General features: G+C 50.2%; 1 protein-coding gene and 1 non-coding gene across 2 annotated transcripts; one reads left to right on the top strand and one right to left on the bottom strand.

The window, feature by feature from the left end:
- The first annotated feature begins 65,411 nt into the window (after positions 1-65,411).
- trnas-uga lies at positions 65,412-65,493 on the top strand. Its single transcript has one exon. It is a non-coding gene; the product is annotated as a tRNA-Ser (tRNA).
- Positions 65,494-94,229: 28,736 nt separating this feature from the next.
- On the bottom strand, positions 94,230-142,248 carry srd5a1 (steroid-5-alpha-reductase, alpha polypeptide 1 (3-oxo-5 alpha-steroid delta 4-dehydrogenase alpha 1)). Its single transcript, XM_038797195.1, has 5 exons — positions 141,766-142,248; positions 122,478-122,644; positions 105,590-105,691; positions 105,346-105,496; positions 94,230-94,564 (listed from the first exon to the last, which is right to left on the bottom strand). The coding sequence occupies exons 1-5, from the start codon at positions 142,077-142,079 to the stop codon at positions 94,498-94,500; spliced, it is 801 nt and encodes a 266-aa protein (XP_038653123.1). The 5' UTR covers positions 142,080-142,248; the 3' UTR covers positions 94,230-94,497.
- Between the last annotated feature and the right edge of the window lie 1,931 nt (positions 142,249-144,179).

The raw sequence follows: 144,179 nt of genomic DNA, 5'->3' as shown, positions 1-144,179 counted from the left end.
CGAAGGATAGGGCGGGGATCGTCAATAGAAATCCTCATGGAGTATGAATTTCTCTATTAAGTGGACAGTAGCTGGCTAATAGGAAATGTACAACAGGAGCTTAAAACCCACTTCTCCAACCAGGGCTAGTATGGCGTAGGCCCCACGCTCGGATGTGTGTGCTGTAATCCATGGTAGCGGCCTTTTGTGTTACTTTACTAAAAGGGTTTGGTGCTAGAAGGTTGTCTTACGCAAAGTTATTACATTGTCCTTTAATGAAATTATAGTAAATTATTAATTCCTTCATTGGGTCAAAATCCTGGTACTCCCTTCCCAACAGAACCATGGGTTTACCAGCACCAGATGGCCTGCAGCGGTTCAAGAAAAAAGCCTTACCACCAGATTCTCAAGGGCATTTAGGGATGGTGTAATGAACTCCAATTGGCTTTATTGGTTGGCCAATTGGAGTATGAGCTCCCTCAATGATAGCTCATTGAGGGGGCCCATATAATCACCTGTGTAGGCTTTGTGAGCCAGTCTTAAATTGACTGGACTGCTAGCAGCACTGTTTGTAGCTGCTCCTGTAATATCGTTATTGTAAATAAATATTGGTGTGGTGACGGAACTCCTGCCTCCCGTGGATTACTACAGATGGATAACAAATTCTGGCCTTGCCAATGAGCTCACAGACCATGAAAGAAAAAAAATAGTTGTTTAAATGAAACGATATGACAGGGTTTTTTTTTTGTTTTCTTGCAGTTGTAATGAATAAAGAAATGCTGCCTAATTAGGGGAATCATACGTTTAATCCTTGTGCTTACCCTCAGATAGTTAATGAAAATATTGTGCGAAGAATTTAATCATCTAAAATTATTGAAAATAAATAAAGTTGTAATAGCCGGGTGGCAGCCTGCAAAGTACACCGATCATGGTTGTGTTATTGTTCAAAGAATAGGCCCAGAACATCAACTGAGTTCATCGGGGAATTTAAAGTATGTGTTTAGAAGCAAGCAGCTGTGTGCTGCTGCTCGTGGAGATTACAGGATTCATTACCACACTTTGTACAAGAAGACAGGTTTTCTAGAGAGGAGGCAAAGTTGTTTTCTGAAATGGTTGTGTTTTGACAAGGTGAGGAGGACGATAAACAAGAGCCTGGTCAGCAAATACAAAAATGAGCAGAGATCACGGGCTGGATTCTTCATTCCTCCCCACACACACTCACCCCAGCCAACAAGATGGCACTGGTTGTGCTGGACCCCACCCATCCTGGTAATAGGTCAGCAAGGGCCAGAGGGCACCTAGGGGGTGCCCTGGGGGTACATCCATACGATCTGTGGCCCTAAGTTCAGAGTGGGCAGTCAGCGGCATGGCTGCCTTGCTGGCTGCGACAATGGTGTTCAATGCCCGTCGAGCCCGCTAATGATATGCAAAGGGTGTTTACTGTACGTGCGTTCCAGACCGCATTGGAGCCGCTGTCAAGGCAAAGGAGAATTGTGATTTGGCATCAAATTGGTGCACACTGCGATTTCAATGTCGGAACCAATTCTCCACCCAATTGCATTTCCCGACTTTGGCATTGGCCGACAGAGAATCCCGCCCTCAAATTGGCGTAAAGATTAGGGGCTGAATTCTTCATTTTGGAGACTAAGTCCCCATGCCGGCGTGAAAACGGCGGTCTTTTACCGGCCTGGAAAACTGGTGCAAAATGGCCACCGATTCACCGTTTTGCTGGGGGCTAGCAGGGAGGCATGGCAGCTGTAGCTGTCGATATGGCCAAGAGCACTTCTGGTTCTGTGGCTGTCCACGCGCACAGCGGTAGCCTGCAGCGGCTGTGCCGTGCTCCATGGCGAACTCAGCCCGCGGACCCGGACCGCAAAAGTAGTGCCCCCTTTGGCCACTCGCGCGCCCCGGACTGCCCGCCCACAGTGCCCCCAGCCCCGAATTAAGCCCCCTCTGCCCACAGATCGTCCTTCCCCCGACTGTGGCGGCACTGGTCTGAGTCCGCAGCCGTCACGCGAGCTTCCCGGATGGCGTAAGCACACGCCGTCGGGAAGTCGGCCGGTCGGAGACGGAGCATCGCAGGGCGGGCCTCAGGCAATGGCTTCAGAACGTTGATAATCGGCTTGGCATACTCCTTGAGTACGCCGCTTTTCAGGGGGTGGAGAACACTAAAATTGTGCTGCTCCCAATATGGGCGTCGAAATGGTTTCTCCAACCCGTCGCCGAACACGATTTTGGCGTCGGGGAGCGGAGAATCCAACCCTAGGAATCTGTATTGCAAAGTCTGTGAGAGCAAACACAATGCGCGGGTTTCTCTGTTTCTCCGAGGCAGAATTTGTGGACTTCCACGACAGCAAAACTGGTGCCTCCTCTGGACCAATTCAGCTACTAATAAGGGGCTAACACCGGCGCCATGTGAAACACAATCGATCCCAATGAGAAGCAATGTGGGATTCGTCAGTTTGGTGATTGGCACTCAGGAGGCTGACAAGCTGCAGCCGCATTTACACATTGCACTCCCCACACACCATCCCAGCCAACAAGGCGGCAGCAAGATGTGTGGACACACATTTCACGGATGCAGAGCTTGAGAATCTCCTGTTTGCTGTGGAGGAGAGACAGATGACCCTGCCAGCCGCTGCAATTCACCATGCCTGGGCGCAGGTGGCAGAGGCTGTGAGCGCCATGGGCAATGCCAACTGGACCAGCCAGCAGTGCCAGAAAAAACTGCACGGCCTCCTCAGGGCGGCCATGTTGAGTAGGCAGCACTGTGCCCTGGTACTAACCCGCATCCCACACACCCATAACTCTCCCCACCCCCCCCTCCCTCCCTCCCACGGTCCCAACCACCCAGAAGGCGTCTGAACCCATGACCGGGTGCTCTGGCCACTGAGTGCACCACCGAGTCACCCACTGAACCGCATGCGTTGTACTACATTGTTGTTTTCTTTATCCGCCCCCCCAGGACAAGGTAACCCACAATCGCTGGGAGCGGGGGAAGACAGGAGTGTACTGGCCAACCTGCGGCCCCTCACCATGGCAGAGCAGAGGGCCCTGGACGTTGCCAGCAGCCCAGAGGAAAGGAAGGTCACCGGGGTGGAGTTTGCCCGCGGGTGAGGAAGTGAGACAACGCTTAGTCGTGGTTCAAATCCAGCCCATACCACCCTCGCCCCCACACCACCCTCACCCTTGCCCCCACTCAACCCTCACCCCCTCACCATACCCCACCCACACGCTCACACCCCGGCCTGCGGTCTAATCCTGTGCCTTGTCTTGCATCTTGCAGGAGCATCTGGAGATGGACCAGGTCCATCGGGCATCCCCCTCCTAGCCAGTGCAACAGCCTGAGTGACCCGAGCCCCCTCCGTGAGCCGAGCACTGACGGGTAAAGCAGCTTGGATACCAGCCCTCCGCCCGAGACTCAGGAAACCCTGAGCTCATGTTGGATGATGACACTGACTTTCCGTCACAGCTGTCTCCAACACCCTCCACCATCCCAGATACACTCACCTCGGTTTGGCACTTTAGTGAAGATTCTCATAGGATATTCTTTGGTCCGCACCACACAGCTGCTCCAGTACTTCAGGTGGAGGTAGGAGCAGCTGAGGAGATGGACAGTCTGAGGGCGGACCAACCCCAGGAACTAGCTGCCGTCCAGATGGATTTCGGGTTCTGGAACGAACAGTCCCATTGATTGGTGAGATGCAGTCGCAGAGCTACGGACTACATGAGGGGTTGTTGGCGAGCACCCAGCTCCTGCAGGTGCAGTTGGAGGAGTCCAACCGCGTGCAGCAGCAGGAGGTGGTGCCAACCATGCGTGCCACCCAGGCCAACACTGCATGGGTAGTGTCCTCAGTGGAGGCATTGGGGGCGATGGTTTTGGCGATGGATCAGCACGTCCAAGGCCTGGGGCATTCTGTACAAGCACTCGCTGAGGCACAGGACAGAGTTTCCGCCTCACAGGCAACCATGTGTCAGACCCATCTGGACATCGCAGCGGCACTCCCGAGCGTGGCCCAGTCACAGCAGACCATGGCTGGGAACATTGGCGGCATTGCCAAGGCATTGGCTGACATGGCACAGATGCAGAGGTGGCCCAGTCCCAGAGGGAGATGGCACAATCACTGACTGATGTGACACAGACCCAGAAGGTGGTGGCACAGTCAATGAGTGATGTGGCGCAGTCCCAGACGGGGATGGTCCACTCCTGTGCTCCACGGCCGCGAGCATGCAGACCCTAGTCGAGATCAGAGCAGGCCTCCAGGACTGCTAGCGTCAGGTAGTGAGGTAGCCTCAGGGACTAGCTCCGATCGTACCCCTGTCCCATGGATTAGCCCGGGGGTGGGGGGGCCATTAGGCACCCCGAGGGAGGAAGAGGTGATAGGGCCCGTGCCTCTGACTCCCGCAGGGGAGGTGCTGGAATACCGCAACATCTTGGACTCTCCGCCATCCTGACCCTGGTCTATCTGGTGGGCAACGGGCGGAACAGGGCGGCATCATGCAAGGGGCTGGTTTAGCACAGTGGGCTTGTAATGTAGAACAAGGCCAGCAGCGCGGGTTCAATTCCTGAAGAGGCGCCGGAATGTGGCGACTAGGGGCTTTTCACAGTAACTTCACTGAAGCCTACTTGTGACAGTAAGCAATTATTATTATTATATTACTTGGGACGCCCGAGCAGCAGCTGGGCCCATCCAGGCCCAGTCCCCCAGAAGACGTCCACTAACGGGGACCCAGGTCACAGGGCGGGAATCACAGCAGGCCGCCTCCACTCCTGATGTACCATCTGGATACCCACCTAGACATAGCGTTAGAGCCCATAAGGCCAGAACGTTAGACACTAGGTAGGTTGGCATGGGTGCAAGACACAGTTTAATTCTAGGGGCTCGGGCACAAATCTGTATATATTTTGTCATATAAAACATCTGTTACCACTGTCACAACCTTCCTCGGTGCTCTGTCAAATGGGTGCAAGGGGTGGGCTGGTCTGGGCTGGCCAGAGAGAGGGTGCGGGGGGAGGGGAGGAATGGGCAGACACTGTGGGTGGTCCGGGCTCACCACCATCCCCGACAGTCCTCACCACCGTCCAGCCCAGGGATCCGATGGGACCGTGTGATGGAATGGGCAGCTCGCGTGCAGAGATCACCCAGCTGGAGGGTGGAAAGTGCTACCACGGGCAGGTGTCAGACCTTGTCATACAATGTGGAGCACCAGAGCTCATCGCAGAGCGGGTTGTCATCATCCTACATCCCGTGGACCAGACCCGCTGTTACTGTTAACGCAGGGCCCACACCCTGTAGTGCGGCAGGCACGTATCACAGAGGGAGTTGGCCATAGTGGAAGGGGTGGGTTGCTGGGATACGGTGTTTGCGCTCCTGGCCAGTGACCCCCGCCCTAGTTGGTGAATCTGGAGGCGATCAGAGCGTCCCGCGCGCGTTGGCCCTGGCGATTACGTCCTGCGCTCTCCCATGCCTGCCTGGGCGCCATGTCCTACCCACCCTCCCGCTCCTCACATCCTCTCCTCGGACAAAGCTTGGGCTTCATCCTACTCCTCCAAGCAGGTCGCTCCTCTGCTGCGCGATATTGTCGATGATGCAGCAGGCCACCACGATGCGGACAACCTTCTCAGCGCCATACTGGGGGGGCTCTTCAGAGTGAACCACACCTTCAGGAGGCCGAAGCACTGCTTGATCATGCCCCTAGTCGCTGCATGCGCGTCGCAGTAGCGGATCTCAGTGTCAGTGTGTAGCCTCCAGATACGGGTCATCAGCCATGACCGGACCGCAGTGGATACCCCTGTCACCCAGGAGCCAATCTCCCAGCCAGTGGGTGGGGGGGGGGGCGTCTCAAACATTCAGGAATCGTCACGTATGCCAGGATGAATGCGTCATGCACACTGCCCGGATATGGGGCACAGATATATATCATGCGCAGCTGATGGTCACATGCATGAACGTGCATGTCAGCTGCACGTTCATCGAGTGGAACCCATTTCGCTTTGTGTGGAGCGGCTTGTCATCTGCAGGTGCTCATAACGGAACATGCATCCGTTGATCACCCCCAGGAACCGAGGCATCCCGTCAATGGTGGCAAACCCCGCTTCCCAGGCATCCTGGTGGGCTTGGTTCACATTGAAATGGATGTGCTGTGCTGCCTGGGCATATAGAGCCTCCGCCAAGGCGCGGATATACCTGTGCACCGAGCTCTGTGAGATCCCGGACTGGTCCCCACTCAGCACCTGGAAGGACCCCGTTGAGTAAAGATTCAGGGCGACCGTCACCTTGACTGCCAGAGGAGGGACCAAGTGTGCTAGGATTTGGCAGATATGTCGCACTGTCCCCCTGCTCAGCCTGAGTCTTCGACGGCATGCCTGGTCCTGCAGGTTCTCGAATGACAGATGCTACCGGTACACATGAGGCCCCATGCGGTGCCTCTTAGGCACCTCCTCCTTCTCGGCCTTTTGGACGGCTGGCACTCCATCCTGGGAGGCTGCCACCTGTCCCTCTGTGGCACGCAAACGGAGAATCCCACCCAACATGTCTCAACCCATTTTAAATTCCTTGGGCTTCTGCACAATATCATTGCTGGGCTAGTTAACCAATTGCAGCAGCAGCTGTCCACTCAGCAACCTTTTTTTCCCCACAATCTCCATTAGGTAGTCTTGAGGCAGCATATTTAAAGGAAAGATGGACCTCTTAAATAGAGGTTGCATTCATTGAAAATAAACATTGCCTTTTGCTCTGATTTTGTTGTTGCTGAATATTCCACAGAGGTGGAATGAGAGGAAAGGTTGCACCTACATTATCAGATGTTGTTGACAGACGATGCTGTTGACAGAGGTCAGAGTTTGGAGGGAAGGGCTTTTCCCAAAAAATGGAAAGAAAATGCCCAACATTCTCATTAAGTATGTCTTGATAGAGTTTGCAGTTGATGCGAGTTTAGGCCATCACGCCAAAAACCTGGGTCCTGTCATAATATCCACTCATGTATATAATGAAGTGCAGACAGGCAGCGATTGACACACAGGATGACCATTATGCACACAGCACAGTGCAGCCAATCATCAGACAGGACACTACCACTATAAAGCCAGAGGGCACTAGGTTTCCCACTCTCACTGGACCCAGCCACTGAGACAGTCCACGAGCTAGCCAGTGCAAACACCATGCGGTAGCTAGTAAATCTGGTCAGGCTAGTACAAAGTCTCCAGTCAGTTCAGTATAGCGTCGACCCACAGCTGAATATGTATATTAGTTCTATCGTTGAATAAAACCGTGTTGGATCTTCTCCAGTGTTAGAGGTCTGTTTCTAGCTTCACTGCATCAAGTGCAGTCCACATCGAATCAACCTGCCTAACACATCATGGTACCAGAGTGATACTGAAATTGACGGACCTACCTCGAGTGAATCAGCATTGACAGCAAGCAGCCATCCAGTGACATGGAAAACATCCAGCCTCGTCCACAGCTCCTCATCTCCGGCAACCTCGGTGCCAATTGGAAGATCTTCAAGCAAAAGTTCCTCTTGTACATTGTGGTGAATTATAAACCTAGTAATTCACACTGTGTTCTATTATATGTATTGTGTCCTTGTGGGCTCTGTATACGAGCCGTTGCGCGGCTCTGCCCATAGGGGGAGATGAGGAGTTTGTACTGGGTTCCACCCTTGGCTCTGCCCATGGCTCCTCCCACTAACCGGAAGTATAAAGCTCTGCAGTCGTGAGTCTGCTGCCAGTTCATCTCGTCGCAGGCAGGCTCTGTTGTAAGATTATTAAAACCACTGTTCACTTCCAATCACGTGTCTTGTGAATTGATGGTCACTTCAATTTAATAATCTTAGGAAACTTGAAGAAAACTACTATGGAATCAGCCCTCAAACCTGACCGACTAGAACTCGACCTGCAGGCTGCAGAGGTGAAATAAATCTTTCTACACTGGCTCAGATGTTTCAAGGCCTACCTGGCCGTATCAAGCACTTCAGAAATTACGGAGGAGCAGAAACTCAGCCTACTGCACGCAAGGGTGAGCCACCGTATCTCTACTCAACTTAACAGTACTACCTCGTATACGGAGGCCCTGGCCATGCTCGATCGAATGTACGTGCGGCCCATCAACGAGGTGTACGCGCGCCACATTTTTACGACCCGCCGCCAGCGCCCCGTGGAGTCGCTGGAAGACTTTCTGCGCGATTTAAAAGCCCTAGCTCGGGACTGCAATTATCAAGCTGTATCAGCCGCCCAACATATGGAGCTCGCTGTCCGAGATGTATACGTGGCAGGGCTCAGGTCCAACTATGTGCGCCAGCGGTTGCTTGAAAAAGGGGCCCAGAACTTGGAGGACACTGTAGAGTTAGCTACAACTATGGAGGTCTCGTTCCGCAGCCTCACCTGCGCCGCGCGGCCACCCACCCACTACGCAGCTCCAGTGTGCCATTTTTGTGGGCAGCCCCAACACCCACGGCAGCACTGCCCGGCCCGCAACGCGACCTGCAGCAGCTGCGGTCGCAAAGGACACTATGCCCGGGTATGCCTAGCGAAGAAAACTCCTACTCCAAACTCTCCCGCAGCCCAGAGCACTCGCTTCCAAAACTCGCAGGCCCGCAGGCCCCGAAATGCTGCAGCCTGTATGCCAACTCCGACCCCACCTGACATGTGCAACTCATGGGGGCCGCCATCTTGGCAATCCTCCTCCACGCGGCCCGCCACGTGCGACTCATGGGGGCCGCCATCTTGGACGCCATCTTCCTCGCCGCCTGCCACGTGCGATCCACGGGGGCGGCCATCTTGGGATCCATCCTCTTCAACCTCTGAAACTCACCTCGAAGACTACGACCTCAGCGGACAGTCATTACGGGGCCACTCCAGCACAGCTGATCGAGCCGCCGACTACCTGCAACTCAGCGCGGTCACGTTGGACCAGTCGCGTCCGAAACACCTTCGCAACTCGATGTTGACCGTTAAAATCAACGGGTACAGGACACCGTGCCTCTTCGACTCCGGGAGCACCGAGAGCTTCGTACACCCAGATCTGGTAAGACGCTGTTCGCTCCCTATCTTTCCTGCACGGCAGACTATCTCCCTCGCTTCGGGCTCACACTCGCTTCACCTCCAAGGGCGCACCGTCGCGACCCTAATGATTCAGGGCGCTAGCTACTCAAACTTCCAGCTATACGTACTCCCCGAACTCTGCGCCCCACTCTTACTGGGACTCGACTTCCAGTGTAACCTCAAAAGCCTCACACTTAGTTTCGGCGGGCCCCTACCTCCACTCACTATCTGCAGTCTAGCGACGCTAAAAATCGACCCCTCTCCATTCTTTGCTAACCTCACTCCGGACTGCAAACCCGTAGCCAATCGCAGCAGGCGGTACAGCCTGCAGGATAGGGTATTTATCAGAACGGAGGTCCGAAGGCTGCTCAGTGAGGGGGTCATAGAGGCCAGTAATAGCCCCTGGAGAGCTCAGATGGTGGTCGTCAAGACCGGGGAAAAATTCCGAATGGTAGTGGACTATAGCCAAACCATTAATCGGTTCACGCTCCTCGATGCGTACCCCCTTCCCAGGATTGCAGACATGGTGAATCAGATCGGCCAGTACCGCATTTTCTCCACGGTGGATCTGAAGTCTGCTTACCACCAGCTCCCAATCCGCCCGGAGGACCGCCACTACACAGCGTTCGAGGCAGATGGCCGCCTCTTCCATTTCCTCTGGGTTCCCTTTGGCGTCACGAATTCGGGTCTCGGTGTTCCAACGAGCAATCGACCAAATGGTGGACCAGTACGGGCTGCGGGCCACGTTTTCGTACTTGGATAACGTCACCATCTGCGGCCATGATCAGCAGGACCACGACGCTAACCTCCATCGATTTCTCCAAACTGCCCAGAAACTTAACCTCACGTATAACACGGAGAAATGCGTTTTCCGCACGACCAGGCTAGTCATCCTTGGCTATGTCGTGGAAAACGGAGTCCTGACCCTGACCCGGGCCATTTTCGGCCCCTGTTACAACTCCCTCTCCCTTATTGTCCCAGGGCCCACAAAAGGTGCCTGGGATTCTTCTCGTATTATGCCCAGTGGGTCCCTCAGTATGCAGACAAAGCCCGCCCACTATTTAAGGCGACACTCTTTCCTCTGTCAGATGAGGCTCGCCAGGCCTTCACCTGCATCAAGGAGGACATTGCCAAAGCGGCCATGCGGGCGGTGGATGAATCCGTCCCCTTCCAGGTGGAGAGCAATGCCTCAGAGGTCGCTCCCGCAGCCACTCTAAATCAGGCAGGGAGACCAGTCACCTTTTTCTCCCGAACCCTCTCTGCTTCGGAACTTCAACACTCCTCAGTCGAAAAGGAATCACAAGCCATCGTGGAAGCTATACGACACTGGAGGCACTACCTCACAGGTAGGAGGTTCACCCTCATCACCGACCAAAGATTGGTTGCCTTCATGTTTGATAACTCACAAAGGGGCAAAATTAAAAATGATAAAATCCTGCGGTGGAGGATCGAACTTTCCACCAACAAGTACGATATTATGTATCGACCGGGGAAGCTCAACGAGCCCCCAGATGCCCTGTCCCGCGGCACGTGCTCCAGCGCGCAGAACGACCGTTTGAAAGCTATCCACAATGACCTCTGCCACCCGGGGGTCACCCGGCTCGCCCACTACATCTAAGCCCGAAATCTGCCTTTCTCCACCGAGGTGGTAAAAGCTATCACCAGGGATTGCCCGATCTGCGCGGAGTGCAAACCGCACTTCTATAGACCAGACAAGGCCCACATGGTAAAGGCCTCCCGGTCCTTTGAACGTCTGAGCATCGATTTCAAAGGGCCACTCCCCTCGACCAATCAGAATGTGTACTTCCTGAACGTCATCGATGAGTTCTCCCGCTTCCCCTTTGCCATCCCGTGCCCCGATATGACCTCCCACACAGTCATCAGAGCTCTGCACAGTATCTTCACCTTGTTCGGGTTCCCCAGCTACGTACACAGCGACAGGGGTTCGTCCTCTATGAGCGACGAGCTGCATCAGTACCTGCTCGACAAGGGCATCGCCTCGAGCAGGACTACCAGCTACAACCCCAGGGCGAACGGGCAGGTGGAGAGGGAGAACGCGACGGTCTGGAAGACCGTCCTACTGACCCTCCGGTCCAGGAATCTCCCGACCTCCCATTGGCAGGAGGTCCTCCCCGGCACGCTCCATGCTATTAGGTCCCTCCTGTGCACCGCCACCAACCAGACCCCTCACGAACGGCTATTTGTTTTTTTCTAGGGGCACTACCACGGGGGTTTCGCTCCCAGCATGGTTGAAGACACCAGGCACGGTTCTCCTCTGGAAGCACATCCGGGCACACAAAACTGACCCACTCATAGAAAGAGTGCTCCTACTCCACTCCAACCCTCAATACGCTTTCATCGAATACCCTGACGGCTGTCAGGACACTGTTTCCCTCCGGGACCTGGCGCCTGCAGGATCCAACTCCACCACCACTACCGCCGAGGTACCTCTCACACTACACACCACCCAACCTTCCGCGCCCTGCGCCCCCGCACCTACAGGCTCATTGCCCGTGCTCCGTGCCCCCGCACCTACAGGTTCACGGCCCATGCTCCGCACCCCCGCGCCTATAGGTTTCCTGCGCTCCCTGTCGCCCATCGAACCAGTCGGGTACGAAGCTCGGACCGAATCACCCCCGGAGTCCACTATCATACCCTCACCGACCGTCACCACCCAGCCACCCGAAGAGGCTGCAACCCCGGTGCTCCGCCGATCCCAAAGGACGACTCGGCCGCCGGACCGGCTCAATTTGTAGACCCATCACCCCCGCCGGACTTGATTTTTTTACAGGGGGTGAATGTGTGAATTATAAACCTAGTAATTCACACTGTGTTCTATTATATGTATTGTGTCCTTGTGGGCTCTGTATACGAGCCGTTGTGCGGCTCTGCCCATAGGGGGAGATAAGGAGTTTGTCCTGGGCTCTACCCATGGCTCCGCCCATGGCTCTGCCCATGGCTCCTCCCACTAACCGGAAGTATAAAGCTCTACAGTCGTGAGTCTGCTGCCAGTTCATCTCATCGCAGGCAGGCTCTGTTGTAAGATCATTAAAACCACTGTTAATTTCCAATCACGTGTCTTGTGAATTGATGGTCACATCATACATCGAGGCCTCCGACCTCGAAGCAGCATCGGATGCCAGGAAGATCGCGCTATTTCTCTCCACAGCGGGAGACCACGCCATCCACATCAACAACTTCCTTCCGTTCGCTGAAGGTGAAGACAAAACGAAATTCAAAACAGTCCTGCTGAAGTTCAACAGCCACTGCAACATTGAGGTGAATGAGAGCTTTGAACGGTACGTTTTCCAGCAGAGGCTTCAGGGTAAGGATGAAGCTTTTCAGTCCTTCTTGACCCATCTCCGCATCCTAGCGCAGTCATGTAAATATGACTCGACGGCTGATTCCATGATCCGGGATCAGATAGTTTTTGGGGTCCACTCCGACTCCCTTCAGCGGCAGCTCCTGAAAGTCAAACAGTTGACCCTCCCTGTTGCTATCGAGACGTGCGTTGTCCATGAGCATGCTAAAAATCGTTACTCCCACATCAGGGCGGCAGAGGCTGCAAAGCTGGCCTCCCACGAGGTGGAACAGGTGCAGGCCATCGCTCAGATGCAGGGCCTGAACATTGGGGAGAGTGCCCGTTTTGCTTGCTTTTCCCAGGTCCCTGCGCATGTGCGCCACGACCGAGTGGATGACAAGACCGACAACCCGACTGCACAGGTGCGTACGTCGATCGACCGCACTGCGCATGTGCGATGGCACACGGAACGCGCTGACGTCGGTGTCATGATGTGTTCGAATTGTGGCTTCGCCGACTTAAAGCGGCAATGTCCGGCAAAAGGACGCCGGTGTCTACAGTGTGGCAAGCTTGGCCACTACGCAGCCCTTTGCAGATCTGCTCCGCCGCTCAGCAGCCAGCGATCCCAGCTGCGGCGCAGAAGTGTCCGCTCAACACAACAAGACATGCCAGATTTTGATCCCGACAGCCCAACAGACACTGGTGCTGAGTGCCTCAAGTCCCCATACCGGGTGGGCATCATAACGACGCATGTGCTGCCTTCCACCACGACGGCGAATCGGCTCTCGATCCTCAGTGTGGATCCCAACGACGAGTGGTGTGCTGTCCTCACACTAAACAAGGCTCGCATCCGGTTTAAACTGGACACCGGCGCATTGGCGAACCTCATCTCGAAATCCGACCTCGACACCATCCGCACCAGACAAAGCATTCTTCCACCGGCCTGCCAGCTCCTTGACTACAATGGCAATTCCATAGCTGCCAGTGGCTCGTGTCAACTAGGGGTATCCAATAAGGTGATCAAATAACGCTGCGGTTTGAAATCGTCGGGCCTGACAGGGCATCCCTGCTCGATGCTCGAGCCTGCAAGCTCCTGAACCTGGTTCAGCGCGTCCACACCATGTCACCATCACCGGCGACGGCCTTGCCTGATGGAAACTTGCAAGCTGACATGGATGACATCACCACAGCATATTCGATGGAATAGGCACGCTCCCATACCGATATAAAATCCTGCTCAAGCCGAACGCCACCCCTGTAATTCATGCACCACGCCAGGTGCTGGCACCCCTCAGGATTGTCTGAAGAAGCAATTACAGGACCTCCAAGACCAGGGCATCATATTGAAGGTCACAGAGCCAACAGACTGGGCCAGCTCCATGGTCTGCATCAAGAAGCCATCAGGGGAGCTTCGCATTTGCATTGACCCAAAGGATCTAAACCGCAATATCATGCGGGAGCTTTACCCGACACCAAAATGTGAAGAGTTGACCAGTGAGATGGCTCATGCCAAATTCTTTACTAAGCTAGACGCCTCCAAGGGTTTTTGGCAAATACAGCTGGACGCGTCCAGTCGCAAGCTGTGCACGTTCAACACCCCGTTCGGTCGCTACTGCGACAACCGGATGCCTTTTGGTATATCTGCCTCCGAAGTATTTCACCGCATCATGGAACAGGTGATGGAGGGCATCGAGGGGGTGCGAGTGTACGTTGACGATGTCATTATCTGGTCCACAACGCCCCAGGAACACATCGCTCGCCTCAAGAAGGTATTCCAGAGAATCCATGAACATGGTCTCCAGCTCAACAGGGCCAAGTGCTCATTTGGTCAATCGGATATCAAATTCATAGGTGACCACATCTCGCAGCAGGGCGTGCGGCCAGATGCCGACAAGGTCTCGGCGATCACAAGAAGGCGGTCCTCCGCTTTCTCAGGATGGTCAACTTCCTCGAGAAATTAATTCCCAATATGGCATCCCACACCACGGCCCTCCGCCATCTCATCAAGAAGTCAACGGAATTCCAGTGGCTGCCCACGCATGAAGAGGAATGGCGTGAGCTGAAAGCAAAGCTCACCACAGCCCCGGTTCCAGCGTTCTTCGACCCAACCAAGGAAACCAAGATATCAACTGATGCAAGACAGGACGGCATTGGGGCGGTGCTCCTTCAGCGGGATGACTCCTCGTCCTGGGCTCCAGTTGCGTATGCCTCCAGGACCATGATGCCCACTGAGCAACGGTACACTCAGATTGAGAAGGAATGTCTGGGCCTCCTGACAGGGATGGTCAAGTTTCACGATTATGTTTACGGCCTGCCAAAATTCACGGTAGAAACGGACCACAGGCCTCTAGTCCACATAATCCAGAAGGATTTAAATGACATGACACCTCGGTTACAGTGAATTCTTCTTAAGCTACGCCGCTGTGACAGATGCCCTATCCATATCCATTACCACACCGTGTGAACAAAGTGACTTTATCCGCCACATAGAAGCGCAAGTGCAATTGTGTGCCACCAACCTTCCGGCCTCTGACGAACGGGTGGTCCAAATTCGTGAGGAAACGGCCAAGGATCCTCTGCTGCAGCGTGTGCTGCAGCACCTTACCAATGGCTGGCAGAAGGGACAATGTCCCCAGTTCTATAACGTAAAAGACGACCTGACGGTGGTGGAAGGCATCCTTCTGAAACTCGACAGGATCGTAATTCCTCAGAGCATGTGGGCTATGGTGCTGGGCCAACTCCATGAGGGTCACCTTGGGGTCGAGAAATGCCGACGCAGAGCTCGGGAGGTGGTCTATTGGCCGGGCATCAGCCAGGACATTGCCAACACGGTCCTCAACTGCCCTACCTGTCAGAAGTTTCAGCCAGCTCAACCCAAAGAAACGTTGCAGCAGCACGAGATCGTGACCTCTCCATGGTCCAAAGTCGGTATCGACCTTTTCACGCCAAGGGGCGTGACTACGTACTCCTGGTCGACTACTTCTCCACTTACCCAGAAGAGGTGAAACTGTCCGACCTCATGTCGAAGGCGGTAATCAAAGCCTGCAAAGAAACATTCACCAGGCATGGGATACCACTCACGGTAATGAGTGACAATGGTCCTTGCTTTTACAGCCAGGAATGGTCTGATTTTGCGCAGTCCTACAACTTCTGTCATGTAACCTCCAGTCCCCACTACCCGCAGTCAAACGGGAAGGCCCAGAAAGGGGTCCATATTGTAAAGCGGTTGCTGTGCAAAGCTGCAGACTCAGACTGGCAATGCTGGCATACAGGGCAACCCCACTGTCCACTGGGTTGTCTCCAGCGCAGATGCTCATGAATCGCAGTCTGAGGACCACAGTTCCAGCCATCAGTTCCAGTCACGGCCCCAACAGAAAGCCACATACGATGCTCATGCCACGGATCTACCCGAGCTGGCCCCAACTGATCATGTTCATGTCCAGTTGCCTGAGGGCGGCTGGTCAGCCACAGCTGTTGTGATCAAACAAGTGGCCCCAAGATCGTTCCTTGTCCGCATGGCTGATGGCTCCCTGCTACGGTGCAACAGACGGGCACTGCGAAGAATTCCGCGCCCGCTACCTGACCGAAGTGCCCCGCAGCCCACGATGCTTCCGCCGGACGTACCCCACCATGAGGCCACCGATCTACCAGCAATCCTGCCGGCCCACCCGATCACCGCGATGGCAGCGATCCCGTCTATCCACGTGCAGGCGGCTCCTGATCCACCTCTGCGGTGATCAACATGAATTCGTCGCCCACCACAAAGAATAAATCTATAGACTGAACGTTTGTACATTTTGTGATTTCATCGATTTGACCTCTGTTAATATTTTGTTTGCCATGTATCTGCACTATCGACACCTTCCTATGTATATACGTTAATTTCGTCACCTTTTGTATATAGTCAGACGTTTATATATATATATATATATATATATACGCACGCACACCTTAGTATTTATTTATCTAAAAAAAAGGGGGGAGATGTCATAATATCCACTCATGTATATAATGAAGTGCAGACAGGCAGTGATTGACACACAGGATGACCAGTAAGCACACAGCACAGTGCAGCCAATCACCAGACAGGACACTACCACTATAAAGCCAGAGGGCTCTAGGTTTCCCGCTCTCTCTGGACCCAGCCACTGAGACAGTCCACGAGCTAGCCAGTGCAAACACCAGGTAGCTAGTAAATCTGGTCAGGCTAGTACAAAGTCTCCAGTCAGTTCAGTATAGTGTCGACCCACAGCTGAATATGTATATATTTCTTCTATCGTTGAATAAAACCGTGTTAGATCTTCTCCAGTGTTAGAGGTCTGTTTCTAGCTTCACTGCATCAAGTGCAGTCCACATCGAATCAACTTGCCTAACACATCAGGTCCAGAACAGGAAAAGATTGAATTTCATAGAATTTACCGTGCAGAAAGAGGCCATTCGGCCCATCGAGTCTGCACCAGCCCTTACAAAGAGCACCCCACTCAAGCCCATGTATCTATCCTAACCCCGTAACCCAGTAACCCCCATTTAACCTTTTTGGACACTCAGGGCAATTTGGCATGGCCAATCCGCACATCTTTGGACTGTGAGAGGAAACCGGAGTACTTGGAGGAAACCCAGGCTGACACGAGGAGAACGTGCAGACTCCGCACAGACAGTGACCCAAGCCTGGAATTGAACCTGGGACCCTGGAGCTATGAAGCAACCGTGCTAACCACTATGCTACAGTGAATGACTTGACAAGTTCAACCAGGATGTGTAGAGTTCCTCTTTTCCACAAATCTTGCATGAAATTTGGTCACAGCCCCTCTCCTCCATCTTCCAGTGCACAGAACAATTATCGCCCATGATCATCTCACTAATCACGGTAAAATACGCCACCTTTCATTTTCACTCCTAACACATTGATCTTCCATTTGTTGCCAGTTCCATTAGGATCACTCTCCTCAGACTTCATTGTAGCCTGAATCTAAACATGGGCAAGAGAATTGACAGCCTCTGACATCAGAACACAGCATCACGGAGCCAGCAATACCCTTACACACCCAACACTCCAATGAAGAGATGCCACTATTTCTACACCAAGGGTAGAGCTGGTTCAGTTGCAAAGAGATTTATTTTCCAGTTAACATCTGAACATTCACTGGACATTTTTCCACAATTGGCATTTCCCTTGCGATCCAGGAAACTCATTTTAAATCCACTATTAATTGAACTTTAGCCAATATATGACTTCCTTAAACTCATTTCATCAGCTGTCTGGCATCATTTTCAGCTGGAGAGAGTCTCAACCTTTCTGTTTTTGCTCTATATACAGCCATACCAACACAAACTAAAACTGATTTCCTTGTTTCTCCATGTTGGCATTGGCACAAGCGAGGAAATGCAAGCAAGACTTCACTCTGGATTTTGCACATATGTCGGTCCAGGTAACGTTACGTGTAGGTGTCTGGGGTACAGGGTGTGGTGAGCAGGGGCATCCGCTACAGCTTGGGGGGTGGGGGGGGGGGAGGGTGGGGGGGGGGGGGGGGGGGGGTGAGGGCTGGGCATGCAAAATGGAAGGGGGAGGTGCAGTGGGAGGACTGGAGGGCCCCCGGGTGGAAAACACCACTGGTTATCAGTCTCACACTCTCTCCTAATTCGTTACAGATATTACACGGGATGGACAATATCTTGGACCCCATGGAACTAGCCCTTGTGGTGCTACTGGCAGACCAGGTGGCCAGACGCTGAAGGAGACGGCGGTAGCAGCATCAACAGAGGCTTGAATCGGTGGCCCATGTGCAAGACCCCATCCCACACCCTGAGGTCCAGGCCACCCATCAGGCCAGAGAGGGACCCAGAGGGAAACCCAGAGGTGGCCCAAGGTGTACATGCATCGCTGGTCTTTCGAACAGATGGCAGACAGCGCGTACTGCAGAAGGCTCCGCAGCCTACAACATTTGTGCGGTCGATACTGTCATAATATACACCAGTACATCATGGTGCACACACACACACTGATAGACACACAGGAGGACCAATCAACATGCACAACACCGCAGCCAATCACCAGTTAGAGCTCACTCACTATAAAGACAGAGGGCATCAGTTTTCCCGCTCATTAGGGATGCAGCGTCTCAGAAGGACAGAGCTCACAGCTTGCAGCACTGATCTTCACCATGTGCTGAGTGCATAGACTGGTTAGGATAGGCATAGGTCTTTAGTTTAATCTGACATAGTGTCGACCCACAGTGAAAGTATGTTCAACAGTTTCTAGCTTAATAAAATAGTGTTGTACTATTTTAAGTGTTGGTAGCCTGTATGTGTTCCATGGATCCAGAGCACCGGACACATCATGGTACCAGTAGTTGAGGGATGTTAGAACTTCTTAGACCTACGTGCAAGTTATCTGCCTTCCACCAGCACACAGCCATCCTGCAAAATGGACAGCATCCGTCCGCCGCCTCCGCTCCGCATCACCGGTAACCTTTTTTAAAATAAATTTAGATTACCCAATTATTTTTTCCAATTAAGGGGCAATTTAGCGTGGCCAATCCACCTAACTTGCACATCTTTGGGTTGTGGGGTGAAACCCATGCAGACACGGGGAGAATGTGCAAACTCCACACGGACAGTGACCCAGAGCCGGGATCGAACCTGGGACCTCAGCGCCGTGAAGCGGTTGTGCTAACCACTAGGCCACCGTGCTGCCCATCACCGGTAACCTAGGGGCCAACTGGAAGATCTTCAAACAACTCTTCCAGCTCTACCTTGAAGCTACAAACCTGGAAGCTGCCTCAGACGCCGGGAAGATTGCTCTCTTCCTCTCCATGGCTGGGGACCATGCCATCCACATCTTCAATTCTCTCACCTGTGCTGATGGTGAAGATAAATCAAAATTCAAGACGGTCCTCCTTAAGTTTGACAGTCACTGCGACATCGAGGTGAATGAAAGTTTCGAGCGCTATGTCTTCCAACAGCGTTTGCAGGGTAAGGATGAACCTTTTCAGTCCTTTCTCACCCACATCCGCATCCTTGCGCAGTCCTGTATTTACGGGTCCACCTCCGACTCCATGATACGCAACTAGATCATTTTTGGTGTTGAGTCGGACCCCCTAGGCCAGCAGCTCCTCAAGGTAAAGCAGCTCACCCTAGCGATTGCCATCGAGACGTGTGTGCTGCATGAACACGCCACTAATCGGTATTCCCACATCCAAGCGGCTGAAACGGCGCGGCAAGGTCCCCACGACGCAGAACGGGTCCAATCAATCAAGCAACTCCAGGGCTCAGCCTGGATGAGGGCGGCCATTTCGCGCGCTTTTCACGGACTCCCGCGCTTGTGCGCACCAAACGAGGGGACGGCGACGTCGACTCCTTAAGTCCAAACTTAAGGAGGACCGCATGCGTGGTGGCGCAGTGAGCGTACTGACGCTACAACGTGCGGCAATTGTGGCTCCGCCCATTTAAAGCAGCAATGTCCTGCCAAATCCCGACAATGCCTGCAACGTGGCAAACTTGGCCACTATGCTGCTCTATGCAGATCAGCTCAGCCTGCCAACTCTCGTCACTCCAGCCAGCCTCGTAGGGATGTCCGGGCCATTCAACCCACGGTCACCGAACCTGATTCGGACCTACTACCCAATATTGACACCGAGGACCCGAAGGCGCATTTTCGAGTCGGTATCATTACTAAAAGCAGGGTGTCCCCGAAGCAAAGAATCCAGCCTCTACCGGTATACAGCATCGATCTGGACGATGAGTGGTGTGCCACCCTCATGGTCAACCGGTCCCAAATCCGATTCCGCCTGGACACCGGTGCCTCCGCCAATCTCATTGGCCTGTGTCAAACCAGCCATCCTGCCATCAGCCTGCCAGCTATTAGATTATAATGGCAACGCCATTGCTGCCAGCGGCTCATGCCAACTTGAAGTGACACACAGGTCACGCAAAGCCATCCTTCCCTTTGAAATCGTGGGCTCCTCAAAAGCCTCCCTGCTTGGCGCGCAGGCATGCAAGCTGTTGAACCTAGTTCAGAGAGTTCACTCTCTCCTGTTGACGCATCTGCCTTTCAGGACACTGATTTCAGGGCGCAGCTCGATGCCATCATTAACCAATACCACGACATCTTCGAGGGCATGGGCACGCTCCCGTAAACCTACAAGATTTTATTAAAACACAATGCCTGTGGTGCACGCACCTCGCAGGGTCCCAGCGCCCCTTAACGACCGCCTCAAGCAGCAGCTGCAGGACCTCCAGGACCAAGGAGTGATTTCCAGAGTCAGGGAACCGACTGACTGGGTCAGTTCCATGGTATGTGTAAAAAAGCCATCCGGCGAATTGAGAATTTGCATTGATCCCAAGAATCTCAACCGCAATATTATGAGAGAGCACTATCCAATTCCCAAGCGCGAAGAGCTCACATGTGAGATGGCTCGCGCCAAGCTCTTTACCAAACTCAACGCCTCAAAAGGATTCTGGCAAATCCAGCTCGATGAATCCAGCAGGAAACGTTGCACGTTTAATACCCCCTTTGGAAGATATCGCTACAACAGGATGGGGTTTGGGATCATCTCTGCATCTGAAGTGTTCCATAGGATTATGGAACAAATGATGGAAGGTATTGAAGGTGTTCGCGTCTATGTCGATGACATAATCATCTGGTCCACTACCCCGCAGGAGCATGTTAATCGCCTCCAGCGCGTATTCAGACGTATACATGAGCATGGCCTCCACCTCAACAGGGCCAAATGCTCTTTTGGTCAACCAGAATTCATCGCCCACCTCAGAGACTAAATTTATGAACTTTTCGAATTCATGGATTTTTCTTAATTGTTTCGTTGCTTTGTGTGATCGTTTTCCTAGTTTGTATATAATGTTGATCTCGTTACTCTTGTTGTATACTGCTTCTCTGCACCAGGCACTTTCCCATTTATATAGCTTAGTTCTTATGTACATAGTCCTATAAATATGTCTTTGCACCCCACACGTAGTTAGGAACATTATCACCACACATTATTTATTGCCACAAACATACCTTTTTTTATAAAAGGGTACGTCATAATATACACGAGTATATTATGCAGACACACACACTGATGGACACACAATAGGACCAATCAACATGCACAACACCGCAGCCAATCACCAGTTAGAGCACACTCACTCTAAAGACAGAGGGCATCAGTCTTCCCACTCATTTAGGATGCAGCCTCTCAGAAGGACAGATCTTACAGTTTACAGCACAGATCTTCACCATGTGCTGAGTGCATAGATTGGTTAGGATAGGCATAGGTCTTTAGTTTAATCTAACATTGTGTTAACCCACAGTGAAAGTATGTTCAACAGTTTCTAGCTTAATAAAATAGTGTTGTACTATTTTAAGTGTTGGTAGCCTGTATGTGTTCCATGGATCCAGAGCACCCAACACATCAGATTCGGCGGACAGAGCCCCAGGTGAGTCGGTCACATCCTGACTTTAGAAAATCCGAGTTCTGCACAAATGGGACTGTATTGTCTGAGATACTATGCGATCGCCTGGTCTGTGGCATCAACAACTCAGCGACACAGAAAAAGTTCCTGGCTGAGCCTTCCCTGATCCTCCAGCAGGCACTACATATATCCTTATCCCATGAGAGTGAGGAGCGCGAGGTTGAGGAAATACAGAGCATGGAGGTCAACACTTTGGGACAAGATCTCTCCCTTGAAGCCCCTCCCACCCCGTCTGAGAGACGAAGAGACCCTGGCCTTTGGTCACAGGCCCAAGCGCTGTGGCGGGAGCCGTCCCTGGAGTCTGCTCAGGGCGAATCACCTATATGCAAGACATGCGGCCGCTGGCTCAGGCATGTCCACACTACTACAAAATATATAATATAATGCAGAACTAGTTCCAACATTCATCACACGCCATACAAGTTCAATTCTCCCATCAGCTTAGAAATCGAGGCTGGGTGTGAACCAATCCTTAAGTGGCCAATAATTGCTGTGCCTGCATGTTAACATCCTGTGATTCATGTACAAGGACACAGGAACCTCTTGTAGTTGACTATTTATAGCCTGATACAAAACGGCCAAGCAAAGATATGGCCTGATGGGAAATTCGGCTAACTAACTTCAGGTATATAGTCAGCAGAATTAATGACTTTAGATTGTGAGTCTGTGATTTGCACAACCTGCAAGTGACCTATATGACTTACAATAAATGCCTTTGATTTTACGACTGACCATAAAGAGTCAGCAGGATACTGGACAATAAATGTTTTCAAGGGAAAGGCTGACCATGGTGAATTAGCAGATTGAAAAGTAACATATGTCCCTGGTAATGAACTTAACCTAACTGATCAAATGGACAGGAAGGGGGAAAGAGGTATTAAGGTAATCAAGGACAACTGCCCCTAAGGTCAGACATCCTGCAATAAACTAATTTGAACACAGATGCCTGTGTGTCATGCTCCGGAGAAGAAATACGACCCCTGAGTGAATCATGACTCTTTGAACATTCTGTCCAGAAAAGATAGTGGGCGCGATTCTCCGCACTCACGATGGGGCGGAGAATAGCGGGCGGCGTAAATTTTTACGGACACGCTGGTCCGACACTCTCCCGCTATTCTCCACCCCCCCCCCCCCCCCCACGCCCGCCTCCCGACACGAATCGCTGCTCGCCGTTTTGTTACGGCGAGCAGCTATTCACCCCTGGCCGATGGGCCGAATTCCAAGGCCTTTATGGCCGTTTTTATGAACGTAAAACACACCTGGTCTGACCGTTCGTAAAAACGGCCGTAAAGTCCCGATCTGGGGAACCATGGTACCGATTGGCACGGCAGTACCACGGCCGTGCCAAGGGTGCCATGGGCCCGCGATCAGTGGGCACCGATCGCGGGCAGCGGGTACTTACCCCGCGCACTCTTTCTCCCTCCGCCGCCCCGCTGTATCCATTCGCGGGGCGGCTGAGGGGCATACCGGCCCGCGCATGCGCGGGTTTCACGCATATGCGTGATGACATCATCTGTGCATACGCGGGTTGGAGTCGTCCAATCTGCGCATGCGCGGCTGACGTCATCTGACGCGTCAGCCGTCGCTAACTCTGGCTAGCGGGCTTAACGAAATTCGTTAAGCCCGCGATGCCGGAGTTCACGGCCGCGCGGTACTAGCCCCGATCGGGGAGCTGAATCGGTTCCCGGTCGGGGGGGGCGGAGGCTGGCGTCACACCCGCCCGTTTCTGACGCCAGCTTCCCGAGTCTTCGTGACTCGGGAGAATCGCGCCCAGTGATTGATTAGTGTTGTTCTGTGAGCACATAACTGGAAGTACCAACAAAATCTGTATAAAAAGGAGGGACAAAGAGATTTCATCAGTGGAACCTTAAGGAACAACATCACAGAATAAGACCTCAAGCTGAGTTTGACGAAGTCCGATCCCTCTCTACCCGGGGGCAGAAAACGGCCACTGATTCCCTACTCCGAGGGCGGCTCCCAGCTCTAGCTGCCGATAGGGCCCGGAGCATTGCCGGGTCCTTGGCTGTGCATGCGCACGGCGGTGGGCTGCAACGGCAGCGCCATGCTTCATGGAGGATGCAGCCCGCAGACCAGGACCACAAAAATAGTCCCCCTCTTTGGCCGCTCCTGTGCCCACCCGCAGTGCCCCCCCGCCCCTAATGAAGACTCCCTGCTCACGGATCGGCCCTCCCCCAACTGTGGCGACGCCGGACTGAGTCCGCAGCCGCCACGCTGAGTTCACGACGGGTGAGACCACATGTCCCACGCTGTCGGGAACTCAGCCGGTCAGAGACAGAGCGTCGTGGGGCGGGCCTCATGGATACAGCGTGCAACGTGATGTGTTGGGTACTCTGGATCTGTGGAGACTGCGTTTACCTCAGCAGTAACACATACAGGCTACCAACACTTGAAATAGTACAACACTATTTTATTAAGCTAGAAACTGTTGAACATACTTTCACTGTGGGTCGATACTATGTTAGATTAAATTAAAGACCTATGCCTATCCTAACCAGTCTATACTCTCAGCACATGGTGAAGATCTGTGCTACAAGCTGTGAGCTCTGTCCTTCTTAGAGGCTGCATCCCGAATGAGCGGGAAAACTAGTCATAATATATGGACAGAGGGTCATAATAACCCTCTGTCTATATAGTGAGTGTGCTCTAACTGGTGATTGGCTGCGGTGTTGTGTGTGTTGATTGGTCTTGCTGTGTGTCAATCAGTGTGTGTGTCTGCACCATTATATACTGATGTGTATATTATGACACAACGTACACCTAGAATATGCCACTTTTCAGCGGGCAGAGTATGGCGAATGCGACATCGCCCCTGATTTTGGCGTCATCGGGGTTCTCTGCCCTCTCGCCGAACGCGATTTTGGCGTTGGGATTGGAGAATCCAGTTCCTTGTGTCTATCAATTGACTGCAGCAAGGATCCCGGTCAACACTCTGAATAGAAACATTTCATGTCGCTCACCATTCAAAAATATTCTTTATTTTTATTTTGCCGACTGAAGTGGATATATTTCACATTATGCCATGTTGTATTCCATCTGCCATGTTATTACCCACTCGCCCAACCTGCCTATACACCTCAGAGGTTTTGCAAATGTCCTCCTCAATGCTTATTTTCTCACCTTACTTTGGATCATCAGCAAACTTAAATATGTTACACTCAGCCCTATGTCATTAATACGGATTGTAAATTGTTGAAGTCCAAGTACTGATCTTTGTGGTACCCCCACTAGTTACAACCTGTCAACCTCAAAAGCCATATTTATTCCTACCCTCTGCTTTTTGTCCATTAACCAGTCCTCGATCCATGCTAATATATTACGCTCCGAGCCATGGGTACATTTTTAAAGCGCACCTTCACGCCAACACTGTTTTTCACCCTTTGGGGAATAATGGGGGTAAGTGGTGGAAGGATTTCCAAGCTTATCATCAACCCATTGAACCACGTGGAACTCCTCTTCCGTGACGAACAGCTCCTGGCATTGGACTTGAACCCAGAGCTTCTGTTCCAGAGATAGGGATGCTACCACTGTGCCACAAGGTTCCTGCAATGGGTACTAATTTTGTGTAATAACCTCTTGAGTGGGAACTTACCTAATGCACACCCTTCACTCACCCAGCAGCAATCTCTAGTAATCAGGCCGAATGTTCAGATGCTCCTACTCACACCTTACAGCGCTGCCCGTCTCACACCCACTTCCCACTGCTTCCAAAGACCTTCAGCTATTTATCCATGGAAGGCAGATCACTCAAGCACAATCACTGGGATTTTTCCTTCACTCTTTTAGGACAAGATGATCCACAATAGGAGGGGGCGAATCAAAACTGGAGGTGGGGGGGGGGGGGGGGGGGGGCGTGCGTGCTTGCATGACCTCTGGAGGAGATAATGCTCCGCATCTCGGAGGATACCTATGACAGTGTCTGTTACAGCTGGCATAACTGAGAACACTCAGGGTGACATATGTTCCTGCCTTATGCACCGTTGAAAATCCCACCTCCCCCTCATCCTGTTAACTGGCAGGAAGCACATGCTGCAAATCGGTGTGACAATGAAGCTCTTGTTTTCCACCTATGCGTCTCTCCCCCAACCTCCTTACCCCAACCCTCCCCTTCTGCATTGCCTTCAGATATCTAAGCACTGCCAGCTGGCCAACAACAACACACCCAGGAGGAAAAAAGAGAAATCTTACAACAGTGATGAGGAAGCACCATCACGATTTGACACTGGAGTATGAGAATGATCACCTCAAGCATTCCAGGCAGTGGAGCTATCGCTGATAGTCTGCTTCTCAATGTTTCTTCTGGTTGCATGGCTCTCACTTTCGGCCCAATGTCTTTGGTCAGGTGCTGGAGGGGAGCCATTAACAAGAGAAAGATGATATCCTCTGTCTCCAAGCAGCCATCGCGGTGGTCCAAAGCTGGCGAGAAGGGCTGATTTACCATAAGACCATAAGAAATAGGAAGAAGAGTAGGCTGTTCAGCCCCTGCTCCACCATTCAACAGATCATGGCTGATATGATATTCCTCACATACACTTTCCTGCCCTTTCCCCGTAACCCTTGATTCCCTTACGATCGAGAATCTATTTATTACAGCCTTAAATATACACAAGGACTCTGTCCTATAGCTCGCTGTGGCAAGGAGTTCCAAAGACTCACAACTCTCTGAGAGAATAAATTCCTTCTCATCTCAGTCTGAAATTGGCTTTTATTCTGAGACTATGCCCTCTGCGTAATGTTCTTGGCGGATGGCCTAATTCATATTACAAGTACACTTTTAGCTAAAGCTATAAACGATTTACTAACATTAACTGTGGGTCAACTATATACAAAACAACAGATGAATAACAATATTAACATACACAAGCAACCTCTCTCTTCCAGCTCTTCAGTCAGTCTGAGGTCATCTGACTCTAACATTCACTTACATACTAATGAGACTCCTAGTCAGTCGGCGAATTATAACACAACCAGGATATCACCACATCTCTTTTCCTTTGAAGGAATAAATTAATGCATTATCATCATTATATTTAAATGTGATATCATTAGCCTCTGAGTCTAACAGTATTAATTTTTTTCTTAATTTAAAAAAAACTGGTTTAACAAATATATTATATATATAGATATATATATACACACACAGGAACAGCAAGAGCGGCCAAATCTACAATTTGTGTTGATCAGGTTTTCTTTTGACTCTGGTTGATCTTCTCAAAGTTTGACCTTGCTGCTCAGAACTTGCAGATTCAATGTTCTCCATGACATTCTCATGCTCAGGAACTGCTGAACTATCTGACACTGCAGCTGACATCGATTTTGATGTAGATCCGTCATCCATCACACTGTTGCGAAAATCTTCTCTGGTTTCCAAGATGGCACAACGATTTCTTCCAAAAACCAACCCATCCTCTGTCTGTATATTGCAGGAACGAGGTGCTGCTTCTTCAAGTACAATGGCTTTTCTCGATCAATTTCACGAATCTTCTATTCTCACAATGTCATCACTACTCAGAGATGGTGACGTTCTAGACACTCTATAGAAACATAGAATTTACAGTGCAGAAGGAGGCATTCAGTCCATCGGGTCTGCACCGGCTCTTGGAAAGAGTGCCCTACTTAAGCCCACGCCTCCACCCTATCTCTGTAACCCAGTAACCCCACCTAACCTTTTGGACACTTAGGGGCAATTTAGCATGGCCAATCCCCCTAACCTGCATATCTTTTGACTGTGGGAGGAAACCGGAGCACCTGGAGGAAACTCACGCAGACACGAGGGGTAAATGCAAACTCCACACAGTCACCTGCGGCCAGAACTGAATGCAGGACCCTGGAGCTGTGAGGCAGCAATGCTAACCATTGTGCCACCGGCCCACCCTATCATAGAACTGCTTTTGTTTTGCTTTAATGTTTTGCATTTCCTGCAGTACCACTGTATTCTCCTCCTTCTTTGCTAAGTATGGAAGTATGGTATGCAGCCTTCTATTCATGAGTAAATCTGCTGACGATCTACCATTTGACAATGATGATGCTCTGTACCTCAATGGTGCGAGACAGGACTCAGATTGGCTGTCCATTGCTTTCTTCAACAGTAGCTTAACAACATGTACCCCTTTTTCGGCTTTTCCACTGGCTTGAGGGTACAACAGACTCAACGTGACGTGATTGAAATCATATGTGACTGCGAAGTGTTGCCACTCTTTACATCTAAAACAAGGACCGTTGTCACTCACGACAACTTGCGGGATTCCATGTCTTGCAAAAAGTGTCTTGTTATGCAGTATTATACTGCTTGGTGTTAGGCTTGACAGTAGAGCCATTTCTGGATAGTTTGAAAAATTGTCTATGATCATTGAATAATCTTTCCCTCGTAGGTGAACGAGATCCATTGCTACTTTCTGGCATAGTACCGTAGGTAAATCAGGGGCAGGGTTCTCTGGTCGCCGATGGCGAAATCGCAATCATCGATCGGCTGGAGAATACCTGATTCCAACCCAATGGGGGGCGGAGCCGCTTTTGCAATGCTCTGCCCCTCCAAAGTGTATCACATATCAGGACATTGCCTGAGGCCCGCCCCCCCCCCCGCTCCGCCCCCGATTGGCCGAGTTCCCGATAGCGTGGGACACGTGTGGTCTCACCCATCGGGAACGCAGCGTGGCGGCTGCCGACTCAGTCCAGCACCACCACAGTCAGGAGAAGGCCGATCCGCGGGCAGGGGGGACATTATTCGGGGCTGGTCGCACTGTGGGGGCGTGGTCCGGGGTGAGCGAGCTGGCTGAAGGGGGGGACTATTTCGCAGGCTGCTGCAGGCCGCCGCCGTGAACATGTGCGGCACATACCCGGCAATTCTCCAGGGCATATCAGCAGCTGGAACCGGGTCTCTACGCTGCCATCCTGCTAGCCCCCAGCAAAATGGGGAATCGGTGGTTATTTTACAAATAAACCCAGGCATTCTTTTTCAATTTGAGCATACCTCTGCTCTGTTGTCATCATGGATCGTGCTGTTTTCGCACTGGGTTCCAATCATCATGCATGTGTTGCAGAAGAACTGCCCGCAGACCATCTTTGGACGTGTCTGTTGACACTTTAATCTGCTTAGATGGGCCAAAAAAATGTGAGAACTGGCGTGGTGGTTGGTGAAGTCTTGCGCTTCTTCCACTCTTGCTCACGTTGCTCAGTCCAAGTGAATTCCGTTGTCTTGTGCCGGAGATCATGTAAATGTGTTGTTCTTGCTGACAGGTTAGAAAGAATTTATCTTTAAAATTGATCATACCCATCACCGTTAAGATGGCTTTCTTGTCGTGTGGTTTTGCCATGTTGAGAATTGCTTGGATTTTGTCCTTGTCAGGTTCAATGCCATGCAATGAGAGCTTGTCACCTGGGAATGTGACCTCAGTTACTCCAAATTGGCACTTTTGCTTATTGGCACTTCAGCCCACTTCTCCTGATGTTTGTTAGAACTTGAGCAACGTCGTATTGTGCTCTTCTATGGTTGAGCCCCAAACGATGATATCATCAACGTACACATGTACACCTTCGATGCCTTCGATTATGTATGATGTGGAGATGCCGGCGTTGGACTGGGGTGAGCACAGTAAGAAGTCTTACAACACCAGGTTAAAGTCCAACAGGTTTGTTTCAAACACGAGCTTTCGGAGCACGGCTCCTTCTTCAGGTGAATGGAAAGGCTTGTTCCAGAAATGTTTATATAGACACAGTCAGAGATGCCCCGGAATGCGAGCACCTGCAGGCAATCAAATCATCAAAGATGCAGAGAGAGAGGTAACTCCAGGTTAAAGAGGTGTGAATTGTCCCAAGCCAGTTCAGTCGGTAGGCCTCTGCAAGTCCAGGCTTGTTGGTGGGGGCCGAATGTAATGCGACATGAATCCCAGATCCCGGTTGAGTCCGCATTCATGCGTGCGGAACTTAGCTATAAGTTTTTGCTCAGCAATTTTGCGTTGTCGCGTCTCCTGAAGGCCTCCTTGTAGAATGCTGACCCGGAGATCAGAGGCTGAATGTCCTTGACTGCTGAAGTGTTCCCCAACTGGAAGGGAACAGTCCTGCCTGTTGATAGTCGCACGATGCCCGTTTATTCGTTGTCGCAGTGTCTGCATGGTCTCGCCAATGTACCACGCTTCGGGACATCCTTTCCTGCAGCGTATGAGGTAGACTACATTGGTCGAGTCGCACGAGTATGCGCCCCGTACCTGGTGGGTGGTGTTTCCACGTGTAATGGTGGTGTCCATGTCGATGATCTGGCATGTCTTGCAGAGATTACCCTGGCAGGGTTTTGTGGTGTTGTGGTTGCTGTTCTGAAGGCTGGGTAATTTGCTGCAAACAATGGTTTGTTTGAGGTTGCGCGGTTGTTTGAAGGCCAGTAGTGGGGGTGTGGGGATGACCTTGGCAAGATGTCCATCCTCGCTGATGATGTGTTGGAGGCTGCGAAGAAGATGTCGTAGTTTCTCCGCCCCCGGAAAGTACTGGACGACGAAGGGTACTCTGTCAGTGGTGTCCCGTGTTTGTCTTCTGAGGAGGTCGGTGCGGTTTTTTGCTGTGGCGCGGTGGAACTGTCGATCAATGAGTCGAGCGCCATATCCCGTTCGTACGAGGGCATCTTTCAGCATCTGTAGGTGTCTGTTGCGCTCCTCCTTGTCTGAGCAGATCCTGTGTATACGGAGGGCTTGTCCATAGGGGATGGCTTCTTTAATGTGTTTCGGGTGAAAGCTGGAGAAGTGGAGCATCGTGAGATTATCTGTGGGCTTGCGGTAAAGCGAGGTGCTGAGGTGACCGTCCTTGATGGAGACGAGTGTGTCCAAGAATGGAACTGAATTTGGAGGATAGTCCATGGTGAGTTTGATGGTGGGATGGAACTTATTGATGTCATCGTGTAGTCGTTTCAGTGATGTCTCGCCGTGGGTCCAAAGGAAAAAAATGTCATCGATGTATCTGGTGTATAGCATCGGTTGAAAGTCCTGTGTGGTGAGGAAGTCCTGTTCAAACTTGTGCATGAAGATGTTGGCATATTGAGGTGCAAATTTGGTCCCCATGGCTGTTCCGTGCGTCTGGATGAAGAATTTGTTGTCGAAGGTGAAGACGTTGTGGTCTAGAATGAAACGGATGAGTTGCAGAATTGCGTCTGGAGATTGGCAGTTGTCGGTGTTGAGGACTGAGGCTGTTGCAGCAATGCCGTCGTCATGGGGGATGCTGGTGTAGAGTGCCGAGACATCCATTGTGACGAGGAATGTTCCTGGTTCAACTGGTCCATGGGTGCTGAGTTTCTGTAGGAAGTCCGTCGTGTCGCGACAGAAGCTGGGTGTACCTTGTACGATGGGTTTCAAGATGCCCTCGATGTGGCCAGAGAGGTTCTCACACAGGGTCCCATTGCCTGAAACGATAGGACGGCCTGGTGTGTTGGCCTTGTGTATTTTCGGGAGGCAGTAGAGATCTCCAATGCGGGGATTACGTGGGATGAGAGCACGTAGGGTGTTCTGAAGGTCTGGATCTAAGGTCTTGATCAGTCTGCTGAGTTGGCGGATGTGTTCCTTGGTTGGATCTGCGGGTAACTGCCTGTAGTGTTCCTGGTTGTCGAGTTGTCGGTATACTTCTTTGCAGTAGTCTGTTCTGTTCAGTATGACGGTGGCCCCTCCTTTGTTTGCTGGTTTGATGACGATGTTGCGGTTGGTCTTGAGAGTGCGGATGGCGTTGCGTTGTGCTTGGGTGACGTTTGAGGCTGCCTTGTGATTGCGAGTGATGAATCTGGCATTGACACGACTTCTGACGGCTTGAGCATACATGTCGAGTCTAGGGCAGCGGCCTTCCGGAGGGGTCCAATTTGACTCTTTCCTTTTTGGTTGCTGCACTGCAGATCTCGCGGTCTGCTGTTCCGGTTCATTGGTCGTGTCCCTGGGTTCGCTGTCGGCCTCTTGGGGTCTGTGGAAGAATTCCCGGAGCCTCATTCGCCTGATGAATTCCTCCGTATCTGCCGCGAGACTGATGGGGTCCATTTTGGTGGTGGTGCAGAAATTGAGCCCTCTGCTGAGGACTTCGATTTCGTCTGGTTGAAGGGTGTAGTCTGACAAGTTGACAATGGATTTCCCTGTATTGTTTTCGACTGTTGTACCGGGAGAAGCTTGATTGCTGCTGGTGGTGATGCCAAGTTTCTCAAGCTTCCTGTTCTTGGTGTGCATGTAGGTGGCATAGTATTGCTGTCTCATCTGTTTGGCGGTGTTCCGCAGCTGGTCTGCTGTGTCCTGAGCGCAAGTTGAGAATATGGCCTCTCTCTTGGTTTCCAGGTTGCGTCGACTGCTGTAGAGTTGGTGTACGAGGTGTTTGAGGAGTGTGACAGAGGTGCGGTGGCAGAGTCTTTCAGCGTAGTCTGTGTTGTAAGTCGACTTGAGTGGGTTTTTGATCTGTAGTCCTTTCGGGATCTTGTCTGCTTTTTTGCATCTTTGTAGAAACTGAATGTCAGTGTCTATATGCGCGATCTTCCTGGAGATCCTCTCCACTTTGAGCCGGCAGTTTGGGACAATTCACACCTCTTTAACCTGGAGTTACCTCTCTCTCTGCATCTTTGATGATTTGATTGCCTGCAGGTGCTCGCATTCCGGGGCATCTCTGACTGTGTCTATATAAACATTTCTGGAACAAGCCTTTCCATTCACCTGAAGAAGGAGCCGTGCTCCGAAAGCTCGTGTTTGAAACAAACCTGTTGGACTTTAACCTGGTGTTGTAAGACTTCTTACTTCGATTATGTACTCAATGGCATGGTGAAACATTTATGTTGCCGAAATTATGCCAAACGGCATTCTCAAAAAGTATTACCGTCCAAATGGCGTATTAAAAATGCAGTATTTTGTGCTTTGTTCCTCTAGCTTTAGTTGCCAGAAATCTTGAGATGCATCAAGTTTCCTAAAGAATTGTGCACCAGCCATCTCAGATATGATTTCCTCACGTTTTGGTATTTGGGAATGTTCTCTTTTGAGATTCTCATTAAGATCTTTGGGATCCATGCATATGCGAATATCGCCATTCTTTTTCTTTACACAAACCATGGAGTTTACCCAATTGGCAGGTTCTTCTATCTTTCTGATTACTTTTAATGTTGTCATTCTGTCTAGCTCCTTTTTGAGGTGATCCTGAAGAGGTGCAGGTACTCATCATGGTGCCTGTATCACAGGGGTTGCATCCTCTTTGAGTTGTATCTTATATGTGAATGGCAGTGTACCAAAATCTGTGAGCACATTGCTGTGTGGAGTCTGCACGTTCTCCCTGTGTCTGCGTTAGGTGGATTGACCATGCTAAATTGCCCTTAGTGTCCAAAAAGGTTAGGTGGGGTTACTGGGTTATGGGGATGGGGTGGAGGTGTGGGCTTGGGTAGGGTACTCTTTCCAAGGGCCAGTGCAGACTCGATGGGCTGAATGGCCTCCTTCTGCACTGTAGATTCTTTGATTTGTTGATAATGTTCTCAGAATCTTTGGCGTGTTGGTCCAATCCTTTGTGGGTGCTATATACCAACTGCACTAGACCTTAATTCTTCATAGGACTGCTCACCTAATAGTGAATCCAAGCTCTCGGATGCAATACAGAATGGGACGGAATAAACTGTGTTCTTCACTACCACACTCAGGTCACAAGCACCATAACATTTAATGCTTGAACTATTATAATCTCTCAGTGACATTTTATAACTTCCTCCAAATTGGCTGAATTTTTAGATTTTAAAAACTCATTCATGCTGATTAAATTGGCTTTGGCACCAGTGTCGAACTTCAATTGGACCACTGTACTGTTCACTTCATGTGGTAGCAGCCATTTGTCCTCATCAACTGCATTTATTTTAAATGGAGTATCAGTTTGCATTTTTTTAAGTGCTGGAGAATTTTTGATGTCTCCAAAAAATTATACTTCTCTGTTATTTCTTCAACAAACAATGACGTTTCATCGCTGGAAACTGTGTCTTCCATTGTGCTGACTGATCGGGGGTGTGAGCTTGGAGTAACAATTCTGAGCAAAGTCTTTTTTTCTTTGCATCGGGAACAAAACTTGCCAAACGCTAGACACTGCCTTAATTTTTGTTTTTGAACACATCTTTTACAGAGAAATCCGTTGTCCTGATCTTTAACCTGTTTGTTGGTGTGCAAGAGCTGTAGGAACTTTCCCGCCTTTTTCGGAAGTTTCCTGCCTTTTTGCCAAAAGGGCAGCAACCAGTCTGATTTCCTCCAAGAAGACGCCGCCATTACTGAGAAACATTTTAGAATGCTGTGCTGCTAGCTCGTGAGCCTGACAAATCTTAACTGTTTGTTCCAAAGACAGCTCCGATTCTCTCAGCAACTGTTCCACTGCAATTCACATACCGCCGCAACCAGTCCACAGCAAATGCCATCTCCCTGGCTCTACACTCATCCCTGGAGCATCTCAACAACAAGGACTCCTACATCAGGCTCCTATTTATTGACAACAGCTCCACCTTCAACACCACAATCCCAGTCAAGCTCATATCAAAGCTCCAAAACCTTGGACTTGGCTCCTCACTCTGCAATTGGATTCTCGACTTTCTGACCCATAGACCACAAACTGTCAGAATAAACAACAACACCTCCTCCACGATAGTCCTCAATACCACGCAAGGCTGCATACTTAGCCCCCTACTATACTCCTTATACACACACAACTGCGTGTCAAAATCTGGCTCCAACTCCATCAACAAGTTTGCTGATGACATGTGCATAGTGGGCCGGATCTCAATCAATGACGAGTCAGAATACTGACCCAGTGGAGTGGTGTAGCGACAAAAATCTCTCCCTCAATGCTAGCAAAACTAAAGAGCTAGTCATTGACTTCAGGAAGCATAGTACTGTACACACCCCTGTCAGCATCAACGTGACCAAGGTGGAGATGGTTAGCAGTTTCAAATTCCTAGACATGGACATCACCAAAAATCTGTCCTGGTCCACCCACGTCGACACTACGACCAAGAAAGCACAACTAGGAAACTAAGGAAATTCGGCATGTCCACATTGACTCTTGCCAACTTTTACAGGTGCACCATAGAAAGCATCCTAAGTGGCTGCATCGGTATGGTGTAGCCACCTAAGATGGACACTGGGCTACCAAAATGGAGAACTGCTAAGGCTGCAGGGAGAAAACAGTCTTAGTAAGGACAAGCAGTTTGCAGAAGGCTAATTAGCATTCTGCACGTACAAAACCAGTTTATGGCCAGGTGCAGGATCTCAGCTTAAGGTGTAAATGGCAACAACGATTTGCATAGTAATGAGGTGATCCAGATCTAGGCCCACACAATAGAAACATTTGGGTTTGAATGGATACTTTGAGTGGACGCCCAGACGAAACGGCACCAGAAGTATCCATCACAAAGAACCCTAGAGACCGCCCCACCCATCGAGAAGAGACCCTCAGATTGGGGGGTTTGGAAAATATCGATTGGGAGAAGACCCAATCGATATACAGCAGGTAGAGACCGCCCCGAAGAGGCACGGACTTTGGGGGGACCTATAAAAGTAGACCCCGCACATGGTCCGTTCTGTTTTGCTCCGGCTCTGTTGTTTGGCTCCGACTCTCTGCTGTCTTCATCGCTTTGCTGATACATCGCATCCTGACTCCAGTTCCATCACCAGCCGTTGAGCACCAGCCATCGTTCAGTAAGTGCCAAAACAACGCTCGCTACGTGACCCCGGCATTGCTTTTACTCTAGACGACTATTAGTGAACAGAAGGTGCAGTCCAGAAAGGAACAAAAGGCCTTGTCCCCTGACCTTGCTGGTTCCTACTTAGATAAGTATTTAGTCGTTTAATAGTAGAAATAAGTATTAGTCTTTAGCGTATGCATGCGTATTTATTATATTGGTTATAATAAATATCAATCGTTTGAACTTACTAATCGGTGTACAGTTTTATTACTTTGAACCTGCCTTGATATACTTGTGAGGTGTCTAAATACGGCACCTGGCGACTCCGAGCAGAATTACATACACAGAGCTGTAGTAGTGTTAAGCACACGGCCTTTAAACGGAGGCGTGTTAATACACTCCAATAAACGCGTAATACACTCAAGTAAAATGTGCAACAATGGCAACTGCTGGGCCAAAGACTGCAAGAAACTTCAGAGAGTCATGAACACCGCCCAGTCCATCACACAAACCCACCTCCCATCCATTGACTCCATCTACACCTTCTGCTGCCTGGAGAAAGTGGGCAGCGTAATCAAGGATCCCTCCCACCCGGCTTACTCACTCTTCCAACTTCTTCCATCGGGCAGGAGATACAAAAGTCTGAGAACACGCACAAACAGATTCATAAACAGCTTCCTCCCCACTGTTACCAGACTCCTAAACGACCCTCTTATGGACTGATCTGATTAATACTACACTCCTATATGCTTCACCTGATGCTGATGTCTATGTATTTACATTGTGTCCCTTGTGTTGCCCTATTATGTATCTTCTTTTCATGTACTAAATGATCTGTTTGAGCTGCCTGCAGAAAAATACTTTTCACTGTACCTCAGTACACATGACAATAAACAAATCCAAATCCCTCAGCTTATTTTCATTCACACCAAATCACGGAAGTTTCCACCACAGAAAAATTAAGATTTTTGCTTTTAACTTTAAATCAGCAATGAAATGATCTATGGACTCCCCTGTCTACTGTAAACGTGATCTAAACACATAATGTTCATAAATTTCATTCTTTCAGGGGGTGCAATGTGCATCAATTCCGCAAATTACTGAGTTAAAATTTTTTCTGTCTTCATCGTTTGCAAATTTAAATGAATTAAATACAGCAATTGCTTTGGGCCCTGCCGCTGTTCGGAGCATCGCTCCATTATGTGAATCTGATTGATCTTCTAAATTTACTGCAGTAAGAAACAGCTTAAATTGATGTTTAAACACACCCCAGTTGCTGTCCACATTACCATGAAATCTGGGACTCATTGGTGGCTTCAACAACTCCATATTGTCAATTATTGCAATCTGCATAATCTTCAAATCTCTGCGGACCTCATGGCAGGCTGATAGTTTCTTTTCTCAGTGTTTAATATCATCCAAGCCTTGGTACTGATGTGACCATCAATTCACTCGAGACACGATAGGAAGTAAACTGTGGCTTTAATAGACTTACAACTGAGCCTGCCTGCGACCAGAAGAACTGAGGGCAGACTCACAAGGCTGCAGCACTTTATACTTCCAGTAGTGGGAGGGGCCATGGGTGGAGCCATGGGCGGGGCCAAGGGTGGAGCCCTGTACAAGCTCCTCATCTCCCCTGTGGGCAGAGCCGCGCAATGGCTCACAGACAGAGCCTACAAGGACACAATACTATACAGTGTGAATTACACACTGTACATTCACCACAGGTACCTTGTAATGTTCTTGTCAGATGGCCTGAAGAACACTTGTAGCTTCAGCTATAAACACTTTCTTAACATTAAATGTGTGACAACTATGTAAAAAACAGCAGATGGATAACAGTATGATCATGCACAAGCAACCTCTCTCTTCCAAAGCTTCAGTCAGCCTGAGGTCACCTGACTCTAACATTCACTTACATGCTACTGAGACTGCTTGTGGTCAGTTGGTGAATTACAACACAACCATGCTATCACCACACTCTGGTCTGGAACTCTCCCATGAGGGGAAACATTCTCTGAGCATTTACCATGTTAAACTCCTTAAGAATCCCATATGTTAATTCTTCTAAATTTCAATGAATAGAGTTGTAACCTGTTTAACCTTTGCTCATAAGACAATCCCTCCACTAAGGGGATCATCCTAGTGAACCTTCTCTGAACCACCTCCAATATCTTCTTTCCTTAAATACGGTGTCCAAAACTGATCTTAATTTTTCATAGAATTTACAGTGCAGAAGGAGGCCATTTAGCCCATCGAGTCTGTACCGGTCTTTGGAAAGAGCACCTCATTTAAGCCCACACTTCTAAACGATCCCCGTTACCCAGTAAACTCAACTTTTTGGACACTGAGGGCAATTTAACATGTCCAATCCACCTAACCTGCACATCTTTGGACTGTGGGAGGAAACCTGAAGACCGGAGAAAACCCAGGCAGACAAGGGGAGAACGTGCAGACTCTGCACAGACAGTGGCCCAAGCCAGGAATCGAACCTGGGACACTGGAGCTGTGAAGCAACTGTGCTAACCACTGTGCTAGCATGCTGCTCTTGTTGCTCATATGTTTGCTTTGCTTGGCCCCTCGTTCCGCACTGTAACCAATCACTGTTTGTTGATGTACCATTTCTCAATGTAGTCTGTCGATTATTCTTTTTTGTCTACTGTGTACGTTCCCTTGGCCGCAGAAAAATACTTTTCACTGTACTTCAGTACACGTGACAGTAAATCAAATCAAACCAAATCAGATGTGGCCTCACCACTATCTCGTGCAATTGCAGCAAGACTTCCCTAGTCTTATGCTCCAAAGCCCTTGAAATAAGGACCAAGATTCCATTAGCCTTCCTCGTTATTTGCTGCACCTGTGTGCTAGATTTCTGTGTTTCTTGCACAAGTACCCCCAAGTCCCTCTGTGTTGCATCTTTCTGCAGTTTTTCTCCATTTAGATAATACTCTGTTCTTTCGTTCTCCCTTCCAAAAAGAACAACTTCACATTTTCCCACATTATACTCCATTTGCCAACTTTTTGCCCACTTACTTAACTTATCAGTATCACTTTGCAAACTGTTTGTATCCCTCTCACAACTTGCCTTTCAACCTATTTTTTGAGTTGCCTTCCAATTTGGCTGCAGTATTCGCTTCCTTCCTCCAACTCATTAATATATATTGTGAACAGTTGCACCCCCAGCATTGATCCTTGTGGAACCCCGTTGTCTACAGGTCACCAACCTCAAAAAAACCCTTATCCCCACTCATTGTTTCCTGACCATTAGCTGCCTATTAGCTGTTTCCTGCCCATTGGTACAGGAGGAAGGCATTGTGGGTTCCGTCAGGTTTGTAGCATTCGCCAACGTAATGGTCTAGGTATGTTTGCAATCAGCACTGTCATATCATGAAAATGTATGCTCAGATAGTGGGAGGTGGTAGGTCAGGATGGGCATGGGGACAGTTACGGGAGTCGAATCTGAGGGGAGAAAAGGCATGTGGAGGTGAATAGTGATAGGATAAAGGTTTACGGGGAAGGTTCAAGGGTGACAGAGGGGAAAGAAATAGCGATATTGGGTATGTAGGTCAAGGATGATGGGGGGGGGAACATCCGGTGATGGCCATGGAGTGAGTGGTCGCCCAATTGGGAGCTGTCACTCGTGGCGGTCGTTTATGGGCTTTTCCCCCAGTTTTCAAGTGGAAGTGAGACTGAAAAAGGTGTAGGAGTGTGAGTAGAGGAGATTGATCCTCTAGTTTATGGAGCTGAGGACCAAAAGTGGCCAAAATAGAAGGAATAAGTCAGTCGAAGCGGGTGTGGAGCTAGCAACGCATGTGGAGATGGCGGAGGGGCAGGGAATGGCCCTGCCGGCTCAATGGTTGACGGAGCAGCTGGTGAGCTTCTTGAATGAGAAGTTCATCCAGCAACGCAAGGAGAGCCTGGAGGACCTGGCCAAGGCGGTGGACTCGAGCAAGGCGGTGGTTGACGGCGTGGAGACGAGGCTGGCAGCCTAGGGTCAGACAATCCAGAAGTTGGAGGAGCTGACGGGGGAGAGTACGATGAAAAGTTTGCCTCGATGGCAGCGGTGATGGGGCTAATGCGGGACCAACAGAAGGAGTTGGAGGAGAAGGTGGAGGACTTGGAGAACTGGTCACACAGGCGGAATATTCGGATCGTGGGTCTGCCGAAGGGGTGTCAAGGAGCCGATGCAGGCACGTACATGGGAAGATGCTCGAGAAGCTGCTTGGTGAAGGTGCGTTTGACTGGCTGTTGGAGGTGGACTGAGCGCACAGGGCGTTGATGAGGAGGTCCCAGGAGAACGGGCCGGCGAGGGCGATGGTGGTGCGGCTGTACTGGTTCCCTGATAAGGAGCGAATTATGAGGGGGGGGGGGGGGACAATGAAATTCGTGTGTGTCAGGACCTGAGTGCAGAGCTGACCAAGAACAGGGCAAGTTTCAATAAGGTCAAGGTGGCCCTTATTGGGGTGAAGAGGGGGTGAAGTTTGGACTATTGTACCCAGCGTGCCTTTGGGTGGCATTTGGGGGCCGGAGCTGTATTTTGGATCTTCAGAGGAAGCAGCGGAGTTTATGATAGACAATGGACTGGCAGGAGAAGGTGGACCCTGAATTTTGGTGGAGGAATTGTGATGCTGCTGTAAAACTTCTTTTCGGGGCCATTTCTTTTTTCCCTTGGTTTTGGCTTCAGTTTTGGTTTTCTGTTTTGTTCTTTGTCAAGGGATGGTTCCTCTTTTCTGTTCCTATTGATTCTATGCACTAATGTTTGAGTGGGGGAAGGGTAATCAGTGGGGGGTAGCATGCTAGGCGCCAGGGGCGGGAGCTGCCTGGCTAGCTGGGCGGGCTAGTTCATGAAAGCACAGTGGGGGGTGAGCTGAAGGTTAGCAAGGGAATGGGGCGATGGGGGGGAGCTGGGGAATCTGGGGGGATAGTATTGTTTACAGGGGTGGGGCCTTTAAAATGGAGGAGGAGGAGGGTTGAGGACGGTGGGTGCCTGAATTCAGACCAAGGGAAGTGCGGGACATGGGCCAGAGGCTGGCCCAAGAGGGGCTGTGGCAGGTGGAGGTGTGCCCCCCCCCCCCCCCCCCCCCCCACGACCAGGCTGGACACGTGGAATATTCGAGGTAAGAATGGGCCAGACAAGAGGGCCCATGTGTTTGTGCACTTGAGGCACCTGAAGGGGGATGTGGCCATGCTGCACGAGACACACCTGAAGGTGGGGGACCAGATCAGGTTGAGGAAGGGATGGGTTAGGCAAGTGTTCCGCTCGGGGTTGGACTTTAAAACGGCGGGGGTGGCAATTTTGGTCAATAATTGGGTGGCGTTCAAGGTGGGGAATATAGAGGCGGATCCGGAGTGGGGGGGGGAGATATGTCAAAGTTAGTGGGAAACTGGAGGGAATGCCGGTAGTGTTGGTGATTATTTATGCCCCGAACTGGGATGACGTGGGATTCATGAGGTGGGTGCTGGGGAGGATTCCGGACCTGGATTCTCATCAGCTGATTATGGGGCGGAACTTCAACACGGTCCTGGATTCAAGATTGGACCAGTCGAGCCCTAGGTTGAGGAAGATATCAGCTCCGGGGTTCATGGAGCACATGGCGGGGTGGGGTGGAGGGGGGGGGGGGGTCGATCCGTGGAGATTTGGGAGGCCAAGGGGGAAACATTTTTTGTTCTACTCCCATGCGCACAAGGAGTACGACTGAATAGATTTCTTTGTGCTGGATAAAACGCTGCTGGCAGAGGTGGTAGATGCTGGATATTCAGTAATAGTGGTGTCGGACATGAGGGCAGCACGGAGGTGCAGTGGGTTAGCTCTGCTGTCTCACGGCGCCGAGGTCCCAGGTTCGATCCCGGCTCTGGGTCACTGTCCGTGTGGAGTTTGCACATTCATACAGAACATAGAACATACAGTACAGAAGGAGGCCATTTGGCCCATCGAGTCTGCACCGACCCAATTAAACCCTCACTTCCTCCCTATCCCCGTAACCCTTCACCCCTCCTAACCCTTTTTTTTGGTAACTAAGGGCAATTTATCATGGCCAATCCACCTAAATTGCACTTCTTTGGACTGTGTTTGCATGAGTTCCCCCCCCCCCCCCCCCCCCCCACCACAACACAAAGATATGCAGGTTAGGTGGATTGGCCATGCTAAAATTGGCCCTTAATTGGAAAAAAAATGAATTGGGTACTCTAAATTTATTTTTAAAATAGTGGTGTCGGATCACACCCCACTTGGCTGGACCTGCGAGTGAGCAAAGGAAGGGCCCAGCTCCCACAATTGAGGTTGGATGTGGGGCTGTTAGCAGAGGAGGAGGCGTGTGAGTGGATGAGGGAAGCCATCCAGGGGTATAAAGATGAACGATACGGGGGAGGTGTCGGCGGGTACGGTCTGGGAGGCACTGAAGGCAGTTATCAGGGGGGAATTTATTTCTATTTGGGCATACAAGGATTGGATTGGATTAGATTTGTTTATTGTCACGTGTACCGAGGTACAGTGAAAAGTATTTTTCTGCGAGCAGTTCAACAGATCATTAAGTATGTGGGAAGAAGAAGGAATAAAAGAAAATACATAATAGGGCAACACAAGGTATACAAAGTAACTACATAAGCACCGGCATCGGGTGAAGCATATAGGGGTATAGTTTGGGGCATAAATATTCACCAATACTACCAGCATTCCCTCCAGTTTCCCATAGTTTTAATGAGGTCAGTCCATAAGAGGGTCATTTAGGAGTCTGGTGACAGTGGGGTAGAAGCTGTTTTTGAGTCTGTTCGGGCGTGTTCTCAGACTTCTGTATCTCCTGCCTGATGGAAGAAGTCAGAGCAGGAGAAGGCAAAACGGGTGGAGATAGAGAGGCTGGTGGACAGAAGGTTCGCATAGACCCCAGAAGAAGGGCTTTCGACGGAACGCCGGAGGCTACAATTGGAATTTGGTCTCCGATCCACAGGCAAGACGGTGGGACAGCTGAGGAGGGTGAGAGGGATGGTGTATGAGTGCGGGGAAAAAGTGAGCAGGATGCTGATGCATCAGTTGAGGAAGCAAGAGGCAGCAAGAGAGATCGGGAAAGTGAAAGCTACAAGGCAGAAGGTGGTCTTGGATCCAGTGTTTCGAGATTTCTACAGCAAGCTGTATAAATAGGAACCCCCAGCCAGAGACGAGGGGATGAGGCGGTTTCTGGGAGGGCTGGAGTTCCCGAAGGTGGACAAGGGCTTGGGGAGGTAATATAGGGGCCGGTGGAATTCTATAAGATGTTTTCGGAGGTGCTGGGCCACTGTTGGTGAGGGCCTTCAATGATGCAAAGAAGCTGGAAGTGTTTCGCCCAACATTGTCGCCTGCGTCGATCTCTTTTCATTTTGAAGCGGGACAAAGACCCAGAAAACTACGGGTCATATAGACTAATCTCCTTATTGAATGTGGATGCCAAACTGCTGGCAAAGATCCTGGCCACATGGATCAAGGATTGTGTCCCAGGGATAATAAGGGAAGATCAGATGTGGATTGTTAAGGGGTGGCACCTGGTGACCGATATTAGGAGGCTCTTGAACGTAATAATTTTTTTTTAAAATTCAGAGTACCCAATTATATTTTTTCCCAATTAAGGGGCAATTTAACGTGGCCAATCCACCTACCCTGCAAACTCTACACGGACAGTGACCCAGGGCTGGGATTCAAACCCGGGTCCTCAGTGGTGTAGTCCCAGTGCTAACCATTCCGCCACCGTGCTGCCCAGCCTTGAACATAATTATTTATTTTTTTGAAACTTAGAGTACGCAATAAATTTTTTCCAATTAAGGGGTAATTTAGCGTGGCCAACCCACCTACCCTGCACATCTTTGGGTTGTTGGGGTGAAACCCACGCAAACATGGGGCAAATGTGCAAACTCCACACGGACAGTGGCCCAGAGCCAGGATCGAACCAGGGACCTTGGCGCCGTGAGGTCCGCTAACCACTGTGCCACTGTGCTGCCCCTTGAATGTAATCATGATGCCTACAGAGGGGCACGAGGTTGAGGTGGTGGTGGCTATGGACGCAGAGAATGCCTTTGATCGGGTTGAGTGGGGTACTTATGGGAGGTCCTAGGACGGTTCGGCTTTGGGCAGGGATTTGTGGACTGGGTCCGGTTGCTTTATCAGGCACTGGTGGGAAATGTGCGCACGAATCGGGTGAGGTCGGAGTATTTTAGGCTGTACTGGGGGACGAGGCAGGGATGTCCACTCTCCCCACTGCTGTTTTCCCTGGCCATTGAGCCTTTGGCAATAGCGCTGCGAGCATCGAAGGTCTGGCAGGGGATAGTACAATGGGGGTGGAGCATAGGGTCTCGGTCTATGCAAACGATTTGCTCTTATATATATCAGACCCGTTGGGGGGGATTGGAGGGATTATGGGTATACTGGAGGAATTTGGCCGGTTCTCGGGGTTTAAATTGAATATGGGCAAAAGTGAGGTTTTTGTGAATGAGGCAAGGGGGCGGGAGAGGAAATTGGGGAAGATGCCATTCAAGATGCTGGGAGGGAGCTTTAGGTACTTGGGTATCCGGTGGCATGGGAATGGGGACAGCTCCACAAATTCAATCTGGGTAGGCTAGTAGGGCAGATGAAGGGGGACTTCCAGAGGTGAGATGCGCTCCCGCTGTATCTGGCAGGGAGGGTACAGACGGTGCAAATGACAGTCCTCCTGAGATTGCTGTTCATTTTTCAGTGTCTCCCAATTTTTATCCCCAAGGCGTTTTTTAGGAAGATCAATGCGGCAATTTCGGGATTTATTTGGTCCAGTAAAACCCTGCGGGTGAGGAAGGTGCTGCTGGAGCAAGGGTGTGGGGAGGGGGTCTGGCTCTTCTGAACTTTATTAACGATTACTGGGCGGTGAATATATCGATGGTCAGGAAGTGGGTAGTGGGGGAGGGGTCAGTGTGGGAGTGGGTGGAGGCAGCATCCTGTAAGGGTACAATTTTAAGGGCATTGTTAACGGCATCTCTGCCGTTCCCGCCAGCTCGGTACTCCACAAGCCCGGTAGTAGTGGCAGCCCTGAGGGTGTGGGGACAGTGGAGACACCACATGGGATTGGAGGGGGCGTCGGTGTGGGCACCGATTTGCGATAACCATCGGTTCGCTCCGGGGTGCTGGACGGTGGCTTTCGAGATGGCAACATGCAGGGATCGAGAGATTTGGGGATCTCATTTTTTGAGAAGGGTTTTCTGAGTTTGGAGGAGCTGGCGGAGGAGTTTGAGGTGCCAGGTGGGAACGGGTTACGGTACCTGCAAGTGAGGGATTTCGTACGGAGGCAGGTCTCGAGCATCCCACACCTCCTGCAAAGGGGGTTTCAGGATAAAGTGATGTTGAGAACAGGAGCTGGGAGGGGAAGGTCTCAGAGATTTATGAGGAGCTTATGAAGTGGGAGGGAGCCCCAATAGGGGAGTTGAAGAGAAAGTGGGAAGAGGAGCTGCGGGGGGGGGGGGGGGGGGGGGGGGGGGGGGTGTTGGAGGCTGGGTTATGGGAGGAGGCCCTGTGGAGAGTTAAGGCTTCCTCGTTGTGTGCCAGGCTCAGCCTGATACAATTCAAGGTGGTCCACAGGGTGCATATGACTGTGGCCTGGATGAACAGGTTTTTTTGAGGAGGTTGAGGACAGGTGTGGGCATTGTGGGAGAAGTCCTGTGAATGATGTACACATGTTCCGGGCGTGTCCGAGGCTGAGGGGTGTTTGGCAGGGATTTGCGGACGTCATGTCAGAAGTTCTGCAAGGGAGGCTGGCTCCGAGTCCGGAGGTGGCGAGCTTTGGACTGTTGGAAGACCCGGGAGCCCGGGGGGGGAGAGAGAGGCCGACGATTTGGCTTTTGCTTCCCTGGTGGCTCGGAGATGGATTTTGCTGGGCTGGAGAGACTCGGAGCCCCCAATGTTGGGGTTTGGGCTAGCAACATGGCAGAGTTTCTTAGGCGAGAGAAGATTAAGTTCACCTTAAGGGGATCAATACAGCTCGGACGTGACTGCCATTCACCGACTTCTTTGAGATAAATTAGACTGTAAGCAATGGGGGCGCGGGGAGAGAGCAAGCTTGGAAGTGACGATTAAGGGTAGGAAAACCAATGACGGGAGGGCCGGAAAGGGCTTGCGGTGTGTTTTATAAGCCATGTTGGCTGGGGTTTGCGTTTGGGGGGATGATGGTTATTTTGTTGTGGGTTCTGTTGGATGTTATTGTTGAAAAGTGTTAAAATTATAAATGCCTCAATAAAATATTTATTAAACAAAAGGGTAATGGGGGGAAGTTGGTGGTTCACAGGGGGAGGGTGGAAGGTCGGGGAGCGAATTTGAAAAGTGGCATGCACCAGTTTTCCAAACTGACCTTGACCACACAGTTAGTAAGTCGGTTAGATCCCTTGAGGTGGGAGCAGGGTCTTTTCAGGTGGGTGAAGTCCAATGTCAGCACATGTGGCCAGGTAAAGGGACACTTTAATAATTATGAGGCACCTGGATGTCAAAGATGCTCACCCGTGTTCTACTCTCAATGGTGAAACCCACACAGTAGCCTGTTAGCTACTGAATCATTGGTCTCAGAACATCAAGATCCCAGCAAACGTAATATATCCCTTCAATTCATTCACACATCATCTGAGTCATCGATAATGCCAGCTGGAGATAACACTGCCTTGGTGATGGTTTCCTGCCAGATGACGAGAAGGAGGGCCTGTTGCTGATTGGCACAGGGCTATGAGGACCACGTGCCTAAGCAGCAAAGGGAGGCCTTTACAATATCACGAGGCTGGCGAACATTGACCACTGCAATAGCAAGTATGGGTTTATTGCTGCCGGTGTTCTTCTCTCCAGATGAATGAAAGGCAGTTCCGGCGGTGCCCTTGTATACTGGGATGTGGTTGCTCATATCTGTGAGGTTCTCCAATACGAGCTGTGGCTGCAAGGACTCTGGAGGAACAGTGTGCAGCTCCTGGCCTGCAATGAGTGAATGTTTGTCCAAGTGACCTTTAAAAATAGCGTAGGACATTCGGCCCCATGGGGTGAGTGCAGGCGGGTGACTGCCTGGCCACCCCTTCCACAGGATTCTCCTCACTGATGCATAACTAATGAGCTGAAAAGGGGAAGATTGTGCCTGTTTCCCTGCCCTGCTGTCCAGTGGGAATCACACTGACCTTCCCACCTGGCATCCCATTTAGTTTTCGGATTGGAAAATCTCACCCAATATCAATCTGATTCGCAACCTCAGATTTAACACGTATGAAAATATTAGCAGCACTCACTATTCAAAGCAAAGCATACAAAAATAAAGAAATTCAGAAAAGCAGATCTCTCTGTTCATCAGAGTCCTGCTATATTTTTACAAAAAATACTGATCATAGAATCATAAAACGCCTACAGTGCATAAGGAGGCCATTTGGCCCATCACGCCTGTGCCGACCCTTTGAATGAGAACTCTACCCATTTACACTCCCCCGTCCACCCATCCCTATTCCTGTAACCCACAACCTGGACATTAAGGGGCAATTTAGCATGGCCAATCCACCTAACCCGCATATCTTTGGACTGTGAGAGGAAACCGGAGCACCCGGAGTAAACCCACGCAGACACGGGGAGAAAGTGCAAACTCCACACAGACAGAGGCCGAGATTAAACCCCATGATGGTGAAATCATCATATCCTAAAACCAAATTGAACTTATGGGTAAATCACAGATTTTAATGCCCTTTATTATTAAATTCCTCTTTTTGAACAGACTTGTGTGAAGGGAGGTTTCTTTAATATTCCAGTCAAAACATCAGAAGTACTATTTTAAATATGAAACCCATACAGCCTAGTTCATATTTTCATTCAATTTCAAACCATTGTAAGTGTGACTGATCTGAAGTTAAATGTGTTTATTAATAATAGCAGAATCATGCACAATCATCTAAATTGTCCATTTTATTTTGCAATGCATTTACTGGATCATTAGTCAGTCTGAATGCAAACAGTTGCCTACCAACCAGTTGGCCAATTGTCTTTACTATCAGCCAGATTTATCTGCCTGAATTGGATGTTTCTTTTTAAATAAATTACATTCTTAGGTCAGTGCGTGAGCTTAATCTAGTTTCCCATGACACTCCAACATGACCTGCTCCGCTTCACAGAAACAGATAATTCAACTGCGATGCTTTTTATTATATAAAATCTGTATAATTAATATTGTCTCTTGCAGTCGACTCACAATCTCTTCCCAAATGCAGTAAACAAGCTGATAGAAAAACAAACGTACTGGAAATACTGAGCAGGTCTTCTGGAAACAGCTGTGGAAAGAAAACAAAGTTAAAGCTTTGAGTCGAAAAGACTCCATCTTCTGTAGAAGATGCCATCAGACTTGCTGAGCATTTCCAGCATTTTCTTGTCTTCATTTCAAATTTCCAGCATCCGCAGTATGTTGCTTTCATTTTAGAAGTGAGGCACCCTCAATTACGATGCAAGAGCGAGGTCAGTAATCAAAAGGCTTTAATCTACAGAAAACTGAACAGCATCCGAGAGAAGTGTGCTCACCACATGGAGCCTTATCATATATACCGTCTCCTGGGGGCGTAGCCAGAGGCGGAGTCCCCCAGGGTTCCAAGCATTTTAAAGGGGCAAGGTATTAAAGGTCAGGTACCGTTTCCAGCCGTTATTAATACCGTTCATCACATTCACCCCCTGTTTAAAAAAAACACATAGTCCGTCGGGGTGAAGTGGAGTTATAAGTTCAGTCTTTGTGGTGGTCTGATCGTCCGTGCTGACTTTCGCTGCTCCTGTGGTGGCGCCGTGGATGCGGTCGGTTCCGATGGTGGTATATCCTGGAGCACAGTTGACTGAGCCTTTGCCTGCCTTTTGCCCCGTTGTGCGTTATCGAACATAAAGGCGACCGACCGTTGGTCGGTAACGAGGGTGAACCTCCTACCAGCTAGGTAGTGCCTCCAGTGCCGCATGATCTCCACTATGGCTTGTGCCTCCTTATCGACTGCAGAGTGCCGGATTTCCGAGGCGTTGAGGGTTCAGGAGAAGAACACTACTGGCCTGCCTGCCTGGTTGAGGGTAGCAGCCAGGGCGACGTCTGATGCATCGCTTTCTACTTGGAAAGGGATGGCTTCGTCCACCACGTGCATGGCGGCCTTGATGATGTCGGCCTTGATATGGCTGAAAGCCGACTGGGCCTCAGCCGTCAGGGGAAAGAACGTGGTCTTAATGAGCGGTCGGGCTTTGTCCGCATATCTGGGGACCCACTGGGCGTAATAGGAGAAAATCCCCAAGCACCGTTTGAGTGCCTTGAGGCTACGGGGGAGGGGGAGTTCCTTAAGGCGACGCAAGCGGTCGGGGTCTGGGCCTAGGACCCCATTGTCCACGATGTAGCCGAGGATGGCTAGCCGGGTTGTGTGGAACACGCATTTCTCTTTGTTCTACGTGAGGTTGAGGGCCCGGGCAGTCTGGAGGAACTTCCTCAGGTTTGCGTCATGGTCCTGCTGGTCATGGCCACAGATGGTGACTTGTCCAAGTACGGGAAGGTCGCCCGTAAGCCGTACTGGTCAACCATTTGATCCATTGCTCTCTGGAAAACGGAGACTCCTTTTGTGACACCAAAAGGGACCCTGAGAAAGTGAAACAGCCGACCGGCTGCTTCGAAAGCCGTGTAGGGGTGGTCCTGTGGGCGGATAGGGAGTTGATGATAGGCCGATTTAAGGTCGACCGTGGAGAATACCCGATACTGGGCGACGTGAGTCACCATTTCTGCTATGCGGGGAAGTGGGTACGCATCGAGTTGCGTAAAGCGGTTTATGGTCTGGCTATAATCCACGACCATTTGCTGCTTTTCCCCGGAGCGGACTACCAATACTTGAGCCCTCCAAGGGCTATGCTGGCCTCTATGACCCCTCTCTTTTAGTAGCCACTGAACCTCTGACTTGATGAAGGTCATGTCTTGGGAACTGTACCGGCGACTCCTGGTGGCGACGGGCTTACAGTCGGGAGTGAGGTTCGCGAAGAGTGAGGGTGGCGCAACTTTGAGTGTCGCCAGGCTGCAGACCGTGAGTGGGGGCAGGGGCCCGCCGAACTTCAGTGTCAGGCTCCGGTGGCTGCACTGAAAGTCCAGACCGAGCAGCAGGGGGACGCAGAGGTGAGGGAGGATGAAGAGTTTAAATCGGGTGTATTCAGCGCCTTGAATTGCGAGGTCAGCGACACAATACCCCGTGATTTGTACCGAGTGGGACCCCGAAGCGAGGGCAATAGTTTGGGAGTCGGGGTCGGTGCGCAGGGAGCAGCGCCTTACTGTGTCTGGATGGATAAAGCTCTCCGTGCTCCCGGAGTCGAATAGGCAGGGAGTGTCGTGGCCGTTGACTTGAAACCGCATCATCGAGTTCTGCAGGTGCTTTGGCCGCGATTGATCGAGTGTGATCGCTCCTAGTTGCAGGCCGTCAGAGTCAAACTCACAAAATGGCCGCCCGGAGTCACAAGATGGCCGCCGCCGCCGGTCGAACGTGTCGGGTTTCGAAGATGGCCGCTGCCAAGATGGCCGCTCCCATGACTCGCACGAGGTCGATGTCGCGTCGGAAGTGGGCGTGCCCGGCCGCAGCGCGGCCGCGTTGCGGGGTCTGTGAGACCGGGAGCTTGATTTCTGGGCCTGGTGAGGGTTTCGTTTGTGGCCTTTGGGCCCAGCCAGGCAGACTTTAGCGAAGTGCCCTTTCTTCCCGCAGTCGTTGCAGATCGCGGAGCGGGCCGGGCAACGCTGACGTGGGTGCTGGCCTTGCCCACAGAAATAGCATGGGTGACCCCCGGAGTGAGCGGATCGCCGCGCGGCACAGGCCTGTAGCGTGGCCGAGTGTGGAGGGGATCGAGAGGGGTTCGCAAGGTCCGCGGAGTATGTACGGAGGTTACGGTGGGCCGTTTCGAGAGAAGAGGCGAGCGTTACCGTGCCCTGGAGATCCTTTGCCCCGTCTTCTAGGAGCCGCTGCCGGATGTACGAGGACCTGATACCGGACACCAGGGCGTCGTGAATATGCAAGTTCCTGTGGTCTTCTGCCATCACTGCTTTGTGGTTGCAGTTCCGTGCGAACGCAGTGAGTCTTTCCACGAACTTATCCAGTGTTACCCCGGAATGCTGGCTGCAGATTGAGAGCAAATGTCTGGCGTGTACCTCGTTAGTAGGTTTTATGAAGCGTTTCTTCAGTATTTCGACCGCCGCATCATAGGTCGTAGCGTTCTCGAGCACGGCGGAGAGTCGGTGACCCACCCGGCCATGTAGTAAACGCAGCTTGCGAGTGCTGTCGACATCAGTCGTTCAGGAGTCCAGATAGTCCTCGAAACACCGGAGCCAATATTTAAACATTTCCGGGGCTTTTGGCGACCTGGCGTCCAGGTTGAGTTTCTCCGGTTTTAGAGCGCTGTCCATCTTGATGTGTCTGTAGATTAAATTGAGGCACCCTCAATTACGACGCGAGAGCGAGTTCGGTAATCAAAAGGCTTTAATCTACAGAGAACTGAACACCATCCGAGAGAAGTGTGCTCACCACATGGAGCCTTATCCTACATACCGTTTCCTGGGGGCGTAGCCAGAGGAGGAGTCCCCCAGGGTTCCAAGCATCTTAAAGGGGCAAGGTATTAAAGGTCAGGTACCCTTTCCAGCCGTTATTAATACCGTTCATCACATGAAGCAAAGGAGCTCTTCCTCACAGCACCTTCTATTGGCCCCATTCACCTAAACTCTCAATCCAATCGCAGAATCCTGATTTAAATAAAGAAGATACAGGCCAATTGTCTCAGGTTTTTAGAGCATGAATTCATAGAATTTATCATCGAATTTACAGTGCAGAAGGAGGCCATTTGGCCCATCGAGTCTGCACCTACCGTCTGAAAGAGCGCCCAACCTAGACCCACTCCCTCACCCCATCCCCGTAACCCCACCGAACATCAATTTAGCATTGTTAATCCACCTAACCTGCACATCTTTGGACTGTGTGAGAAAACTGGAGCACCCAGAGGAAACCCACGCAGAACACCGGGGGAGAACATGCAAACTTCACACAGGCAGTCACCCAAGGCCAGAATTGAACCCGGGTCTTTGTCGCTGGGAGGCAGCAGTGCTAACTACTGTGCCACCATGCCAACCCATTGTTATACCCTTCTGGATCCAAAAATGAAATGCTGGTTTAAGATTCCAACTGATCCTACTGCTGTATTTGTGGATTTAATGATGTATGGGTGGGCAACATGTGAGAGGGAGGTCACACATTTGGTAGCTCCGACCAGGAGCCGCGCTTTTTAGGCCTCTCTGTCTGTTTATTCGGAAAACATTCTGGATCGGTGCTACAGGGTCCCCGCAATGAATTCATGCCAAAAAAAGAAGAGGAAAGGTATCAAGAAACCCGAAGTAGACAGTTGCAGGTTTTGGCAGCCCTGGTTCTCAGATGAGCTGGCTAAGAAGTTTACTATGCATTTTGAAAGGCAATGGAACTTGGTCTCGGAGAGATTGTGTAAGCCGATTGAAGCACTGGGCCCTGTCCGGGTGGAGCTTGATAAAACCGTCGAGGCGGTGAAGAAGCATGGTGAGATGTTGGAGAGTGCGGAGGACGCGCTGACGAGGCACGGTGAGCAGCTTGCGTCGTTAGAAGCCAAGGTGGTGGTGATGGCCGGTGAGAACAAGAGGTTAAAGGCAAAAGTCGATGACCTAGAAAATTGGTCAAAGAGGTAGAACCTCAGAGTTGTGGGGGTGCCGGAGGGAGTGGACATGCCGAATCCCACCAAATATATATCACAGATACTTTGGAAGGCGGCGGGCGATAGTGGTCTCTCCTCCCCCTCGGTGTTGGAAGCCTTGACCGAATGAGCCGCCTCGTGCGATTATTATTTGATTTCACAGTTTTCTGGATAAGGAGAAGGTCCTGAAGTTGGCCGAGGAGCACTGGATATGAAGTGGGAAGAAAGCCTCGAAAGGATCTATCAGCATGTGAGGGCAGAGCTGCCGAAGAAGCAGACAGCCTTCAACATGATGAAGCTGCCCTCTACAAGAAGGGAGTTCTGCTCGGGGTGGTGTACCCGGCAAGGTTGTGGGTCACATAAAAGGCCAAAGATCCTTACTTCGAGACACCGGAGGAAGCATGGACTTGGGTCAAACTGAACTGAATGTGATGTATGAGGCGGTTTCGCATTTATTCCTTTGTGGTTTTTGCGGGTGATGTGACCATCAATTCACACGACACGTGGTTGGAAGTGAACAGTGGTTTTAATAGTCTTACAACAGAGCCTGCCTGCGATGAGATGAACTGGCAGGCAGACTCACGACTGCCAAGCTTTATACTTCCAGTTAGTGGGAGGAGCCATGGGCGGAGCCATGGGCAGAGCCAAGGGTGGAGCCCAGTACAAACTCCTCATCTCCCCCTATGGGCAGAGCCGCGCAACTGCTCGTATACCGAGCTTACATAGACACAGTACATCATATATAACAGTGTGAATTACACGGACTGTGATTCACCACAGCGGGCTCGGAGGGAGGGGAGGGTGCTGGGGCTGGGGATATTCTGTTTATCATTGTTGATATTCTGTTGATAAAGTTTGTTTTTTCCATTTGTGGGGTCGAAGGGGGATTTTCTATGATGTATGGTATGTGTTTCTTGGGACTGGTCTTTGGCGCTGTGAGGCAGCAGCGCTAACTACTATGCCACCATGGGCTATGAGAAATGGCTATCCTCGGCGGGGAAAGTTTGTCGTCTTGGTGGGGGGAGCTGCCTTTCTAGCAGTGTATAATGCAGGTGAACAGGAGTGCAGTGGGGGAGGAGCCGCAGCCGTTAAACCAGTTTAGTGACGTTTAGCATGCTTTTTTTTTTAAAATAATTTTTATTGAAAGAGTTTTTCCATACAAACATTTACCCCTACTAATTTTTAAATTATTTACAACACAATCCCTCTAGGCAAATGTCCCTCCCTCGCCCGCCCTCTCGCGCGCACCAGTCCTCCCCCCCCCCCCCCAGGCAACCTTAACAAACAAGGCAGCCTACAGTTTCAGACATGAGCAGCGAGCAGACTTGCCCGCGTTACAGTCGTGCATGTCCCCCCACGACCCTTGCTGCCCCCCCTCCCCTCCCCCCCCTCCCCTCCCCTCCCCCCCCCTCCCCTCCCCTCCCCCCCTCCCTCCCCCCCCCCCCCTCCCCTCCCTCCCCCCCCTCCCTCCCTCCCCCTCCCCCCCCCCCTCCCCCCTCCCTCCCTCCCCCTCCCCCCCCCCCCGGGTTGCTGCTGCCACGACCCCGAACGTCTATCTCTGATCTAAAAAGTCAAGGAAAGGTTGCCACCGCCTGGCGAATCCCTGTACCGACCCTCTCAGGGCAAATTTGATCCTTTCTAGCTGAATATAGCTAGCCATATCGTTAATCCAAGTTTCAACGCTTGGAGGCCTCGCGTCCTTCCATTGAATTAATATCCTTCGTCGAGCCACTAGGGACGCAAAGGCCAGTATTCCGGCCTCCCTAGCCTCCTGTACCCCCGGTTCTACCCCGACCCCAAAGATCGCAAGCCCCCATCCTGGTTTGACCCTGGACCCCACCACCTTCGACACCGTCCTTGCCACCCCCTTCCAGAACCCTTCCAGCACCGGACATGCCCAGAACATATGCACATGGTTCGCTGGGCTTCCCAGACATCTGACACACCTGTCCTCACCCCCAAAGAACCGGCTCATCCTTGTCCCCGTCATGTGAGCTCTATGCAGCACCTTAAATTGAATGAGGCTCAGTCTCGCACACGAGGAGGAAGAGTTGACCTTCTCCAGTGCATCCGCCCACGTCCCGTCTTCTATCTGCTCTCCCAGCTCCCCTTCCCACTTGGCTTTCAGCTCCTCCCCTGATGCTGCTTCCGCCTCCTGCATTATCTTGTAGATGTCTGATATCTTCCCCCCTCCGACCCAGACCCCCGAGAGCACCCTATCACTCGCCCCCTTACTGGGGAGCAGGGGAAACCCCTCCACCTGCCGCCTAGCAAATGCCTTCACTTGTAAATATCTGAACATGTTTCCCGGGGGGAGCTCAAACTTCTCCTCCAGCCCTCCCAGGCTCGCAAACCTCCCCTCTATAAACAGGTCCTTCAGCTGCCGTATGCCCACCCTGTACCAGCTCTGAAATCCCCCGTCGATGTTCCCCGGGATGAATCTATGGTTCCCTCTTATTGGCGCCGCCAACAGACCTCCCATTTCCCCCCTATGTCGCCTCCACTGCCCCCATATCTTGAGGGTGGCCGCCACCACCGGGCTCGTGGTGTACCTCGTGGGGGGGAGCGGCCATGGTGCCGTTACTAGGGCCCCCAGGCTTGTGTTGCCACAGGACGCCCTCTCCATTCGTTTCCAAGCTGCCCCCCTCCCCTTCCATCATCCACTTGCGCACCATTGACACATTTGCCGCCCAGTAGTACCCCGAGAGATTGGGCAGTGCCAGCCCTCCACTGTCCCTACTCCGCTCCAAAAAGACCCTCCTCACCCTTGGGGTGCCATGCGCCCACACGTAGCTCATGATGCTACTCGTCACCTTTTTGAAGAAGGCCCTAGGGAGGAAGATGGGCAAGCACTGAAATAAAAACAAGAACCTTGGGAGGACCGTCATTTTGATTGACTGCACCCTCCCCGCCAGCGACAACGGTACCATGTCCCACCTCTTAAATTCCTCCTCCATCTGTTCCACCAGCCTGGAAAAGTTCAACTTGTGGAGGGTCCCCCAGTTCCTTGCCACCTGCACCCCTAAGTACCTAAAGCTCTTTCCTGCTCGCTTGAAGGGGAGTCTCCCAATACCCTCTCCCTGGTCCCCCGGGTGTATCACAAAAACCTCGCTTTTGCCCAAATTTAGTTTGTACCCCGAAAAGTCCCCAAACTCTGCTAATAGTTCCATTATCTCCGGCATTCCCCCTTCTGGGTCTGCCACGTACAGCAGTAGATCATCCGCATACAGCGATACTCGATGTTCCTCCCCTCCCCTAGTCAGTCCTCTCCACCCCCCTGAACCCCTCAGTGCCATCGCCAACGGTTCAATCGCCAGTGCGAAAAGTAGGGGGGATAGGGGACATCCCTGCCTGGTCCCACGGTGGAGCCCGAAATACTCCGACCTCCTCCCGTTTGTCACTACACTCGCCGTCGGGGCCGAGTAGAGCAACTTCACCCACTTAATAAACCCTTCCCCAAACCCAAACCGTTCCAACGTCTCCCACAGGTACTCCCACTCCACCCTATCGAATGCCTTCTCCGCGTCCAGCGCTACCACTATCTCAGCCTCCCCCTCCACTGCCGGCATCATAATTACATTCAGCAGTCTCCGCACGTTCGTGTTGAGCTGCCGCCCCTTCACGAACCCCGTCTGGTCCTCATGGATTACCCCTGGCACACAATCCTCTATTCTAGCTGCCAGGATCTTTGCCAGCAACTTGGCATCCACGTTCAGAAGCGAGATAGGCCTGTAGGACCCGCACTGCACGGGGTCTTTATCCCGCTTCAATATCAGGGAGATCAGAGCCTGCGACATTGTCGGGGGCAGAACCCCCCCCTCTCGCGCCTCATTAAAGGCTCGTACCAGTACCGGTCCCACCAAGTCCACATTTTTCTTATAGAATTCCACCGGGAACCCATCTGGCCCCGGCGCCTTCCCCGCTTGCATCTGACCTATTCCCTTGACTAGCTCCTCTAGCCCTATTGGCGCCCCCAGCCCTTCTACCAGCCCCTCCTGGACCCTTGGGAACCTCAATTTGTTTAGGAAGTCCTCCATTCCCCCTCTCCTCGTCGGCGGCTCAGACCGATACAACTCCTTGTAAAAATCCCTGAAGACCCCGTTCACTTCTTGCCCCTTCTGCACTACCTTCCCGCCCCTCTCCTTCACTCCCCCAATCTCCCTAGCCGCATCTCGTTTGCGAAGCTGGTGTGCCAGCATCCTGCTCGCCTTTTCCCCATACTCATAGACCGCGCCCTGTGCCCTTCTCCACTGCGTCTCTGCCTTCCTGGTGGTCAGCAGGTCGAACTTGACCTGCAGGCTGCGCCGTTCTCCCAGCAGCCCCTCCTCTGGTGCCTCCGCATATCTCCTATCCACTTCCAATAGCTCCCCCACCAGCCTCTCCCTCTCCTGCCTATCCTTTCTTTCTCTGTGCGCCCTTATGGAGATCAGCTCTCCCCTGATCACTGCCTTCAGGGCCTCCCAGACCATCCCCACCTGCACCTCACCCGTGTCATTCAAGTCCAGATAGCTCTCAATGCTCTTCCGGACCCTTTTACACACCTCGTCGTCCGCTAACAGCCCCACATCCAGCCGCCACAGCGGGCGCTGGTCCCGCGCCTCCCCCATTTCCATATCCACCCAATGCGGTGCATGATCAGAGATCGCAATGGCCGAGTACTCAGCTTCCCGTACCCTCGGGATCAGCCCCCTGCTCAACACGAAGAAATCGATTCTGGAGTACACTCTATGGACGTGGGAGAAAAAGGAATACTCCCTCGCCCTCGGCCTACCAAACCTCCATGGGTCTACTCCTCCCATCTGCTCCATGTACCCCCTCAGCACTTCTGCCGCTGCTGGCCTCCTATTGGTCCTTGAGCTCGATCTGTCTAGCCCGGGGTCCAGCACTGTGTTAAAGTCCCCCCCCATGATCAAGCCCCCTGCCTCCAGTCCCGGAATGAGGCCCAATAGGCGCCTCATAAAACCCGCGTCATCCCAGTTCGGGGCATATACGTTGACCATCACCACTTTCTCCCCCTGCAGCTTACCCTTCACCATCACATACCTACCCTCCTTATCCGCCACCACCTCCTCCGCCACGAACGACACCCTCTTTCCCACCAGAATCGCCACCCCCCGGTTCTTTGCGTCCAATCCAGAGTGGAACACCTGTCCCACCCACCCCCTTCTCAGGCGAACCTGGTCCACTACCTTCAAATGGGTCTCCTGTAACATTGCTACATCAGCCTTCAGTCCCTTCAGGTGTGAGAATACCCTTGATCTCTTGACCGGCCCATTCAACCCCCTCACGTTCCAAGTGATCAGCCGGGTCGCGGGACGACCCGCCCCCTTCCCCTGCCGATTAGCCATGTCCTGTTCCCTGCTCGCCCCGGGTCGACCCTCCCCTTCTGACCCGCTCCCCATGACGATGTCCCCCTCCCCCCACCTCTCCAGTCCTCCACTTCCCGTTTCTGGTCTTTTCAGCAGCAACCCGGTGTCCCTCCCTAACCCCCCTCCCCCCCCCCCCCAGGCTAGGACCCCTCCTAGCCGCGATGTACCCTCCATCGTACTCCCGTAAGTCAGCTGGTTCACGCTGACCCGGCTGCTCCTGCCACACTCCGACTCCCCCCGGCTCGGGGGGGGGGGCCTCCCCCCCCTTGCCACTCCTCCCTGGCCCCGCTCCAGCGCGGGAAAGGTCGCCATTGCTAGCCACGCCCCGCACTCCTCCCCTCCCCCCCTCCTCTGCCCCGCGCGCGGGAAAACAGAGGAAAGCCCGCGCTTTCGCCCTGCCACACCCCACCCCACCATCTTCAGTTCCACCCCCGTCCCCGTCCATGCCTGTAAAAGAACCCCCCCTAGGAGCCCATATCCCCGATCTGCTCTCCCCCCGTCCCACCTCCCCAACTTAACATTATAAATAACAGATAAATAACAAATAACAATGTACTTAACAGTCGCCCTCTACCAAACAGCATAAATAACCATAAATAACCATGAATAACCACAATAACAATAACTAAGGGAAGTTGGCAAAGGGGGAAAAAACATCAGAAGAAAAACCACAGCAAGAGTTCAAAATCCAAACAAAGAATTCAGCTGAAAGTACCCGAGCGGCTACGGCCGCCAAGTATCCCCTGGGTCTAATTCGAGTCCAGTTTCTCTTCCTGTACAAAGGCCCACGCCTCCTCTGGGGACTCAAAATAGTGGTGTTGGTTCCTGTAGGTGACCCACAAGCGCGCTGGCTGCAGCATTCCGAACCTGATCCGTTTTGCATGTAGCACCGCCTTCGTCCGGTTGTACCGGGCCCGCCGCTTTGCCACCTCCGCACTCCAGTCCTGGTAGACCCTCACCGTCGAATTCTCCCACTTGCTGCTCCTTTCCCTCTTGGCCCACTCCAGCACTCTCTCACGATCGCTGAGTCGCTGGAACCGCACCAGCACCGCCCTCGGGGGCTCATTTGCTCTTGGCCTCCTAGCCATGACCCTGTAGGCCTCTTCCAGCTCCAGGGGCGAAGGGACGGCCCCTGCCCCCATCAGGGAGCTCAGCATTTCTGCTACATATCCCGGGAGGTCTGACCCCTCCAGGCCTTCTGCCAGGCCCAAGATCCTCAGGTTCTTCCGCCTCATTCGGGTATCCAGCTCCTCAAAACGGCTCTGCCATTTCAGGTGGAGTGCCTCGTGCACCTCTACCTTTCCCACGAGGACCGTGGCCTCCTCCTCCCTCACAGTCATCTCCTGTTGCAGCTCCCGAATCGACGCCTCTTGGGTCGCCTGGGCTCCCATCAGCCTGGTGGTCGTCGCATTCATTGACTCCAAGAGCTCCATTTTCAGCTCCGTAAAGAAGCGCAGGAGAGCGGCCTGCTGCTCCTCCGCCCATTTCCTCCATTCCTCGGGTGCGCCACCGGCCGCCATTTTGGTCTTCTTCCCCCGCTTTTTTTTGGGAGCTGCTGTTGCTTTCTTTACCACCCCACTCCGGGTACCGACCATAAAGTTGGTCTGGTTCTCTTCAGGGAGCCTTCCCCCACCGGGATTTGTCCTTACAGCGCCGTTGGGGCCCTCCAATCGGCCCGAAAACACCTTTGCAGCAGGAGCAGCCAAACGTGCGACTTAGCTGGTCATAGCCGCAACCGGAAGTCTCACGTTTAGCATGCTGAGTGTGTGGGTTGGAGAGGGAGCTGAAATCATGGGTTTGGTTCCAGTTTGTGGATTTGGGAGGGAGTAAGGGGGCATCGGGGAGGGGTTAGCTAGCTCATGGTTGATCTCGGATTTTCTTTCTGTCTTTCTGAAGGTGGGGTTGATGGCCACCTTGGGAGAGCCTTTGACCAGTACCTCTTGAAAATTTATATAGTTGCCCCTGATGGTGTAAATTGCTGATTCCGGAAGGAGGGGGGTAGGAGACCCCAATTCAGTTGTGTACCTGGAACGTAAGCGATTAAGTGACCCAGTGAAGAGGTCGTGAGTTTTTCTCACCTAAAAACATAAAAACGGATGCGGTGTTTTTGCAGGAGACCCATTTGCAGGTGAGGGATCAGACTAGACTCTGGAGGGGGTGAGTGGGGCATGTGTTTCACATAGGCTTCAATGGAAGAACCGGTGTTCATGGAAGAATGATGTCTCTATATGCTGATTGATGGAACCATCAATTCACCAGACACGTGTTTCCGATGTGAATCTAGGCTTTAATCGACTTACTTCAGAGCCAGCCTGTTACCTGTCGACTGAACCCAGGTGACTCTGGACACGGGTATTTATACAGCTGCACTAGGGGGAGGAGTCGTGGGCGGAGCCAAGGGTGGAGCCCAGTACAAGTTCCTGAGTGCTCCCAGCGCATACGGTCCTGGTCGGGGCCCAGGACTCCGTTTTCCATGACATAGCCGAGGATGGCTAGTCTGGATGTGCGGAAAACGCATTTCTCCTTGTTGTACGTGAGGTTCAGTTTCTGTGCCGTCTGGAGAAAACAGTGGAGGTTGGTGTCGTGGTCCTGCTGGTCATAGCCGCAGATGGTGACATTGTCCAAGTACGGAAACGTGGCCCGCAGCCCGTACTGATCCACCATTCGATCCATTGCTCGTTGGAACACCGAGACCCCATTAGTGATGCCGAAAGGGACCCGGAGGAAATGGAAGAGGAGGCCATCGGCCTCGAAAGCCGTGTAGTGGCGGTCCTCCGGGTGGATTGGGAGCTGGTGGTATGCAGACTTTAGATCCACCGTGGAAAAGAGCCGGTACTGGGCGATCTGGTTTACCATGTCTGCAATCCTGGGGAGGGGATACGCGTCGAGGAGCGTAAATCTATTTTAAGTCTGACTGTAGTCGACTACCATACGGAATTTTTCGCCGGTCTTAACAACCACCACTGAGCTCTCCAGGGACTATTGCTGGCCTCTATAACCCCCTCACTGAGTAGCCTTCGGACCTCTGCTCTGACAAATACCCTATCCTGCAGGCTGTACCGCCAGCTACGAGTGGCTATGGGTTTACAGTCCTTAGTGAGATTGGCAAAGAGAGGAGGGGGGGGAATTCGCAGCGTAGCGAGGCTGCAGATCGTGAGTGGGGGCAGGGGCCCATCGAAGCTGAGGGTGAGGCTCTTGAGGTTGCATTGGAAGTCTAGGCCTTATAAGAGTGGCGCGCAGAGTTCGGGCAAAACGTAGAGTTTGAATTTCGAGTAACTAGCGCCTCGGATTGTGAGTGTCGCGGCGGTGCGCCCCTGGATCTGGACCGAGTGGGAGACTGAAGCGAGTGCGATAGTTTGCTGCGTGGGGAAAATGGGGAGCGAACAGCGTCTTACCAGGTCTGGATGTATGAAGCTCTCCGTGCTCTCGGAGTCGAAGAGGCATGGCGTTTTGTACCCGTTGATATGGACCTCTGCCATCGAGTTTCGTAGATTCTTTGGTCGTGATTGGTCCAGGGTGACCGCGCTGAGTTGCGGGTAGTCGGCGGCTCGATCAGCTGTGCTGGTGTGGCCCCGTGGTGACTGCCCTCTGAGTTCATAGTCTAATTCAATTCCTCCGCTGAGTTGTCCGAGCGCGGAGATGCCGATCGGGCCCGTGGATCGCACGTCGCGGGCAGCGAGGAAGATGGCGTCCAAGATGGCAGCCTCATGAATCGCACGTGGCCGGCCGCATGGTGGAGGTTTTCCAAGATGACGGCCGCCATGGATTGCACGTGGCTGGAGGGGCGGAGTCGGGGCATAGGCCGCAGCGTTTCGGGCCCCGCGGGGCTGCGAGTGAGGGGAGCGATTACTGCGAGTCACTGGGGAGTTGGAAGCTGGGGCCCTTTTCGCCCGCAGCTGCTGCAGGTCGCGTTGCGGGCCGGGCAGTGCTGCTGCGGGTACTGATTCTGGCCGCAGAAATGGCAGGCTTAAGCAGCATAGTGGCTGGCTGGAGCAGCATAGTGGCTGGCTGGGGCAGCATGGTGGCTGGGCGGCCGCGTAGCACAGGCCTGGGGGAGTCGCTGGTCGGGGGCCCATGATTGGGTTGCGTGGTCCGCGGGGAACGAGTTAAGGCTGCGGAAGGAGACCTCCATCGTGGTAGCAGCTTCCACAGTCGTTTCTAAGTCCTGGGCCCCCTTTTCCAGCAGTCGTTGGCGCACATAGTTAGACCTGAGGCCCGCTACAAAAACATCGCGTACCGCCAATTCCCTGTGTTCAGCCGCAGTAACCGCTTGGTAATTACAGTCATTTGACAAATTATTAAGTTCGCTTAGGAATTCGGTGAGTGATTCCGTAGGCCGCTGACGGCGAGTCGTGAACACATGGCGAGCGTCAACTTCATTAATGGGCCTTACATACATTTTTTCGAGAACTGCTAGCGCCGCAGTATATGAACTGGCCGAGTTTAGTTGCGTAGAGATTCTGTGGCTCACCCTCGCGTGCAGTAGACTTAGCTTCTGATCCTCTGTAGTTTCAGCTGTGCTCGCTTCGGCCAGGTAGGCCTTGAAGCACTGGATCCAGTGGGAGAAGATTTCTTTAGCCTCTGCATCCTGTGGGTTGAGTTCCAGGCGTCCAGGCTTGAGGGCCGATTCCATAATCGATCTTTACTGTTCTTAAGTCGATTAAATTGATGGAACTATCAATTCACCAGACACGTGTTTCCAATGTGAATCTAGGCTTTAGTCGACTTACTTCAGAGCCAGCCTGTTACCTGTCGATGAACTCGTAGTGAACCCAGGCTGACTCTGGACATGGTATTTATACAGCTGCACTAGGGGGAGGAGTTGTGGGCGGAGCCAAGGGTGGAGCCCAGTACAAGTTCCTGAGTGCTCCCAGTGCTACTCCCCCTAGTGGTAGAATAGCACTACTGCGCTTACAAAGACAGTGTGAATTAACATATATGCATCTATATTACATTCACCACACTGATAACCTGCTCTTGTATGTTACGGACCCAGTTTCCTCTATGGATGAGATTATGAAGCTACTGAGGAACTTTGGCTCCTTTTCAGACTATAGGTTAAACCTGGAAAAGAGTTAATATTTTCAGCTTTAATCCCCGGGGAGGGGAGCCAATCTGGGGGTATTGCCTTTTCGCTTTGCCAGAGTTGGCTTCCAGTATCTGGGTATCCAAGTGGCCCATGGTTAGCCTAGGCTTCATAAGTAAAATTAGAGAAGTCTGGTGGGTAGGGTGAGGTCCAATTTGCAGAGGTGGGATAGCCTCCCGAAGTCCCTGGCCGTGAGAATGCAGATCATGATAAGTATTCTGCAATGTTCTTATTTCTGTTTCAATGCCTCCCTGTTTTCCTTGCTAAATCATTTTTTTCTGAGGGTCAACAAGCCAGTGAATTCTTTCATATGGGCGGGTAAAGCACCAAGAATTCTTAAGGTGTACTTTCAGAGGAACCGGCAGTCTGGGGGGGCTTTGCGTTACCCGATTTCCTCCTGAATTATGTGGAGGGCAATGTGGAGAAGGTGCTGGGTTGGTGTAGGGAGTCGGATACCATTTTGGGGAGGGTGGAGGCATGTTTGTGTAAGGGATCGAGGCTATGAATTCTGGTGACAGCGCCGCTCCCATTCTTACCAACCAAGTATACCTCATACCTGGTGGTGATTTCTACTTCGAATATATGGAGGCAGTTCAGACATTGCAAGCTGAGTGCCATGTTATCGTTAGGGGGAGGAGGAGTTGGGGCCCATTCTAGATGAGGATATGTGGAATGAGGCCCTTTGCAGGTAAATCCCACCTCCTCCTGCACATGGCCCAACCTGATCATCTGACTAAAGCTAGGATGAGCGGGGTTTTTTACTGAGGTGCAGGATTGGTGTGAACGGTGCTCTAGTGGGTCCACTCATCACACTCACATGTTCTGCTGTGACCAGAGATGGTAAGGTTTTCGGTTTCCTTCTTTAGCACCATGTCAGCAGTTCTTAACATTGATCTGGAATCTTGTCCATTGGTGGGCGTTTTCGGGGTATCGGATTTGCCGAGGCTATAGACCAGGGTGAAGGCAGATGCTCTCGCTTTTGCCTCGCTGATAGTCTGGAGGTGAGCTCTGCTGGGATGAAGAGCTTCCACTCCGCCTAGTGCCTCGGCCTGGTTGGGTGATCTTATGGAGTTCTTATACCTGGAAAAGCTCAAGTACAGTGGTGGAGGGGTTCTACCTGAGGTGGAGGCCATTTAGCTAATACTTCAAAGAATTAATTACCATCAGCTTTTGCGGGAGGGTGAGGGTAGGGTATATTTTTGGGACTAGGGAGATTATAAGTGTGGTTCAATGTCAGTTTTGGATAATTTTGTGTTAGTAGCACAACAAATGGCCCATATAGGAGCCATTTTCTGGGCAGTATGAGTTCTGTGTGAATTTGAGATTCTGTTTGTTATCTGTGAAAAGTCTTTCATAAGATTTTTTTAAAGACAGTAATTGTGTTTACATTTACAAACTTGGTGACTATAATTATTGGGCAGCCAAGGGGCAAAGATTTCTGGTACTTTTATAAGAATGTTTTCATTAATTTCTCTTACGGGGGTCTCTAGTGGGGTTGGTGGTGGGGGTGAGATCGGGCCTCCCTTGTAGCATGGGGGGTGGTGGTCCAGAAAATCCCACAGTTACCGGGGGGGGGGGGGGGGGGGGCAGTTTGTTGCAAGGGGGAGGGAAGCCCAGTCACCAGACCTCATTATCGAGCCGCCCACTCAAAATGGCGGCCCGATAGTGGGATTTGCAATCAAAATCTGGATGGTATGGGGTTCGGGATCGCTTCTGGATTTGTGCTCCCAGCGCGAATGCAAATCAGTGCCGATTCATCTCCAGCAGGAGAGCACAGACTCCCAAATTTAGTATTCTGCCCGCTGAATCATCATTTTTTGAATTTTGAATCAGAATTGACATCAATCCCGAATAATATTTAGCGCAATTCACCCAGGAAATTTCTATTTTCGGTTCAGGGCACGTTTAACGGGTTGTCACTCTGCGGCTGTAGTGCCGAGAAACATATTGCTCTTCAACGGCGCTTTGGATTTATTTTGGCCTCGAAGAGGTTCCCTTTGCAAAAGCTGTACTTAGAGAGATTTTGTGCTGGCGAGCTGAATAACACCAGCAGGAAACACTCCTTGCAGATCGGGCCGCCATTTTGAAAAGTTTCCCCAATCTTTCCCGTCCACTTTCTGGCTCCCTTTTCTTTTTCTGATCCCCCCCCCAACACTGGGAAGGCCTGCAGCAACAACCCCTGACCTTCCCTCTACCTGGTAAGGTCACCTCTAGCCTGATGCTTAGCAGTGCCAACCAGGCACCTGGGCACCTGGCATTGCTGGCCTAGCACCCTGGCAGTGCCCCTAACAGCCTGGCAGGTGCCAGGGAGAGCCATTGTGCGATCCTGTCCTGCCCCTGACAACCCGGGGGTCTCTAATAGCCTGGGAGACCTCCCCGGGTGCCTTCCCAAGTGGTCGTCATTTAAGTGGGACATTATTAAATGGCGCACTGGCGAGGTCTCCCAGGCACATCTGTTGTATCTTGGGCGCCGGGTGAATCTGGCAAACGTATATTTAAATGAGCAGTATGGTTGATCTAAAAATGCTAATCTGGATCACACCCAGTGAGGGCGAGATCCTTGTCATGACCTCTAGTGGGATTTTGTTGACTCTCACCAGATGTTTCAAGCGTCGCAAATCTTGAGAGAGGCCTCTCACGAGATTCAATGACCCTATCCTGACACCAAGTCGGGCATGAAGAGGCTGCTGAATCGTGCCCATCGAATCTGAATCTGCATCTTTCTGAATGTGAATCTGAATGTTTTGAAATCTTAATCAGTCTGAAATTGAATTTGAATCATTCTGAATCTGAAATGTTATCATTCCAAATAACAGCTGCGGTGGCCGAGTGGTTAAGGCGTTGGACTTGAAATCCAGTGGGGTTTCCCCGCGCAGGTTCGAGCCCTGCTCGCAGTGACTGCCATTTGAAATGTTTGCTCAACTTCCCGCACAGGCTGCTGACTGGAGAATGAATCGGAATTCCGATTGTTTGTAAATAAACGGTTTTGAATGTTTAGGGGCAGCACGGTAGCATAGTGGGTAGCACAATTGCTTCACAGCTCCCGGGTCCCAGGTTCGATTCCCGACTTGGGTCACTGTCTGTGTGGAGTCTGCACGTTCTCCCCGTGTCTGCGTGGGTTTCCTCCGGGTGCTCCGGTTTCCTCCCACGGTCCAAAGATGTGCGGCCCTTAGTGACCAGAAAGGTTAAGCTGGGTTACGGGGATAGGGTAGATACATGGGCTTGAGTTGGGTGAACTTCGTAAGGGCCGGTGCAGACTCGATGGGCCAAATGGCCTCCTTCTACACTTTAAATTCTATGAAATGCTCATTTGAATCATTCTGAATCTAAATTTGAATCATTCCAGATCCGCAGTTTCCATTTCATATGACTTTCAGGGAGAAGGTGAGGACTATGATCTATGAAAGTTTTTCCAACACAGCTGACAAGTTGCGGGTTTATCCTCCTCCCACGTTTGGAGCCAAAATGTTACATTTGCAATTTTCCAGTCCCCTGGGACCACTCCAATAGCCAAGGAGGATGACAAGATTGTGCCCAAAGTCTCACACATTTCCACCCTTATTTCCCTCAGTAACATGTCCCCCAGTGACATTTTTACTTGAACACCGCCAGCCTATTAAGTACTTCCTATTTATATTTATCCTATCCAAATTCTCTGTTACCTCCTCCTTCTCTGCCACATTGGCAGCAACCTTGTCTTTGGTGAGGACAGATGCCATGGGCAGGATTCTCTCTCCCCGGGGCTGCGACGGAGAATTAGCCGGACCGGCGTGAATCGCGTCACACCACCCTGACGCTGGTCTGCTGATTCTCCGGAAAGCGGAGAATCGGCGTCATTGGTGCCGGCGCGGTTGTCGCGGCGCCGGTCGGGGGCCGCTAGACAGGGTCCCCCCCCCCCCCCCCCCCCATCAGCGATTCTTGGCCCAGGACGGGCTTAACGGCCACGTTAAAAAAGCCGATTCCTGCCGCCGCCTTCCACACCCGCTCTTACTTGGCAGGACCTTGGCGTGGATGCATCTGGGGGCAGCCTGGTTGGGGGGGGGGGGGGGGGGTCCGGCCCCGGGGGTGGCCTCCTCTGTGGCCTGGCCCGCAATTGGGGCCTACCAATCGGCAGGCCTGTCTCTCGAGCTGGGGGCCTCTTTTGTTCCGTGCTAGCCCCTGTAGCCCTACGCCATATTGCATAGGGCTGGCATGGAGAAGGGAGCCACTGCGCATGCGCAGACCCGCGGCGCCCATCTGATTCCACGGATCGGCAGCTGGAGCGGCGTGGGTCGCTCCAGTGCCGTGCTGGCCCCCTGTAGCGGTCAGAATTGCTGCTCCTGAGGCCATGTTGATGCCGTTGAGATGGCATCAACACTTGGCCTCAGGATCAGAGAATCCCGCCCCATATCCTATTTGCATCCTCTGACTACACGAGATCTCCTTTTTGGTCCCTAATCAGCTACATCCTTCATTTGACTACCCTCTTATTATTTGTATGTTTACATGCATAATCTTTTTAAATAGCATTGTTGAAGGGTCCTTTTGTTTGTTAGCAGCTGTCTGTGTTGATCATTTGGCAAATCTTTTATTTAAAAATAAATTTAGAGTACCCAATTATACTTTTCCAATTGAATGGCAATTTTGCAAGGCTAATTCATCTACCCTGCACACCTTTTTGGGTTGTGGGGGTGAGACGCACTCAGACACGGGAGAATGTGCAAACTTCATACGGACAGTGACACGGGGCTGGGATAGAACCTGGGTCCTCAGTGCTTTGAGGCAACAGTGCTAACCACTGCGACACTGTGCTGCCCTCATTTGGCAAATCATGTGCTGATGTTGGGCATTGTCAAAAGGAGGTCTGTTAACACTTGCAACCCTTCTTCAAATAATTTGATTTGTTATTTTGTATGTTCTGAATTGCGCCCTGGACATCTGTGGAGAGGTCTGATCCAATATTTAGGGTGGCAAACCTCTGGCTTGTAATAAGAGACTTTAACATGCCTCCCCCGCACCTCCCACCGCCCCCTCAATACCACCACACATACACATCCCCCATATTAAATGCTTAGGCACCTAGGGGTATGAGGCAATGGTAACACAGTGCCTGTCTGAAAAATGGGTGTAGCGCCATTGAATTTATGGACCATTTATTCTCAAATCATGTTGTGTAATGCTGTACGTGAAGGCAACCTTTTATTGCATTCTTTCTTCTTTGACTATTTTCTCTACTTGAATGTTTTCTCTGCATGAGTCACTAGGCTGAAGTAATGTACTCTGTTCCAGGAGAACATTTCCAATCTGTACCTCTGCTGCCTTGTGGGCAGCTGAGGTGTTTTGAAGCATGCTTCAAGACTGAGATAACTTCCCTATCCCCACCTACGAATTACCTCTTTGCTAATTATATTCTCCAAGGGCACTTGAATCAGTGTTTGCAGCTGTAAAACTTTACTTTTGAGAAAACATTAATTGGAGTTCATACAAGACATTACATTTATTGAAATTTACTTTTGGCCCCATATTCTATCATGTGTTGCTTGACGCATATTTTAATCCTGTACCATTCTGAATGGCCAGAACCAATCTAAAGTATCTATACCCCTGAATATCTGGAAAACGTCAATCAAATCATCCCGAACCTTGTAAATTCCAGGGAATGTAACCTTAGTTTGTATGAGCTCTCCTTGAAATCAGGTCTCAATGTAGTAAATTGCCACTGCACTGCCTCCAATACCAATGTATCCTTCCTAAAGTTTGGTGCCCAGAAACACATACAGTGCTCCAGGTATAACCTAATTAGGGATTTGATAGTTGAGGCATAATTTATACCCGTTTTATTCCAATCCTCAAGATATAAAGGCCAGTATTCTATTAACCGTTGTGATTATTTTCTGTACCTGTTCATAATAATTCATAATCTATGCACCTGGACTCCCAGGTTTATTTGGGCCTCCACTGTTTTTAGCTTTTCCCTATTTAGAAAGTACTCTGTTCTATCTTTTTAGGTCATTAATTTAAACAGACCTGATTTCCCCTCTCATTACCCACCTATCTGGAAACAGAAAGAGGTTTTTGATTTCCCCATTTTTATAAGTGGTGCGTGTTTACCCCAACTCTTAATTTGGAATATTCCAATGCTTCATGAATAACTCGCATAGCAGACTCAAAATAAGATAAGATAAAAGGGGTTGGTTTATTTCACACACATAGCAATGAGAGGGGTTCACCCCTTTTGCACTCACACAATAAAAAGGGGGATAAATGAAAGGAAGAGGGTTCAGGGCAAGACCATAGTAAAAATGCAAGTTACGTGGGTTCAGAGTCCAGAATCAAAAATCTAAAGCATGTTCCTTCAGAGGGGAGGGTGACTGATGTAGGGTGATTCATTTCTCCAGAGCAGGACTTCCATAAATTAAGCTTGAAGGCACCAATTCCACTTATCCAGTAATTCACAGTTTAGATGAAGACCAGGCAACTGTGCCAGTACAGAGCCTCTTCTGCTGCTACATGTTCAATGGTACAATGGGAGGCAGTGCAGGCTCTTACCTGGAGTTGCTGTTTCCTTCAGAGATCAAACAGTGACTGAAGGTAACTTCCCAGAGCTTATTAATCAAAGCAATTCAGACCATTCAAGTCTCGGTCATGTGACACTGGTTTCAGGTTGACTAAACGGGCCCCTGGTTGAAACCTATGCGGCGGGATTCTCCATTTCTGAGATTAAGGGCTGGATTCTCCGGTTTTCAGGCTATGTTCGGAGGAAGTGTCTAGTTTTACAATAATAAAGCCAGGACGGCCACGCACCGATGCTCCACCCGGTGGGGGGCTAGCAGCCTGCCACGTAAAGCCCCCGGCTTTACCTGCAGATACAGATGGAGAATTGCCGGGCCCCATGTATGCACACGGCAGCGACCTACAGCGGCTGTGCCATACAACATGGCGCCAGCTGTGCGCGAACCTGTCCTGCCAGATAGTGCCCACTTGTAACCACCCTCGCCACCCATGGACCGCCCCCCACCAGTCTCCCCAGCCCCCGCCGAAGCCCCCCCCGACCAGCGGAACGGCTCACCCCCTGTCCGCCCCCGACTGTGGCGGTGCTGGACACAGTCCCCAGCCTCCACGTGAGGTCCCCGAAAACTGTGAGCAGACTCGCCCCACGCCGTCGGGAAGTTGGCCCATCGGGGGTGGCGCATCGGGGGAGGGCCTCAGGTGATATCTTGAGGCCGTCCCAATGGCATGTGGCGCAATCATCGATCGTGGCGTTTTGAGGGGGCGGAGCATCCGAAAAACGGCGTCCACCCAATTTTGCCGTAAAAACGGATTCTCCGGACAATCGCCGAACGCGATTTTGCCGTCGGCAATCGGAGAATCCCGTTCTAAGGGCACGATTCTCCCCCAAAATTTCAAAGTTAATTTTCAGGCAGCGGAATTCTCCGACCCCCCGCCGCATCGAAGAATCCCCGGGGGGGACTGTGAATCCCACCCCGCCGCCCCGACGCCGGCTGCTGTATTCTCCGGTGCCCATGTTCGAACGGGGGCGGGGTTCACGCCACGCCAGTCGGGGGGCGTTGGCAGCGAACCCCCTGGCAATTCTCTGGGCCCCGATGGGCCGTGTGGCTGTCTGTTTCTGGCCAGTCCTGCCGGCGTGGGTTAGACATGGTCCCACATGGCGGGAATTGGCAGGTAAGTCGGCTGGGGCGGTCCTCGGGGGGGGAGCGGGTGGATCCGGCCTCGGGAGGGGACCCCCCTGGTGGCCTGGCCCGCGATCGGGGCTCACCGATCTGCGGGCGGGCCTGTGCCATGGGGGCACTCCTTCCTTCTGCGCCGGCCCTTGTAAGGCTCCACCATGGCCGGCGGGGAGAAGACAACCCCCTGCGCATGCGGCTGAATACGCGGGCCGATCTGTGCATGCGCGGAACCATGCCGGCGGTTCCATGCATACACGAGATCACGCCGGCCCTTCGCGCTTGCGCTAACACGCACAGTCCCTTCGCGCCGGCTGGAGTGGCGCCAATCCATCTGGTGTCCACCTAAGTGCAGAGAATTCCGCACTTTCGGGGGCTGTTGACGCCGGAGTGATTCCCGCCGGCGTGGGGACTTAGTCCCAGGAAAGGAGAATCTCGGCCCAGGAAGTTTCCAGCCGGCTCGGTGAGTTCCCCACCTCTATTCAATGACACTTAGTCATATTGTTGGGATGGGGGAGTTTCTCACCGGTTTAGCCTACACGTAGAGCTGGGGTGCTGAATTCAGAGATCGGGCTGCCATTCTGAAAGGATTCCCCGATCTCTAAGTGAGCTTGTGGGTTCCTCACAGCCCCCACCCAGGGGCAATGTCACCCCTATGGACACATGGACATTGCCCCACACCCCCCAAGTAAGGATAACCTGCTATGGGGTCCCCAGGGAACCCCCTCTTCAGGCTGCAATTAAGCCCCCTTATAGCTCTCTCTTCCTTCTAGAAACCCCATATATCATCCACCCAACCTCCCGGAAGTCCCTACTTACCTACCCTGCAGTCTCCCACCCTTCAAAACCCCCTCCACCCTAATTTCATGGGCATAGCCCCCCTTGCCCCCTGACCTTCGGCAGTGTCACCTTGGCACTCAGATACCCTTGCACTGCCACCCTGGCACCCAGGCAGTGCTCCTGCTGGCTTGGCAGTGCCATCAGGGCACCTTGGCAACGCTAAGGTGGCAGTGCCAAGGTGCCAGCTGGACAGTGCCTAGGTGCCTGCATTCCAGAGGGAGGGCCTGGGAGTCAACTTGAACTTACCTTGACCACCCTGGGAACTCTGGTTGCCACTCCACCTGGTCCACATTTGTGTGGACCAGCACTGATCGGCGCCCGGTTACAGCCTCCCTGGGGAAGCTAAAGAATCAAGGGAGGCCACTGGATCGCGTAAAGGTACGTCATAAGTAGGTTTACAAGTTAACACCCCCCTCGCTGCCCCCATCCGTCATCTTCCACCTCCTCTCCCCACAGCCTCTTCCTTCCTTTGTTTTTTATTCTTTCACAGAATGTGGACGTTGCTGGTAAGGCCACCATTTATTTCCCATCCCTAATTGCCCTTAAGAAATATGTGGTGGGACGCCTACTTAAACCTCAGCAATGCTGTTTGGAAGGCAGTTCCAGGATTTTTAACCAGTGGCAGTGATAATATGCTATATTTCCAAGTCAGAATGGTGTGCGCTAGGAGGGGAACGAGAGGCCAATTGCACTAAGTGGCCAATTAAGAACCTCTTTCTGCTGCTAGCATTTTACCAGTGATGGGGATGCCCTCCACCACCTGGGGAAATCACCAGGTGAACCCTGGCAGATTCCCAGCTGGTTTGAAGGGCCTTCCTGCTTTGGCACTCTTTGGGCCATAGAGGTGGGTAACCCGCAGTAAAAAGTCACCTTCCATCATCAAACAGCCCTTTTTGCTGGAACCTACCTGACTGGCCAGGTACCACCCAGGCCTCGCTTACTGATTGTTAGGGTGGCATCCATCCCATGCATCCACTTCTTTCAAGTGCAGTGGCCGCGACTCCTGGTCCAGTGATTGCCTGGCAGCTCTTGGGAGTGGGCCCCAGTTGACATGATGCAGCCCTGGGTCCTGCAGAACACTAAAGCAGGGTCACTCCCCCATCCCCTCCACCACTAATGTTGAGTCCATTGGCGAGTAAACTGAGTGCACTCAGAGTCTGTGCGGGCCAGCTGGATTGTTCACGGCCATCTTCAACCTCTCCCTACTCCACTTTGAAGTCCCCATCTGCTTCAAGAAGACCACCATCATACACCAGTGCCAAAGAAGAACCAGGGAACGTGCCTCAATGACTACCATCCAGTAGCCCTGACATCAGTCGTAATGAAGTGCTTTGAGACGTTGGCCATGAAGGGTATCAACTCCATACTCCCAGAATGCCTTGGGCCACTGCAATTTGCATACCACTGCAACCGGTCCACAGCGGACGGCATCTCCCTGGCCGTACATTCATCCCTAGAGGATCTTGACAACAAGGACTCTTACATCAGAATCCTATTTATTGACCACAGCTCCGCCTTCAACACCATAATCCCAGCCAAGCTCATAATAAAGCTCCAAAACTTAGGACTTGGCTCCTCACTCTGCAACTGGATCCTCGACTTTCTGACCCACAGACCACAATCGGTAAGAATAAAAATCAATACCTCCTCCACAACAGCCCTCAATACCAGGGTCCCGCAAGGCTGAGTACTTAGGCCCCTACTATACTCCCTATACACACGACTACATGGCAAAATTTGGTTCCAACTCCATCGACAGGTTGCTGACGACACAGCCATAGTGGGCGGGATCTCAAATAACGACGAGTCAGAATAGAGGAGGGAGGTAGAGAAGCTAGTGGAGTGGTACAACGACAACAATCTCTCCCTCAATGCCAGCAAAACTGAAGAGCTGGTATTGACTTCAGAAAGCAAAGTACTCTACACTCATCTGTCAGCATCAACGGGGCTGAGGTGGAGATGGTTGACAGCTTCAAATTCCTAGGGTTGCACATCACCAAAAATCCTTGTCCCGGTCCACCCATGTCGACACGACCACCAAGAAAGCACAACAGCACCAATACTTTCTCAGGAAACTAAGGATATTCGGCATGTCCAAATTAACTCTTACCATCCTTTACAGATGCACCATAGAAAGCATCCTGTCTGGCTGCATCACAGCCTGATATGGCAACTGCTCGGCCCAAGACCGTAAGGGACTTCAGAGAGTTGTGAACACAGCCCAATCCATCACACGAACCTGCCTCCCATCCATTGACTCCATTTACACCTCCCCGTTGCCTGGGGAAAGCGGGCAGCATAATCAACGACCCGTCCCACCTGGCTTATTCACACTTCCAACTTCTTCCATCGGGCAGGAGATTCAGAAGTCTGAGAACACGCCCGAACAGACTCAAAAACAGTTTCTTCCCCACTGTTACCAGACTCCAAAATGACCCTCTTATGGACTGACCTGATTTATACTAGACTCCTGTATGCTTCACCCGATGCCAGTGTCTATGTATTTACATTGTGTATCTTGTGTTGACCTATTATGTATTTTCTTTTTATTTTATTTTCTTTTCATGTACTAAATAATCTGTTTGAGCTGCTCGCAGAAAATTACTTTTTACTGTACCTTGGTACATGTGACAATAAACAAATCCAATCCTTCAAACCCGTGGCCATCTCTCCAGGCATGCCCTACCCCCCGGCACATGTGCAGTGATGGGTCTGAGCTAGCACCCAGCAGTCAGGCAGGAGTCAGAATATGGCATAGATTACTTCCGGTTGTGGCTATGCAGAGCTAAGTCGCACGTTCGGCAGCTCCTGCTTAGAACGGACTTTTGGGCTCTTGTCAGGGCCCCCAACGGCAATTTTTCAACATTTCCCGGTGTGGGAAGGAGTTTGCAGCATTCCCCCGACAGTGTATGGCTTGGACCAGGAGCGGGGCGACTAAAAAAGTGGTGGTGAAGCCAAAGAAAGTGCGAGGGAAGAAAAGCAAAATGGCGGCGGGCGGAGACCAAGCAGCATGGATGCAGTAGGCGGAGGAGCAACAGAAGGCTCTCCAGCGCTGCTTCAGGGAGCTTGAAGCGGACCTGCTGGAGCCGATGAAGGCTTCCATTGATAAGTTGCTGGAGACCCAGGAGGCCCAGGGGGTGGCGATCCGCGAGGTCCGACAGAAGGTCTCGGAGCCGAAGACGAGATCTTGGGCCTAGCGGTAAAGGTGGAGGCGCACGGGGCGCTCCACAAGAAATGGCAGGAGCAGTTCGAGGAGATGGAGAATCGGTTGAGGTGGAAGAATCTGTGGATCCTGGGCCTCCCGGAGGGGCTGGAGGGGTCGGACGTGGGGGCCTATGTGGTCACTATGTCAAGCTTGCTGGTGGGAGCGGGGTCCTTTCAAGGGCCCCTGGAGCAGGAAGAGGCCCATAGAGTGCTGGCGAGGAGGCCAAAGGGCTAACGAGCCGCCGCGGGCGGTGCTGCTGCGGTTTCACCGATTCGCTGATCGGGAGTGTGTCCTCAGGTGGGCCAAGAGAGAGCGGAGCAGCAGGTGGGAGAACGCGGAGGTTTGAATTTATCAGGACTGGAGTGCGGAGGTGGCGAAGAAGCGGGCTGGGTACAACCAGACGAAGGTGGTGCTGCACAGGAAGGGGGTGAAGTTTGGCATGTTGCAGCCAGCGCATCTGTGGGTCACCTACAAGGACCGGCACCATTATTACGAGTCCCCGGAGGAGGCGTGGGCCTTTGTTCAGGCCGAGAAGTTGGACACAAACTGAGGGTCGGGGTGGGGGCCGTGCATTGGAATGGTTGGGGATTGCTGAGGTTGTGTTACACTTCAAGTGGAGGTTCTTTTTGTTCGTTCTCTGTTCTTGTTTTTTCTTGTTTTTTTGCGATTTAGGGTGGATGGTGGGGGTGAGTTGGGCACTGATTTGGTTAGATCCATCGGGTGGGTTAGTGAAGGGAGGCAAATAAATGGAGTGGGGGTGGAGGGTCGGTAGGGGGGTCGGGGCCCCCGCGGGGGAGTGGAAGGCCCGAGATGGGGGTGAGAGGACTGGGCCTGTGAATAGGAACTGCTCCAGAAGAGGCGGGGCTGGGCAGGTGGAAATCACGGGCTTTTTTTCCCGGGCTGAAGGCTGGAAGGGGCGGGGCCAGAACGGGGAAGCACGGGCTTTTCCCCATGCTTGGGGTGGAGGGGGAGTCGGGGACCCTGTGGGTGGTGTGGTGAATGTAATTCACACTGTATTGTATTGTATGGTATTGTGTCCTTGTGGGCTCTGTCTGCGAGCCGTTGCGCGGCTCTGCCCATAGGGGGAGATGAGGAGCTTGTACAGGGCTCCACCCTTGGCTCTGCCCATGGCTCCGCCCATGGCCCCTCCCACTACCAGAAGTATAAAGTGCTGCAGCTGTGTGAGCCTGCCCTCAGTTCTTCTGCTCGCAGGCAGACTCAGTTGTAAGACTATTAAAACCACAGTTTACTTCCAATCGTGTTCCGAGTGAATTGATGGTCACATCAATTTAATAGTCTTAGAAAACTTGAAGAAAACTACTATGGAATCAGCCCTCAAACCTGATCAACTAGAACTCGACCCGCAGGCTGCAGGGGTGAAGGAAATCTTGCTACACTGGCTTCGGTGTTTCAAGGCCTACCTTGCTTAATCGATCACCTCCGAGACTAGAGAGGAGCAGAAACTCAGTCTACCGCACGTACAGGTGAGCCATCGCATCTCTACGCAACTTAATTGTACCGACTCCTATACTGAGGCCCTTGCTATGCTCGACCGATTGTACGTGTGGCCGGTAAACGAGGTCTACGCGCGGCACATTTTCACTACCCGCCGCCAGCGCCCCGCAGAGTCGCTAGAGGACTTCCTGCGCGACTTAAAAGCCCTTGCTCGGGACTGCAATTTTCAGGCTGTAATGGCCTCCCAGCATATGGAACTCGCTGTCCGTGATGTGTACGTTGCGGGGCTCCGGTCTAACTCCGGCCAGCGACTACCCAAGAAAGGGGCCCAGAACTTGGAGGACACGGTAGAGCTAGCAACTACTATGGAGGTTGCGTTCCGAAGTCGAAACTCATTCCCCGTGGACAAAGCGACCCCATCGTGGACCCCCGACCAGCGACTGCCCCAGGCCTGCGCCGCGCGGCCACCCACTCACTATGGAGCGCCAGCGTGCCATTTTTATGGCCAGCCCCAACACCCACGGCAGCACTGCCCGGCCCGCAACGTGACCTGCAACAGCTGCGGCCGAAAAGGACATTATGCCAGAGTATGACTGGCGAGATCAAAACCCTCTAACTCCCCCGCAGTCCAGAGCAATCGCTCCCCCAATTCGCAGGCCCGCAGGCCCCGCAACGTTGCAGCGTGTCTGCCGACTCCGCCCGACATGTGCGACTCATGGGGGCCACCACCTTGGCAATCCTCCCCCACGCGGCCGGCCATGTGCGAGTCATGGGGGCCGCCATCTTGGACGCCATCTTCCTCGCCGCCCGCCACGTGCGATCAACGGGGGCAGCCATTTTGGACGCCATCTTCTTCATCACCCGCCACGTGCGAGCAACAGGGGATGCCATCTTGGCCATCACCCGATGTTCACCCCGACGACTACGACCTCCGCGGACAGTCATAACGGGGCCACTCCAGCACTGCTGACCGAGCCGCCGACTACCTGCAACTCAACGCAGTCACGTTGGACCAGTCGCATCCGAAGCACCTCCAGAGCTCGATGATGTCCGTTCAAATGAACGGATACAAGACACCGTGCCTCTTCGACTCCGGGAGCACCGAGAGCTTCGTACATCCTGACCTAGATGGCAAAATATCTCCCTCGCCTGGGGCTCACACTCGGTCCAAATACAAGGGCGCACCGTCGCGACCCTAATGATTCAGGGCGCCAGCTACTCTAATTTCCAGCTGTACGTACTCCTCGACCTCTGCACCCCGCTGTTACTCGGGCTCGATTTCCAATGCAACCTCAAGAGCCTCACACTCAGCATCGGCAGACCCCTACCTCCACTCACTATATGCAGCTTAGCGACCCTAAAAATCAACCCCCCTCCACTCTTCGCTAACCTAACAGCTAACTGTAAACCAGTAGCCACCCGCAGCAGGCGGTACAGCCTGCAGGATAGAGTGTTCATCAGAACCGAAGTCCAGCGGCTCCTATGTGAGGGAGTCATAGAGGCCAGTAACAGCCCCTGGAGAGCTCAGGTAGTGGTCGTCAAGACCGGGGAAAAGTTCCGGATGATGGTTGATTATAGCCAAACCATTAACCGGTTCACGCACCTCGATGCGTACCCCCTCCCCAGAATTGCAGACATGGTCAACCAGATCGCCCAGTACCGCATATTCTCCACGGTGGATCTGAAGTCTGCATACCACCAGCTCCCAATCCGCCCGGAGGACCGCCACTACACGGCGTTCGAGGCAGATGGCCGCCCCTTCCATTTCCTCCGGGTCCCCTTTGGCGTCACGAATGGGGTCTCGGTGTTCCAACGAGCAATGGAGTGAATGGTGGACCAGTACGGGCTGCGGGCCACGTTTCCGTACTTGAACAATGTCACCATCTGCGGCCATGATCAGCAGGACCACGATGCCAACCTCCACCAGTTTCTCCAAACCGCCCAGAAACTCAATCTCACCTACAATAAGGAGAAATGCGTTTTCCGCACTACCAGACTAGCCATCCTCGGCTATGTCGTGGAAAACGGAGTCCTGGGCCCCGACCCGGACCGTATGCACCCCCTCTTAGAACTCCCCCTCCCCCATTGCCCCAAGGCCCTCAAGAGGTGCCTGGGATTCTTCTCTTATTACGCCCAGTGGGTCCCCCAGTATGCGGACAAAGCCCGCCCACTATTTAAGACCACACTCTTCCCACTGTCAGCTGAGGCTCGCCAGGTCTTCAACTGCATCAAGGAGGACATCGCCAAAGCCGCTAGGCGGGCAGTGGATGAATCCGTCCCCTTTCAGGTGGAGAGCGACGCCTCAGAGGTCGCTCTCGCCGCCATCTGAACCAGGCAGGGAGACCAGTAGCTTTCTTCTCCCGAACCCTCTTCGCCTCGGAACTTTGACACTCCTCAGTCGAAAAAGAAGCTCAAGCCATTGTGGAAGCCGTACGGCACTGGAGGCACAACCTCGCAGGTAGGAGGTTTACCCTCATCACCGACCAAAGATCTTCATGTTCGACAACTCACAAAGGGGCAAAATAAAAAATGATAAAATCTTGCGGTGGAGGATCGAACTCTCCACCTATAATTATGACATCATATATCGACCGGGGAAGCTCAACGAGCCCCCAGATGCCCTGTCCCACGGCACATGCGCCAGCGCGCAAGGCGACCGCCTGAAGGCTATCCACAATGACCTCTGCTACCCGGGGGTCACCGGGCTCGCCCACTACATCAAAGCCCGAAATCTGCCTTTCTCCACTGAGGAGGTAAAAGCCATCACCAGGGATTGCCCGATCTGCGCGGAGTGCAAACCGCATTTCTATGGACCAGACAAGGCCCACATGGTAAAGGCACCCCGGCCCTTTGAACGCCTGAGCATCAATTTCAAAGGGCCACTCCCTTGACCAATCGAAATGTGTACTTCCTCAACGTCATAGACGAATTCTCCCGCTTCCCCTTTGCCATCCCGTGCCCGGATATGACCTCCCACACAGTCATCAGAGCCCTGCCCAGTGTCTTCACCCTGTTCAGTTTCCCCAGCTATGTACACAGCGACAGGGGTTCGTCCTTCATGAGCGACAAGCTGCGTCAGTACCTGCTCAACAAGGGCATCGCCTCGAGCAGGACTACCAGCTCCAACCCAGGGGGAACGGGCAGGGGGCGAGGGAGAACGCGACGGTCTGGAAGACCGTCTTACTGACCCTCCGGTCCAGGAATCTCCCGACCTCCCATTGGCAGGAGGTCCTCCCCGACGCGCTCCATGCTATTAGGTCCCTCCTGTGCACCGCCACCAACCAGACCCCTCACGAACGATTATTTGTTTTCCCTAGGGGCACTACCACGGGGGCTTCGCTCCCATCCTGGTTGAGGTCACCGGGCCCGGTTCTTCTCCGGAAACACATCCGGACACACAAAACGGACCCACTAGTAGAGAGAGTGCTACTGCTACACTCAAACCCACACTACGCATTTATTGAATACCCCGACGGCCGTCAGGACATTGTTTCCCTCCGGGACCTGGCGCCTGCAGGATCCACCACCACCACCACCACCGCCGAGGTACTCCTCACAATACACCCCACCCAACCCCCCACGCCTATAGTTTTCCTGCGCCCCCCCTTCGCCCGTCGCACCGGTCAGGAATGGAGCTCGGACCGATACACCCCTGGAGTCCACCCCCATACCCACACCGACCATCACCACCCAGCCACCCAAAGAGGCTGCAATCCCGGTGCTCCGCCGATCCCAAAGGACGACTCGGCCACCGGACCGGCTCAACCTGTAGACCCGTCACCCCCGCCGGACTTGATTTTTTTACAGGGGGTGAATGTGGTGAATGTAATTCACACTGTATTGTACTGTATGGTATTGTGTCCTTGTGGGCTCTGACTGTGAGCCGTTGCGTGGCTCTGCCCATAGGGGGAGATGAGGAGCTTGTACAGGGCTCCACCCTTGGCTCCGCCCATGGCCCCTCCCACTACCGGACGTATAAAGTGCTGCAGCCGTGTGAGCCTGCCCTCAGTTCTTCTGGTCGCAGGGAGGCTCAGTTGTAAGACTATTAAAACCACAGTTTACTTCCAATCGTGTTCCGAGTGAATTAATGGTCACATCACGTGGGCAACGGAGGGGGAGGGGATGTCCCACAAGGGGAGGAGTCGAAGGAGGGGCGGGAGCAGCCGGGGTCAGCTGGAGTCAGCTGATTTGCGGGAGTGCAATGGGGGGAGTATCGCAGCTAGGAGGGGTCCTGTGGGGGGGGGGGGGGGGGGGGGGAGGGACGGGGGTCTGCCGCCGTGGGTAACGGGCCGAGCGTGGGGTGTGGGTGCGTGGCTGCCCGCGGAGGGGTTATGGCTAGCCGGCGGGGGAGGGGGGGGGGGGGTGTGCAGCCCCCCGATCCGGCTGCTAACCTGGAACGTAAGGGGACTGAATGGGCCGATTAAGCGGGCCCGGGCACCTGAAGGGGCTGAAGGCGGATGTGGTCACGCTCCAGGAGACATACCTGAAGATGGCGGACCAGGTAAGATTGAGGAAGGGGTGGGTAGGCCAGGTGTTCCATTCAGGGTTAGATGCAAAAAATCGGGGTGTGGCGATTCTGGTGGGAAAGAGTTCGAGGCGTCGAGCATTGTGGCAGATAATGGCGGTAGGTACGTAATGGTAAGTGGTAAGTTGCAAGGGGAGAGGGTGGTACTGGTTAATGTTTACGCCCCGAACTGGGACGATGCGGGTTTTATGCGGCGCATGCTAGGCCGAATCCCGGACCTGGAAGTGGGGAGCCTAATAATGGGGGGAGCCTTCAACACGGTGTTGGATCCGACACTGGATCGCTCCAGATCCAGGACGGGCAGGAGGCCAGCGGTGGCTAGAGTACTCACCAGATGGGAGGGGTAGATCCTTGGAGATTTGCAAGGCCGAGGGCCAGTGAATTCTCATTTTTCTCACATGTTCATAAGGCCTATTCCCGGATTGATTTCTTCGTTATGAGTCGGGCGCTGATCACGAGGGTAGGGGATACTGAGTACTCGGCGATAGCCATTTCAGATCATGCCCCGCAATGGGTAGACTTGGAGCTAGTGGAGGAGAGAGACCAGCGCCTGCTGTGGCGCTTGGATGTGGGACTGTTGTCAGATGAGGAGGTGAGTAAGCGGGTTCGCGGTAGCATAGAAAGATACCTGGAGGCTAACGACAACGGGGAGGTTCGAGTGGGGATGGTCTGGGAGGCGCTGAAGGCGGTGGTCAGGGGAGAGCTAATCTCCATTAGGGCCCATAAGGAGAGGAGAGAGTAGAGGGAGAGGGAGAGGCTGGTGGGGGAGATGGTGAGGGTGGACAGGAGGTACGTGGAGGAGCTGGAGGAAGGACTGTTGAGGGAGAGGTGTCGCCTCCAGGCCGAATTCGACCTGTTGACCACCAGGAAGGTGGAGACGCAGTGGAGAAAGGCCATCTATGAGTATGGGGAAAAGGCAAGCCAGATGCTGGCGCATCAGCTTCAGAAGCGGGACGCAGCTAGGGAGATTGGGGGAGTTAGGGACAGGAGGGGGAGTGTGGCGTGAAGTGGGGTTGACATCAATGGGGTCTTCAGGGACTTTTATGAGGAACTGTATTGGTCCGAGCCCCCACTGGAGGAGGGAGGAATGGGCCGCTTTCTGGACCAACTGAGGTTCCCGAAGGTGGAGGAGGGACTGGTGGTGGGTTTGGGGGCTCCGATTGGGCTGGAGGAGCTGACCAAAGGGATAGGGAGCATGCAGGGGGGGAAGGCACCGTGGCCGGATGGTTTCCCGGCCGAATTTTACTAAAAGTATGTGGATTTGCTGGGCCCATTGTTGGTTAGGACCTTCAATGAGGCAAGGGGGGGGGGGGGGGGGGGGGGCTTTGCCCCCGACGATGTCTAGGGCACTTATTTCCTTGATCCTGAAGCGGGACAAGGACCCCCTGCAGTGTGGGTCTTACAGGCCGATTTCACTGTTAAATGTGGTGCTGAGGTGCTGGCGAAGGTCTTAGCCTCGAGAATTGAGGATTGTGCACCGCAGGTCATTCACGAAGACCAGACGGGGTTCGTGAAGGGGAGGCAATTGAATGCGAATGTGCGGAGGCTCCTGAACGTCATTATGATACCGGCAAGGTAGGGGGAGGCGGAGATAGTGGCGGCGATGGACGCTGTGAAGGCCTTTGATCGGGTAAAGTGGGGGTACTTGTGGGAGGTGCTGAAGAGGTTCGGGTTTGGGGAGGGGTTCATCAGGTGGGTCAGGTTATTGTATGAGGCCCCGGTGGCGAGTGTGGCCATGAACAAGAGGAGTTCTGAGTACTTTTGGCTGTATCGAGGGACGAGGCAGGGGTGTCCCCTGCACCCCCTGCTCTTCGCACTGGCGATTGAACCCCTGGCTATGGCACTGAGGGAGTCAAGGAACAGGAGGGGGCTGGTGCGGGGCGGGGAGGAGCATAGGGTATTGCTCTATGCGGACGACCTGCTACTTTATGTCGCGGACCCAATGGGGGGGATGCCGGAGGTAATGAGGATCCTCAGGGAGTTCGGGGAATTTACGGGGTATAAGCTCAACATGGGGAAGAGTGAGCTGTTCGTGGTTCACCCAGGAGACCAGGAGAGGGGGATTGGTGAGCTCCCACTAAAAAGGGCGGAGAGGAGCTTTAGATATTTGGGGGTCAAGGTGGCCAGGAGCTGGGGGACCCTACATAGACTTAATTTCACGAGGCTGGTGGAGCAGATGGAGGAGGAGTTCAAGAGGTGGGATGTGCTACCACTGTCTTTGGCGGGTAGGATGCAGTCAGTGAAGGTGACGGTGCTCCCGAGGTTTTTGTTTCTGTTCCAGTGCCTCCCCATCCTTATCCCAAAGGCCTTTTTTAGACGGGTCAATAGGAGCATAACGGGGTTTGTATGGGCACGTGGGACTCCGAGGGTGAGAAGAGTATTCCTGGAGCGGACTAGGGATGGTGGGGGGCTGGCGCTGCCCAATCTCTGTGGATACTACTGGGCCGCTAATGTGGCGATGGTGCGCAAGTGGGTGCTGGAGGGGGAGGGGGCGGCATGGAAGAGGCTGGAAACGGCGTCTTGTGAGGGTACGAGTCTGGAGGCACTGGCAACGGCGCTGCTGCCACTCCCTCCGACGAGGTATACCACGAACCCGGTGGTGGCGGCTACCCTCAAAATCTGGGGGCAGTGGAGTCGGCACAGGGGGAGTTGGGGTCCTCAGTGTGGACCCCGATACGGGGAAACCATCGGTTTGTCCCGGGGAGGAAAGATGGAGGGTTTGCTGGGTGGCACAGGGCAGGGATAAGGAGGTTGGGGGACCTATTCGCGGATGGGAAGTTCGCGAGCCTGGGTGAGCTGGAGGAGAGGTACGGGCTCCCCCCGGGAAACACCTTTAGGTACCTACAGGTAAGGGCGTTTGTTCGGCGGCAAGTGGTGGGATTTCCGCTGCTGCCGCCACGCACGGTACAGGATAGGGTGCTCTCCGGAGTGTGGGTTGGAGAGGGGAAGATTTCGGCAATATACCAGGTGATGCAGGAGGAGGAGGAGCTAGGGAGGTGATCGAGCAGGGGACTTGGGCAGATGCCCTAGGGAGATTCAACTCTTCCTCTTCATCTGCGAGGCTCAGCCTCATACAGTTTAAGGTGTTGCATAGGGCACACATGACCGGGACAAGGATGAGCCGTTTTTTTGGGGGTGAGGACAGGTGTGTTAGGTGCTTAGGGAGCCCAGCAAACCACGCCCATATGTTCTGGGCATGCCCAGCGCTGGAGGAATTTTGGAAGGGCGTAGCAAGGATGGTGTCGAGGGTGGTAGGGTCCAGGGTCAAACCGGGCTGAGGGCTCGCAATATTTAGGGTCGCAGAGGAGCCGGGAGTGCAGGAGGTGAAAGAGGCCGGTCTTCTGGCCTTTGCGTCCCTGGTAGCCCGGCGGAGGATTCGTCTTCAGTGGAGGGATGCGAGGCCCCAAATGTTGAGGCCTGGATCAATGACATGGCGGGCTTTATCAAATTGGAAAGGGTGAAATTTGCTTTGAGGGGGTCGGTACAGGGGTTTTTCAAGCGGTGGCAACCGTTCCTAGGCTTCCTGGCAGAACAGTAGACAACGATCAGTGGCAGCAGCAACCCGGGGTTGGGTGGGGGGGGGGATTATTTCAGTTTTGTTTCTATATATGGGTTTGTCTGGGTGTATATATTTGCTATGTGTTTGGGCGGGTGTTAATTTATTATTTTTGTTACTGAGTTTCCTTTACATTTTTTGCATTTTGTACTTTATATTTTTGTTGTTGATATTTTGTGAAAACTTCAATAAAAATTATTTTTTAAAAAAGAATATGGCATAGATGGAGGAGCACCAGCGCTTAGCTCTCTGCGAGTTATCCTACCCTCAACAGTCACCCGCTGATGGTGCCGTCACAGTCCCAGCACCCTGGAGTGATGTAGCACACACCCTGGGAGGGTGGGAAATGGGGGGGTTGTTGGAAAAGGTAGCGCTGATGGACCAGGCCATGTCCTAAGTGAAGCAGGTGGGTACGAGGGCCACCCTGACCCTTAGGGCCTGCCGGACCCTTGCCGCTGCTGTCTGTGCTGCAGCCTCCGGCTGGTCCTCTCGTTCATGCCCGGGTTCATCCTCCAGCCCCTGCTGGTCCGTTACTGCCTCATCATCTTCGTACTCATTCTCCTCCTCCTCGGAGGTGGCCACACGTTCCTCATTCCCCACCTGCCGCTCGTTGCCCCACTGCTCCGTCAGGTTGTGGAAGGCACAGCTTAAAGTTCAGAGCTGCAGTGACCTTGATGATCACCAGGAGCGGGTGTCCTCCTCCTAGTCCCTGAGGACATGGCACATGTGCCGCACCAACTCCTTGTTGAAGGAGAGCCTCCTGCAACATGCTCTGTGCATCATCCGTTTAAACGACCAGCGAAGCCTGTACACCCTCAGCCACATGGCCAGAGGCCACAGCAGTCGGTGTGGGTTACAGGTGGTCGTTTAGACAGATGGGCAGGGACAGATGGTTGTACCCAGAACGGGTTGTCCCCACACACGATCCAGGGGTTGGCATGGTGGAGCCGCACTCGCGGTTACCCCCTCCCCCCGCAGACGGTTCCCCTCCTCCCTCCCATGGCAGCCCACCCCAGCCAAGGCCCCCCCCCCAACCCTACTTCATCCAATTCCTCCCACACCCAACGGGCACTGAAAATCAAGCCCCTTATCTGCTCTATTTGTAATACTGCCCGACTCTTCCTCTGCACCCACTCATCTGCTGCTTACTCATCCATACCTTTGTTAGTTCTAGAATATTTCAAATATTGTCCTGGCCTCCCACTATAAACTTCAGCTCACTGAAAACTCCATTGTTCCCTGCTCACCCATCACCCCTGGGTTCAATGACCTTCATTGGTTCCCGATGTAGAAACGCTTTGATTTTAAAATTCTCATCCTTGTTTGCAAATCATGACATTATCTCATTCCTTCTTATTATTGTAATATCCTTCAGCTCTTCAGCTTTCCAATATCTCTACACTCCTCCAATTCTGGAAAACTGGGAAAAGTTATGTCATGTCCCCAGGGCATCAGATTATAAACTGTTTATATCAAACCGTGCTTTTTTATTTATTTAAAAACAGGCATTGCTGAACCAAACAATGGCTGCTACAGGTCATATGACTCACAGATTGCCTACAGTTTTTGGAAATTTTCGCCAGCAGTTACAGGACAAAAGCTCAACTCTCACCCTTGTGAAATCTGCACCTCGCATTGTGAGGATACTTTATAATCAACAAAGCTGTCATCAAGACTTGATATAATTGTAGAGGTGCTAAAAGCCACCATCTATGTCCTAAGGTGAATAGATTTTGGCCAGAGACAGAGAAACTGCTGGTAGTCTGCAACTGACTCATTTACAGCAAACATCATGAGCGCGATTCTCCGGTCATCAACACCGAAATTACATTCGGCCCGAAAATCCCCATTTGCGCCGAAATTGGGGGCGGTGCCACTTTCGCAATGCTCTGCCCCCTCAAAAATGGAAGAGAACGCCGCATGCCCACCGAACGGCCTCAGGACGTCACGAGATTCCCTACCCCGATGCTCCACCCCCGATGGGACGAGTTCCCGATGGCATGGAACGCTTGTCCTTTTTATTTTCATGAACCCGGCGTGGCAGCTGCTGACTGAGTCCGCGGGCAAGCGGGGCTTTGGCAGGAGCTGGGGGTATGGGTGGGGGGCGCTCTGGGGGGGGGGGGGGTGTTCTGGGAGTGGCGGGGCTTTGGCAGGAGCTGGGGGTACGGGTGGGGGGTGCTCTGGGGGGGGTGGGGGGGTGTTCTGGGAGTGGCGGGGCTGATTACAGGGGGGGGGGCAGATTTTGGCAGGCCGGTCCCGCACGCGGCCGGCGCCATGTTGCACGGTGCGGCCGCTGCAGGCCGCTGCCGTCCACATGCGGGGCCGTGGATGTGGCAATACTCTGGCTGTATCAGCAGTGAGGCTTTACGCTGCGTGCCTGCTAGGCCCCCACCAGACGGAGAATCGGTGCAGCTTTTGCGCCGGCTTTTCGGGCGATAAAACGCTACTGTTCCCACGCCAGCGTCAGCACTTAGCCTTCAAATCGGAGAATCCAGCTCCATATGCCCAAAACTTACAACCTTTTAAGTTTTAACACTACATATCTGGACTCGCAATTCATTCTGCTGTTTAAACTCCAGCCAGCAATAAATTAAACAAGTCTCAAAGCTACCAACAGACTGCATAGATTCTAAGCTTCCTCAGAGTCTGTTTGTCTGGAAGATTCCTGCAATCACCTGCCAAGCAGATCCAGTCCATGCATACCAACCTTATCTTGCACCAAAACCATTAGCTTTCAAGGAATTCTTCAAAACCTGCTTCAGCTAGCTGACTCACCTGAACTGTAGCTCCTCCATGAAGGAACCCTCATTGGGCTCTGACTTTCTGGACTCTGGCTATCACATGAAATGTGGTGTTATTTATTTTGTTACTCATCATTGTTGTTATTTCTTTGCAACTATCCTATTGTGTGTTTGTGTGTGTGTGTGTGTGTGTGTGAATTTGTGACCATTTGCCAGGTTGCAAAGTATGAATAAACAATACTTCGGATTTACCCCAAATGAGAGTTTGCTCCGAGTCACTTTAGAAATTGACTTCACTAACAGAGGGTTGAGGGAAACAGGTCACAGGCTACTTCAAACATTTAAACACCTCTGCTTATGAACAGCTGGTGAGAAAATAAAGGAGTTCAGTTTTGCCTCTCTCCGTAATAGGTAGAAAAAGGAAGAGGGTGAAAAAAGAACAAAAAGGAAAATCTGTGATAGGGTGCAAGACAGAAGAGATTAAATGACCAAATAATTGATGATGCAGGGCAAATAGAATGTTTATGGGACAAGTATCAAAAGCCTGTCCAATTCTGGACTCTTGTGTATCCCTGATTTTAATTGCTCCACCATTCTAGCCATGTCATTAGTTGCCTAGGCTCTGAACTCTGAAATTTCTTCCATCGGTATTTCTGCATTTCTAACCTCCTGTAAAACACTCCATAAAACTAAGCTTTTGATTTGCCCTCGTAATATCGCCTTATGTGGCTCTGTCAAATTCTCCTGTGAAGCACCAGCAATGAAACAAAATAAATCAATCATCTTTATTAGTGTTACAAGTAGGTTTGCATTAACACTGCAATGAAGTTACTGTGAAAATCCCCTAGTGGGAGAAATCAAATGTCCAATTCACCCAAAATCATTGTTGGGATTCTCCAACCCCCTGCCGGGTCGTAGAATCGCTGGGGGGGGGACGTGAATCCGGCCCCCCCCCCCGAATTCTCCGGCCCGGTTTTCGGGCGGAGGCGGGGATTGCAGGGCAGCTAGCGGAGCCCTCGGGGGGGGGGGGGGGGGGGGGGGGGGTATCCGGCCCCAAGGGAGGGGGGGGCCACAGTGGCCTGGCCCGCAATCGGGGCCCACCGATCTGTGGGCAGGCCTGTGCCGTAGGGCACTCTTTCCCTCCGCGCCAGCCTGTGTAGGGCTCTGCCATGGCTGGCGCGGAGAAGAAACCCCCTGCGCATGCGCAGGAAACACGCCAGCGGTTCTGGGAACAAGCTGGCGGTCCTGCCATTGCGCCAACTCACGCCGGCCGGCGGAGGCCCTTCGGCGCCGGTTGGCACAGCGCCAACCCCTCCAGCGCCGGCCTAGCCCCCGGAAGTGCAGAGTGGTTCACGCAGCTCTTTAGAACATAGAACATTACGCCAGTATGGGCCGCCCTCCCGATTCCGGGAGAATCCTGGCCTATGTCTTTTGGGACTTATGGGAGGAAAGCGGTGCACCCGGAGAAAACCCACACAGACACGGGGAGAACGTGCAGACTCCGCACAGTGACCCAAGCCAAGCTGTGAAGCAAAAATGCTAACCAACATGCTATCGTGCTGCCCATGGCCGACAAGGGATCACAGCTCTTTTGTTTAAGGGTACTGTGTAAATGCAGGCTGTTGCTGATTACTGTTCCGCATAAAATGTGTTGATCCAAGACTGCATTGAGGGAAAGAAATCGGAGTTATTAAGTTGATGTTGGTGGGGAAGCAACAACTGATTTTCAATATCAAACATTCAGCTTCAACTGTTTATGCAGCTGCCAGGAATTCAGGCTGAAATTGATCCTATTAGGTTGCATGTAATGAGATCCACTCTTTTGGGATCATTTACTGGAAGGATTTCTACTGTGCCACCACTATTTACAACACTTGCATTTATATAGTGCCTTCAATGTAATAAAACAAAGTGATTTAGAACATACAGTGCAGAAGGAGGCCATTCGGCCGATTGAGTCTGCACCGACCCACTTAAGCCCTCACTTCCACCCTAACCCCGTAACCCAATAACCCCTCCCAACCTTTTTGAACACTCAGGACAATTTAGCATAGCCAATCCACCAATCCACAAAGCACATCTTTGGACTGTGGGCGGAAACCGGAGCACCCGGAGGAAACCCACGCAGGTATGGGGAGGACGTGCAGACTCCGCACAGACAGTCACCCAGCAGGGAATCGAACCGGGGACCCTGGCGCTGTGAAGCCACAGTACTATCCACCTGTGCTGCCGATTTATGCAGGTTTTGTAAAACAACGTTTGACAGAGCTACATAAGGAGATATCAGGGCAGATGATCAAAGGCCTGGTCAATTAAGTACATTAAAGGAGACGTGAAAGAAGAAAAGCAAATTAGAGAGGGGGAGAGGTTTAGGGAGGGAATTCTAGAGCTCAGGGCCTTGGCAGCTGAAGACAAGCTCACCAATGGTGGAGTGATTACAAGAGGCCAGATTTTGAAGAGCACGGATACCTCAGAGGGTTGCAAACTGGATGAGATTACAGAGGTATAAGGGGTGAGGCGATGGGAGGGATTTGAAAACAAGTCAGTGAATTTTAAAATCAAGGCGTTGCTCGACAAGGAGCCAATGCAAGTCAGCAAGCACAAGCGTGATAGGGGAATGCGACTTGGTGCGAGTAAGGACATGGGCAGCAGAGTTCTGGATGACCTCAAGTTTACAGAGGGTAGAAAATTGGAGCCCAGCCAGGAGTGCAATAGTATAGCCAAGCCGAGGAGTGACAAAGAAAATGATAAAAAAAAACCTTGCTTTAAATCTATATCTGCTTTTGAAAAACGCTTAAAAACTTTTTTTATGGTGATGAAGAGCAAAATTTCACACTGGTCACTTATTGCTCGGATGTTCCATTTTGGAGCCAGGTGGACTATGACTGCGATTTTTTTATTCCTGATAAAAATGTTTTAAAAATAATCAACTACATTGATTTCTCTGGAGTGCAAGTGCCCTGTTGACTTGCAGTCCAAGAAGGCAACGCAAGAGCACTAATAATAGACCGCTCTCTGGGATATAAACTGTAATATATCAACATGCAAAATTGGATAAGGATTATTGCCATCTGGTGGTTCCAGTCTGTTATTAGGGAGCGAGCATGACTTTCACCTGAAAGTGTGAAGAGAGAATGTGAATGTGGTGGGAAAAGTGTTGTAAAAATAAGATGCCTAATTTTTCAGAGTTCCTGTTGTGAGTGGGACGATGTGATTTAGCCCACACAATTACATCAAGATATCCTAGTGACAACAGAGGTTTTAAAACTAGTAACAAAAACGAAAATGCTGGGAAGACTCAGCATGTCTGGCAGCATCTGTGGAGCGAGAAATGTTTCTCTCTCTGAACATTCCTGTTCATATTTCAGGTGATCGACCTCTGCAGTACTTTGCTTTTTCTTAACGAAAAGAACACGGGTTGTTTGGAATATTGGAGATTTTATTGATTTTTCAGATTATTCAGCTGTGGATGCACGGTAGCACAGTGGTTATCACTGTTGCTTCACAGCTTCAGGGTCCCAGGCTCGATTCCCGGCTTGGGTCACAGTCTGTCTGGAGTCTGCACGTTCTCCCAGTGTCTGCATGAGTTTCCTCCGGGTGCTCCGGTTTCCTCCCACAAGTCCCGAAAGACCGACTGTTAGGTAAATTGGACACTCTGAATTCTCCCTCTGTGTACCCGAACAAGCGCTGGAATGTGGCGACTTAGGCTTTTCACAGTAACTTCATTGCAGTGTTAATGTAAAATTATTATTATGATGTTACTTGATGGGGAAACAGCCAAATGAGTGTCTTGCAGATAAAGGATTTTGAATTGTGTTTGGAATGGCGAAAGTACTGGTTCTTTGCAAATGAGAACGAAAATATTTTCTTATGGTTATTAACCTGCATGTTTATTAAAACAATAATTTAAAGACCCTTGAAAAGATCCTCAAAAATTATTTGAACAACTGATTCAGAGTTAGTGATGCCTTATAATCAGATGGCTCACAAGCACAGCCAAAATGAAGGAAAAACATTATATTAATTGCTTTAACAATTGTTCTATAGTTCTATAGTGTAGGTCAGATAGGCTTCAGGTGGTTTCACAGGTCGGCGCAACATCGAGGGCCGAAGGGCCCGTACTGCACTGTTATGTTCTATGTTCTAAGTGAACATCCAATATGATTTTCACAGGTGTCCTTCTGCAAGATTATTTGAACCATGGGCAGTTGATGAATCCATTCAAAGGAAGCTTTTGTCTGAAGACTGCTGATCAGCTTAACCAGCTATAGAAATGACAGACAATATCCACAAATTGTCAGTAAAAATGAGTTCACCAGTCACTAAAAAAATTGTTACAGAGATGTCCGGGGATGCAACTGCCATAAGAAAGGTAGATTTGAAAATAGTGTGTGAATTGAATGGAATAATGCTGTTGCTAGATGGGGGAAAATACCTGCTTAACTTAACTGGGCGGTACGGTAGCACAATGGTTGGCAATAGTGCTTCACAGCTCCAGGGTCCCAGTTTGATTCCTGGCCTGGATCACTGTCTGTGTGGAGTCTGCACATTCTCCCCATATCTGGGTTTCCTCCGGGTGCTCTGGTTTCCTCCCACTGTCCAAAGATGCGCAGGTTAGGTGGATTGGCTATGCTAAACTGCCCTTAGTGTCCAAAAATGTTAGGTGGGGTTACGGGGATAGGGTGGAAGGTGTGCGCTTAAGTAGGCTGCTCTTTCCAAGGCCTGGTGCAGACTCGATGGGGTGAATGACTTCCTTCTGCACTGTAAATTCTGTGAACTTACAATGTAAGGATACAAAATGTATGCTCAAATACATATATGGTAATGAAAAGCTCCCATTAGCAATATTGCTTATTTGTGTTTCTACATTTTAACTGTACATGTGTGTCCAACAGAAGGTGGTGCCTGATTTGTTGGTACTTATTTCGATAAGTCAGCAAGGGACGGATTCTGGGGGTGAGCAGTGTATTGCCAGTGGGCGTGTGCTGGGAGGGTATTAACAGTGAACTATAGCATAATGGAATATAGTGGACACTGGGACAGTTATATATTTTGCCAGAATCCATTTATAGATTTTGCTCAATACATAATACATCTGGTGTGAAAACAGGAAGAGAAGGAGGGAAATAATCCTCTGGAAATTAGCAGTACAGGCACTGGCAGCTTTTCCCAAGCATTCAAATGATACCGAAGGTTAAACTTTGGGCTCAAAGTTAAGGTAAGCGCTTTGTTCGTGAAAATGTACTAAAACCAATTTCTTTCCTCAGGAACTTTAGCTAATACTGCTGTGCAATACTGTATTTGTAATCCATTGGTAACAATCAAGACTGTTCTCTGCAGTACATTAGACTCGATTTTGCTCTGTCTGGTGAATAATGCTGTTCGTTAGCCTTATACATAGACTTCCTATGGGAACCCTGGATGTTCTTATGAAATGTCCAAAAGGCAGGGCAGCTAGCACCCATGTTAACTGAGAAAACAACTGTGCCTATTGTTATCTAATCAGGTTGATGAACAGTTAATAAGCAGTGCAGACTTGTACGTTGGAACAGTGAATTCATTTTCAGATCAGTTATAGAAAGTAAAATAAAAAGGAAAGAACGAGGAAACAAGATAAAAAAGGCAAAGAATTTTAATACATTTTTTAAAAAATTAGTAATTACAATATGAAGTAATGAGAATGCATTCTTGTGCAAGTTCATTTTCAGTGCCAGAGAGGCTGTTTGCTCGCAAATTGCCACTCTGTTAAAGCAAAATTAGACTCGAATAGAAAAGCACTATTTTGTTCGGGTGCGTTCACAGCATATCTGAATATCATTTAAATATCAAGTCAAGTAGCAGGATGACATTTTCAGGTAACGTATGGAGGAGCAGGCCATTTTGAGCAGCAACTTCCAGATTGCCATAGAACATAGAACAGTACAGCACAGAACAGGCCCTTCGGCCCTCGATGTTGTGCCGAGCAATGATCACCCTACTCAAACCCACGTATCCACCCTATACCCATAACCCAACAACCCCCCCCCCCTTTAACCTTACTTTTTAGGACACTACGGGCAATTTAGCATGGCCAATCCACCTAGCCCGCACATCTTTGGACTGTGGGAGGAAACCGGAGCACCCGGAGGAAACCCACGCACACACGAGGAGGACGTGCAGACTCCGCACAGACAGTGACCCAGCCAGGAATCGAACCTGGGACCCTGGAGCTGTGAAGCATTTGTGCTAACCACCATGCTACCGTACTGCCCATATTTCATGGTTGTGTAGACTTGGGTCACAATCAGAGATGATTTCATTGAATGGTCTTAGACCAGAAGACATCAGAGCAGAATTAGGCCACTTGGCCCATCGAGTCTGCTCTGCCATTCAATCATGGCTGATATTTTCTCATCCCCATTCTCCTGCCTTCTCCCCATAACCCCCCGAGGGTTATACAACAGGATTGAGAGGCTAAATGGCCTATTCCTACATTTTTAACTGTACATGGTGTCGGCATCAGAAGTTTCTGTTGCAGGTAAATATCGGTTGACAACAAAATCCAACCCATATCATTATATCTATTTCAACAAAATTGATCAAATCCCGTGAGAATATATACAGCTTTACATATAGAAATTCAATCATATTATTTTACAGAGAGTTCTTAATCCTCAATACCTCATCATTTTCAGTAGCATTGTCTTGTTGAAATGTAGCATCATCTTGTCGAAATATTGCACACCAAAATGAAAATATCTCGAGTAACATGACTGAAAAGCATAGAGTAGCAGCACATTAAAAGGCTTCTGCATCAAGCCGAGTAAATCACAGGCTGTAACATGCATTCTCACAACATTCCTGATTTACTATTCAGCTCACATACTGGTTCCCATTGACACATTGTCACATATATGACATATGACAATAATAATTGTCACATAATGGCACTAATGGTTCCATCTTAAACTAACAAAGTCCAGTTTCATCTTATTGATTATAATCTTTAATTACTTCAGTCAAGTTGTATTGCAAGATAGGGTAATGATACAACATTTTACTATGCTAATTATATTAGAGAGCAGCATTTAATAAGAAAAGGAGTCAAGTTAGTTGTTATTGGCCGGTATTTCGGCTCTCACCAGTGAATGATTGCATTAATTACATTTGTACATAGACTTCTTATGAGATTTTGCACTGGAATGTACTGTAAATTAAAGAACCGTAAAAATGCAACTCATTGTATGGAGAGTCTGGGATCTCTGTGAACAGAGCAAGTAATCATGTAATTCTTTAATAAGATGAAAGAATCATTAATGAGCAGAGAGCCTGAACCAAAAACTGCCAGTTAGAATATCAAACTCAATGTCAAACAAAGCAGTGCAAGAAATTGAAATAATAGGCGGGATTTACTGACCACCTCGCCGTGTGTTTTTAGGCAGGGAAGGCGGGCCGTCAGCGGGATCTACCGATCTCACCTCTGCCAATGGGAAACCCGTGTTGGCATGGGACTGGAATTTCCTGCCGGCATGAAAAATCGTAAATCCCGCCCAATGAGGGGGAAAGGAGGATCGAGATTTTAAAAAGTCAGAATGAGAAAGCACAAAAACATTTTCTACTTATTTTTCAAAACATCTCCTGTAATGACTGAAATCTGAAGGAATGAGATTCCAGGCTTGCAAAATTTAATTTTTGGCATCAGAGGGGTTGTTCAGAAACAATTAATACTTATCACAAAGGTAAAGGGTTCTTGCACTAGAATGGGCAGGCCATGACCTTTATAGCCCATTTAATTCCCATCTCAGAAGTAAGTGCACCAACATTTCACAGTTCATTATATTCAAATAATAATCTTTATTATTGTCACAAGTTGGCGGTGCTACCATGCCACCTATTATCTAGCGGAAAATCTAGCCAAATACAAGTATTTAACATTTCAATACAGAAAAGGTATTAAGGCCTTTCTTGACTTTGGATAATCTTCAAACTTTTCCAGATACCATCTGCAATGAAAAGATAACATATATTTTGAAAGCATAAACAGAAAAGTTTCAGAACATTACCACATCATTTTTCATTTTTGGAATTCAATAATATTTTTAATAACTTGAATAAAATCGTAGAATCATAGAATTTACACTGCAGAAGGAGGCCATTCAGCCCATCGAGTCTGCACCAGCCCTTGGAAAGAGCACCCTATCTAAACCCACACCTCTTCTATATCCCCATAACCCAGTAACCCCACCTGACCTTTTTTGGACACTAAGGGCAATTCAGCATGGCCAATCCACCTAACCTGCACATCTTGGCACTGTGGGAGGAAACAAAAGCACCCGGAGGAAACCCAAGCAGACACGGGGAGAACGTGCAGACTCCGCACAGATAGTGACCCAAGCCGGAAATCAAACCTGGGACCATGGAGCTGTAAAGCAACTGTGCTAACCACTGTGCTACCGTGCTGCCCAAAGTTATGCACTTTGGTCGGAAGAACAAAATAACTAAATATTATTTAAATGGAGAAAGACTGCAGAAAGATACACACAGGAGAATTTGGGGGTCCTCATGCATAAATCACAAAGTTAGTATGCAAGTTCAGCGGGTAATAGGGAAGGCAAATGGAATGTTGGCCTTGATCACAAAGGGAATGGAGTATAACAATAGGGAAGTCTTGCTCAAACTATACAAGGCAATAGTCAGACCACACCTGGAACACTATGAACAGTTTTGATCCCCTTATCTAAAGTAAGATATACTGGTATTGCAGGCAGTTCAGAGAAGGTTCACTAGTTTGATCCCAGATATGGAGGGATTTCCTTTTGAGAAGTATTTGAGTAGGTTGGGCCTGTACTCATTGGAGTTTAGGAATGAGAGGCAGCCTTATGAGACCTATAGGATTACCAGGGGGCTTGATAGGGTAGATGCTGAGAGGTTGTTTTCCCTTGTGGAAGACCATAAGGCATAATCTCAGAGTAAGGGGTCACCACTTAAGACAGAGATAATGAGGAATTTCTTCTCAAGCAGAACTATTTTCCTTTTTGCAAAGTGTGACTCCAAGCACTGGAGAGTTTTCGCCCCGATTCCCATCTTTTTTGCCAGGGCTCCTTGATGTAACCGCAAGTCAAATGCTGTCTTGATGTCAAGGGCAGTCACCCTTAAATCTCTGCTTGGGTTCTGCTCTTTGGTCCATGTTTTGACCAAGGCTGTAATGAGGTTTGGAACTAAGTGGCCCTGGTGAAACTCAAATTGAGCAGCGGCTGCAGGTTTCACCGTGTACGTGCTGCTTGATAGTACAGCCAATGACAATGATACCTTCCATAACATAAGAGTAGACTGATGGGGTGATAAATGAGCTGGTTCGATTTGTCCTGTTTTGTGTGAACAGGATATACTTGGGAAATATTTTTACATTGGCAGGTACATTATTTATTCATTTATGGGCATCGCTGGCTAGACCAGCATTTATTGCCCATCCCTAGTTGCCATGGGTAAGGTAGCGGCGAGCTGCCTTCTTGAACCGTTGGAGTCCCTGAGGTGTAGGTACACTCACAGTGCTGTTAGGGAGAGAGATCCAGGATTTTGATCCAGCGACAGTGAAGGAATAGCGGTATATTTCCCAAGTCTGGATGGTGAGAGTGACTTGGAGGGGAACCTCCAGGTGGTCGTGTTCCCAGGTATCTGCTGCCCTCATCCTTTGAGATGGTAGCAGTCGTGGGTTTGGAAGGTGATGCGTAAGAAACCATGGTAAGTTGCTGCAGTGCATCTTGTAGATGGTACACACTGCTAGTACTGTGCATCGGTCGTAGAGAGTGTGGAAGGGGTAGCAATCAAGCTGGCTGCTCTACCCTGGATGGTGTCAAGCTTCTTGAATGTTGCTGGAGCGGCACTCATCCAGCTAAGTGAAGAATATTCCATCACACTCTTGTGCCTTGTAGATGGTGGTTAGACTTTGGAGGAACAAGATGCTGAGTTACTCATTGCAGGATTGCTAGCCTCAGAAGTGTTCTTGTGGCCAGCGTATTATGTGGCTAGTCCAGTTTAGTTTCTGCTCAATGGAATGTTGCTAGTCGGGGATTCAGCGTTAGCAATGCTATTTAATATCAAAGGGCAATGGTTAGATCCTTGTTTGTTAAAGATGGTCATTGACTGGCACTTGTGTGGCGTGAATGTTACTGGCCACTTGTCAGCCCAAGCGTGGATATTGTTTACGTTTTGCTGCAGTTGGACATGGACTGCTTCAGTACGTGAGGAGTCGCAGTTGGTCTTGACCATGAATGAAAATGAAAAAATGAAAATCCCTTATTGTCACGAGTAGGCTTCAATGAAGTTACTGTGAAAAGCCCCTAGTCGCCACATTCCGGCGCCTGTCCGGGGAGGCTGGTACGGGAATCGAACCGTGCTGCTGGCCTGCTTTAAAAGCCAGCGATTTAGCCGAGTGAGCTAAACCACTGTGCAGTATTCAGCGAACATCCGACTTTATGATGGAAGGAAGATCATTGATGAAGCAGCCGACGATGGTTGGGCCTAGGACACTACCCTGAGGAAGTCCTGCAGTGATGCCCTGGAGCTGTGACGACCGACTCCAGTTTTGCTGGGGCTGCTTGATGCTATACTCGGTCAAATGCTGCCTTGATGTCAAAGGCAGTCACTCTTATCTCCCTTCTGGCATTTGGTTCTTTTGTCCATAGAACATAGAACTGTACAGCACAGTACAGACTCTTCGGCCCACCATGTTGTGCCGAACTAGTCTGAAACTAAGATCAAATCAACCTACTCCCAATCATTCTCGTGCACTCCATATGTCTATCCAATAATCGCTTGAAAGTTCCTAAAGTGTCCGACTCCACTACCATAGCTGGGAGTGCGTTCCACGCCCCAACCACTCTCTGAGTAAAGAACCTACCTCTGACATCCCTCCTATATCTTCCATCATGAACTTTATAGTTATGCCCCCTCGTAACAGCTACATCCACCCGAGGAAAAAGTCGCTGAACGTCCACTCTGTCTATCCCTCTCATCATCTTATACACCTCAATTAAGTCACCGCTCATCCTCTTTCGCTTCAATGAGAAAAGCCCTAGCGCCCTCAACCTTTACTCATAAGACCTACCCTCCAATCCAGGCAGCATTCTGGTAAATCTCCTTGGCACCCTTTCCAATGCTTCCACATCCTTCCTCTAATGAGGTGACCAGAACTGCAAAATACTCCAAATGTGGTCTAACCAAGGTCTTGTACAGTTGCAGCATAACCACACGGCTCTTAAACTCAATCCCCTTAATAAATGCTAACACACTATAGGCTTTCTTCACGGCTCTATCCATTTGGGTGGCAACTTTCAGAGATCTATGGACATGAACTCAGAGATCTCTCTGCTCCTCCACATTCTTCAGAACCCTGCCATTAACCCTGTAATCTGCATTCAAATTTGTCCTACCAAAATGAATCACCTCACACTTATCAGGGTTAAACTCCATCTGCCACTTTTCAGCCCAGCTCTGCATCCTATCAATGTCTCTTTGCAGCCTACAACAGCCCTCCACATTAGCCACTACTCCACCAATGTTGGTGTCATCAGCAAATTTACTAACACAACCTTCAACTCCAGCATCCAAGTCATTGATAAAAATCACAAATAGCAGAGGACCCAGCACTGATTCTTGTGGTACACCGCTGGTGACTGGGCTCCAGGATGAAGATTTACCATCTACCACGACCCGCTGTCTCCTATGTGATAGCCAGTTACTGAGCCAATCGGCCAAACTTCCCTCTATGCCATATTCCTTACTTTTTGCATGAGCCGACCGTGGGGCACTTTATCAAATGCCTTATTAAAATCCATATATACATCAACTGCTCTACCTTCATCTGTGTACTTAGTTACCTCCTCAAAGAATACAATCAAACTTGTGAGGCAAGACTTACCCCTCACAAATTCGTGCTGACTATCCAGGATTAAGCTGTATCTTTCCAAATGATCATAAATCCTATCCCTCAGGACCCTTTCCAATAATTTACCTATAACCGAAGTGAGACTAACCGGCCTATAATTACCAGGGTTATATCCAATCCCTTTCTTGAACAAGGGGACAACATTCACCTCTCTCCAGTCTTCTGGCACTATTCCTGTAGACAGTGAGGACATGAAGATCAAAGCCAAGGGCTCTGCAATCTCATCCCTTGCCTCCCAAAGAATCCTAGGATATATCCCATCAGACCCAGGTGACTTATCTATCCTCAGGCTTCTCAAAGTTTCTAACACATCTTCCTTCCGAATATCCATCTCCTCTAGCCTACCAGCCTGTATCGCAATATCCTCTTCAACAACATGGCCCCTCTCCTTTGTGAACACTGAAGGAAAGTATTCATTTAGTGTCTCTCCTATATCTTCAGACATCATGCACAAGTTCCCACTACTGTCCTTGACCGGCCCTAACTTCACCTTGGTCATTCTGTCATTCCTCACACAAGTGTAAAAAGCCTTGGGGTTTTCCTTGATCCTACCTGCCAAGGACTTCTCATGCCCCCTCTTAGCTCTCCTAAGCCCTTTCTGGAGCTCCTTCCTAGCTATCTCGTATCCCTCAAGTGCCCTAACTGAACCTTGTTTTCTCATCCTTACATAAGCCCCCTTTTTCTCTTGACAAGACATTCAACCTCTTTTGTAAACCAGGGTTCCCTCACTCGACCATTTCTTCCCTGCCTAACAGGGACATGCATATCAAGGACATGCAGTATTTGCTCCTTGAACAAGCTCCACATCTCAATTGTGTCTATCCCTGACAGTTCCTGTTTCCATCTTATGCTCCCCCATTCTTGCCTAATCGCATCGTAATTACCCTTCCCCCAGTTATAAACCTTACCCTGCCATATGTTCCTATCCCTCTCCATTGCTATAGTGAAAGTCACCGAATTGTGTTCACTATCTCCAAAGTGCTCTCCCACAACCAAATCGAACACTTGGCCCGGTTCATTACCCAGTACCAAATCAAATGTAGCCCCGCCTCTTGTTGGTCTATCCACATAGTGTGAGGAAACCCTCCTGCACACACTGGATAAAAACAGCCCAATCCAAACTATTCGAATTATAGGTGGTTCCAATCAATATTTGGAAAGTTAAAGTCACCCATGACAACTACCCTGTGACTACTGCACCTATCCAAAATCTGCATTGCAATCTTTTCCTCCACATCTCTGTTACTGTTTGGGGGCATATAGAAAATTCCTAACAAAGTGACCGCTCCTTTCCTATTTCTAACTTCAGCCCACACTATCTCAGTAGACAGATCCTCCTCAAACTGCCTTTCTGCAGCCATTATACTATCCTTGATTAACAATGCTACTCCTCTACCTCTTTTACCACCTTCCCTAATCTTACCGAAACATCTAAACCCCGGAACCTCCAACAACCATTCCTGCTCCTGTTCTATCCATGTCTCCGTAATGGCCACAACATCATAGTCCCAGGTACAAATCCATGCTTCAAGCTCCTCAACCTTAGTCCTGATGCTCCTCGCATTGACGTAGACACACTTCAAACCACCTTCATACCTGCAGGTCCACTTTGTGACCTTGGTACCTTTTCAGTACTGCACTACCCTCAACTTCCTGAACTCCAGCAACGCTATCTCCTGGACTACAAAGTTTCCCATCCCCCTGCCAAATTGGTTTAAACCCCTCCGAAGAGCTAAAGCAAATTTCCCTCCCAGGATATTGGTGCCCCTCTGGTTCAGGTGTAACCCATCCTGTTTGTACAGGTCCCACCATCTCCAGAATGTGCTCTAATTATCCAAGTAACTGAAACCCTCCCTCCTACACCATCCCTGTAGCCACGTGTTTAACTGCACTCTCTCCCCGATCCTCATCTCGTTAGCACGTGGCACTGGCAGCAAACCAGAGATGACAACATGGTCTGTCCTGGCTCTCAGCTTCCACCCTAGCTCCCTGAATTCCAGTTTTAAATCCTCAACCAGCAGTTTGTACTTGACTGCCTTCCGACTCCAGGGGTGCGATTCTCCGCTGCCCACGACGGGTCGGAGAATAGCGAGAGGGCCTTCCCGACATTTTTCCCCGACCTCCCGCTATTCTCCTTCCCCCACCCCCCACCCCCACGGCCTCCCCACGACACGAATCGCTGCTCGCCGTTTTTTACGGCGAACAGCGATTCTCCCCAGGCCGATGGGCCGAGTTCCCAGGCCTTTACGGCCGTTTTCACGAACGCAAACACTCCTGCTTTCACCGTTCGTGAAAATGGCTGCAAAGTGCCGTTCCGGACAACCATGGCACCGATTGGCACGGCCGTGCCAAGGGTGGCATGGGCCTGCGATCGGTGGGCACCGTTCGCGGGCAGTGGGTCCAATACCCGCGCACTATTTGTTCCTCCGCCGCCCCGCAGGATCAGTCCGTGGGGCGGCTGAGGGGCATGACGGCCCGCACATGCGCGGGTTTGACGCATATGCGTGATGATATCATCCGCGCATGGGCGGGTTGGAGCCGTCCAATCCGCGCATGTGCGGCTGACGTCATTGTGCGCGTCAGCCGCCGTGACGCTTGGCGCGCAGGCTTAGCGACAGTCGCTAAGCCCGTGATGCCGTGCTTCGGGGGGCCGCGCTGCTAGCCCCACCCGGGGGGGGGGGGGAGAATCGGGTCCCGGGAGGGGGCGCGGAGGCTGCCGTGAAGCACGGCCAGTTTCACGACAGCCTTTACGACTCTCCGCATTTGCGGAGAATCGCGCCCCAACTCTCAACCATACTGCTAGCAGTTGTAGTTCGTAAATAAAGCTTAATTTTGCTTACCTAACGAACCTTGTTGAATCTTTCTATCACAGTCCAGAAGCGGGGAAAATATTGATTACAACAATAGCACTGCTAATAACTCCTTCTTTGATGATGATCGAGTTGACTGATGGGATGGTAATTGGCTGGGTGGGATTTGTCCTGTTTCTCGTGTACAGGACATATCTGGGCAAGTTTCCACACGCCAGTGTTGTAGCTGTACTGGAACAGCTTGGCTAGGATTGTGGAAAGTTCTTGAGCACAAGTCTTCAGTACTATTGCAGAATATTGTCAGGGCCCATAGACTTTGCAGAATCCAGTGCCTTCAGCTGATTCTTGATATCACATGGAGCGAAGAAAACTGGCTAAAAACTGACATCGGTGATGCTGAATGAAAGAGACCGAGATGGATCATCCACTTCTAGCTGAAGATTGTTGCAAATGCTTCAGTCATGTCTTTTGCACAGATATGCTGGGTTCCTCCATCATTGAGGATGGGGATATTTGAAGAGCTTCCTCCTCCACTCAGTTGTTTAATTGTCCCACCACTATTCACAGCTGGATCTGGGAGGAATGCAGAGCTTAGAACTAATCCATTGGTTGTGGGAACGCCTAGCTCTGACTATCACTTGTTGCTTATGCTGTTTGGCACGTAATCCTGTTTTGTAGCTTCACCAGGTTGACATCTCATTTTTAGCTATGTCTGGTGCTGCTCCTGGGCATGTGCTCCTGCACTCTTCATTGAACCAGGATTGATCCCATGGTTTGATGGTAATGGTAGATATGCTTGGCCACGTGGTTACAGATTGCGTTTGAATATAATTCTGCTATTGTTGATGGCCTACAGCACCTCATGGATGTCCAGTCTTGAGCTTCTAGATCTGTTTGAAGTCTATATCATTTAGCACGGTGGTAGTGCTACACAACACGATGGAGGGTATCTTCAATGTGAAGACAGGACTTTGTCTCCACAAGGACTTTGTGGTGGTCACTTCTACTGATAATGTCATGGACAGATGCATCTGCAGCAGGAGGAGGTCAAGTATGTTTTTCTCTCAGTGGTTCCCTCACCACCTGCCACAGTCACAGTCTAGAAGCTATGTCCTTTAGGTCTGGCTAGCTCAGTCTGAGGTTGTACTACTGAGCCACTCTTGGTGAAGTCCCCCACCCAGAGTACATTCTACACCCTTGACCCACCCTCAGTGCTTCCTCCAAGTGGTGTTCAACATGGAGGAGTACTGATTAGTCAGCAGAGGTAGTATGTGGCAATCAGCAGGAAGTTTACTTGCCCATGTTTGCTTGATTAGTCTATGAGACAGCCCTCCCAATTTTGGCTCAAGCCCCAGATAGTAAGAACGTTGCACGGTTAATAGGGCTGGGTTTGTTGATGTCAGGTGGTCCGTCCGGTTTTATTCCTAGTGGTTGAATACAACTATGTGGCATTTCAGAGTCAACCACATTGCTGTGGGTCTGGAGTCACATGTAAGTCACAGGAAAGGATGGCTCGTTTCCCTCCCTAAAAGAACCAGTTGGGTTTTTGCAACAATCGACAATGGATTAATTCCACACATTTTGAGTTTTTAAATTCCACCATCTGCCGAGGCCCCCAGAGCATTAATCTGGGTCTCTGGGTTATTAGTCAAGAGACAGTCCCACTGCCTACCTTTTAGGTGCCTGTGTTATAGCTTAATTGGAACAGCTTGGCTAAGGGCGCAGTTAGTTCTGGAGCACAAGTCTTCAGTAGTATTGCTAGGATGCTGTCACGGTGCCATAGCCTTTGCAGGATCCAATTTCTTCAGCCACTTCTGGATATCTGAGATGTTGGGAACCTCAGGAGGAGGCGGAGATGGATCATCAACTCAGGACCTCTGACTGAAGATGGATGAAATGTTTCAGCCTGATCTTTTTTACAGATGTGCTTGGCTTCCCGATCATTAGGGACGGGTATATTTGTGGAGCTTCCTCCTCCTGTTAGTATAACTATCCACAACTATTCATGACTGGGTGTGGCAAGAGTTCAGAACTTTGATTTAATTTGCTCGCTGTGAGATCACTTAGCTCTGACTACTGCATGCTGTTTCCTCTGGCAAGTAGCCCCGTGTCAGAGCTTCACCAGGTCGACATCTCATTTTTAGGCATGCCTGACATTCCCTCCTGCTCTCTTTTGGACAATGCAAAGTTGTCAAGGATTTGTTGTTTAGAAGAGAGTGATTTTGCACTCCATTTGAGAGGCATAAATGTATGCATGCAATCTGATGAAACAGAAATAGTGAAGGAAGGGAGCAGAAAGAAGGAGAATGAGTTGATGAAAAAGGAGGGAGAAGCTGACTCATTAACTACAATGGCAGCAAAACAATGCTAAATTAATCAAAGTATTCAGGATCAGAGCTGCCAAGGTAGGTAAGAGAACTGCCATGCTGAAAGTCAAACTGGCACATGGATTGGACCAAAACTTTAGAATTGGCCGATTGAGAGTTAACATCGTCTTTCATAACTTGCGCGAAAATTCAGAAGGACGATGAAGCAACTGTTTGGAGAGGATTAACCGTTCTTCAAATATTGATTCAACTGTTCCTTAAAGATAATCTCTGCCCCAACAATTCCATGTTCCAACAAGGCTATGTAAATAAATTTTCTTCTAACCCATCTCCTTGGGATAATTTTACATTTCCTTATCACTGACTTCACAGCCACAAGGAAATATTTGTTTCCTATCAAAACACTTCATCATTATTTTAAATCTTCCTTTAAATTACTTCTACTCCAGCTGCAGTAATCCTAATATCTCATTGCAGTTTCTCATTGCAGTGTTTAGCACACTGGGCTAAATCGCTGGCTTTGAAAGCAGACCAAGCAGGCCAGCAGCACGGTTCGATTCCCGTAACAGCCTCCCAGAACAGGCGCCGGAAAGTGGCGACTAGGGGCTTTTCACAGTAACTTCATTGATGTCTACTCGTGACAATAAGCGATTTTCATTTCATCTCATTCCTGACATCGTCCCGTTGAGATCTATTTATGCTGTATCCTTGTTATGTCTTTAATAATCTTTCTGTTATGAGGCAACCAAATAGCATCCAGTATTGCAACTGTAGCTAATGTTCTGTCTAAATTTATTAACACTTCTTTACTCTTGTATTCTTTTATAGATCTCTCCATTCATTCACCCTCTTCAAATCTTTCAACTGAATATATAATTGTCCAATATATATTCTTTATCTTAATTTCTCTTCCTAGTGGTGCAGGAAGCAGACAAAGCAATGCTTACATCTGATACCATGCTGTTTTTCCTGGAACAAGTTGGCAGCCTGTCGCCAGAGGCTGTATCTTGAGGGATGCTACTCCGCATCAAGCATGGCTGATCATGAGACCCCCCCCCCCCCCTGCTCTTACAACCTGCCATAGGCTGCACTGGAAGGATTTACAGGTTGATAATCAACCTGGTTCACCATGTTATGAAAGAACCTTCCTTGGCTATCATGTTCTGGAGTGGGACTTGAACACGGAGCTTTTGGTTCAGAGGCAGGGACATTATCTATTGCAGCACAAGACCTCCCCAGTGTATATTACCTCACAGTTATGCGCATTAAACTGCATGTCCCAGCTGTTGCCCATTTTGCTAACTTGTCTGATAACTGTTTTCAGGCCGTCACCAGGGATGTCCAAAAATAACAAGGACCAATATGGTGGCAGCCATGCTGCTCACATCTGGAAATTTGTTGTATCCTGTGTCCTTTGTAGAAAAGAGGTGACAGGACTGTATATAATGGTTTTAAAAGAATGGACAGAGGCAGGCAATATTACAGAAGTGTAAATGGGGGGGGCCTTGGGGACAGGCCTGATGCAGTTCTTTGCAGGGGTTGAATCGCTGAACCATACTGAAGCACATTCTTCCACAACATAAAGCAGCAACATAGAAGAAGGCTTGTTCCCTCTTGGCAATTGTTATTCACTCCTGACTTAAAGTAAAACAATTTGAATTAAGCAACAGATAGGGTATTGAACTGAATTTGAACCTTACCGATGATGTTGAGCAGCCCGAGAAGAAAGAACGAAAAGTGCAAATACAGCGAATGCAGCACTTGGCAGTGACCAGCAAGCCACGGCAAACCCAATCCATTCTAGGATTTCTCCAAGGAAGTTAGCACCAGACACGTATTCAAACATTCCCCCTTTAAAATATCACAGAAATTAATGTTTACAAAATATATAGTGTCGTTTACTATATTTTAGGCCGAATGGAATATTGTTTTAAAATCACTCACCATGGGGGATTTTATACCCTGTTTCGCCAGGTTTTCGTAGCCTTCGGAGGATATGGTCAGAATGCAGGTTTACTGACAATCCAAAAAACCAGAGCACAAAGCCTAAAAACAAGAGCTTGCGTTTAATAATTGCATCATCAAATTTCTCTCATCTTCACAGTATCCATTTTGCTTCAGAAAGAAAGAAGGAAAAATAAAGTGAGCGAGGGAAAACAACGGTTGTAGATGGCCCCAAGATAAGTGAAATAGAATGTACAAGTAATTCTTTCATTGGGTAAAATGCAAACACTAATGTCATTGCACTGGATTAACTGGTGCCAAGGGTAGAATTTTAAAACTGTGTTGAGTTGCACCTGGAGGCCGTGACGACTGGCAACGGAGCGTGGCATACCAGGTCGCTGGTACATTCCTGACTCGGGCCTATTTTAATAATCGGCAGCTTCTAGAGGTTGTTCACTAGCCACCCACAAGTGGCAAGAAGAATATTAAGGCAATTGAAAGGCATATTAACGCCAATGTTCTGAGAGTGACCGGAAATGACCTGGAAATATCTAGTCAGCTGGTGAGCCCCTTTGGCCACTGAAGCCAGCCTGGTGCATGGAGATTGCCTCCTGATGGCACTCGAGCATAGATTTAAATGATCCCCACCCTCCGCATTCAACACATGGAGATAGCCACAGCTGCGGCCACAGGCTGCCCGGTCATGTGGTTCCCCCTCATAATGGTGGACATGCAACTATGGCCACCTTAGTTTTTCTTGTTTGGAAAAACTGGAATGCATTCAGAAGACACCTCCATCTTGAGGCACCCTCTCTCTCACTCCGACCTACATAGTCAGAGTCCATCTCTGGTCGTGAAATTACCACTTCCTTAGTGCTGGAAGGCCTCCTATTGGCTGTCCAGCGTCAGTAAGCCATATGCACTCTGCCACTGATTGGTGGTTTTCTTCCAAATCACATTATGTGTCAGACACTAAAGTGGTGTCTGATCATGATCCAGAATTACTCCTATCTCGACTCCAAAGCCCCAAGTGCCATGAAGCTGCTTCCTTGTTTGGCCAGGTGTTGTAGCAAGAACAACGATGACGCTATCCATGCTCACCATTATTAAGGAACAAATCAGACAGGAATATCCAGCAACCACACATGCAAAATTAAACATGGAAATCAGGAAGCTCCTCCATCCCAAATCTTGTCAAATCTCTTGCCGTTCAAATACATAAAGGGGAGTGAAGGTTATGAGAGTAAGCTTGTATGGAACGTAAAGCTGATTGTATTTATCGACTACAGCTCAGCCTTCAACACCATCATTCCTATGAAACTCATCTCCAAACTCTGTGGCCTTGGTCTCAGCTCCTCCCTCTGCGACTGGATCCTGAACTTTCTAACCCACAGGCCACAATCAGTAAAGATAGGCAACAACACCTCCTCCACAATCATCCTCAACACAGGTGCCCCACAAGGCTGTGTCCTCAGCCCCCTACTATACTCTTTATACACCCATGACTGTGTGGCCAAATTCCCCTCCAACTCGATTTTCAAATTTGCTGATGACACCACCGTAGTGGGTCAATTTTCAAACAATGGCGAGACAGAGTAGAGGAATGAGATAGAGAATCTGGTGATCTGGTGCAACAACAATAATCTCTCCCTCAATGTCAACAAAATGAAGGAGATTTTCATCGGCTTCAGGAAGCGTAGTGGAGAACATGCCCCAGTCTACATCAATGGGAATGAAATAGAAAGGGTCGAGAGCTTCAAGTTTTTAGGTGTACAGATCACCAACAGCCTGTCCTGGTCCCCCCATGCCGACACTATAGTTAAGAAAGCCCACCAGCAACTCTACTTTCTCAGAAAACTACGGAAATTTGGCATGTCAGCTACGACCCTCACCAACTTCTACAGATGCACCATAGAAAGCATTATTTCTGGTTGTATCACAGCTTGGTATGGATCCTGCTCTGCCCAAGACTGCAGGAAACTACAAAAGGTCGTGAATGTAGCCCAGTCTATCACGCAAACCAGCCTCCCATCCATTGACTCTATCTATAATTCCCGCTGCCTCAGAAAGGCAGCCAGCATAATTAAGGACCCCACGCACCCCGGACATACTCTCTTCCACCTTCTTGTCAGAAAAAAAGATACCAACGTTTGAGGTCACGTACCAACCGACTCAAGAACAGCTTCTTCCCTACTGCTTTCAGACTTTTGAAAGGACCTACGTTGAATTAAGTTGATCTTTTCTCTACACCTTGCTATAACTGTAGCATTATATTCTGCAGTCTCTCCTTCCTTCTCTATGTACAGTATGCATTGTTTGTATAGCATGCAAGAAACAATACTTTTCATTGTATGCTAATACATGTGACAATAGTAAATCAAATCAAAAAGCTGCTATAAATATTTCAAGAGAAAAAGGTTGGAGAAGACAAATGGAGGTCCCTTACAGTCAGAAACAGGGGAATTGATAATGGGGTACAAAGAAATAGCCGAGGAAGTAAATAAATGCTATTCAATAAGACTGGCTTATCTTTGGCCTCAACCTTCTCGCCCACTCCCCATACCCCCGGATTCCCCGAGAGACACAAAAATGTCTATCCCAGCCTTAAGTGTATTCAACAATGGAGCATTCACAAATCTCTCAGGTAGACACTTCCAAAAATACACAAGCCTATCAATGAAGAAATTTCTCATCTCATCCCTACTTGATTGTCACTTATCCTGAGACTGTGCAACAGCCTCCAATCCCCCCGCCCCAAAATGTTCTAGATTCCCCAGCTAGGGAGAAACAGCTTCAGAACCTTGGGCGGTATTCTCCCCTACCCGGCGGGACAGGGGATCCCGGCGTGGAGTGGCGCCAACCACTCCGGTGTCGGGCCTCCCCAAAGTTGCGGAATTCTCCGCGCCTTTAGGGGCTAGGCCTGCGCTGGAGTGGCTCCCGCTCCGCCGACTGGCGCCAACAGCCTTTGGCCCCACACCGACCGACAGGCCTTAGTTGGTCGGCGTGAGTCCGCGCATGTGCCGGAGCGTCAGCGGCCGCAGACGTCACCACCGGCGCATGCGCGGAGGGGGTCCGATCGCCCCGCACCCCCCCCCACCCCCCCAGGTCCCTGGGGCCTGTTTGCGCCGCCTGCTCCTGCCAGCACAGAAGTGGTTTAAACCACGTCGGCGGGAGAGGCCTGACAGCGGCGGGACTTGGGCCCATCGCGGGCCGGAGAATCGCCGCGGGGGTCACGCCGATCGGCGGGGCGCAGTTCCCGCCCCCGCCGATTCCCGGGTGGCGGAGAATTCCGGCCACGGTGGGGGCGGGATTTATGAATGCCCCGGGCGATTTCCCGACCCTGCGGGGGTCGGAGAATTCCGCCCCTTGTATGTTTCAATAAGATCTCCTCTCATACCTCTAAATTCCAGACAGTACAGGCTCAATTTATTCAGTCTCTCATTATAGGACAACCCCCTTATTCAAGGCGCCAACACATGGTCTTAAGAATGCATAGGTGTGCGGTGGACCCCCGCCTAAGTGGATCCCTGCTTGGATGGAATTTCATATTGGCCCCAAGCCCTGAACCCTCCCTCGGAGCCCCACAACCCTAGCCGCCTCATGGAAATACCCTCCATGTCCTTTCACACTGCACAGAGGGGTTTCCTGTATGTGCTGCTCCTGCACACCTTCACTTTCTTTCCCTCTCCCATCACCCAGATAGGCCTTGGCGCACCTTGTTGATGTCTAGTGGTGGACGTCCCAGCTGGAGGTCCCTCTATGGAGGATTCCTCCCCTTCTATCTTGGGGAGCTGGAGGGTGTTGCATGCAGCACCCATGCAACCATTGACTGCAATGGTCCACGGACTCCCAAGAGGCCGGTCTCTTTTGTGGCCTTGTGGAGACCGTGGACCATGTATTATGTTAAATGTTTCAGGCTGCACCCTCTTTAGTTTTTTGCTAAACCTTTTATTGCAGTTTTGTCTGCACGTTAGGCCCACCCTCCTGATCTATCGGCACCCATCCCCACAAGCTTACTCTCATAACCCTCACTCCCCTTTATACATTTGAACGGCAAGAGATTTGACAAGATTTAGAGAGGGACGAGAAAGGAGGAGAACCTTCTCATCAACCTGCTTATAGGCCTGGTGAAACTTGCCATTAACAGGTCCCGGCAGTGGGTGACTGAGGGGGGCATCCAGCCCGAATGTCTGCTCCTCTTCTGTGTCTTCATTCGTAGCCGGGTCACGAATGGATGGATGGAATGTAGGCATGAATGGATGGAATGTAGGCAGAACAATACTTTCCACTGTATCTTGATACACGTAACAATTTGTAAAAATCCAAATCCTGAAGAGGGAGCATGTGGTGTCGAGGCCTTCCATACCTGGTGGGCACCGCAGGGTCTGGTTACTTTATTGACCCATTAATCATCTTTTATTTTAATATTTTTAAGTTCCATTTGCTCTTTGTTTTAGTTTAGGGCAGTGCCCCTTTAAGGAGTGCCCCCTTTTAATTTGTCCCTCAGTTTGTTGATTTAGTTTAAGCACCAGGGTCCCAGGTTTGATTCCCGGCTTGTATCACTGTCTGTGTGGACGTTGCATGTTCTTCCTGTGTGTTGGAACCAACAATTCTACGTACACGTGCTTGTAGGATTAGAATAGCGGTTTTAATATACTCACAACAGAGCCAGCCTGTTAGCCATTGAACTTTCGGTGAACTGGCCGGCTGACCATGTGGCACTGATCTTTATACAGCAGCTCCAGGGGGAGGAGTCCTGGGCGGAGCCAAGGGAGAAGCCCAGTACAATTCTCGAGCATTCCCAGAGCTACTCCTGCTGGTGGTCAGGTAGTGCAACTGCACTTACAATATAGACACATGTATATACAGATTATAATCCGGTGTGAATCACATTCACCACACTGCGTTTGCGTGGGTTTCTTCCGGGTGCTCCGGCATCCTCCCACAAGTCCCAAAAGACGTGCTGTTAGGTAATTTGGACATTCTGAATTCTCCCTCTGTGTCCCCGAACAGGCGCCGGAATGTGGCAACTCGGGATTTTCACAGTAACGTCATTGCAGTGTTAATGTAAGCCTACTTAATAGAGATTATTATTATTATTATTAGTTGGAAAATAGTTCAAGGAACCAATCTGGTGAACTTCTGTTGTACCGTCTCTAAAGTACTCCTTTCCTTACATATGGAGAGCCAAACTGTCATCAGAGCCCTGCAACAATTGTAGTAAGACTTCCTTATTCAGTATGCCAGTTCCCTTGCATGCTATTTGGCTGCCTAATGTGCCTGCATGCTAACCCTCTTGTGTTCCTTGGACATGTACTTTCAAATCCCACTGAACCTTAACATTTAGAAGTTTCACATCTTTTAAAATATATTCAGTTTCTCCAACGTGAACAACCTCGTACCTCTCCATATTAGGGGCTGTTTAGCACAGGGCTAAATCGCTGGCTTTGAAAGCAGACCAAGCAGGCAAGCAGCACGGTTCGATTCCCGTAACAGCCTCCCCGAACAGGCGCCGGAAAGTGGCGACTAGGGGCTTTTCACAGTAACTTCATTGAAGCCTACTCGTGACAATAAGCGATTTTCATTTCATATTACCAGAAACATAGGGGCTAATAAGACTGAGACAATGAAGGTAACTAATATCAGCCGAGAAAAAGTATTGGATAAATCTCAGAGTTTAAAATCCAACATATTCTCAAGAGCTGATGGCCTACATTCTGAAGTAATAGCTGCAGACATAGTGACGCATTGGTTATCAATATAAAATTCCATAGATTGTAGAATGGTCGCAACCAATTAAAAAGCTCGCAAATGTGACACTGCTGCGAGGAAAGGAGGGAAATCTATTACTCAGGATCTCTTAGCACTGGGAGGGCATAGTGGCACAGTGGCTAGTACTGATGCCTCACGGCACTGAAAACCTGGTTCGATCCCGGCCCAAGTCACTGTCCGTGTGGAGTTTGCACATTCTCTGTGTCTGCGTGGGTTTCACCCCCACAACCCAAAGATGTGCAAGGGAGGTGGATTTGCTTGTCCATTTCAGTATAAAATTAACTTTTTAACTCTGGTAAGTTTTATTATTGTCAAACAACCTCCCTGACACTGAAAATGTACCTTTAAGAACGTGGAGTCACTTTCTTCAAATTTTGATTACCTTTTGTGTCTCCTTTACCTTACCTTTTCTGTCCCCTTTACCTCAGCTAATCGCACCTTTTGTTTCCCCCCTCTCTATATATTATGTTCTGCATTAAGATTTGAAATTTCAATTAAATATTCTAACGCAAGTTTTTCTGGATTAGACTCGGTGGCCCCAATATTAAAGCAAAAATACATTTGAGAGAGGAGGGCAGAGAGGAGTTGGGGTCCAAATAGAGTGGGAAACTTGGAAGTGGGTTCAGAGTGTTAGTCTAACCGTTTACCACAAGCGCTTTCAGTATCATTTTGCTTACAGATTTGGCATGTGGGCAGCACGGTAGCATGGTGGTTAGCATAAATGCTTCACAGCTCCAGGGTCCCAGGTTCGATTCCTGGCTGGGTCACTGTCTGTGCGGAGTCTGCACGTCCTCCCCGTGTGTGCGTGGGTTTCCTCCGAGTGCTCCGGTTTCCTCCCACAGTCCAAAGATGTGCGGGTTAGGTGGATTGGCCATGCTAAATTGCCCGTAGCGTCCTAAAAAGTAAGGTTGGGTGGGGGGGGGGGGGGGTTGTTGGGGGTATAGGGTGGATACGTGGGTTTGAGTAGGGTGATCATGGCTCGGCACAACATCGAGGGCCGAAGGGCCTGTTCTGTGCTGTTCTATGTTCTATATATGTCACAATCTCTAGTATTTAAAGAGCCAATCCAAGAATGAAACCTGGAAATGCTTGGAGTTTGAAGCAATGGAGGAAGACCTTTCAGAGTGGAATCAAAGATTGAATGTGAGGCAAAATGGTGCCAAATAATAATATTAATGTGACCTAACTAAACAAAATAAAGTAAAAACACATCATGCTCAAAGGCGGCACTCCGTTTTAGTGAGACCTGGTGTGATGTGCTGCCGCCGGTGGTGAAGAGTGGTGTGAGGCACTGTTCCCCAGCAATGAGAGGAGAAATCTTCTGCTGACACCAAAAAGGCATGGTATGAGATGACATAAGTGCTGAGTAGCAGGAATGTAATGCCATGCTCATGGATTCAGTGCGTGAAGCACCTAATCAGATGAGTACAGATGTATATTCATGTTCCCTCCAACTCCCTCACTTGATCGTCTCAAACCTACTTCTTTGCATCATTCCTCACACTCACTTACTTTGCATGAAAATACGAACTAGGAGCAACAGTAGGCCACTCGGCCCTTCACCTGCTCTGCCAGTCAATAATAACAACATGATTGATTTGACTGTAACCTCCCATCTACCCCCCGGTAACCTTTCACCCCCTTGTTTATCGAGACTCTGTGAATATGGACACATACTCATTCTTCTCTTTTCGTGTAATTTCTCATGTTTCCATCTATCCATACATCACTGTCGCATGAAGCAATTTCATGTTTCTCTCTCATTGCAGTGAATTTGGTGAAACTGCCATCCATCGGATGGACGCATGGCCTTACTTTCAGTCATACTTCCGTTCTTTCCCTCATTTGAGAAGAGTACACAGAACATGAGGGAGAGAACTGGAGATAGGCCAACACAGATTTTGAACATAGAAAGGCAAGCGAGGAAGAGCTGGAAATCAGTTGAGTTCTGGTGCCCTTGGCAGTCGACGGCTCAGGTAGCTGCACTTCAATGGAAGCAGTTAGAACAGTAGTAGACTTTTCACTTGGTAACTCATACTTCACAATGGAGCTGGAGCTGATGTTGGTAGAACGATAGAAGTGGACAGGCCATGTGAGAAGACACTGCCTACCTCGCTTCATCCAGCTGGACTCAGGTGCTGTATCTCGAAGATCACCAAGGTAAAAGTGAACCATCGAACTGTAACAATGTGCAATGTGCGAACAGGCCTTTCAAGCACACTGACCATGACCGCAGAATGGATGGAAGTTTTTGCCACAAGCTTGAGTGAGCTGATGCTGCAGGGTATTTGCATCCTGTGTTCTTGTGTGGATACAAAAGACAACTCTGTGGAACATCAAACACTGCAATCAAATGTGTACATGAACACCTTGAACACAGCCGTTCAGATTCCAGATGTCAACATGGCCGCTACCTTAAAACGGAGGATACTTTATTCTTGGCCTTCCAATGCTACAATGAACGACACATCAAAGTGTTTAATGGCCACAATGGTAGCAGTAAACTGCAACTGAGCCATGACAGGGATGATGGTAAAAAGAACTACAGTCAAGCATGTTTACTTCTCATCACTTACCCTCTCTCAACCAGTAACCAGCCTAGAATCATGTTTCCCAATGCTCAAGTCTGCCACTGCACAGGTGCAGAAGGAGCAGTCATTGGCAGGGCCTTCACAGGCACAAAAAACCCAGAGGATGTCAGCCAAATGCACCTTAGCAATTCGAGCAGGGATATGGGCAGTCTGTCTCTACCTCTGCTGAAACGACAAGAGATTATACCAAGTAGGCGCAATACAAAAAGGAAGAGAGTGACACTCTGACATTACACAAAGATATGCACATCAGTGTGTTTTATTTTAAGTTAGCTCACGTAAATGTGATTATTGGGCACCATTTTCCTTTAGAACCATAGAGTCCATACAATGCAGAAGGAGGCCATTTGGTTCATCAAGGCTGCACCGACCCTCTGAAGGAGCACCTTCCTCGCCCTAACCCCGTAACCCCACTGAACCTACACATCTTTGAACACCAAGGGGCAATTTTAGCATGGCCAATCCACCTCACCTGCACTTCTTTGGACTGTGGGGAGAAACTGGCGCACTGGGAGGAAATCCTCGCAAACACGGGGAGAAAGTGCAAACTCCACAATCACCCGAGGCCGGAATTGAACCTGGATCTGTGCTTCTGTGAGGCAGCAGTGTTTTTTTTTTAAATAAACATTTTATGGAGGTATTTTTGGTATCGTAACAACAACAAAATAAACAATGTACATGAAACTATAAATATAGTGCAAAATCCATCTCCCTTCCTTACAGGTCCCACCTTCATTAACCCCATACTCGAAGCTAAACTAACCCCCCACCCCACCTTCTGCTGACGATTAATTTTCGTCGAAGAAGTCGACGAATGGTTGCCACCTCCGGGTGAACCCTAACAGTGACCCTCTCAAGGCAAACTTGATTTTCCCCAAACAGAGAAGCTAGCCATGTCCGATAGCCAGGTCTCTGAATTCGGGGGCTTTGAGTCCCTCCAAGCTAATGGTATCTGTCTCCAGGCTACCAGGGAAGCAAAGGCCAGAACGTCTGTGAGGTAGCAGTGTTAACCACTGTGCCACCCTTCTCATCTATTCTTGCTTTCTGGGATTACTAGTCAGCTTTTAATTTGATGATGAATGGAATTTCACAAATTGCCAGGAATCAATGAAGGCACGTTCAAGATGTGATTGGTTGTTTGGAGGCCTCCTTTGTGTCTGTGCTAAGGGGGATGAGGATGGAGTGCCATTAACATGTGCTGGTGTCCCATCCACCACTTGAATCATTCGCTTCACCCTGCACCAGTGCACAATGGCAGCAATGTGGACCATTCGCAAGGTCCACTGCAGTAACTTGTCAAGCCACCTTCAACAGCAGTTTTTAAAAAAACAACGACTTTTACCATGTAGAAAGACAAAGGAAACCGATGCTTCTCCTCCAATCTACACACCATCCTGTGGGGTTAAAATCTGGAAATCTCCGGTAGCTACACCAGACGCACTGTAGCGATTTAACATTGTGGCTAACAATTTCCTTCTCAAGCGCAACAAATGCTGGTCTTGCCAGTGACATTCACATTCCGTGAAAGAATAAAGTAAGAACAACGCACATCACTGAAGCGGTGCTGTAGGAAAGAGACGCTGGCACTAGTATTGGGACATAAAGGAACTGGACCTGAACCACGTTGGGGCTATAGAGTTCCAGTGGCAAAGATGTATAGGGCTGTCACAAACTAAAAGATGTACGATGGTTCAACCATGGAATAAATATGTGAGTGAAACATTGGAGCAGAAAGATGAGGTGCATGAACCAAGTAAGTGTTCTTTATCCAAAGGCATGAAGTAGAAGGGGCAAACTGATTGAATTGCAGGTACAAACACAATTTAGAGGGTATTATTATTATGATATGGTGATCATTACTGAGGCAAGGCTGCAAGACAAAGTCAGGACTGGGAATTTAAAGATCTACAAGAAAGATGGAGAAAATGGTCAAAGGGAAATAGTCTGATGATTATAGTAGCTGTGAGTATTAAGTATTCAATACAGTATTTCAATGAGTTTGATTCAGCCCTACAATTACCACTGTACTCAGCTTCTTTCAGTTGTGAATTTCAGGAATCCAGAGAAACCTGGGCCGGGATTCTCCCCTACTCGGCGGGGCGGGGGGGGGGGGGGGGGGGGGGGGGGGGGGGTGTCCCGGCGGGACGGAGAGGCGTGAATCGCTCCGGCGTCGGGCCGCCCCAAAGGTGCGGAATTCTCTGCACCTTTAGGGGCCAAGCCCTCACATTCAGGGGCTAGGCCTGCGCCGGAGTGGCACCCGCTCCGCCAGCCAGCGGGAACGGCCTTTGGTGCCCCATCAGCCGAGGCCGAAATGCCTTCGTCGGCCAGCGGAAGTCCGCGCATGCGCCGGTGCATCAGCGGCTGCTGATGTCATACCGGCTCATGCGCAGGGGAGGGGTCTCTTCCACCCCCGCCATGGTGAAGGCAGAAAGAAAAGAGTGCCCCAATGGCACAGGCCCGCCCGCCGATCGGTGCGCCGCCAATCCCACCGGTACCAGAGGTGGTTTAAACTACGCCAGCGGGAGAGGCCCGTCAGCGGCGGGACTTCGGCCCATCGCGGGCTGGAGAATCGCCGCGGGGGCCTGCCGACCAGTGCGAGGGGACCCGCCGACCGGCGCGGCACAATTCCTACCCTGCCAAATCTCAGGGGGGGGGGGGGGGGCGGAGAATTCAGACACGGCGGGGGCGGGATTGACGTCGGCCCCGGGCGATTCTCCGACCCCCTAGGGGGTCGGAGAATTCCGCCCCTTGTGTGCTGTTAAAAGTTTGAAAGTTAATTGTTAACCTGGGGGATGTGTGCAAGCAGATTACACTTGTGTTAAACCTGTAAATTGGAGCTGCTTTCCTGACCCACTGACATTTTTGCTTGTGTTAAAAGCCTCCCCCCCTCCCTTCACCCTAATCTATGTACTTCTTCAATTCAAAATCCCCCTCTTATGTTTGAGTACGGTGTCTTCAAGCTGATTTGTTGAGGAGCCACTTTGATGCTTCTCCTGTTCACACAGATCGCAAAGACCCCCGTGGAGAGCATTGTGCGCTTTCAGATTTCTAATTGCAGCAGCATGTCATATTGCAAAAGTACACAGTGAATCAATGTAACTGTAATGAATGGAGAGCACCGTTCACGGACCACAAAATCTGGGCCAAATCAACCCAGCAGGTAACTGCATCATTTCCAGCATCACAGACATTTCCCTATAAATATATAACCAAACTAGTCATTAAACTTACAAAAAAGCAAAGATGATTCCTTTTTAAATATCTATACAGAATTGTTTAAGAGCCAGTTTTAGCACTTGGAGCACAGGATAATATACTTGTCCCTGTCTAAATAATACAAGCACAGGGATTATTCAGCAGAGACTGGTTTAAAAACAGCTCCTAAATCATCTAAGAGCAGAATGAGACAAAACATTGGTGTAAATATATGAATTGAGAAATGGAAACCTACAGCGGATGATAAAATCATGAATTGCCGTACTATTGCTGAGGTGGAACTTCACATTCTGAACAACAAACATATAAAACAGAGTTATGATATGTCAGGTAAATGTGCAGATGTATTCAAACCCAGAATGACTTGCCAGCTGAAGCAACTGAGATGACACAAGATATCAGAACAAAAACTTTCAATTCAACCCTTTACCTCAAAACCAAATTCTTATTTCCCATACACTGTACAACTGGAAACCATCCACTCAATTATCAAAAACAATTGTGTTTCTGTCAAACGGAAGGCAACTATCAAGATATTTCCCAGTTTTTGTTGCTACTTGGCATTCAATCTGCTAAAGGTTCACAAGCTGATCATTCAGTATTCAATATTCTTTACAACTTTCCAGGATGCAGCTACAGAGAGAGGTGTCGCTCTCAGAAATCAAGGATATTGGGGATGAAAAGCAGCAGCCTGCACAGAACAGAGTACTGTCCACCAGTAGGGTAGAGAATGGTGACAAGGGGTACCAAGGAGAATGGGAAACCGTCCTGAGCACAAGCACTACAGGCAAAGAAAAGACAACTGAAGATTACGGATAACCAGTGCTGAAGGAAACTTTGGCAGATGGTCACAGACATCTGTATCCATGGCAGTGCGGACCTCTGTGCCATCTCACAGGTAACTGCACCCTCATCGCCAAGGTTAGACACCACATTGGGTTCACAATTGATGGGACAACGGAGGATCAGGGAGCACGGGATGTGGTGCCTGCATTGGTCATGCACCCCACAATACCCCCGCTGCAAGGTTCTCAGTCATTGTAGTGGGCTGCTGCGCTCCCTGTAACCTGACCCTCCAGACACGTGTGAACTTTTGAGGACGGTGTGGCCCTAGAAGTGGACAGCTCATCAGGGACGAGGCGGAAGGCACAAGGAGGCGGAGGGAGGAACCAAGAAGTGTCCCTGCTGCATCGTGAGATGGCCTCCTCCTGCCACCTCCAGGAACAGCATCACCCTTCTCTCCCTGATGATCGTCAGGCCTCGAACTCAGCTGAAACATCTCGCTGCTTTGTGATGCAGTGGCCGGCTTTGACATTAACTTTCTCGGGAGAAGCAGCAGCCTCAGTGACGGCCGCCATGGTATCTGAAAACATCCTCCACTTCATCTAACCCTACTTCTACCCCCAATATCATTATTTGGACCAAGCGAAACAGTCTCCATATCGAATACGGGCTCACTCCCACAAAAATCGGAGCTTCAGCCAGTTTCTCCCAGAAATGGATTTCTTTTAAAAAGTATTTTTTTATTCAGATTTTTCATTTTATATAATACAAAATCATACAAAACAAAACAGAACAAAACCCCAGTACAAACATAAACCTTCAAAACATAGCCTACCCCCTTCAACAACCTAACCCCTCCCCCTATTCCTCACCTCAACAACAAACGTTGACTAACTCCATAAAAGTAAATAATAAATGGCAGCTATCTTCAGTAAAACTCCTCAATTGCTCCCCTCACAGTGGACTTGTCTTATTCAAGGTGTAGGAACTCCATCGGATATCCCAGTCACATTGATGCACTGGGCACAGAGGCAGACTCCATCCCAACAGTAGTTCCATCCGGGCAATCAGCGAGGTGAAGGCCAGGACATCGGCCCGTGTCCATCTGGAGCTCTATGACACCCCAAATATGGCCACTAAGGGACAGGACTGCAGCTCAATTTTTAGAATCGCCGACTTGGTGTGAAAGAAGGAGACCCAAAAATCTACAAGCTTGGGACAAGACCACAACATGTGTACATGGTTGGCCAGACCCCCTTGAGGAGTGCTCTCACTTGTTTTCCACCCCTGCAAAAAAGCGACTCCAAGAACATAGAACAGTACAGCACAGAACAGGCCCTTCGGCCCTCAATTTTGTGCCGAGCCATGATCATCCTACTCAAACCCACGTATCCACCCTATACCCGTAACCCAACAACCCCGCCCCTTAACCTTACTTTTATTAGGCCACTACGGGCAATTTAGCATGGCCAATCCACCTAACCCGCACATCTTTGGACTGTGGGAGGAAACCGGAGCACCCGGAGGAAACCCACGCACACAGGGGGAGGACGTGCAGACTCCACACAGACAGTGACCCAGCCGGGAATCGAACCTGGGACCCTGGAGCTGTGAAGCATTTATGCTAACCACCATGCTACCCCAATGGACTCATTGTGGACTTCGGCAGGTGCTGCCTATAAACTACTTTGAGTTGGATTAAATTAAGCCTCACGCATGAGGATGTGGAGTTCATCCTATGCAGGATCTCACTCCACACTTCATCATCTCACATGGGCCCTAAATCCTCCTGCCACCTGGCCTTAATCCCCTCCACCGTCACTGCGTCCTCTGACATAATGTGTCCATAACTACCAGGAGTGCTTCCTTCCTCTCACCATGCGAGCAAAAAAACCCTGTCCATTAGAGAGGCTGGCAGCGCCACGGGGAATGTCGGGGAAATACATTTTGCCAAGTTGTGAACTTGTAAATATCTGAATAAGTCAGGTTGCGAGAGCTCAAACCTTTCCGACAGTTCCTCCAGACTGGCAAACCGCCCCCTCCAGAACAAATCGCCCACTCTATCCAGCCCCTTACCTATCCCCGAAAGTGGCATCCAATCTCGCAGGCTTCAACAGATGATTCACACAAATTCGACACTGATCCCAATTTAAAATAATGTCGGAATTGTCTCCATATCTTCAAAGTGGTGACAACCACTGGATTTGCCGATTACTTTATCAATGAGATCGGGAGGGAGGTCGTCACTAATGCCCTCAGACCAGACCCTTTACGTGGCTTTGATTCCACCTGCACCCACGTGGCTCCCGGATCCTTCCACCAACCGAACACTTTCTCCACATTAACTTCCCAGTAATAAAATATCAGGTTTGGCAACGCCAAGCCCCCTGACTGTCTATCCCTTTGAAGGACTGCCTATGAATCTCTGTAGTTTTGCCCACCCATATAAAAGGACATAATCAACTCCCCCCCTCCCCCCCAAAAAAAGGATTTAGGGAGAAAGACCGGTAAACACTGGAACGAAAACAAAAATCTTGGCAAAATGTTCATCTTGATTGACTGAACCCTACCTGCCATAGACAGGGGAAGATTATCCCAACTTTGCAGATTGGCCTTGACCCTATCTACCAAGCTTGCAATGTGCAGTTTACTGAAAGAGGCCCAATCCCAGGCTACTTGGACCCCCGGATTCCGAAAGCTGGAACCAGCCATATGAAAAGGTAGCACCCCCAGATTACTCTCCACCCCGGGGCATTTACTGGAAAGCACTCACTTTTCCCCCCAAGTTTAGCTTGTACCCTGAAAGAGCCAAAGTACCTCAACAGTTCCATTATGTCACCTATGGTAGAGGCCAGGCCCGTCACAAAGTAATAGATCATCAGCGTACAGGGGCACCCTATGCTCCTCCCCTCGCTAACCCCCTCCACTTATCTGAAGCCCTCAAGGCAACGGCCAAAGGCTCTATCGCCAATGCAAACAAGAGAGGGAACACAGGGCATCCCTACCTTATTGCGCTATTTATTTGGAAGCACCCCGAGTATTGGTGCTGAAGAGGCCTTGTACAACAGTCGTATCCAAGACACAAACTTGGGTCGCAACCCAAACACCTCCACAACCGCAAAATGATACCCGCAGTCCACCCTATCGAAGCCTGCTAGGCATCTAATGTAACAGATACATCTGGAGCAGGCACTTCGGACGGGGAAAGCACCACATTTAGCAATCGCCGCACATTAGACAACAACTGCTGGCCTTTGACAAAACCAGTCTGATCTTCCCCGATAATTTGAGGAAGACATGGTTCCAGCCTTAGGGCTAAACACCTTGGCCAGTATCTTGGTATCTACATTAAGTAGAGAAATAGGGCGGTACGACCCACATTCCACGGGGTCCACATTTGTTTTAAGAGAAGTGAAATTGATGTTTGCATTAGCGTCTCAGGCAGAGAATCCTATGGTACAGAGTCCTCAAACAGACCCACTAATAACAGCACCAACTGTCCCACTAAAACTGTAGGCAGCACAGTAGCATTGCGGTTAGCACAATTGCCTCACAGCTCCAGGGTCCCAGGTTCAATTCCCGGCTTGGATCACTGTCTGTGCGGAGTCTGCACATTCTCCCTGTGTGTGCGTGGGTTTCCTCCGGGTGCTCCAGTTTCCTCCCACAGTCCAAAGATGTGCAGGTTAGGTGGATTGGCCATACTAAATTGCCCTTAGTGTCCAAAATTGCCCTTAGTGTTGGGTGGGGTTACTGGGTTATGGAGATAGGGTGGGCTTGTGTAGGGTGCTCTTTCCAAGAGCCGGTGCAGACTCGATGGGCCAAATGGCCTCCTTTTGCACTGTAAATTCTATGAAATGCTATGAAAACTCTAGCGGGAACCTGACTGGCCCCGGAGCTTATCCATCTGCGTCGGCCCAATTGCTGTCAAGGCCTCCTCTGTGCCCCCTCCAACCTTTCACATTCCTCCTTTCTTTTTAAAAGGTTCCTATAGAAAACATTTCAAATGCTCCATTAAATTTGTCCGGAGCAAACACCAGCCTGCAACATGTCTCTTTGTCCTGCCAAATATTGGAGGTTGCGATGTTGTGGTCAACCCTGCCTTCTGGCAGAGAATTGAAGAAGAAGAATAGACATGCTGCTAAAATAGGGACACAATGACATTCTCTTGCAGATCAGCCTTGCAGCTGTTATGTAGTCATTATAGAGTTTCATCAGTTAGTGCATGAATCTACTAGGATTGCATTACATCATGAGCTTGTTGTAATAATAAATCTGGTTGGAGCTAATTTTCTCCTGCATTCCTTGTGGGAGAAAATGTACAGCTCATTAAATCTTTGGCTTTGGGAGATTCTAGGACAATCCAAGCTGCTTGGTAACCCTACCTACTATCGGCTGAATTGGATGGAGAAAAGGATACTCTCTGTTTGATGCCTGTCGATCCCTGATAACAAATAGGTTTGGAAACCTACAGCACAGCGTTATTACCCCCGCCCCAAAAAGAAACTTGTACATCAAATTAAGATTACCTGTCAGGAAGCGTGGGTCGGTTATCCAGTCTGAGGGGTACACAGCATACTTGCTTAGGAATCTAGCCTGCAGATATCCGTTATATAGGCAAAATGTGAAAGCTAATGCAAAAGAAATGAAAGGTGTCGCTTTTCCTCCTCTAATTAAAAAAGGGAATATCAGTGACCTGTAACAAACAGAGAATTGTTTACTGCTATTTTTTTCAAAAAAGAAAATATTCAAACCTGTAAGTAAAATTGAGCCTGGCTAAGTTGTTTACCTTAGCATTTCTAAACTCTCAGAATTCACTACTGTTCATATATTGCTCTTGATTTTCATAGTCAATAGTTTTCTTATCTCATATTTACTCTTATTATCAGGTGCCTTCTTAATGCAGTCACTGAGTCTTGAAAAATAGCAAAGTGGATCGCTGAAGTAGAGATTTTAAATTAATTTTACTGAACTATAAGCCATTTGGAATGTTCAGAAGCAACAGCTCCTTACCCAATGCTAGATATGGGTTACAAAACAAAACAAACAAGCTCAAATAATTTGGCACATAATTTCAATGGGTAAGTCTGAAGGAAGGAGCAATGTCCGTTTTTTTACGTGCTTTATGCCAGCAGTAATATATCTGGCCAAGCAAATGGCAATCTAGTAGTGAAGTGACAAAAATATTTTATGCATATACTTCTTCACCAAAACTGCCAGAATCGAACTAAAAGTGTGTTGCACCTTACACATGCATCTGCAGAAATCTCAATGGCTAAAGTCAACGGAGCTAAATTTCAGGTCCTCAATTTTAATAGGAACAGGATCAGTACAGAATCTGCAGGGTACATTTGACATAGCCCGCATAGATCACCATGTTTAGAAGATGTACCAATGCAGATGTGCCCAGAACGTGCTGTAAATAAGCAGAGTGGACGGTTGTGATGTCGCTCAATGTCGAATACTGATTGGGCTATCGATCAGCCATTTTGGAGCTGACAGATCCTCTTCAACACCCTCTCTCAAACACTCCCAGCTGAACCAGTGTTCAGTTGCATGAGGGACAACCCCGCCCTTCGCTCCCACCACGCCCCCCGCTCCCACCACACCCCCCAGCAACATGTAGCGCGTGTCAGCACACCACAATCATGGCAACTCCTCCACATTTCCTGCATTTCTAACTAGAATACTCCACAACCAGCATGGTACTGAATCAGAAGCTGTGTGACAAATGTCCAACAGTCATTTTTTGTCACGACGACAAGTGCAGAAACGACAAAAATAAATTACTGAATCAAAAACAATCTTATTTATCTTTTACTATCCAACAACACGTTTGAGAGTGAGTCAACCCATCTCAATAATTTCACTGAAATTTTCTTGTGTCTCAGCAATCTTCTTTATTTTTCTTTGGAACACTGTATCTCCGGTTACTGACCAGAAAGATTTCAGGAATAGTTGTGCATGCACACTCGACTCAAATTGTGCTGCCAACTGCTCCTGATGCCTTTGTGGTCAGCAACTGAAGTTTGGATCTTGCCTAAAATATTCACAGTGATGCTTAATGTACACATCTTTATTGCACATATTATAACTATTACTGAAACATAGCTAAAGGAGGGGCAGGACTGGCAGCTCAATGTTCCGGGTATAGATACTATCGGAAAGATAGAACAGGAGGTAAGAGAGGAGGGGGAGTTGCGTTTTTGATTAGGGACAGTATCACAGCAGTAGAGAGAGAGGACATATCCGAGGGTTAAAAAGGCATGGATTTATAAAGAATAGTCAACATGGATCTGTTCAGGGAAAGTTGTATCAGCCTCCCCGAATAGGTGCCGGAATGTGGAGACTAGGGGCTTTTCACAGTAACTTCATTTGAAGCCTACTTGTAACAATAAGCGATTTTCATTTCATTTCATTTCGTATCTGGCTAATTCGACCCAAATTTTTTCTAGGAGGATACAAGGAAGGTTGATGATAGTAGCGTGTTTGGCATAGTTTGTGGATTTTAGCAAGGTGTTTGAAAACGTCCCACATGGCACGCAACAGAGAGAATTAAAAGTTTACGAGATCCAAGACAAAACCGAGTGCTCCGGTTTCCTCCCACAAGTCTCGAAAGACGTGCTTGTTAGGCGAATTGGACATTCTGAATTCTCCCTCTGTGTACCCGAACAGGCTGTGTACCTGAACAGGCGCAGGAATGTGGAGACTCGGGGCTTCTCATAGTAATTTCATTGCAGTGTTAAGAACTTGTGACAATAATAAAGATTATTATTAAATGGCAAGTTGAATCCAAAATTGGCACAGTGACAGAAAATGAATGGTAATGATCGATGGGTGTTTTTTGTAACTGGAAGGCTGTTTCAGTGGTTGCAGAGGGTTCACTACTGGGTCCTTTAATCTTATGCATGATTGTGACTTAAGTTTAGAAGGCAGCTGGCAGACAATTTGAAAATTGGCCAAGCAGTTGACAATGAGGATTGAAGCCTACAGATGGCATCAATTAACTGGTCAGCAGGCAGAAAGGGAGCAAACTGAATTCAATCTGGAGAAATGCATGGAGGGAGAAACAAAGCAAGGGAATGACACAATAAGTGATGATAGGATCCAGAATCCTAGGAGGTGCAGAGGAGCAAAAGGACCTAGGAGTGCATGCCCAGAGACCCCCGAAGATAGTAGCAGAGATAGATAATGTGTTTAAGAACGCAGCACAGTGTATAAAAGCATAGAGGTTATGCAATGGTTAGCCCACAGCGGGATTATTGTGGGCAGTTTTGGTCACAGCATTATAGGAAGGATGTGATAATACCCGAGAGGATACAGAGGAGATCTATAGAGGGAGGTCGTTGTGAGACCAGGAAGAGATCAGCCATGGTCTGATTGAATGGCGGAGCAGGCTTGAAGGGCTGAATTGTCTATTTCTGCTCCTAATTCCTATGTTCCTATGATGTTGCCAGGAATGGAGAATTTTAGCGACGAGAAAAGACAGGTTAAGCTGGAAACAAGAGAAGTTTTGAGGGAAAGTTTCATTGGGGTGTATAAAATTACGAGGAAGCCTAGCAGGTGATCCATTTCTGTTAGCAGGGAAGTCAATAACAAAGGAGTATATATCCTTGTATTGGAGTGCTGATTTCAGGCTGTATTAGAGTGCTAAAGTGGGGGTTTTGTGACTAAGGGTGTTCAGTGAGGAGGGAGTGAGGTGCTCCTTTCATTTCCTACCTGCTCTCAAAGAACGAGGGGGGGAGCGGGGAGTTTACAAAGCGTGCAGCTGACTGGTGAAAAGTCGTGGTGGATATTGTTCAAACTAGATTGAATTGTAAGTCATAAGGACTTTGTTGATTTCTTTGTTTAAGTATGATGATCTACTAAAGTTTTAAATTTTAAAAGGGTTTAGTTATGGCAGGAGAGCTCAAAGCAGTGGTTTGCTCTCGGGTTGTAATCTCTGATTTACCTCCCAGTGCCATGTGCGTGCGAGTACAGAAATAGGAGAATAGCACAGATGAATGCATGGCTGCAGGAGGGAGGGTTTTAGATTCCTGGATCACTGGACTGTTTCTGGGGAAGGTGGGGCCTGTACAGGTGGGTCAGTCTACATCTGAACCAGAACGGGACTAACATCCTTGCTGGCGGGTTTGCTCGTGCTGTTGGGAAGAGGAGTTTAAACTAATTCGGCAGGGGGAGGGAGTACAGAATAGGGACACAGCATAACACAGAAAAGCAATCAAGTCAGAGGGAGTACAGCGGCAGGAGGTATCAAGGGAGTAAGACAAGGCTAGATGGCCTCTACTTTAATGCCAGGAGTATTACAGGTAAAATGGATGAGTTAAGGGCGAGGATTGACATGTGAAGTTGTGATATGGTAGCCATCATGGAGACGTACTCGAGGGAGGGGCAGGATTGGCAGCTCAACGTCCCGGGAAATACAATCTTCAGGCGAGACAGAGAGGGGTAAAAGAGAAAGGGGCTTTGCATTATTAGTGAAGGAGTCAGTTACTGCAGTAAGGAGTGATGATATATTGGAGGGAGCATCAAATTAAGTTTTCTGGGTAGAGTTTAGGAATAAAAAAGGGACAGCCATATTGCTAGATGTTTATTATAGACCCCCAGATAGTCAGCGGGAAATTGAGGAACAAATTTCTGTTGCAATTCACAGCGGGGTGTACAAATAATAGGGTAATTATATTAGGTGATTTCAATTTTCCCAACTTTCATTGGGATAGTCAGTGTGTTAAGGGCTTAGGTGGAGTTCTTAAAATGTATCAGGAGTATATTTTAGTTCAACAAGGGGCGATACACTGCTGGGCCTAATTCTGGGGAATGAAGCCAGACAGGTGGTTAATGGGGGAGCATTTTGGTGATAGTGACCAAAACATGGTAAAATTTAAGTCTGTTATAGACAACGAAATAAACAAGTTGCCAGAAAAGGGGGGAGAATGGATTTTCCATGAGAATGGGGGGGGGGGGGGGGGGGGGGGGGGGGGGGTGTTCAAAAAGGAAATGGGGAGGGTACAGGCCCAAAATGCTCCCTCTAGGATAATAGAAAGGAGTAAGAAGCCCAGAGAAATATGGATGACCAGAGATATTCAAGAAATGATGAGAAAGAAAAGACAGACTTTTAGCAAGTACAAGGGGAACGAATCAACGGAGTCATTAGAGGAGTACAGAAAGTGCAGGATAGAGGATAGAAAGCAATTAGGAGAGAAAAGAGGGGATATGAGAAAGCACTGGCTGATAAAAGTAGGAAACATCCCAAGAAATTTGCTAAGTATATCAATGCAAAGAGGATAACCAGGGAGGAAAGAGTATGGCCCATTAGGGATCAAGGGGGAAATCTGTGGGTGAAGCAGGAGGACGTTGGTAGGGTGTTGAACGAATACATCAATGTCCACATGTTTTGGGCATGCCCGGAGCTTAGAGAGTTCTGGCAAGGGTACGCGAGGGCAATGTCCAAGCTGCTTAACACACGGGTGGTGCCAAGTCCAGAGATAGCGATCTTTGGAGTGTCAGAAGACCCGGGAGTTCAGGGGGTGAAAGAGGCCGACGTCTTAGCCTTTGCCTCCTAAGTAGCCTGGAGACTGATTTTATTAATGTGGAGGGCCTCGAAGCCCCCCGAGTGTAGAGACTTGGGTTAACGACATGGCTGGGTTTCTCAGCCTTGAGAAAATAAAGTTTGCCTTAAGAGGGTCTTCACTAAGGTTCTCTCGGAGATGGCAGCCGGGAAAATTAATCTGTCAGCAGCAGCAATCCGCCGGGGGTGGGGTGGGGATTCGATGGTGTGGGAAGACTGTCGCGTGGGTAATTGTTATTGTATATTCTCCTTTTACACACTATGTTAATATTCACTCTAGTTTGTTTTGTTATTATTGTTACTACTGTTTTGTGAAAAATTCTGCAAAACCTTAATAAAAATACTTTTAAAAAAAAGGAAAAGTCAGCATGCCTTAGTCAGAGGGAGGTCATGTCTAAAAGATTTGATTTAATTTTTTGAGCATGTGACCAGGTGTGTAGATGAGGATAGTGCAGTTGATGTAGTTTACATGGATTTCAGCAAAGCTTTTGACAAGATCCCATATGGGAGACTTATAAAGACGACAAATGCACATGGGATACAGGGAAATCTTTCTTTTCTTTCCTAAAAAAATTTAGAGTACCCAATTTATTTTCTAATTAAGGGGCATTCCACCTACCATGCACATCTTATAAGTTGTGAGGGTGAATCCCACGCAGACAGGGGGAGAATGTGCAAACTCCACATGGACAGTGACCTAGGGCTGGAATCCAACCCAGGTCCTCAGCACCATAGGCAGCAGTGCAAACCACTGCACCACCGTACCGCCACAGGGATACAGGGTAACTTGATAAGGGTGATGACAAACGGCTGCTTTAGTGACTGAAATCCAGTGTCCACTGGCGTACCACAGGAATCTGTGCCTATTAGTAATAGTTCCATATCTACCTTCTCATTCTCTTGGATGAAGACAGATGTGATGTATTCATTCAACACCCTACCAACGTCCTCCTGCTTCACCCACAGATTTCCCCCTTGATCCCTAATGGGCCATACTCTTGCCCTGGTTATCCTCTTCGCATTGATATACCGAGCAAATTTCTTGGGATTTTTCCTACTTTTATCAGCCAGTGCTTTCTCATATCCCCTCTTTTCTCTCCTAATGGCTTAATAAACAAAACCCAATTGTTTGTCATTTATATAAATGACATAGATGACCATGTGGAGGGTAGGAACAGTAAGTTTGCGGATGACACAAAGATTGGCCAGGAGGTAACAGTGAGATTGAGTGTCTTGGGTTACAGGAATATATAGACAGGATGGTCAAATGGGCAAAAAAGTGGCATATGGAATTTAATCCTCAAAATTGTGAGGTGATACACTTTTGGAAGGAGGCATTTGACAGGGAGACAGTGAGAAGTTCTAAGGAACAGACGGACCTTTGGAGTCCATAGATAGGCAGGTTAATATGGTGGTAAAAAGTGCACATGGGGCACTTGTCTTTATCAATCGAGGCATGGATTACAAAAGCAGGGAGGTCATGTTGGAGTTGTACAGAACTTTGGTGAGACCACAGCTGGAATATGGTGTGCACTCCTGGTCACCACAATATATGAAAGATATGATTGCACTGGAGTGGGTGCAGATCAATTCACCAGGATGTTTCCTGGGATGGAACATTTAATTTATGAAGAGAGGTTGGATAGGCTTGGGTTATTTTCGCTGGAACAGAGAAGACTGAGGGGCGACCTGATCGAGGTGTGCAAGATTATGAGGGGCATGGACAAGGTGGATAAGAAGTAGTTGTTCCCCTTAGTTGAAGGATCAGTTACAAGGGGACACAAGTTCAAGGTAAGGGAAAGGAGGTTTAGGGGGGGATTTGAGGAAAAACTGTTTTACTTAGGAGGTGAGAAGAAGGAGGTCTGGGATGCACTGTCTGAGGGCTGGTTGCCTCACATAGTACCTGGCTGAGCACTTGGCACATTCAAGGCTATGGGCCAAATGCAATTGCGTAGGCAGGGTAAAGTGTCTTTCATGCGTTGATGCAGCTTCGATGGGCCAAAGGACCTCTTCAGCACTATATTATTCTATGATTCTGTGATATCTAAAGTAATTGCCAGAAAGATTACAGGGGCGTTAAAGAGTTTTTACACCCTTAGAGTGTGTTCAGAGTTAGCAGAGATCGGGATGCTACAGGACCAACAGAAGCGACTGCTGGAGAAAGTGGAGGACCTGGAGAACCGTTCTCGGAGACAGAATATCCGGATTGTCGATCTGCCAGAGGGGAAGGAAGGATCGGATGCCAATGCTTATGTGGGGAAGATGCTGGAGAAGCTGATAGGGGAGGATGCGCTCCCCAAGCCGTTGGAGGTGGACCGGACCCACAGGGCGCTTATGCATAAGCCCCAGGGGCGTGAGCCTCCGAGGGCGATGGTGGTACAAGTGCATCGGTTCCTATACAAGGAACATATTATGAGATGGGCCAGGCAGATGAAATGGTGCATGTGGGAAGATACTGAGATCCGGGTGTACCAGGACCTGGGAGCAAAACGCGCAAACAGGAGGGCGAGTTTTAATAAAGTTAAGGCGGCCCTGTATGAGAAGCAAATAAAGTTTGGACTGCTTTACCCGGCCTGTCTATGCTTTACCCGGCCCGTCTATGAGTGACCAAGGAGGGTCGGGAGTTATACTTTGGCTCGCCGGAGGACCTGACGGACTTTATGAAGGACAACAACCTGATGGGAAAACAAGGACCTTGAACCTTGACTGTGGAGAACTGAGTTAGAAGTGATGTTTTACCTTGTAAAAACCTTAGCCTTTTAACTTTGAAATTTAATTTGGGATGTTCAAAAAGTGGTTTGAGATTCTGCATGTATAATTCCTTTTTTCCCCCCTCGGTCTGTTCCATCTGACTCTGTTTACAAGGCGTTTGACTAGATTAGATTTTGTTAAGGGAGGAGACCTTTGTGCTTGGACCTTGGGAGGGTCTGTTTGTTTGTTTTTTGTGCTTTTTGCCATTGTTCTGGGAACTTATACTAGAGTGGGGGGGGGGGGGGGGCACAGGACTAAATCGTTGGCTTTGAAAGTAGACCAAGGCAGGCCAGCAGCATGGTTCAATTCCCGTACCAGCCTCCCCGAACAGGCGCCGGAATGTGGCGACTAGGGGCTTTTCACAGTAACTTCAGTTGAAGCCTACTTGTGACAATAAGCGATTTTCATTTTTCAACTGTACACTTACTAAACATATAGCATGCAAAAGACTCAAAATGTTGCTACAAATCACCTCCAACAGGGTAATGGGCAGATAAAGCATACTCTAAAAATATGTACTAACAGCACCATCAGGAGGATTGAGTGATAATTGAAAGGTCATGGCTGATCGACAGGGGAGGGGGTTAAGGTGCCCCCGACCAGGTTGGTCACGTGGAATATTCGTGGACTGAATGGGCCAGTCAAAAGAGCCTGTGTGTTTGCACACTTGAGGCAGCTGAATGCAGACGTGGCCATGTTGCAAGAGACACACTTGAAGCTGGGAGACCAAGTTAGACTGAAGAAGGGATCGGTCGGACAGGTATTTCATTCGGGATTGGACTTTAGAACAAGGGGGGGGGGTGGCCATTTCTGGCATTCGAGGTGGGAAAGATAGAGGCAGACCCGGGAGGTGGATTTATTATGCTAAGGAGCAAGGAGTATTCATTCTACTCCCATGTGCACAAGGTGTATTCCAGATTAGACTTATTCATACTGGACAAAATGCTGTTAGCCGGGGTGGAGGGCACTGAATATTCAGCAATCTTGGTGTCGGATCACGCCCCACACTGGATCGACCTACGGGTGAGCACAGCAAAGACCCAGCGTCCACAGTGGAGGTTAGCTGTAGGGCTGTTAGCGGAGGATGAAATCTGTGAGTGGGTGAGGGAGGCCATTCGAGGGTACATAAAAGAGCAACAACACGGGTGAGACCGCAGCAGGGGTGGTTTGGGAAGCACTGAAGGCAGATATCAGTGGGGAATGTATTCTGCTTCGGGCCCACAGGGAGAACACTGAATGGGCGCAGTTGGACAGGCTGGTAGGTGAAATCTTACAGGTGGACAGGAGATATGCGGATCTCCGGGTGAGAAGCTCCTGAAGGTGCGTCAGAAACTTCAAATGAATTTGGGCTCCTGTCCACAGGTAAGGCAGAGGGCGGGCAGCACGGTGGCCTAGTGGCTAGCACAACCGCCTCACGGCACTGAGGTCCCAGGTTCGATCCCGGCTCTGGGTCACTGACCGTGTGGAGTTTGCACGTTCTCCCAGTGTCTGCGTGGGTTTCGCCCCCACAACCAGAAAAATGTGCAGAGTAGGTGTATTGGCCACGCTAAATTGCCCCTTAATAGAAAAAATAATTGGGTAATCTAAATTTTTTTAAAAAGGTATGGCAGAGGGGCAGCTGAGGAGGGTAAAAGGGGTGATGTACGAATATGGGGAGAAAGCTAGTAGGATGTTAGCACATCAGCTGAGGAAGCAGGAGGCGGCGAGAGAAATTGGGAAAGTAAAGGATATGAGAGGGAAGGTGGTGGCAGACCCGGGGCGGTAAATTAGGTGTTTCGCGAATTCTATAGCTTACTTTATAAATCGGAACCCCCAGCCGGGGAGGAGGGTATGAAGCAATTTTTTGGGGGGCTACAGTTCTCGAAGGTAGATAAGGAGCTGGTGGAAGGGCCTGGGAGGCCCAATTGGGCTCGGGGAGGTGATAGACGGATTGGGGGCGATGTAATCGGGTAAGGCCCCGGGACCTGATGAATATCCAGTGGAGTTTTATAAAATGTTTTCTGGTTTACTGGGGCCGCTCCTGGTTAAGGCCTTTAATAAGTCTAAGGAACTGGGAGTGCTCCCCCAAATGCTATCACAGGCATCGATTTCTCTCATCTTGAAACGGGATAAGGACCCAGAGAGCTATGGATCATACAGGCTGGTCTCCCTTTTCAACATAGATGCTAAATTGCTGGCAAAGATCTTGGCCACACATATAGAGGACTGTGTCCCGGAGGTAATTGGGGTGGACCAGACAGGATTGGTGAAGGGCAGGCACCTGACGTCCAACATTAGGCGGCTCTTAAATGTTATAATGATGCCAGGCGGAGGGGCGCGAGGTTGAGGTGATAGTAGCCATGGATGCAGAAAAGGCTTTTGACCGGATGGAGTGGCTTAGGCAGGTTCGGGTTTGGGTTTTGGCAGGGCTTTGTGGATTGGGTCTAGTTGCTATATCAGGCTCCCATGGTGAATGCAAGAACCAAACGGGTCCGGTCAGAATATTTTAGTCTTTATAGGGGGTCAAGACAAAGGTGCCGACTCGCCCCACTACTGTCTGCCCTGGCCATAGAGCCCTTGGCAATGTCCCTTAGGTCATCAAATGTCTGGCGGGGGTTAGTGAGAGGGGGGACGGAGCATCGGGTCTCGCTCTACGCGGACAATTTACTTCTCCATATTACAGACCAGTTGGGGGGGATGGCCAGAATCATGGAGACACTGGAAGAATTTGGGCGGTTTCCAGGCTACAAACTAAATATAGGAAAGGACTAGGTGTTTCCGATTCAGCACAGGGGCAGGAAAGGAGACCGAGGGAGTTACCTTTTAAAGTGGTGGCGAAGAGATTCAGGTATCTGGGGATTCAGGTGGCTAAGGACTGGGGGCAGCTCCACAAGTTAAATCTGGGTAAAGCGGTCGATCAGATGAAAAGGGATTTCTGTAGGTGGGACATGCTCCCGCTGGCACTGGCAGGGAGGGTACAGATGGTGAAGATGACAGTTCTCCCGAGGCTGCTGCTCTTTTTTCAATGTCTCCCGATTTTTGTCCCAAAGGACTGTTTTAGGAAAATTAATGCGCCAATCTCGGGTTTTGGGTGGGCTGGTAAAACCCCCGAGGGTGAATAAGGCACTCCTTAACGGGGTCATGGGGAGGGGCGCTTGGCCCTGCCGAGTTTTATTAATTATTACTGGGCGGCCAACCTATCAATGGTCGGGAAGTGGGTAGTGGGGGAGGGGTCAGTTTGGAAGTGAGTAGAGGCGGCATCCTGCAAGAGTACGAGTTTGGAGGCTTTATTAATGGCACCATTGCCGTTCTCGCCGGCTCGGTACTCCACAAACCCAGTGGTAGTGGCAGCCCCCGAGAGTGTGGGGACAACGGAGACAGCACATGGGATTGGAGAGGCGTCAGTGTGGTCACCGATCTGTGACAATCACCGTTTTGTTCTGGGGGGGGCTGGATGGGGGCTTTAGGAGGTGGCAGCAGGGAGGGATTGAGAGATTTGGGGAGCTCTTCATGAAGGAGGGTGTCCCGAGACTGGAGGTTTTAGAGGAGAAGTTGCCGGGTTGTTACAGGTTTCGGTACCTACAGGTACGGGATTTTACCCGGAGGCAAGTTCCAAGCTTTCCTCACCTCCCCCTGAGTGGACTACAGGATAAGGTAATCTCAAAAACAGGGCTTGGGAAGGGGAGGATCTCTGAGATTTACAAGGAATTGATGGAGTGGGAAGAGGTCCCAATCGGGGAGGTGAAGAGGAAGTGGGAGGAAGAGTTGGGAGGGGAGTTGGAAGTCGGAATATGGGAAAAGGCCTTCAGGAGAGTCAATTCATCCTCGTCATGTGCCAGGCTTAGCCTGCTCCAGTTCAAGGTGGTCCATTGGGCTCATATGACTGTTGCCCGGGTGAGTAGTTTTTTTGAAGAAGCGGACTCTGTGGGGGAAGCCTGGCGAATCATGTACATATGTTTTGGGCGTTTCCAAAGTTGAGGGGATTCTGGCAGGGATTTGCGGATGTGATGTCAGAGCTCCTGGAGGGAGGGTGACTCAGAGTCCATAATTGGCGATATTTGGGGTATCAGAAGATCCGGTGGCCCGGAGGGGGTGGGAAGCCGATGTTCTAGCCTTCTCCTCCCTGGTGGCCCAGAGACGGATTTGCTGGGATGGAGGGATTTGGAGCCTCCAAAGTCACGAGTGTGGGTTAGTGACATGGCAGGGTTTCTCAGGCTGGAAACGATTAAGTTCGCCGTTAGAGGTTGAATTCAACGGTTCGCCCTGTCATATGTTGTAGAATCACTTTTCGCGATAGCAGTTCTCTGCATCATAGTACAGACACTTAGGTTAAGGAAATGGAGAAGGAGAGCCTCCCGCTCTCGCGCCTCGACCATATACAGAGTACAATCCACTATTTTCGGCTTCCACCAGTCCCCCCATCCCCTTGATGTGTAATGAATGATTTAAGTTTTGAGTTGCTGTTGTAAATAAAGACCTTTTCTGACGTATTGTGATGTTCTGAGCTCGACTGCCGAGCCAGAAATGGAATGTAATGATGATAATGTTTTAAGGATAGGAAGCTAGAATGTTTAAATGTGAAAGGGAGTGTAGTTTACAAAGAATAGTTAGAGGTTCCCTAGTAATGCATGTCCCCTTTGACATAGCGCCAATCAGAGACTGTTAGATAAAAATTTGTGCCATAATTGAGGAAAGTGTAGAGGCCATGGGACTCGCTGAGGTCAGGGAACACAAAGACACCGAACTTGGGTGATCCTTCATGATTTCTCATGAGGATCACAAGGAGGGAGTGTAGCCACCTGGGGTGGCTACTGCCCAACACAAAATGGAAGATTACAAAGAATGCAGGGAAAATGGACATGTTGCAAAAGCAAGCAGCTTGCAAAATCGCTTGTGTATTCTGACTGCTGCAGAAACCAGACAGCACTGTGAAAGGAAACAAGTTAGCATACTAATAAGGCGATACCGGGTGATTCCCAGGTACAATGGAAACAAGTAAACTCAAATTGCTACAGTGAATAGAAGGCCAGACTTCTCGGCGCCAAGAGAAGTCCAAAACAATAAGCCCCAAGAACCACCCAGTGATCAAGGGACTGCCCCGCTATTGGGGAAATTCAAATCATTCGATTGGGAAGAGACCCAATCGATTGCGAGAGTATAGAGGGTCCGCCCAGGTGGGCGCGAGACCCTGGGAGAGGTATAAGACAGAGATGCCGACCCCAGCTCTCTCTCTCTCTGCCAGCCTCTCCTTGACCAGCTCTCTCAGCCAGCCCTCCCAACAAGAACACCTTTGTAGCAGCTCTCGAACTTGACCACGGAGAGGAGAGGCCTGGCCAACAGCAGCCGCCATCAAGTAAGTGTCACACAACGCACGCTACGAGAGTAGACACTCCTGACCCTTTTAGTCCACACCGACTGGAAGCCTGCGGATCCAGGACAAAGCTAGAGGCCGTTGTTCCCTGATCCGGCAGTTCCCTTATTTCAGATAAGTATTGGCCTGTTAGTGGTAGGATTAGCCTAGTCTTGTAGTTTTATATGCACAATTAGTAGATAACTGTATTATAATAAACGTGTCTTGTTTGAACTTACTAACTGGTGTATGGAGTTATTGGTCTGAACTTGAACTTGAAACTTGTGGCGGTATCTTAACGATACCTGGCAACTCTAGAGCTAAGGAACGAAAGAGAGCCAAATTGAGTGTAAAGCACACTCACCCAGAACGAGCAACAGTGGGAGGAAAACTTTCCCCAACCCACCGGAAATGGACAGAGCACATCGGTCGCTGCACCCGAAGCCCAAGGCAGGGGAACAACCGAGAGCAGTCATAGCTAAACTGCACCGGTACCGGGATAGGGAGACAATCCTGCGCTGGGCCAAGGAAAATAGAGCTTGCAAATGAGAAGGGCACGCCATTCGAATCTATGAGGATCTTGAGGCAGGTATAACTAGGAGACGAGCCGAGTTCAACAGAGCGAAAGCAGCTCTCCACAGGAACAGAGTGCGTTTTGGTATGCTGTACCCAGCGAAATTCTGGGTCACATACCAAAACAGGGAATATTTCTTTACAGCCCCCGCTGAGGCGAATAGGTTCGTCGAGGAGCACAGGCTGGAAAACAACCGGGGGGGGGGGGGGGGGGGGGGGGGGAGGGATGAGGGGCCCCTGGCAAGGGGCAACAACACGCCAACAGGAGGGTGGGGAGGGGCGAGGCAATGCCAGCCCCCCCCTCCTCCGGCAGGAACACCCAGAACAAAGAACAAACCACTGCCCGAGGGACCGCTCCAGGTGGGAGGCCAGGCCCCAGCACGAGGGAACGAGAGTAATGGAGAAAGGAGAGCAGGCGAGAGGGGTGCAGGGTAGTATGGGGGAAGAGCGGGCAGAAAACCGTAGAGGCCAGGCAGGGTAGAAGCGAGACAATAACACCCGAGAGGGGAGCCACCGTACTAGCAGGAAAGCCCGCGCCGGGGGCATGCAACAAAGCAGGGCCGCAGCACACCCCCAACAGGGGGGGAAGGCGCCAGGCAGGGGAGGGGGGGGGAAACACCCGTCAAAGTCGGGAGAGCAAACGGGGGAGGAGGGAAAGGGGGGGGGCACACAGGGAGCAAGAGACCGGGGAGGGGAGATGCAGGGATGGAGGGACAAAAGAGGCCAGAAAAGAAACAGGGCTGCAAAGTGCCACAACCAAGGGCTCGAAACAAGGAACCGCTGCAAGCACCCACCCAATACGGTCTGTGGGCGAAGGGAGCCCACAGAGTGCAGGGGACTACCCGCGTGGTGGACACACAGTGGACGGCCATGGCGGGTGCCCCCGGGACAAGGGGAATCCCCGGAGCGCAGTGACCCGACCGCATGGGGAGAGCAGCGACAGCGGCCATCCTGGACGGCCCCCTAACAAAGGGAAACCCCGGAGGGCAGGGACGCGTCCACCAGATAAGTATGGTTAATCCCACAGGAACGAGGGGGCAGAAGCCCCCCACCAGGATAATCACCTGGAACATAAGGGGACTTAACGGCCCAGTGAAGAGATCCAGAGTCCTCACCCACCTCAGAAACATGAGGGCCGACATAGTCTTCCTCCAAGAGACGCACCTGAGGAAGCAGGACCAACTGCGGGTAAGAAAGGGCTGGGTGGGACAAACCTACCATTCCTGCTATGGGACAAGGGCCAGGGGGGTGGCGATCCTGATCGGCAAGAGGACAGTGTTTAGGGCGACAAAGACGGTTACAGACCCAGGGGGGCGGTATGTCATGGTCAGCGGGGCCCTGGATGGGGCACCGGTAGTTCTAGTCAACGTGTACGCGCCCAACTGGGACAACACGAGTTTCATCAAAAAGACCATGGCAGAAATCCCGGACATAGCGACGCATTGACTAATCATGGGGGGGTGGGGGGACTTCAACTGTATACAGGATCCAAAGACGGACAGATCAAACCCCAAAACGGGGAAAACCTCAAGCATGGCAAGGGAACTCAGTCACTTTATGGAACAGATGGGAGCGGTAGACACCTGGAGGTTCGCCCACCCGGGGGAGAAAGAATTCTCCTTCTTCTCCCCAGTACACAACATGTACACCAGAATTGACTTCTTTGTGGTGGGGAAAACGGTGCTTCCAAGGATAGACAAAGTGGAATTGTGATATCAGACCACGCTCCACACTACATGGACGTGCGGCTAGAGACGGGAAGGGCCCAGCGCCCCACATGGAGGTTGGACGGTGCCTTACTAGCTGACAAGGCCTTCAGCGAAAGGATAGCGCGGGCCATAGCAGAGTACACGGAGAACCACCAAAACGGGGAGGTCTCACCCTCCACGTTCTGGGAAGCGCTTAAGGCCGTACTAAGAGGGGAAATCATTACCTTCAAAGCGCAAAGAGATAGGGAGGAAAGGGTGGCTAGGCAGAAGCTGGTCGACTCCATACTGGAGGTAGACCGTAAATACTCCGAGTCCCTGACCGTAAAGCTCCTGGCGGAGAGGAAAGAACTACAAAGGAACTTTGACCTGCTCTCCACCAGGAAAGCAGTGCACCAACTCCGCCAGGCGCGCGGGACCCTGTACGAACACGGAGACAAAGCCAGCCGCATGCTGGCACACCAGCTGAGAAAGCAGGCAGCCGGGGGGGGGGGGGGGGGGGGGGGGGGGCAGCAGCAGCAGCACTAAAGGGGCTGCCGTTCAAACAAGCCCGACACAAATTCCGCTACCTGGGGATCCAAATAGCCCATGACTGGAAAGGAATCCACAAATGGAACCTCACCAGCCTGACGGAGGAAGTAAAAAAGGACCTGCAAAGATGGAACACACTCCCACTCTCCCTCGCGGGGAGAGTTCAGACGATCAAAATACTGCCCAGGTTCCTCTTCCTGTTTAGATCCATTCCGATCTACATCCCCAAGGCCTTTTTCAAAGCGTTGAACAAACTAATCATAGCGTTTGTATGCGGGGGGGTAAAAATGCTAGGATCCCAAAGAAGGTCCTACAAAAAACAAAATCCAGGAGGGGGCTAGCCCTCCCAAACTTACAATTCTACCACTGGGCGTCAACAGTCGAGCGAGTAAGGGGATGGATCCAGGAGCCAGAGGCCGAGTGGGTGGACGCGGAGGAGGCCTCCTGCATGGGGACCTCCCTCCGGGCCCTTGCCACGGCAGCACTCCCATCCCCACCCAAAAAACACTCCAGCAGCCCAGTGGTGACACCCACCCTCCAATCCTGGAACCAACTGCGGCAGTAATTTGGCCTGACCAAAATGTCGGACAAGGCTCCCATCTGCAACAACCATAGGTTCACACCAGCACTGACTGACGCCACCTTCAAAAGGTGGAGGCAGGATGGAGGGACACTGACAGTCAGGGACCTATACACGGACAGCAGGATCGCAACACTGGACGAACTGACAGAGAAATTACGGCTAGCCAGGGGGAATGAGCTATGGTATCTGCAGCTGAAAAACTTCTTACAAAAGGAGACAAGAACGTACCCACAACCTCCACGACAGACACTACTTGAAGACCTACTGGACGCAAGTATCCTAGATAAAGAGAACTGTAACGACATGTATTGCCGACTGGTAGAAAGCGCCGACACCGTACTGGACGCAACAAGAAAGAAATGGGAGGATGACCTGGGGATTGAGATAGGGTGGGGACTCTGGAGCGAAGCACTGCATAGGGTCAACTCCACCGCCACGTGCGCAAGGCTCAGCCTGACGCAACTAAATGTGGTACATAGAGCCCACTTAACAAGAAACCGTATGAGTAGGTTCTTCCCGGAGGTGGAAGACAGATGTGAACGGTGCCAAAGAGGCCCGGCCAACCACGCCCACATGTTCTGGTCTTGCCCCAGACTTGTGGCGTACTGGACAGCCTTCTTCAAGGCTATGTCCAAAGTGGTGAGGGTGAGGGTGGAGCCATGCCCGATAGTGGCGGTCTTCGTGTTTTCAGACCAGCCAGATCTATTCCTGGGGAGGAGGGCGGACGCCCTTGCCTTTGCCTCCCTGATCGCCCGCCGTAGAATCCTGTTTGGTTGGCAGTCAGCGGCACCACCCAGAGCTGCAGACTGGCTGTCCGACCTATCGGAATCTCTCCAAATGGAGAAAATCAAATTCGCCATCCGAGGGTCAGACGACGGCTTCCACAGAACGTGGGAGCCATTCATGAAACTGTTCCGGGACCTGTTTATGGCCAACGAACAAGAGGAAGAATAGTCGGGTGGCCAAGAATCAGGGGAAAATGGACGGGAATCGGGGTAAGGTAGCCGGGGTGGGGGGGCCTACGGGTTCGCTATGGCGGTTTGTTCTCATGGTTTCATGCTTATTTCTTTTACTTGTTAATTTATTGTTTTTGTATTGGAGGGGAGGGGTTACTGTTTTTATCTGTTGTGATAAAATTTGTTGTTGAAAACTTGAATAAAAATTATTTCAAAACATTTTTTAAAAAAAAGATAGAGCTAGGCACCGTGAGGGGGGGGGTGAATGCTTCATTGGGATGGTGTGGGAAAACTGGGTCGCGTGGGGTAATGTCTATTTAATTGTTATTCTATATATTCTTTTTACACTATGCTAATATTCACTCATTAGTTTTGTTATTACTGTTCTTTTATGAAAAATTCTGAAAAACCTGAATAAAAATACTTTTTAAAAAAAACACTGCAATTAAGTTACTGTCTCCTAGTCACCACACTCTGGCGCCTGTTCAATTACACGGAAGGACAATTCAGAATGTCCAATTCACCTAACAGCAAGTCTTTCGGGACTTGTGGGAAGAAACCGGAGCGCCTGGAGGAAACTCACGCAGAAACAGGGAGAACGTGCAGACTCCGCACAGACAGTGACCCAAGCCAGGAATCAAACACAGGCTCCTGGCACTGTGAAGCAACAGTATTAACCACTATGCAAGGTGAGGTTACAGGGCCTAGGTAGGGTGCTCTTTTGGAAGTTTGGTGCAGACTCGATTGGCCGAATGGCCTCCTTCTGCACTGTGCAGATTCTATAATTCTATGTAGTTTATCATCTACATTATTTTCTGTCTTAGTTCCTACAGTCGCCAGCACATTCTTACCAGCTGCACTCTAATAACTTAGAGAATTACTCATCATTTACAAATTTCCAGAGCAGTGTTGGTGGGCTATTCAACTGTGGAGTGCATAAAAACAGAGCCAAATTATCTCTGCGGGTTGCCAAGGATGTTTGATAGCAATCGAACCAATTGATTACAAAGTAAACTCAGTGCTCCACATACACACTCCAAATCACACTCCAAATATTTTTTTAGAACAGTACAGCACAGAACAGGCCCTTCGATGTTGTGCCAAGCAATGATCACCCCACTCAAACTCACGTATCCACCCTATACCCGTAACCCAACAACTCCCCCTTAACCTTACTTTTTAGGACACTACGGGCAATTTAGCATGGCCAATCCACCTAACCCACACATCTTTGGACTGTGGGAGGAAACCGGAGCACCCGGAGGAAACCCACGCACACACGGGGAGGACGTGCAGACTCCGCACAGACAGTGACCCAGCCGGGAACCGAACCTGGGACCCTGGAGCTGTGAAGCATTGATGCTAACCACTATGCTACTATGCTGCCCAAATATGATTAGCTAATTTGGCATATGAAACACAGGAATTGAACCTCCCATTTTATAGCTTCGTACGATATCCAATGTACATTTATTCATTCGGTGATGGTGGAATAAAATCTGAAAATCATCGACCAGAAATATTTTAAAGCGATTTTGTATTTCAGATTTTACCTTAATCCCAAGCATCTTTCCCAAGCTTTATTTTAAATGATTAAAATGTGATGAGTAATCAGTCATCTTTAATGTGAATAGTTCCTTAGCCAATTGTTACTGGACACCAGAATTCCCCTTGAATGGGTGCCAAAAATCAAAGTCATGTCAGGAAAAGTGCAAATCATGTCACAGATCTCGCGGAATCTTCCGAGATCATCTGACCGCAAAATCCGCAATTTGATTGTGCTACCCGTTTTCACTAGTTAGAAAACATGCAGCTCTTACCTGTGGATGTAGTGGCAGATGAACATGCCCAGGAGGAGCTGGTTAGGAAGCTGCAAAGGATTAGTGTCAGTGCTGAAAAACATCAGATAGAGTGGCAATGCCAGGGAAGGGATCTCCTGGATGAACCAAGCAGCCTTCACATTGACTGCAAACCCGAACGTGCCGCGAGCGTATCTTCCATATGGCAAATCGACGAACTGGCAGATCAGGAATGTGCAAACTCCCATGAGGACCATGAACCAGGACGACCCCAGTAGCATCTCGCTTTCATTCTGCACGCCCAAAACAAGGCGAAACATAGACTGCGAGGACATAATGAGGAATTTAAGGCTAATTGCAAAGTCTTCTTTTATTTACACGGAAGTCGCTGCGGCAATTATCAACCCAGGAAATACACCGAAAGCCGACCTCTTACTACACCTGCCGAGCAAAACAAACGATTGTCCTGAATGGAGCTTTTCAAGGGGATGGAAGGAGAGCTTGTGATTGACTTGCTTCTCAGCCATTCAAAAGCTGCTTTGTTTTGCCAGACTCTGTGACGCTACAGTTTGACAGCCAGCAGTCAGATTGAGAAGCAGCAAATTGCAGGACAGCGAGAAGCAAAGGAGCGAATGGCGGTCGAGCGGCCTTCCTATTCCTGCACTTGCTGAGCCTATGCCAGGAACCGCCCCTTTCTCCCCGCAGCGAGCAGAGAGGAGGACAATGGGGATTGCTCCCGGCACAGTTACAAATACATGAAATGTTCATTGTCATGTTATGAAATCAGGAGCACAGCAAATAATGAAATAACTAAATGACAAATACACCTAACATAGAAGAGTACAGGCCCTTCAGCCCACGATGTTGTGCCGACCATTTATCCTAATCCAAGATCAACCTAACCTACACCCCTTCAATTTACTGCTGTCCAAGTTCCTGTCTAAGAGTCGCTTAAATGTCCCTAATGACTCTGACTCCACCACCTCTGCTGGCAGTGCATTCCACCCACCCACCACTCTGTGTAAAGAATCTACCTCTGACATCTCCCCTATACCTTCCTCCAATCACCTTAAAATTATGTCCCCCTCTTGACAGCCATTTCCACCCTGGGGAGATGCCTCTGGCTATCCACTCTCCATGCCTCTCATCACCTTGTACATCTCTATCAAGTCACCTCTCTGCCTTCTTTGCTCCAGTGAAAAAAGCCCTAGCTCCCTCAATGTTTTTTCATGAGACATGACTTTATTTCTGCAGCGCCTATAATGCAATCAAACACTCCAAGAAGCTTCACAGCAGGGTTACAAAGAAAAATGTGCTACTGGGTAACATGAGATATTCGGGCAGATGGCCAAAGACCTGTTCAAAGAGATATGTATGGAGTGTCTTAATAGCTTAAACGAGACAGAGATAGAACAGTACAGCACAGAACAGGCCCTTCGGCCCTCGATGTTGTGCCGAGCAATGATCACCCTATTCAAACCCATGTATCCACCCTATACCCGTAACCCAACAACTCCCCTCCCCCCTTAACCTTACTATTAGGACACTACGGGCAATTTAGCATGGCCAATCCACCTAACCCGCACATCTTTGGACTGTGGGAGGAAACCAGAGCACCCGGAGGAAACCCACGCACACACGGGGAGGTACGTGCAGACTCCACACAGACAGTGACCCAGCCGGGAATCGAACCTGGGACCCTGGAGCTGTGAAGCATTTATGCTAACCACCATGCTACCATGCTGCCCCAAATGATGAGATGAGATGTTTTATGAAGGGAACTCCAAATGTTAGGACCTTGCTAATTGAAGGCATGACCATCCATCGTGGGGTGATTAATATCAAGGTACCAAAATTAGAGAGCACAAGTACAATGTAAGGGTTGTCGAGGATTCAGATTACGAGGCGAGGGAGGAGTGAGGCAATAGATAGATGTATAAACAAAGATTACAGTTGTGAAATTAAGATGCTGTTTAATTGGGACTGAGTGTTGGTCAGTGAACATTGGGGATTTGCTACAAGTTGGGACACAAGCAACAGTGTTGGGTGACTTTGAGTTTACATAGGAGATGAGCCAGGAATTCATTGGAATAGTCAAATCTACGGTAACAGAGGCACAGATAAGGGGCGCGATTCTCCGCTCCCCACGCCGGGTGGGAGAATCGCGGGAGGGCCGTGCGACTCACGACACGCCCCCCGCCCCGCGCGATTCTCCCACCCCCCGCTCTGAAGAATTGCTGCTCGCAGTTTTTCACGGCGACCGGCGATTCTCCGGCCCGGATGGGCCGAGTGGCCTGATGTTCCCGACCGGTTCACGACGGCGGCAACCACACCTGGTCGCTGCCGTCATGAACATGGGCGTCAAATGCTCGTTTGTGGCTTGTGGGGGGCGGAGAGGGGAGTGAGCACCATGGCCGTGCTCGGGAGGGGACTGG

Source organism: Scyliorhinus canicula, chromosome 5 (genome assembly GCF_902713615.1).
Source record: "Scyliorhinus canicula chromosome 5, sScyCan1.1, whole genome shotgun sequence".
Taxonomy (NCBI): domain Eukaryota; kingdom Metazoa; phylum Chordata; class Chondrichthyes; order Carcharhiniformes; family Scyliorhinidae; genus Scyliorhinus; species Scyliorhinus canicula.
The sequence above is the reverse complement of the archived record's forward strand: the minus strand, read 5'-3'. Positions and strand labels throughout refer to the sequence as shown.

What these genes read in the sequence shown, in the direction of transcription:
- srd5a1 (XM_038797195.1), bottom strand. Translation starts at nt 142,079, where the DNA reads ATGTCCTCGCAGTCTATGTTTCGCCTTGTTTTGGGCGTGCAGAATGAA. An exon ending in ATCTGCCACTACATCCACAG is followed by an intron (nt 122,645 to 141,765) that starts GTAAGAGCTGCA and finishes TGTTTGTTACAG; the next exon opens with GTCACTGATATTCCCTTTTT. An exon ending in CGACCCACGCTTCCTGACAG is followed by an intron (nt 105,692 to 122,477) that starts GTAATCTTAATT and finishes TCTTGTTTTTAG; the next exon opens with GCTTTGTGCTCTGGTTTTTT.